A 121896-nucleotide genomic window follows, 5' to 3' on the forward strand; every position below is an offset into this window, starting at 1 on the left:
GGTGCACCCTGCAGTGTCACCCAGCTGGTGCATCATGCACCAGACCAAGGGGTTTGAAAATTGTTTGATTCTTTTTGCAGACCAAAAATTCATTCCTCCCAAGGAAATGCCCAGGTAGATTCTTTTGCAACCAAATGTTTATATACAAAGTATTTTAGTTCTAGTAAGCTTTTTCCTCCAGCAAAGAGACAGCTGTCCTTACCCTCCACACTGGTGCAGCACGGCTGGTCTGCGAGTTTTCTTGTGTGAAGTAATCTTCTAATAAAGGTCAGAAATGTAGTAATAACTAAAATATGTACACTAACTAATATAATCTTTCCTAAACACTTATGAACTCCAGTTGTCTGCTGCTGTATTTGATATGTTTCTGCTAATAGCAGCTTATATCAGCAGAAAGTGCCCATGGTGTCTTCTTCAGCATGGAATAAGGCTGACTTTTGTGAACCACACAGAGGCAGAAAAACACGTATTTAAAGATAAGTATCTTTTTTAAAAAAAGCATCACCTAAATATTACTTGGTCCTCATAAACAGAAGGTCAACTGCTGCAAAAAAAACTTTCACAAAAGACTGTGGGAGGAGATGACAACAACATTCACATACCTACGAGACACCATAAAACTACATTTGATCTAAATAAAGTGGCTAAATAAATTTAATAGCCCTGCATTTCCAAGAAACAGACACCAGAAGCCACTGCCAGGATATAGGCTGATAGATGGCAAGACAGACTATTTGCCTGTGAGCTTGGCTTCAGCAGCTCCCTCGGAGACAGAGCTCTCCCAGGAGGCCAGAGCAGTGTCGGGCTGCAGCTGGGGGAGCCCAGCCCCAGCCTGGCCACTGGCACCTGGAGCTGGGGGCTGGCACTCAGGCACTGCACTCTCTGGAAGGCAGGCTTGGATGGCTGAGCAAGGAAACAGCATTGCACTCATTTCCAGCTTGAGGAAAGAGGACATTGTGTACTATTGTGTGTGTGTGTGACAGGTTGCATTTCTGCCAAGGAAGCACACACTCCTGCCAGCGTCTCCTAACAGAGCAAGCCCTGACTGGCCTTCTGGGCAGAGACAAGAGTGAACAAGAAGAGTCCTGGCACCTTTCTTCCCCCCAGTGAGGGGCATTCATGAGCACCATTAGCCTCATCAATTCTTGTTTTTGCCAGAAGCAGGAAAAAAACCCCTAGGTGCTTAAATCAACAGAGCACATCAAGTGTAGAGGCTAATAAAGCCCTTTATTGCAGACTGAAGCCAGACCTAAGTCCAAGTGGTTAAGGAGCTTCGGTCAGCTATTTGTTTTTCTCCCAAATTTGTTCCTGACCGCTTCATTTGCGGTGAGGTATTTGTGTCTTTTTATTACTTTTATTATTTATATGAGACATAAACCAAACACACTTTCCATCCTAACTGGCAAAACAGTCCAGTGGTCTGTTTCTCTTATGCAGAAACAGCCTGGAGGCGTGACAGCTATCTTGCCTCTCCTCATGTCAGTCCTTAAACAGGCAAGGCTTTCTCCAAGGCCAACTGTCCTGATCCATCATTGCAGGCTATCAGCAAGCTCATACCACCACAGTGACATGATGAAATACCAGTTCCTGGCTAACTGCTGCTTCTTCCCAGCATTGCTAATGGTTCAACACCTTCAGAATCACCAGAGGTTAAGGACAACCAACAGCCTGCCAATCAATTTTTGTACAAGGCATTATTCACTCAAGTAGGATATAAATCAGCAAAGACACAAAATAGTGGTTGACATAAACAGAATTAATATATTGTGTGCTAGCCTGGAGCTTTTTGGTGGACAGAAACCTCTCAGAGCAGAAATGGCACCCAGCTTCACTTTTTGTTCTTTAATGGGGGTATGAAATGACAGCTGATTAACAGTAAGTTTGAAGTCCATGGTGGCAACTATTGTAATTTTATCAGCCCTCTACAATTTTGTCCTGGGAACCTGTTCAATAAATCCCTCAGATTTGATTAAAAAGAGTAAGTTGTTTGTAGCTGTCCTTGCAGCTTTGGTCAATCCTATAGTAACTATTATTCAGATCAGAGACCATAAATCCATGCCAAATTTATGACAGCCAAAACAAATAGCAGTAACTTCTCTTTCCTAGCATACACTTTGACATGGGTTTCAGAACCCACTAGAGAAGCAGGGGAAGTACCTAGAGCAGCTTGATGTGTCTGAGCCTCTGCTGCAAACCCTGCACCACAAAGCTTCAGCAACCCTGAGTAGATGATGTCCAGCTCAATCACGAGATTTTTAACAAATGTGATCAGAAGGCCTGAACTGCAGCATTAACTCAACACCACAGCCAACAGGGCATGGGGATAGAAAGCAAAGGGGTGTTGTGGGAAGAAAATAAAACTGAAGAAAAAAAGAGAAAAAACTAAAATTAAAAAAAAAGACAAAAAGACAATAGAAAGTTAAGGAGAAAAATGCATATAGATACATGGGGAAATAAGCCTGATAAGAGCAGGAATGCCTGAGGAAAGCAGTTAGGGAGAAACAAATGAGAAGCAATTGATGCCATGTTATAAATGACATAAATGTGGCAAATGCTCACAGAATATTCAAACAAAAGCATCTGCCTTCCCCAGTTACCTGGGATAATTAATTTCAGCAGTTCTTGCCAACAGTTTTGGGTAATTCATCAACACAGAAAATAACAACCCTTCCCAGGAGCTGCAGCAGAGTACATTTTGAATGTCTCTAAGGCACCCTTCCTTAGTTGTTAAAATAAAATTCTTTCTGTTTTCCACCCACAGGGGAGGACACAGAGGCTGGGAAGTGCACAGACTATGGCAGCCTCTTAGATGCCAAGTGCCCACAACAAAGGAGATGGGTATAGTACTGTACAAGATACTGAAGGATCCTCAGACCTGTGATCCACTTTATTTTCCAGAGCAGAGTAAATCTGATCACCAGTGGGGAGGCTGTGAAGATTCAGGTACTGCTGCTTTAGGCAGTGCTGTGCTGCAACACATCTGTCCTTACACCAAACATTCCACCAGCCCCAGGGGAAGAGTCCTAAACTACCAAATACTAATATTGATAGCCCAGTAAGTCAGTGTGGGGGACCATTGCTGAACAAAGTGCACTCTTTCACATCAGAATGTGTATCAGTTGTTATCTCAGAAATACTACAAGGCTCTAATGACCTTCTATACCTTAATTGATCTTAGCTGTTTCATCCAAGGCCAGGTAGGGTTACCTGCTTCTCCCTTCTCCCAGTGACTGGACTGTTGAATAACCCTGATCATATCTATGTTAACACAGAAGAGAACTAAAAATCTTAGTACACAGCCTTGACTTTTATAAACAAACATGCATAAAAATCTTGCACATTCCAATTAGATTATACAATGCAAACCCTACAGTATAAATTACAAAACAGACCCCTGAGAACAAGTCCAACAGCTTCAGAATCAATATTCCACAGAGTGCTAATTGTGGCAACAAACTGTGTTGAAGTTCACGTGTCCTTGTTGGGTTTCCAGCTTTCATTTTGAGATGTAAACGGTCATGCTCAAACTCATGTTTGAGTTCTCTCTTTCCCTAGAGAAAGGGATATGTAGAGATTTCCAAAGCTTTGTGAATTCCTTTGGCACCTCTTAGTTGAGACCTCCCCTTGCCAAAGGATGAATATTTTACCTTGTGACATTTCTCAAAAATGTGACACAATGTACTAGACATTTGGTCAGCATTACATTTGTCAGCATGTTTCCATGAGCTTGACAGTGCTTTGGTCCCCAGCTGAGTGGCTCGAGTTAGGATTAATTTTTTCAAGGCTACATTTAAAATGAAGTCGCTGAACACAGAGCAACAGTCCTGAAATATCACACTTTTTCAACCCTCTGAAATTGTGAGCTTGGAGAAAGGACATTCCAAACTGTCCCACCTGAGAGGAGACCACTTTTTGAGGAGAACACAAACTGTGACCATGACAGGGAGGTTCTGGGGAAGGCTCTCTCAGGAGGTAGCCACAGCAAACCTCAATACAGACCAGCATAGAAGCTGTCTGCCAAGCAGAATAGGCCTGGAGAAAATGCATTTCTCCTCTTCTCTTTGTAATGTTCTTGTTCTTAGGAGCATGATATAATGAGGGCTGGATGATCACCCCCCAGTCTGCTCCTTACCTTGAAAGAATAGCTCTGACTGCTGTGGGATGAAAAAGGGCTACCAGAGCAGGAGGCTGGCTGTACAAGGATTTCACCCATGGCCTCTGGGTCATGCCTGGTGGCCACAAGGTGAGGTTCAGCTCATTCCTAGGGTTAGGAGAGAGATACCTCCAAGCAGGGACAGAATGCAAAAGGGTAACCAAAATAATAGATCAGCCACACAAATGAATAAATACTGAATTACTTGTCTGGGCCATAACTGGGCATTATTATGTACAGATCACTTCCTTATCTTAGCATTAGTATTTTATGAAGATAAAGCACAAATATTAATGCTGTACTACTTGAAAACTTTAACTGATTCTACCTTTCAGCCCTCATTTTGGACCCTTGGAGTACAGCTGCAGAGAATAAATAGCCCAGGAAAACTACATTGCCTGCTGGAATACTAAAAGAGGAAAGTGGCTGAGATGGTGTTTCTGTCTAACATCAGACTACTTGCAGAAGGAAAGGGAACAAACAAGGCAGTTAATGCTGTCAACAATGCTGCAGACCTGTAAACACTAAAATTATTAAGGCAGATGGAAAAAACCTGGTGAAGAAAAACCACAGCAAACTTCTCACTCCAAAAGTAGAAATAGAGATGAGTTGGCCCAAATAACTTATTGTATGTTGAGTACTCATCAAGATTCTTTGGGGATTAGATGTATTTTGCAACAAACAACACCTGCAGGAGCACTACAGAGCCAAGGGATGTAGTGGGTAGAAGAGGAAAGGGATAATGATGGAAATCTTGCTAGCCAAGCTCACCCCTTTACGGAAACGTTACAATACCACATACCAAAGTGCCTGGGTTGTTTTTCTTGCTTTATCGTTTGATTTTCCATATGGTTTCATAATTAGCTACCTTAGATCATGGTACCATTTCACATCTTAAGGAAATCTGTCCTATAAAATGCTTCCTCCAAGCATTTTATAAGCAGCTAACAGAAACTCCCTAACAGTGGTTTTATGTGTACAGCAGCAACAGAATTAACCTGATTCCTGGAGTTCTGCCAGAAAACAGCATCTCTCAGTTCTGTTTAGCTGGCAAAATAGTATGGAAATAGTGGCCAAGATGTAATGGTTGTACTGATTTCTTGTAGTTCCATCAGCATAAAAAGGTGAGTTGGTATAACCAAAGCTTAGGGTGCAAAAAACTCCCAAACATGTACTGCCTCAAGAAGCCAGTTGCCATTAAAGCAGATGTAGTACCTAGGTTACTTGCTGTTGAACAACAGAAGAATTTAGTGAGCTCAGGCCATTGCACAACACTGTCTGCAAAGAAAGGGAGGAATTAGTTTTTCCAGACTTGGAACTCTATCAGAGACAGCTCAGATGCATTCACAGCTGGTTCTTATTGGACCCAGCACTGACGTGAGTGAGCACCAGGCAGCAAGTGACCTGGTGAGTGTTTGTCAGTGGAACTTAGAGGAGACCAGGACACCAAAGTCACATAAAAAGTACCTCTGACACGGTTACAGACTGGCCTTTTAAAAAAAATCAAAACAAGCAAAATTGAAAAAAAAACTCTAACCCAACATACAGATTTAGCAGTCTTGAAAAGGTTAAGCAACAAAATATATATGTAGCAATGGCAAACATTGGCTGTTCTTCCTAATTGATATCCACAGCTAAATCTGATTTTGCCTCAGGCTTTCTGCCAGCACTGTGTACCAATTCTCCCGTTTTTATTAAAACTAAGATTGTGCTGTAAATTAACAGCTGTAGCTGCACTTGAATCACCCTTTGCCACTGTCCTCCTTTTTCAAACATGATGACATTAGACTGCCTTTGCAGGCTTGTGCCAAAACTAACAAACCTTAGGTAGTTCCTAAGCATTTCAGTATGGGTAAATATTCTCAATCCTGCTCTTTTTAGAAGCATGAAAAACTTTACTGAATCAATACATTTTAAAATAGTCTCACAGTTTCAAAATGAAAGAAATGTAGTTGCTATAGCAGAAGTTATTTGTATTTGCCTGTATTATTTTCTTTTCTCTGCTTACCTTTTCTCTTAAAACCTCATTTAATGACCAGAGTTGCTTAGATAAACAACTAAGCATATCCAAAAGCAACAACAGCAAAAGTCAAAGAAAGTTCTTAGGCCAGCAACATTTAAAAATGTCATTGTTTCAAACCACCAGTATTTTGCACAAGCTAACATTTCTTAAGATCTCCACTTTGGTAACATACTTGGTCAAAGATGCATTTTTCCCTCACCTAGCAAGCAATGTATTGAATTTCCTATATATTAGCAACATTTCCTCTGAAAGAGAAGAAAAAAGAAAAAGCATCACGAGTCCATTCACCAGTGAGGAGGATGAGAAACCATTTGCAGCAGCTGTGCTGCATCCCATTGGAGCTGTCAGCCTGCTCCTGCCTCTCCCGCCTGAGCAATGACCCGGGCTGCTCGGCCGGGGCACAGCGCTGTTCCTGCGGGATGCTCCCAGGGAATCCCGAGCAGCTCGGGGGGCAGGCAAATACAGATTTCTGCAATACAGACACTGAAATAGTATAAAACCACAGGAAAATGTAACCACGCCTAAGCCCAAGCAGCTAGGCTCAGCTCTGGGAACGCAGGCTCAGCGCCCAAGCCTCGCCTTGGCTCCCAGCCCGGGGCAGAACCGAGCCCAGCGCGGCTCCCCCGGCGGAGCGGCGCTCAGAGACCGCTGCCTTCAGTCTCCCGGACTGTGCTTCCATCAGAAATCCTTGGGTGCTGCCAAGGAAAGGAAGGACAGCCTTAACCTGCCCTAGGGGCTGACTCGTCCCCCTCCCCAGCTGCCACAGACACACCCCCGACTCCCACCCTCATCCTGAGCAGGGTCAAAGTAATTGTGGTATTTGAACTTCTAATTGCAAGTTAAATGGAGGTGGCAGAGAATGGAGCCATAACCTAAGCTCCCAGCCCACAAAAATCAGCCTTTGCACAGACTTCAGAGGAGATACCGTGACACGTGAATTATTTAAGAATTTTAAAGCTGATAGTTCACTTTGCTTAACAAGCACATTTTTCTCCAGATCAGTTTGCCCTCCAACATGCCCTCCTCTCTCCCTGCTAGCAAAGAAGCGTGCATTTTTTTCCTGAGTCTTGAGTGAAAATAAAGGAATGCAGGCCTTATCTGACATTCTGTTTACTCTTATATATCACCATTGTGTAAGGTCTGTAAATATTTTCCATATGTTGGCTAAAGTAATCCCTCCATTTCAGCATCTGCAAGATCTGTCCTTACAGCCTTTCAAATTAGGCTTTAAAAATTATTTCTGATGAAAGTCAAATAAAGACAGCTCAAGGGCTTTTCACACACCCATCCCCCCATTCTCCCACTATTTGCTACAGCTTTACTCTCAGGGACAAATTCACCACAGGGTTCATGCTCACTGTAACTCTGAAATTTTAGGTTCAAAGGCCTTATTTCAAAAATAAAAATCAAGCATATTCATTTTTTTAGGCTGTCTTACCTTTGACTGCCAAGCTCAGAGTGGGCTCCATCACTGAAGGAGGTAGAGTCCTTCCCTCTGCATCCTGCACCAGCAAAGAGTCCTCGGGCAGCAGCCCCAGCTGGGTGGGACCCACGAGCCACACCCCACACACCTGGAGCCTGGGCAAGTGGGGAGAGCTGACCCACTGATGGCCACTTAATGAACCTCCACTGGGCTGGGGAAATAACAACAAAAGGCACATACAAGAAATCCCATTTAAATATTTTAAAAACAAAACACTGCTTTTGGCACCAAAACTTCAAGTAAGTCAATGAACTGCTCTGATGAAGAAGGAGAACCATTAGAATGATTTCATGTAATCTTATTCCACCAAAGTCACCTTTCAAATGAAGTCGTCTCTCTGCTGGAGAGAGTCCCATCTCTATGTAGAGTTGTCTGTGCCTGGAGGATTTTAGTGAGCAAGTTGATCACTGCCATGGTCAAGATTAAATTAAGATTTATGAACATAATATACTCTGTGTAAACAAATACCCAGGTAGAACCAAGAATGTTAGTGCATACTTAGTATGGGAGAGTTAACAGGAGTAAAAAACCCTGAACCATACTCTTGTGCCTGTTGATTTATCTGACTGAATGGATTTCTGTAAAGATATCTAAATGACTGCATCACAGGAATGTATTTATACAACCCCAAACAGTCATTAATTGCAATATGTGAGAGGTTCTGATTTTAATTATTGTTCCTTTTGCCTTCCATCTCTCTTTCCTGTGTTATTTACTCATGTCCCCTGTAGTCCTTATTCTGTGCTGGCTACTCAGATGGGAAAGTGTCTTTCTCTGTGAGTAACTTTATAATTAGACTGAGAATAGGATGAGGGTTTTCCAAGAAAAGTTAAAACAAGAATCCTGCATAGAGTTTAGTGAAGAAAACTCAAAGTTTTCTACAAGGATACATCTCTTGTTTCTCTTCCAGCCCCCTGCACCCAAGCAATGAGTGAGTCACGTCCATAGTGCACCCAGCATGCACTGATCACATCACACAAAATAAATGTCTCAAAACCCCATGTGTTTTTCCAAGAAATCTCCAAAACAGTTTGAGCTTCCCCTTGCCACTTCTTCCAATTGCTCATCCTAAATTCAGAGCAGTCATCATGGATAAAGTACACACCTCCCCCAGTAAAACTATTGCCCATGGATTTTTCACTATTAAGTATTTTTGTTTATTTGAATGTGTTGGACACCAGTCTGAACAGAGTATACAGTCAGAAGAATTAAAAATGGAGAAGACAATCTACAGAAGGAGCCTTTCTCGTGGCTTGGACATGTCTGACTGGAGGTGGAGGAAGATGTCCCCAGAGCAGGAGCAACACAGCTGCTTCAGGTGGTCCAGCAGCAGGAGACTGTGGGCAGGAGTCCATCAGCTCCCAGAGTGAGGATACCCCTCATTCCTAGCAAGACAAGAGCACTGCACTGCAGAGCTCCACAGAACAAAAGGCAGATTTTGCAGCCAAACTTCAGACTCCAAACCTGTAGAAAAAGACTAGGCAAAGACAACCGTGGCACAAATAAGGAAATTCAATAATATATCCACATTACAGAGTAGACAGAGGTCAGGATCACACTGAGGTATTCCAGCTCTCAGCATGGGGGTCAGCCTCAGAATGGGAGCTGAGAAGAGCAGCTTTGAACCTCAACAAGAGCAGAGGTCACCCAGGTCACTAAAGAGGAAAATACTTTGTACCAAAGGTCTCATTGGATGGTGTGAATCACCCAGCTGTGACACAGCTTTCCTCCTTTCAGCACTAGGTATCTAAAATAAACTAGCCACAGCTGAAGTGCAGGATCCTGTGCATTTCAACATCTTTTAATCATCAATGATCATTATTAGACTAATTCCATTGACCTACGAATCAAATTTATTAATCTGGGATATTTTCTACATTCATCATTCTACAGAGCACTCTTCTGTGTAAGAGTGAAAAGCTTATTAAATATTACAGGGCATGGCATTCATCACTTGGAGCCAAAGTGATCTCAGAACATGCAATTAGTTTTGAAACTGGGAGTCAAGAAAACAGAGTTGTTCCAAGTTTACCCAGGAAAATGATGTTTCTTCACCACATGAACCCCTTCATGATGGTTCCCGTTCCTGGGAGTCTTTAGTTTACAGCCTGGCATTTAACACTTGTGCAGATTCACTCCACAAATTCTGTGTGCTGTGACAAAGGCACTGTGCTGTAAACACACCAGAGGAGAGCTGGGAGCAGGAAAGAGAAAGAACAGCCTCTTACATCCTGTGTACTCTCCTTTAATGTAGATTATGGATTTACAAGTCTCATTCCTCAAAAAGTATTTTAGCACTGTGCAACAGCTTCATGTGTCTGTGTTTGCAAAACTGAATGGTCATTTCTTCCCACAAACTCTAAATCTTTTCCAAAGGGTTCAATACAATGAAAATACTTATCCCATACAGTCCCTCCCCTGATCCCACTTATCTATCACTTGTCTAAAAGCACTGTGTGATTTTACTATTTTAGTTGCTATTCTAAGGCATTTGATGAGCCTTGAATGCAAGTTGCAGTCCATGTGTTTTTTTGCAGACTGTTATCTGGAAATATTTCTTTAATACTCTGGAGTTCAAGCGCCATGTGCTACTTTGTCTCAGTGACATCACTTAACCAACAAACTCACTCCCAGAAGAAAAAAGGCAAAAGTGTTAAGGTAGAGATGTGCTTGCTTTGTCCAAAAAGCATGCTTGGAAGTGTGAATGGACTGCACTCAATGCAGGAATGGCAATGAACTCAAAGGAAAAAGAGGAAGAAACCCTCCTGAAAACTTGGATGAACAGAACAGTTTCCAAGCCTCTCTGATGAGTGGGCTCCATCACATGCAGTGCCAGCTAGCCCAGTCCTGGCCACAACATGGACACATTTTAAAGTAGTTGCCAGCTGAAAACATCTGGGAACAGGCAACGAGAATAGGGTGTGTAAGGGGTGGGATGGTTACAGCTGATGCATTTATGACTAATGCTGGTGTTTTCCTTGGAGACCTGAGCAAGTGTTGCTGAGAAAGGGACACGAGAGCAGCAGGGGCCCCTTGCTGACTGCCCCCCTTGTCAGGAGCCAGCCATGGCAGCCTGGAAGGCACTGACCTTCTCAAGTGCCAAAGTGACAGCACCTGGGAAACACAGCCCAGTGCTCCACACATTTCTCTCCCTTTATGGGAGTGACATTGCCCCAGAAAGACAATGTCAAATACAACAAGGGGCACTTGTCTGGGCAAGCCTACAGCCACACTGTGAGTGAGGAGACCTCAAGTGCCAGCCTCTGTGTGCTGTGATCAGGTGTGCAGAACACCTGCTTCAACCTTCTCTTGGGGTTTTTATAGCAAAACCCACCCACGTCGTTGAAGCTAGGATAGCTCTAATGCCTTGCTGCTTTGCATACCCTGCTCAAAAAACAATTTTTTTTTTTTTTTTTAATGAGCATGGCATTTTGCACTGGCTGGTCTGAAATGTGAGCCTTCTTGACTTAAATCAAATTGGAGGACCAGCACTGCAATTGTCAGAACTACAGTTGGAAATAAGAGATTTTAATGCTGAGTAGAGTGGAGGAAGAGGGCTTTACAGCTGTGGAGCAGAATTCAGATGTTTCGAGAAAATGGGTAGTGTGCTGAACTAACCTTGCAATAAGTATGACATGAGAGACTGGGGAATAGGTCCTGTTTTTAATAAAAGTCTAAAGAAGGAGGGAAGAGCTGAAGTTCAAGGAATCATCTTTGGATCTGAAGTACACTGGCAGCTGTCAAAACTGTCTGCTTGCCAGATTCTATTTCTGTTATTAGGTACTAAAGAACAGCTTACACACTTGAGAGATGCTTTGTTGGTGCAAATAGACAGAATTTGATGGAAGCTGAGGGAGCACGTTTATACCAGGTGGGAATTTGGCCCTTAGTTTGCTTTAAAAATGAAATATGGACTCCGAATAACACAAACTCTTTTTTCTTCAAATGTGGCATTGAACCTGGATCCTGGCAAATGCCTCCAGTTTTACACACATTGGTTTCTTTCCATGCTGTGAAAAATCTTGAAGGTTTGTAAGCAGGGGGCAACCCTGGAGTTACGCGCCCTAGAGATAGAAGCTGCGTGCTAGTAGGGCAGTGACCCTGATCTCCTCCAGTCTCCTTCCATGTAACTGTTTCCTTTATGGGTTGTGTCAAAATAAACCTGTACTGACACATTCCTACCCTGTGCCACAGCAAAGGTCTGAGAAGGATGAGTTCATTCAGATTGAAGCACACGGGTTTTTAAGAGCTGGCTCCCAGCATGAGCAATGCCCTCTGGAGAAGATGCCCTTTCAAATTCACTCCAGCCCACTGCAGGTGCTCAGTTAGGAGAGGGATTTTTCTCACATCTCCATGGGCTGCCTTCTCCAGCCACCATACAGGAGGCACAGGCTGATGGCTCCCCTAACTGCCTGAAGCAATCCAGGCCTGTAAGATTTTGAAAGACAGCACAATTGGGTCAAAACTTCCAGATGTAAATTGCTTGTTCACAAGAGCACTGGCTTGCATGCTCTGCATGCTTTTTGCACTACTCACGGCCACGTGCATTCTGCAATACACGTTGGAACTTTCCCTTCTTAGGTTCACCCACTGCTAGATGGAATGATGTGTGTTTGTATATACATGTGCATTTACATTGAAAACAGAACCGTGTGAATACTTTGGGTTTTGATATAGCAGTTTTCCTTTTGCTCAATAAAAGCATGAGAAATCTACAAAATGTAGCTCCGGTCTATGCAAAAATATTATTTGTCATTAATCAAATAAACACTGCAATTAAGATTTCTTACAACATCTAGATGAGAGAATAGCAAATTTGGTCTTGGCTCACAGTTGTTTTACCAGATATTGATTAAAAGGCATGCACTCTAAAAGTACGAGGTCTAAGTTTCGACATCTTATACATTTTTATCTTGTAATGGAAGGGCAATATAATAAATGAAAGTTTACAAAAACAAACAACAGAAAAATCACCTGGAATGAGCTAGGCATGACCCTACTCCTACCATTAAACCAGAAAACAAAATTAATCATTCACAATGCCTTGCCAAAGCTAGATTTGTGAAGTTCCCAATATAACTGTGGCCTCCTTGATAGGTTATCCCATGATTCAGGTGATGGGCACAACCCAAGCAGAAGAAATCATTCTGTCCTCAGAGCAGATCATCCTGTGCTTTCCATAGCCCACAGGGACAGCAGCTGGCCCAGGGAAGGCCTCTTGGTTTATGACAGACCCTTGTTGTCTAGCATGTATGACTCACTTCAGGGACACACACATGAGAGAAGTCACAGAAAAGTTCACTAAGCGCTGCCAGTAAAAACATGGGCGTACTTACTCTGTCTTTGTAATGGTACAAAGCATGTCAGTGGGGTACGTGCTTTCCAGTGTAATCATCCCTCAGCCCTCTCTGGAGAAAGACAGCACAGTCATGCTGCAACACTCATAATCACAGCATTCATCCAACTTGCTCTGTCAACCAACTTGACAATAACCTCATCATGGATTTCTTCCTTTTTCCAGTCTTAATTATCAACACTGCCCTCCCCACATCATCAGACTGAGAGCACAACCAGCTTAGTACATGGAAATCTAAGTAACAGCCTCCTTCACGTAGGAGTTTGTCATCCTGTACCTGCTCTTGCCTCTCTCACCTTCCCCACCCTCCATCACCTTGCCCCGGTGTTCTCTGCTCACCCCACGCTGCCCTGCTCATCAGAGCTGCCTGTCAAGCACGTCCTGTGCTTCTAAGAGGGCGTTTGAGACATTTCTTCAGAGGACCGGGATCCAAACCCCACCTTTGGGTTTCTTTCCGTGGAAAGTAAGAGTGAGGGCGGCCTGTTCGTGCCCAAGCCCAGCCTGGGCAGGTGCCTTCTGCGGCAGAGACCCCTCAGAGCCGCCGGTGCTCCCGGGGGCCGCAGAGCCCTCACGGTTCCCACACGATGCGCCAGCGAGACGCAAGTTAACAATCAGGATAAAAACGTGAGCCACTCCCCAAAGCTCACACGCATCTTTCACCTACACTGATATTTCACTTTGTCCAAAAAGGGTCCCAACAGCTCTGCCGCTCCCCCACACCTCCCCTGGGCAGACAGGGGCCCTCACGGCCGCCCTCCTTTAAGCCCACACCCCAGCACCGCTGGCTCCTGCCCCTGAGGAGCCCTTGCTCAGCGCTGCCGTGCTGCCCCCAGCTGCCCCCCTCCCTGACATCCCTGCAAAGCCCGGGCGGGACGGTGCCGAGCCCCGCACTGCCCGTTCCAGCCTGCCGGAGGGGCCGCAGGGCGCACCCAGACCCGCGGTGGGGCCGCTGCTCCATCCCGCTGCTCCTGGGTGAGCTGCACTGGGAAAAGACAGGAGCTAGTTCTTGCTCAGGATGGGGATCTTTATTTTGAGCTCCTGGATTCAGTTTTTAGCAGCAGAGAAGCTCCCAGAGACAGGACTGGTGCTGTACCTCTTCTCCTGCTTGCAGGAACACTGGCTCTGTGACCTTCCCAAGCGCAGATGGTGACTTCCAGCCGAAGCCTTTCACACTTCACGGCCCTTCTCCCCAGTGCAAAGGCCAGACAGCCCCGCTCAGCTTACACACACACACCTGGTTCGTCTGAAGCAGCCTGTTAACAACAGGGGCATCACAGGGACAGCCATGCCCAGAGCTAAGAGCACGAGTAATGCCTGCCTGCAATAACCCTGCCCGGCTGGCTGATGCCCAGCGCCGTGAGCTGGAGTTCCCGGGGATAGGCACCATCCCAGCCCCCGTGCCATTGGCACGCTGGGGGCATGGCAGCCCTGGCAGTCTGCCAGACCCAGCTCCTTTCAGGCTGAAGTGTGGCATGAGTCTCCAGCCTCCCATTTCCAGACACTTCTTAACTACTTCCTTCATGTTATTTTATGTCAGTGATTTAAATTTTCTGTGACATGTTTTGGCACTCAAAGAATTTTGTGAAAACCTAAATATTCCTGCTGCGAATGCTCTGTGTGTATGTGCCTCTTTAATCTTCCTGTTTATTTTATTTTTCAATACTAACAGCCAATGTTACTAATCACCTTTACCATCATGCACTCATAAAAATATTGCGTAGTGCAAAGGCTACATCCCAAGCTCTTACAACCCCATGGGATATGCCTACTTGTATCATGGACAGACTAAGATTTTTTTAATCCTTTCACTCTATTTACAAAGCAAATCTGGACTTGAAATGCTTAGAGAACTGGGAAAACCATACCACTTGCATGGATTATACTGTGATTTTGCAGGCACGCTGTAAAAAATTTACTGACAAAACAGAGCGCTTGGTGAGCCACTTAACACATTGTTAAATACCATCAGCTTTCTCTGCTTAATACTCAAGATTTTGGTTTTTAAAATACTGATTTAATTTTTTGTCTCTACAGTATGTTCTTTACTAGAGCCGGCAGTTTACAAGCAGCAGTAACAGAGGAAAAGAGCCTCCACCCAAATATTTTTTAACCAATTCCTCAAAATATTTGTGCCAGAACTGGATGGAAAAAATCTGTTACTTAAACAAGAGTGCAAGAGTAACACTTTTGTGCTGCTTATCCTCCTCATCTGCCCACAAACCAACTCCTTTTTAGACTTTCCTAAACACAGTAAACCTGCAGCTCAGCACAGCAGGGTGAGCAGCCCAGCCAGGAGCCCCTGCGGGGCACATCACCTTCTGGGCAGGCTGCATGGCACCCTGAGGGCTTCCAGGAAACCACAGAGAATCTGCCCTTGGAGCTCTAAACTTCTTTGCGTAGGCGAAGGATGTAATTTGATCTTTCTTTTGCAAAGTGTAAATGCACGCAGGTTGGCAAAGCTAGGTTCAGGGCCCGAGATTTGGGAACACTCTACAAAAACACTTGCTGCAACCAGGCTTCTAGCCTCATAAATATCTGCTTTACAATTACAACGTGACAGCTGTGAAAATTTATCAAAATATTGTCTCCTTTTCCTTTTATATTGTCTTGGAAGGAATGCTGTGATAAATTTAATTCTGTTTAAATTTGAAGAGCTCTGGACTGTGTTTTTCCCAAAACTGGCACCTGGTATTTTTTGACCGTCTAAAACACTTGCTTGACTCACAATGCTTGAGGGAACAAATATGCACAACATTGTTACCTACTCTGCAATATGGCAATACTCTTACCTCTTATTGTCTAAAAATACTTGTGCAAATATATCAGAATTCATTGGCTAATAATTGCATTTTAAAATTAATTCCACATATGAGACACTGATTATGCTTTCACATCATATTTCCACCAAAATATAAATTTTACAGGAGAAAGGGAACAGCAGCTGCAGCAACTTTGAGCTGAGTTCACCCTATGGAGCTCATTTCCACAGGAAAACAGAATTGTCTTGATGCAGTAACTGAAATATGGTTGTTATGAAGCAATAAATCTATTGCACCTCTGTGAATTGTGTCATAGACAACACATAAGCTTAGAACTGCTTCTAATTAATAGCCTTTTCTGTACTGAAGGAATCTTGCTTTTTAAAGTGATCATTTAGCATTTTAGATTCCCTTACTAAGGAACTCCCTTTTCTGAGTCAATAACTACAACATCTGAATAACCCAGGGAAAAACCACTAAGCTGCTCCACTCAAGTGCCCATAAAGAATGTTCTGCACAAGAAATACAGGAAACAAACTGGAAAGCAGGACAGTAAACACCCAGGTTTTTGTCCTGTTGATACACAGCAAAACCACCTGCTCCTGCACAGGAAGACCATTCACTGATGAAAACAGTCTTTCTCATGTGTCTCCAGTGTAACTGCAGTCACAGGTACACCCCAGCAGCACGCTGCTGCTGCAGAGCCATGGGCTTCCCTGTGCTCAAGCCAGGCTTTCTGCAGAATTCAACTGAGGCTGGGTCTTGACATGCAACAACTAAATGCCCACAGGATCAGAACTCTGGACTACAACTTTGAGCAAAAACCAGCAGCATTTAACTAAACATATCTACTGGTTTCTGCAAGAAGCCATAACATTGAGTAGTCAAAAAAAGCCAATGGATAAAAGAACTCAGAAGTGGAAACACAAAATCAAATCCTGCACCCAATTCCCACTGAAATTTATGGGACAGGAGGATAGACTTAAATAAATCATGACATTAATTATTAATAAATTGATATATACTTTATTATGCACAAGAGACTAAGATGACATGACACTGTGGTTATCAAAACTGTACAACTATGCATTTCTACAAGGCTCTGAAATACTGAATGCAATATGAAATACAAATGGGGTGTTCAGACTGGCCACAGGTTTTAGCAAGTAAATTTCTCCCATTCTTGGATTTGGCATTTGCACCTAAAAGAAATATACTTATTTATTCAAATGTGAGAATATTGTGTTTGGAACTGTCAGGACATGGTAGCAAAGATCTGGTAACGCTATGAACATCCTGATGAATGACAAACAACAACAGGCACAACAGTCACCTCACATGAAGGGCTGCCAGCACAACCAACAGTACAGTCTTCTTGTGAAGCATGAGGTAGATATACATAACACAAGAACATACAGGAGAGGAATGGTTAGGAAAGAGCAGGGGGAAGGTTACAATCATCAGCATCTACAGACAATTTGCAAAATCCATTTTCATGTGGAAAATGCTACAAAAATAGCCTAACACAGAAAGATCTGATCTTGAATAACAAATGTAGAAATGTCCAAAACCAAATAAAGTAAAAGGTTAGAGTTAGTGATTAGACAACACATGACAGAACAAGCAGTCTACTTGGGAGTTTAAGTATCCTACTAATAGCTTTTACAGGCAGAAGGTGTCCATTTTAAGCCCGGTCCTCCCAATCTTACATAAGAAGTTCCTTCGCAGTTGATTCCATCATGCTGAAATTAACACTGACTCCATCCATCCAAACCCCAGCTTTAACAGCCTCTGCTGGGACAGCAGAGTCTCCCTGGCGTTCAGACCCCACAGGGCTCTGCCTTGTGAGTCCAGCATGGTGAAACCCCTGGGGCAGAGGTGGTAATCAGTGCCTCAGCAGTCAAGTTCAGGAGCTGCCATAACCACACACAGAGACTGGCAGTGCTGACAAATGGCTGCTGTAAAACCAGAGCCTAGAGCCGTGTCAGGCTCTGAGCTGAGGGCAGCTTAACAGCTGCTGCAAAATACTGCACACTTCTGTTAGAAAGTTATTCACTGGGAATGCTTGGGTTTGGGTCTCTCTCTTTATTGAAGCAGAAATGACTCTTCCATCTGCTAAGCAATCATGTGCAATTTTGGTAAACTCCAACAGACCATTAACTCAGTTGTATTAAAATTGCTGAATTAAATAGCTGAGTATACCAAGTTCAGTTAATTTAAACCGTATTTCACACATAAGTCAACAAATCAAATCTTTGACCTTTATATATTTTTGGTTTATCCAATGGTATATATAAATCTGTAAATTATTCTAAAATTAAATTTTTGATAAAAAGATTGATAATGCAGCATGTTTCTCTCAAAAATATACAATTATCTATTTTATACAGAATTTTTCAACTTGTCCGTCCCAACAACCAAATCTAATACTTCCTATGAGAAACTACTTATTAAAAAATCTGAGGAAGGAAGGGGTTAAAACGGGGAAAGGAATTTACAAAATATGTAAATTTCACAGTAATTGAAATTAAACATTTCATATAGAGTAACTTACATTTATCTAAAACATTTAAATATATCTTTATACAGAAATTTAATGTAGTAAAATATAGCTATGATTGAAGTTAAAGACTCTAGTCTTCTTTGAAGACATTACACATAGAATATGCTTTAACAATACATTCTGCTGAAGGTTAGGCAAAGCGCTTTCTTTTCAACCACACAGGCAGCACATTCATCCTCCCAACGGCTCGGAGCAGAGCCAGTCCTGCACACCCTGCTGCACGGGGTAACCACGCTTACATGGCACCCTGTCCACCTCACCAGGACTGCTCACTGGCCTGCAGCATCAAATATTTATTGCATGTGCAACTCTAAGGCCCCCCTGCCTGCCTGGACACCAAGACCAGCCCTGGTTCAGAGTCGGGCATGTGCTTCTAATAGTGAGGACAAGGCGTGCAGTTACCCGTTTGCATAGGTGTTTGCAGGATCGGTAACAGATTTGATTTAAAGCGAGTAACACTCTGCCTGATCCTGGGCACTTAAATCTTTGCATGTGTTTCACTTGGACCATTCTGGCATCAGCAAGGCACAAGTGTAGAATCAGCCAGAAATCTGCAGCTCAGACTTCAGAGCAGACTATCACTCGAGTGTAATGAAGGCCCTTCCTCTCTTGCAGAACACAGGTAACCTTCACTACAACTAATGAAAGTTATTCATCTCATTTTTAGAGGAAAACAATGCTCTCTCTTCCTCAAAGAGGGATCAGTAGAACACATTACAAAGTGGCAAGTAACAGTCAAACAATTACATGTTAAAGGTGTCTTTTTTTGCTTTTCATTTTGCATCAATTTGAAGGTGATGATAAGGCAATGACACTAAAAATAGTGACAATTAGTACCCTTCTTCCATTTCCGTATTCTGATACTACTTTGGGACTATCCAATCATAACGTTCATACAACAGTTTGACACAAACAACTGCACAACTATTTTCAGAGAATAGCAAACAACAGGCACTATTGTACATTCCTTGTGCCCTCAAACTCATCTCTTATTTCAAAAAGAATTTAGGCTAGCTAAAAGATTAGAATCAAATCAACTTCTTTAACTCATCTATCTACCTATTATAAACTGAAAAGACAGTTTTTACTTTATATATATATATATATTTATGGATTATATGTTTATGTATGGAAGGAATGCTGTGCTAATTTCCAATTGGTAAAGTGGTTAGGCTGTGTATACCTTGATATATATCTATTTGCATAAAGACATTGCCATTAAAGGTACACACCCATCTATGTTAGTGCATAAGACTATTCTTTGTCTTAATGTTTGTGTGTGCCTGTATTTGGTATTGCAGATCAAAAAATCTCTTATAAAAGAGCTTTGGCCCATAAAACAAGAGAGGGAATGTTAGAGTGTGCTCTTTTCCAATTACCAAATCAATGACTACTATAACAAAAATACCTGGAACAAACCTGAAGCTGCAAACACAACAGGAAAGCAAATGAGATGCTGTAGCTGTAAGCTGAAAAAACAAAGATTATTCAAAAAGCTAAATGTAGCTGAGTAATAAAATGTTATTTACCAAGGAGATCTGACATTGATGCTTTCGTGCTCAGAAAAAGAGAAATCCTTTTACCTAAGTTCACCTCTGTTCTTATCTTATGTAGTGATAGGACAAGGAGTAATGGCTTTAAACTGAAATAGGGCAGGTTTAGATTAGACATGAGGAAAAAACTCCTTACTGTGAGGGTGGAGAGGAACTGAACAGGTTGCCCAGAGAAGTTGTGGATATCCCACCTCTAGACGTATTCAAAGGCACATTGGATGGGGCTTGAGCAACCTGGTCTAGTGGAAGGTGTCCTTGCCCACAGCAGAGGGTTAGAACCAGATGATCTTTAAGGTCTCTTCCAACCCAAACCATTCTGTGATTCTATGACTGAATTCCCTTAATGAATACCTTGTGTCAATGATAAGGTTCAGGGAAAGGAAAAAAATCATATAGACAAAGCAGCATTTTCCCAAACTGGCATAGATTTCACATTGAGGGCCCACAGACCTTTAGAACAGGTTGCAGTACTGTAAAATTAGTAGCTTTGTCACATGTAGCATAACATGCTAACAAGATCCAACAGGCTGTGTTCACTCATGCATTGTGTGCTCATATACACACTCACACACACAGTGGCTTCCCCAAAACAAAATCAGTCTTTTTTTCTTTTTCCTCGTAGAAAAATCCCTCCTCATTTTTTCCAGAAGCAACCAAACCGATCCTTTCAACGTTCAGAAGCTGCTGTCCGATGTCCCCACAGTCCTGTGCTGCTCCTCGGCCGTGTCCCCGGGTTAGGTGGCACTGCTGCTGGAGCAGGGGGTGCTCTGTGTGCTGCCAATGCTGTGCGCTGCACTGCTGTTCTCGGAGGCTGGCGGCGATGTAGGGACCTGCTGCCTTCCCGCTGTCTCCCCTGAGGGACAGGCAAGAGGAAAAGTGGGGTCAGGAGAAGGGAAACTGAAAATGTTGTCATAGAAAATAACAATCCATTTCTTCCCAGTCTTCCTCTTCTGGCAGTTTGTTTTCCCATGCAATTAACATATTGGGTAACAGACCTTAATTGGAGTATCTCTGAAAATGTTACCAGACTTTGGCACCTAAGCATTGCTGTGCACATCGGGAAAATAACAGCACTGTTTCCTTGAGCATTTTACAAGCAGCTGATGGAAACTGCCAAGATCAACACTGTCTATCTTCTGTTGTCAGCTGTCACTCAAAATGGGTCCTATTACACAACTCAGACACTTTACAGCTTTGCTGTTTCCAGGGAAAAGGCCAGGAAATGTAGGCTTTAGTTTTAATGCCAGTTTATAGAGCGGTATATTTACTAAAAGTGTAGCTCAAAACAATCTTCTTCCATCAGCTGGACAGCACATATCCTGAGACACAGCCAGTTTTCTCCATGTCGAAAAACAACAGGCTATCCTGAAAGCTTGACTTGATTTACTCCTAAAACAACATGCAGGAAGTTTTCCTATAGTTACCACAGTGTGTGCAGCACTTAGAACCTGTAGTGAGAACATGTCTCAACAATCCCTTCACTATTTAGATTGCCAAGTCAAGCACTTGGGGTCTCCTCACACCGTTCTGCACCTGTGGCTGGGATTGAAAGGAAAAATCCAGCTGTCAACTAAGCACAAAAATAATAATTATGCCATGTAATGCCTGAAAGATCATAATATGGGAAACCATAACTGTGGCATCTTTAAAGTTACAGTGCTCAAGTCTGTAACCTTAGCAATATTACAAAATAGTCTCTTCAAAACAGATGGCAAGACTTAAGTTTATATAATGTGCACTGTAGCTGCCCCCTCCCTTGAGCTCATCTCCAGCATGTGAACCTGTGATCTCAGGGCAGTAACAGTCACACTGCTGCTGCCTGAGCTGCAGACCTGCCGTGGCAGCCAGCACCAGCAAAGCTGCCTTCCCAGAAAAGGAGCAAGACGGAAATGATTTGTGGAATCATGGGCAGAGCAAATTAGGAAAAGTCAGAGGCCAGTACATCTCCTGCCTCATCAGCTTATGGTGACAGAGCTCTCCTGCTCCACATTATCCTATGTTTTCCAGAACCTGATGACATGGATCAGGTCTGCACACTCCAATTTTTTTTCCATGTTCAGGATTTGGTGGAGATCCCACTTCCCAGTGACTGCTCCAGTGACAGGCTGAAGGCTGGAGGCACAGCCTGCATCCAGAGGGTTACAGTGCAAGGACAAGCCAGCTTCCTCCCAGAGGAGCTGCTTTGGCACATCCCCATGCCCTGTGTGCTGCTGCCCAGCTGCCAGAGCCCCAGCTTCTCGGAATGCGGCTGCAGAGGAAATGCACCTTTAACGCTTTGTGTCTCAGGCCACTAAATATCCTGCTGCAGGCTGCTCAGTACTCAGAGGTGCTGCAAACAAACACAAGGGACTTCTGAGGATTTCTCACAGCAGAGGCTGCAAATGCTCTGTGCAATGGAGACCAGCAGATATGCTGCTAGCTCAAGCCACATCCACAGCTGAAATGCACTTAAGGCCCCCACAACACACAGCTCTTGCCTTACACCCCACTGGTTCAGGAATGGGGAGGAAAAAAAGGGGCGGGACAGGACAGAAAAAACAACAAATTAAACTACTAAACCACACTGCCCAGGAGGCCAAACAAACTTTTAAAAAGAGGGTGAAGATCTTGTTTTTAAATTCAACATTCAGTCCAGCATTTTACTCTAGTGAGCAGATTTTCAGTCTGTTTTTCCCTGTGTAAGAAATAACTATTCTAGCTCATATACGAGCCGTGGATTTCTGCTCACAGGCAGCAGGTCAGAATCTGCCCCCAGTCATCTGCAAAAAAATCAAGTTTCAGCTTTAACTTGCTTTGGAAATGGCTTTGCAACCCCCCAGAATAAACAGTATCAAATCAAAGTATGTGTCATCGTGCTGTACAGGCTTTCATAAGCCTTGTTTGGATGTTTCTTCCCCTCCTGACTCGCTCCCTTCTCCTCCCGTTGTTTGTGTACATGTTTTCCTTCCTTTTGTACTACAGGATATATTTATAAAGGCGGCGATAAGCAAACTCCCTTTCATTAAAACTAAACAAGCGAAGACAAACATCAGACAGCAGCGAGGGGGGCTGCAGACCCCCAGCCCCGCCGCAGAAGCTGCTCGGGAGGGCGGCAGAGGAAGGGTGGCCACAGGGCTCCCCCGGTGGGGCCCCCGCCTCTCCCTACAGCTCCGCTGTCACCCGTTTTACAGACCACATGGTTACACACAGCTTTGGTCAGCCGCAGCCCATCAATACAATCTGTATGCATTTAAACATAAATTCATTTACAAGCCAAACACATGCTGGTTTTATTTTATGGTAAAGCGAAAGCGCAGTGCCACAGTCCCCAGCAAGCCCAAACGCTCACTCTCTTCTCCTGGCTCCTCTGGAAAATGTTCTAGGAGGCACCCTCCCTTTTATTTGGGTTGGATGGCCCCTTCCTTCCACTGTAATGGCCTCTGCAGCACCTCATTTCTAGAGCGCATCAGCAGCTCCGATGCACCACAATCACTTCTTGAACAATAACAAATTCTCTCTCGATGTTCTCAAGAAAAAAGAAAATCCAAATCACAGTGATGTTATGAACACACAGCCTAGCAACTACATCTGGACTGGCTGATTTTTCCTGTCTTTTATTTCCTCAACACCTAGCTAAACCATAGCAAAGCTTTTTTTAAAAGAGTATTCAAGAAAAGGATGTATAGAAATGTAAACGATCACTGAAGAGGCATTCTCTTTTTCATGTAAACAGCTTCATGTATCTCATGTTACTGAACCAAAACTGCTCAGAATGGACACATCTCATCTATTGACAGTAAACAAGCTTTTACCATCTGAACGCGACAACATGCACTTTATTATTCACGCTTAGGAAAGCTGCCAGTTGTACTCCCTGTCCAGGAAGTCTGAATGTTTGCTTTTCTATCTCCATTTGCCAAATATAATTGGTTGCTATGTCAGTTTACTTTAAATCAGATCTCATAAAAAAGGGAGAGAAGTGGGGGAGGAGGGACACTTTTAACTTCTCAGATTTTGGAACACTCTATCCTCTTAATTTGCAGCACTGCCCGAAGCAGGGAAGTGCACCTCCTAAGAGAAGGCAGGGACGGATGTTTTCTTTGCAAGGTTTAACGTTCTCATTAACTAATCAGGCTTGTGCTTGTCTCTCCTAAACATACTCACTGAACCCTACTGAGACACGTATTACATTGGTACATATTTAAATGGTTAAATTATCAAGAGTTTCTGCACTCATGCACACTGCAAAATTTTTGCTTCTTTACAAAGCCCCTAGATAAATGAGGTTAATTGTGGTAAATGTCTGGTATTTCCCTAAGTTCTTTTGGGTGCTCTCCAGGCAGCACCAATACCTTTCATGTCCTTTAACTGACTAGAGAAAGGATCAAAAGTACTGAGTCTTTTTGCAGATAAATCAGCTAAAATTCCTCCTCTGTTGTTCTGATATTAGCTTTCCCTCTCTCTTCTTTTGCTACCTGTGTATCAGAGGACATCTCTACTCCATGTCAAGCATGGAGCATCTCTACTCCATGAAACAATTGCTTCAAGAAATCTAGAATTTTCTAAAGCATAGCTGTGATGCTTTGGCAGAAATTTTTCATGACTAAAATTAGCAAAACACATGACAACACAACAATCCTTGCTCAGTATCTGGAGATGAAATTCTACCTATTTTGTGCTTCCCTTCTGCTATCACTTGCTTGAGGTTTTAATGCTAATGGTCTATCAAGACAAACAAAAGAGCTCATTCACATACCACCTTTGTTAGCAGCAGAGATACAGTAATGAAATTGTATCAGCAAATCTTACTACTGGCAAAAAGGTGGCCTTTTGCTGCATTGCACATAGCACTACAGCAACAAAAATAACTTACTTCACACATCCCAAGCTGCCATATTCTACCAGCAGTGGCTTTTATCTGTGTTATGAGTATCAGCAAAACAGAATGAACTCATATTCTCCAACCTTTCGTCTAAACCACGTGCTGGAAACCCAGCACTACTTACAACAAAATGCAATTTCAGAACACGATTCAGCAATGCATAAATTCTCTATTGGCAAAAGACAGCCACTCTATATATGAAATTTGGATCTTTTTTTCTTCCCCTCCTCAAGTTAATAAAAGCCTGCAGCGAGCTCTAAAATGTTTCCACTGCAGCTGGATTATCTTGTCTGCCACAGCAGTTGTCCTCTTAAGAGGCTGCGCCTGCCAGAGCCTTTGCTGCACTCTGCTGCAAGTTATGTTTTGTAGATACAGGACACTGTGCACAGCAACATAGGTGCACTTTCACAATCCTTTGAAAATCTGAACCAGAAAACTTCCTAGATAATTTTTATAGTTTCTGTAGTTCTATAATCGGATGGGTTACAGTGTCCCTTTTCTTTCTTATATTCATTTATTACTTTTTGTCTGACCTTTTTCTCCACTTATTTTTATCCCCCAGATGAAAGCCAGAGCAAAGCCAGAGCAGCTACCCTCTCCACCACTATGGTATGTGGTCACCATGACTCATGCACTTTGCTAATATAATTCTTTTAACGGGGTTGGTCCAAGTTCTACTGCTGCTGAAGGATTTATCATGTTGGCTTCCCAGTGTTCCTTGACTACTGACACACAACGTGTCTATAAATGGTTCTGTATGTGAATGCAGATTGAACTTCCACAAATGCAGGACCAAAAGTATTAATTTAACAATTAGTTAAATTTTTTTTGTTAATAAAGGTTACCAGTATGGGAATTACTTGACTTCCCACTTACTCACTGAAATAGCACTTGCTTTTCTTCCACAGTGTTTCAGTACTTATATGATACAGAATTATAAAATTTATACATATTATCACAACCTTTACATTTTCCATCTTTGCTTCAGTTCCAAACAAGTTTCATACACAGCTGATGCACTGAGAAGTATTAAACTGCTTATACAAAAATTGTTGCACTGCCAACTGGAAAAAATGCCATAGTTTTTATTTCCAAATTAACATAAGCTTCTAGGTCATAATATTTACAGAAGCTGTGACCCAACAGGGCTGGATTCTCACTCCTAAATAGCTTCCATGAGGTTTCAGATGCCTGAAAAAAAACCCCTTGCAGTGGGCTACAGGCAAATTTCAGTGCTCTAGAGCTACACAGGCTTGGAGTCATTGACCTCACATTTTTCCCACCTCCCAGATCTTGGTAGGGTCTTGTGAGGTCAAAATTTGAAGTAGCTGGGAGCCCAGAAACTCTAAGGATCCTAAGATACCCAATAACCCACAAGCAGCCAAGGTCACATGCTGGAAATCAAGGCTCCACCAATGTACAGTCCTCATCTGGGCCGTGCAACAGAAAGCTCCCCAAATCCCCTTTTCTTTCAATACAGTATTCCATTTTTGCTAATTTAGTTTAGCATGGGAAAAAAGTCTGAGACACTGGAAAATTATCTGTGATTAGAGGCTGCACCAATTCAGACACATTCATAAGTATTTGGCTGCACACAATTAAGATTACATGTGACTTCTAGCAATTGAAAATAGTAGTTGAAGAATGAAAGAATAAATAATTGTGGTAAAATTCCATGTAATCAAGGCCCAAGAAAAATCTTCAAGTCTAGTTATGCTCAGAATATGTCTTTTCAGATAAAGCATTCTCTTAACCATTTGGTCCACATCTTGTACACATCAGCCTAATGTAGTAACTGCAAAACAAACCCCCTCAAAAGTAGGATGGGAACAAAAAGGGACCCATTAAATGAAATACTAACTAAATTCGAAATACAGAGATGTTACTAATGATAACCCACAAGCCAGGAATGCTCAGTTTTACTCATGTCCCAGGTGAGTTTCCAAGACTTGTATTTAAAATTATTTTAGCAAATTTTAAACCATAACACGCAACATCTCTCTTTAGGGAAGGGCGGGGCATCATTGGGCTGATATGCAATAGAGGCTCACGGGAGGAGCTGCTGGAAAACTCCTGAGTAAGAAGACAGAGCAAGGCAGTAAAACAGCCCAGGACAAGCAGTGGTGGCTCGCTGCCCTCCCTCCCTCCCTCCCTCTGCCCCGGGCAGCGGGGCCGCGGTACCTGTGCGCGAGTAGATGAACCAGAGCGCTCCGGTCAGCAGGGCTCCGATGACGAACGCCGCGAAGGCGATGCCCACCACTGTCAGCGTGTCCAGCCCGTACAGCACGGCTGCTCAGGGAAACACACACAACACAGGCACTCCTTATTCTCACAGGCAGAAATTCTACAGAAATTCACCCCTACTCCTTCATGGAAGAGCTTTTGGAAATTTCATAGTTAACTAAGCACCGCTTTGAGAAACAGACTGGCAGATCCACATCAAGGAAATGAAAGTGATGCTTTCAGAGTGGCTTCAGTCCAACCAACTGTTCCACACCGCAAAATAAAACTCCAGCTCAGCACACCCAAGTCTGGAAAATGTTGCAAAAATTAAGCATTTTCGGTTGGCTCTTAATAACTTGCTTTCAATTAAGTATTCATTTATCTTTAAAGAGCATTTTAAAAAGGCTGAAATGTTTGGCAAAAATGCTTTTCATTTAAATGGCCTAACATTCAAGCAAACTTTCCCCTACATCTCCTCAAGTTCAGTCTGAAATCTAGGTGGAGAACGGAACTGCTGTTAAGAAGGAAGAGATGCCAGCAAAAAGTCAGCGAAAACATAAATAGAAACAATTGTTTTTCACATTTGGCAACACTTTCAATAACTGAAATTAATTCCAGATCACAAAAATAGACACACACACACGTAAATCACTTTCTAGGGGAGAGGCCCTTTTGTAGGACCATTTCAAGGGTAACAGCATTTGGTTCCTGGATGTGTTGTCCTCCAGTGCTAATCATCCAAACAGAAAAATTTTTGGCCTCTGTGTTTTTCTTTTTAATAATTAGAAATATAAAAAAATTAATAATCATTCTGCAATCTTTTAGGGAAATTTCTTCTTAAAAAACTGATTTCTAGTTTTAGATTTTTAATATCTCCCAGTGCAGAAAATTGCTTAGTCCAAGAAATAACATTTTACTGACTATGCTGGCCAGGAAATGAGCTGACTGGATCTTAGTAGTATCCTTCAGAGGAATTTTCAGTTCTCAGAACACAATCAAACATCAAACCCCTCACTTCATACATCCTGCATCCAGCAGATGCCCCTAAGGACATCCCTCATCCTCTTTTGACAAAAGGCTTCTCCAAGCTTGAAGGGACCTTCAGGACCCATTTCTGGATATTTGTGACCTAGTTTGCATATACTACACCTGACAGATAGTGCCTTAGAAAGAAAAACTTTCTTTTTTTTTTTTTTTTCTATGAGACTGTTTCTGGTTCCTTTGGCTACTTCTAGTCATTCAAATGCAAACACAAAAGACTAAATTCAACAGTTTTTTCCACCAGGCACCAGCCAGTGTCCTTGCCTCTTAGGAGGAAACACAGTGGAGAGAAGAAAGTTGCATGGAGAAGTGGCAGAAGCACAATTGCTCACTGCCTTTGCTATTTTGAACAAGTTTAGTCTTGAAGACACAGGACGGGGCAGGAGGAAAACCTTCTTTGCTCTCCCTCTTTAAATCTCCATTTTCTCCATTCATTCTCGCTTTTGGCCACACATCATCTGCATCTTCATGTTTATTTTCTTCTAGTGCAGCTTCTCTCCTTTTCTAGGTCACTATCGACCCTGATTCCTCACTACACTAAGATAACATTCAAACCAAAGAAATTTATCCATATCAAAGCAGTGATCTCATCTAAGCATGGCCTGTACCTGCTGGTGCTGGAGCACCTGGGGCTGTGGTGCAGGACAGGAGTGAGGCTGAAATAGGACACAGGTAGGGCACAGAAGCTCTGAGGGATGGCACTGCTGCTCTAACACTGCTGTTGGGAAGCAGTGGCCTCAGCAGAGAGGGGAGATAACACATACACCAGCACAGGAACTTGCTAGGGCTGAGACTCTCAGTAGTGTTTCCCCAAACCTGATTTTCACATACACAAAAGGTCACAGTCCTCCCCTGAACACTGATGGGAATCTCTCAATCAACAATACAGCCAGAATTCTCTTCTGTCTCTGAATTCAACATGCACACACTGAAGCTTCTTATGCAAGCTTGAAGAGAACTTTCTTAATTTATCTAATGCTTTACAGACAAATATGTAAAGATTAAAAGAGATTGCTTTAAGAGTTACTTACGTGGCTGTCTCATGTTTGGCTTTGGAAGAGAAGGATCTAATTTAAAACAAAGAAAATGCACAAAACATTAATCAGATAGAGTTCTACATGCAGCCTACAAACTGTGCAGGTTCTGATCTGACAGAAAGACATGAACTGTAATTTTTACAAACCATGAATTTCAAGAAAAGCAGACCAAATTCAGTAATCTCACTCTTCTCAGAAAAATTATCTTTTCATATATTAATTATTCTTCAATGGACTCTATCTACAGTATAGTTCATGCACTGTATATTTTGCTAGCAAATACACTGCAGCCTTCCCAAATCAGATGTCATCAGGCATGACCCACAGCAACTCTGGTTACCCCTCTGTGGAGCTCTTAAAGTTCACAGATTGTGAAGGAACAAAAATTGTGTTAAGGTGATTACATTTATCTGACTACTCACTAATCATGACATACCAGCACACTAAATCACACACACACACACAAAAGCACACACTCATTAAAGAACAGTGAGATTTATAGCACAATACATACTGCTTTGTCCAAATTGCATGAATATTTGTTGATTCACCCATTTTCCTGAGTTCTACATGGTATTCTGTCTTGGAAGTTTTAAGTTGTGTGGGTTTGGGTTTTTTTTTTTTGTTGTTGTTTTGTTGTTGTTGTTGGGTTTTTTTGGGGGGGGTTGGGAGGGGAAGTTTAAAAATTTCTTATTATATATAAGAAATAAAAGTTCATAGGAATTGTTCAAAGATCAAAGATATTATTTTAGGCAAGAATATCAAATATCATCATCCTAGTGATAAAGATATCACCCCATAACAGAAAGAGACAAGTAAACATCTAAAAAATGAAGAATTTCCCCTCCTTTTTCTTAATTGGCCTCTCTTATCTTTCTCCAAGAATGTCACTTCAAGCAGAAGAGCTAGAGATTCTGGCTTCAGACCCAGGGACCTGTTTGGTTAGCTGCAGTTTGATTCTGGATTGCCCTGCAACTCAGGGATTTCATTTGTATTCTGGCATATCTGAGTGTGATCAGTGCAACAGGGCACACTCAGATATAAGGTATAAGGATTTGATAAGACTGTATTTCAATACTTGTTTTTGTATTTTTAGCAACTGGAATAAATAGTTTCATTCATTTCAATGTGAACATAACAGCCCAAGAATACTGAAAATAAATATACTCATTTATTTGAAGTGTTCTTAAATAAGACTATGCTTCTAACTTCTAAAACCCAGATGGCAGCACCAAACTGGCAGCAATATCCTTTAGACCATTAGGCCCTGAGACACATGTGCCTACAAAACCCCAAAAAGCATTTTCTTCTTAAACTGTGTTTTTGTGTCTTGTTCTAACACGTGAGTATCTCTTGCAGATCACTTTTGGCAGATGGTACAAAACAGGTGGAACAGTAGTAGGAAACAGGTGAGGACATAGAGGGGTGTGTGGGGTAGTACATGCAAAACTAATCTGGAAAGTTATCAAGTGCACATAACAGCAAAAATATAACTGAATAGAAGACCTGCAAGGAGGGCTGGACTGAAACCAAGGAGGCCTAAAAAATACAAACATGGGTAAGGCACTGTCAGATTGTCCAAACACTCCACTGGCATATCCCAAGTGCCAAGAAAATGCCTTCTGAGCTGAGGGGAAAATGAATTTTCCATGCTATTTCTATTACTGGCCTCTCCACAGAGAATATGAAATCAGCTAACGATAAGCTGTGTAGCTCATTAGCAATTCTTTTCAGACATCCAGTTCTTAAATGTATTTTACTGTGATTTGCTCAGAGCAACTCAGAAGCAGTGAGAATCAATGAGGTCTACAAAAAACATCTAATTTAAAAACAAGTGCTGCCAGCCTTTAGAATTATCAACATTTTCTATACCTTTGTAGGATACAGGCACTTGTTAATTACCCTTTTGACCTTCTTTCTATGACCTGTCTGTTTTTCCTGTAGAAACAATAATCTGAAGTTTCCACACTTAGCAAAAATCTGAACAACTTTGGTAGATTATTTCAACAGAACATACATTTCCTAGCATATAAATGGCCATCCATGTGCATTTAATGGGAGTGGGAGAGAGCATGGGGAAATGCAGGAATGCAAAGGGAATGTAATGTGGCAGGGAGTTAGGTTTTAACCACTTCCATTGGGATCTACTGCAAATTCTCATTCAGATACAGTATTGTGATTTCTAATACAGGCAATGACAGATATAAGCTTGTCTGAAGACAAAAACCACCTCTGCAATGACCAGTTTGTTCTGACTTTTGAAATGTCAAACCCATGACTTTCACATGTGGCTTGATAAGGAGAACCAGGGGCAGTACCTCACATAGAGTGGTTTGCAATGGTGAAAGCTGGTTCTGTTCACATCAAAGAAAATGAAGAGCACTACCTCTGAGAGGTAAATTCTCCTGTTTAATAACATGATATAATGTCTTCTCCAAATCTAAGGTCCACATATTGGCCAACAATGGCATTTGGCTTTAAGAAAGGGGTTTTGATTCACTGCAGAACAACAAAGCTACATTGTTCATGTGCCACTTGGTATTTTGTCTGAAAGCTGGGATATGCTGGGGAGATTTCCACCAAGAGTCCTACAATTATACCAAATCACCCACAATGCAACAAACTACTCTATCACACTGTTGTCTTGTAAGTAGTCTTTATAAATTTAGCTTGTCTTTGCACACTGAGACCTTGTGCCTCTGACAAAGAGAACATTCTGAGTGGAGCCTGAGATGGGAGCTGTGCACAATGCTCCACACATCATAAGGACAAGAGAGCTCAAGTACGAGTCTGTTTAGTGAAAGATGAATTTCAGTTGCAGGATTTACTCAGTTCCAGTAGAAAACCTACTGAAATAAGATGAGAGCTGAGCAAAATGGGAGTCCAGAATCAGTCCCAAAGCACAGTTTTAATTGTAACAGCAAAAGATCAATTACTTGACTTTAATTCATAGTGGATTTGGTCTGTATTAACAATTAAATATGAGCTGACTTGCAGAGTTAGACAGAAACAGTTGTTGTATATGTCCCCTAGCAATGCTGTATTTGAACTTTAAATTGTTCAATGACTAACAGCATGCACTGTAAAACAGAGATTAAAGGACTCCTGATCACCACCCTTTTGATGCTCCCTGAAAAACATTCCAGGGGTCAAACAGCCTTTGGACACCATTGGAAGATTTTGATGTGTATGGGAAGCCACTGAAACTTCTTATGAAATGTCAATGCAAATACAAAAAGAAAAGAAAAATGAACATATTTTCTTCCAGGACTGGATCAAAACATGACTGATGCTCTTGTCAGAGTGATCTACTAAGAAACACTTTTTAATTAAATGAAACTGAGAACAGTTCTTACTTCCCATCACTCACAGGGCATACTCTTAAACTACAATAAGGTCCCATCATGCTGTTTGGCATTAGCTCATAATGCACTTCAGCCTCTCCAACTCCTTCAATTAGTTATTAACCACACTCTTTTTTTTTTTTCCAAGCAAAATTACATAATCAAACAAGTCCCACCAAAGTGGAGCCCCTCTGTGCATACTATCTTTTGCTCTTCATAGTTTAAGAATGTAGTGAGTCTCCAAGGGCCACCTCTTTGCCTTACAAACTTCTCAGGCTTTAAGATCCTCAACACTTTGTGATTCTATTGTTATTATTCATAAATTTATATTTACAAGCACAATAAATAAAGGACACAGCAGGGACCAGAAGACTGCCTTTGATCTCTGGGCAACAAGAAATCGCTCCACGTGCTACTGCTACATTCATACTTCCAAAAACCATGTTATTCTGTTCTACTTTGAGTATTTCTCTCTCAATGCTCAGCAAACCCACAGGACCAGAGAACACTAACATGGTTAAAAAATGGCTGTGACTTGGCCTGATGACTGCTGCCAGGGAAATGTCCTAACAAGCAACACCTTACAGACACAGCACCAGCACAAGATTATACAATGTCACATGCTCCCTCATTTCAAGTGACTGTATATTAGCATTATTAAACATGTCGAGCTCATTTTTATACCTTCTTGTTTTCCTTCATGTGCTATTACAACAAGGGGCTTGGTGAAGGTTTTCTTGTTGTGCATCATGGCCAGGATCATATCCACATTGAGAGACGTGCAAGCTTCATCAGGAGGAATACACTGGAGTGCAAAGAACAGAGGTCAGAGTCACCCATCTGCCAGGACAGCTCTGCCAGTGGCACAGTTGCCTCATAGCCAGTTTTACTTTGACACAATATACCATGTCTTTGGAAATTAAAGCTAACATTGTTTGTGCTTTGGATATGCACAGAAAAGATAAACTTGAACCACTTGTGCAATAAAAAGCAACTTCTATTTGTAGCCACCTAAAGAAATTTAAACAGCAACTCCAAATTATGCAGTCAAAATGCACAGTATAATAACTCTTATCTACTAAAACTCTGAGCCTAGAGATATCATGTTCAGTAGACAATTCCATAGAAAACTATATATTACCTTCAGACTTCAGATGAAAAAAATACACTGTTTTTATCTAAATCAGAAGTTTTAATAAATTCAATTAATTACTGACCTTTGGCAGTCCTTGAGCATCTTTGCCTTTATTTGTACACAAAGTCAACTCGCAGTGAAGAAAGAGCAGTGAGATGTTGAACATTGGTTTGAACACAAAGCTAAATCTTTTTCTGTCCTTCTGTGCATGGGGTATTGGAAAATTCATTTTCTCAATACTGTAGAATTTAACAGATTCATCTTTAGGACAAATGTTTTCTATAATGGTATAGTCAGACATTCTATCTGGATTTGAAAACGGGGAAACAAAGCACGTTTGAATAGCAAAGCCCAACGATCTGTCAGCTTTAGTCACAGACACCTGCATTAAAGAAAGAGACAGAAAGGTCTCAGAAATGACATTTTTAGTTCACATTTCATTAATATTTTCAACAATTTTTTAAGCAGTTTTCCAGTGCCATTTCCCATCTGAAGTATTTTGAAGGCTAAACGTTAAGGGTATATATATATATATATAACGTTACTGTCAAACTGAGAGACAGAAAATCTGTGGTTTCAAAACCAGCAGCTGTTTAATAGCATAACCATGCATAAATACAGCAATCCCTTATCTTTCTGAAAGCAGATGAACCCCCCCACCCCCCAGATAAAACACACAGTAATGTCTGTGTCTGCCACCTGAGATGGCACTGCCTCCCTTAGACACACAGGCTATAACAGAGCTGTATGGAAATCAATCACTAATTCTATGGGTTTGTATCTGTTCAAAATTATAAAGAAAATAGGGAAAAAAAAAAAAAAAGGCAACAGACACAACAGAGAATCCTCTCCCAGCCAAGACAGGAATGCAAAGGCAGAGAGGAGGTCATGGTCTGACTTGTGGGTGGCATTCCTGGGCTGGAGGGGGTGAGGGAGCCTCCTAAAAAGCCCTCATTTCTTGTGAAAGGATCCTTTTAGCTTATTGTAAGTTTGAAATTAATATTCTTTTATGAAAAATAATTAAGACTGAAAGCCTCCAATGCCCTGATGTTGCTCAGCTGGATTGGAATGCAGACAATAAATGCTACAGAATAATTCAAAGGAAAAAATAAATGGAATTTGTAACAAATGAGGCATGTTGCTCTTAATAAACAACAGAAGCATTTATCCAACCATTAACACTACCCAATGAAACAGTTCCACAAGAAATCTTCTTAGAAGAAATGGGCTTTATATGCATATTTAATCCATATGTGCTGCATGTATCTTTAAGGAAGAGCCTGCCAAATTGTGTGGTCTATGCAGTAAATTCTGGATGCTAGGAGTTTTGCTGTGAATAAAAGCATTTCTCTTTTTTTCTCCCCCATATGTGAGCAGCAATCAAATTAAAGATGAAGGGATGTGCTGAAGCATCTAAGCAAGAAAGACTGTCTTCTAAAAAGAACAGAAATAAAGATGGATGCACAAAAGTCAGCCACAGATACTGACAGGAAACAAGCTGATGGTGTAAACTAATTAAAAAAGAGATTATGGAAAGTAGGGCAGGCATACTACCTTTAATTAAATTTAAAAAATGAATGATATTTCAAGGAAAGAAAAGAAACACAGGAGGAAGGTGGAAGATCAAAATACGATAAGAAAACGACAGCAGAGAATAAAGAATAAAACTCCAGAATCCAAAAGATTCAAACACAAAAAAACCCTTACCAAACAAGGAAAAAGGAGATATAGAATTTTTACCAAATCTGTATTTATCAAAACCCAAAAATATTTTTCTTAGTAAGAAATGCAAAAGATAAACAAAAAATGGGAAAAAAACTCCAGAGTCATCTTAAAAAATGGAGTCACTGAAGTTTAAAACTGATATGTTTTCCACAGTGCAAGAAAGAAAAACAGAAAAAAAAGGCTTTTGCCAGGACAGGTGATGAAGAAATCAGAACATCTGTCTGAATAAACAGCTCCAGCAGGCTCAGAGTCAGAGGGATTCATCCCAGATCAATGAAGGAAGTGGATGGTTTTAAGTGTTTGTTATAAAAATATTCTTAACTGAGTGTAACAGACTTTATTTTTGCTTTAGCTGTCTTTAGTACTTTGCACTGGGTAGAGAAAAAATAACTGACAAGGGACCCTGAAATAATGGAGAAAACTGCACCAAATGGGTCACTGTGCTTCTCATGTGCAACATGGGCTCCCAAGGAAGAACTGACTTGGGCAAGAGAAACACAGCACAGCAGCTTTTTCCTGGTCTTACAACCCCATAGCTCACATCTTGTGATTTACTTGCCTAGAAACTGGCAATACTTTTTCATTGCCAAAGCTGCATTTATTAATGTCTGCCACTATTTGAAAATCCAAATTCTGTTCACATAGCTGTCTTTAAAAATACTGACTGCACTGGTGTGAAATTCCACAGATTTCATAAGCAACTCAGCAACACATGGAAATATTGTGCAAAATATACCTGAAGTCAAGGGCACCTGGCTGTTGATTTTGTTTTAGTGTTATTTATCTAAATTTGCTAGATCTTGTATGTCCTAGCATTCAAAAGGATAATAACTGATGTTTTTAGGCGGATTGGAGAGGGACCAGAATCTGTATTAACTGTGCAACCTGAGAACACTAGCATATGAAAGACACACATTTGTAATAATTTTTTTCCATGTCTACATCTTTCAGACGAGGTTCAGACATACAATAAAATGAACCCATCAGGACATGCCAGTTCAGAGCATGAGCTCAGAAACCACCTTAAAGTTTGGGATGGAAAAGCAGATTTAGCTGGAATCACCAATCTACCTTTTAAGTTAAATTCCTCCATTTTGCAAGAATCTTTTGGGGTTTTTACCCAAAATATTGTCCTACTTCTTATCCCCCAGTTTTTGTTCTCTGCAGACATCAGAGTGACCCGAACCAGCTGCCCAACAAAACCTTTCAACTGACAAGAACATATTTGGCTCAGTTGCACAGCCTTGCAAAACCCTTCTGCTAGTTTGAAGTCTTTTTCAGTTTGTTACCTCTACATATACTGGCCCATTCTTGGCAACTGAGAAGAGCCCTTGGGAGGGAGCAAGGAACAAATCTGTTTTGTAGAGGTCCATGTTGAAGGTCACATTGGTGATGTGTGGTTCAGGAGGCCAGAAAATGCCTCTGTCATCCTCTGGCTGGTGCAGTGTGCAATTAAACTAAAATGAGAAAAAAAATACAGTAAGATCATGAGTTGGGAGTGGTAGGACACATTTCTTATGTACAATATCAGCCCACCCACACTACATCTCCTTAGTGCAAATCTTCAGCAGGGTCATGAGAAACTGTAGTAAGAAGAAATGTGTTAAAAGACAAATGGATTTCTAGACAATGAATATAATTTATGTGAAAGGCTATTACAATAGGTATTTCTTCATTGTCAGGTGCAAAGCCCAGGGTAACTTACCGCTATTTCAGGCCAGCTTGAGAAAGCCACCTCTCCCTCGTCAGCATCCCCTGGAAATCCATTATCACCTGATTCCATGTCGTCATCTTCAAAGCCACTGCCTTCAGCTGGTGCTGACAGCTGGATGACAATCTGCACAGAGAGGGTTGCAAACAAATTAGATTAGGTGATAACTGAGCACTCTCATGGTTGTTATTTTCTGCTCTCTTCAGAACAATGCAAAGGCCACAAGAAGAGCCTGCAAATGGTGAAAGCATGTCTTGAACAGCCTTGTGCTGAGCATGTAGGATATGTAGCTTATATTTAAAGAATGCCTGAGTTTTTTTCCAGATTTCAGAGCCAGTGAAGAAGGACACCAGTCTGGGTGTTGGTGTCTGAATGAGCAACCCAGCATTTCCATTCTATTTCTAGTATTTCTATAGCCAACACTGAAAAAAGAAATGGCTTTCTAAAGCAATATTTAGCTACTAGCAGTTCTCCTTAGTGTACTCATAAAAAATCACTAAAAATGCTAGGGTCACTAAAGGATTTTCTCTTCTGTCATCAGCAATTTTTTTGGACATGTACACCCCAAACCATAATATTACTTCCTCATTTTGCTAACGGTTTTTTTCACTGAATTCTGCCCTCCTTTTTTTTTTAATCATCCTTTTCGTATGTCTTCATTTATTCACCTGGAAATTTATGGTTTTGTTTTCCAGTGTTCTGCATTCTGCCTCTTTATGCTTGCAGCTTCTCAGCTAGTTCCTTCCCTCTCAGGATTTCAACTTTGTTTTCTTAGCCTTAGAGCAACTGCTAAAAAATTACATACACACACCCTTTGACACTCCACTGCAGGGTGCTGCTGTTTTAGGAGAAATGCTCCCAAATTCTGAACAATCCCATACATCATTGGGAGTTCAAGTGTATAGCTAAGACTATTAAAAGACATGATGGAGAAAGGAGAGGAGGTAAATAACCACTTTACTTTGGGCCATGCTAGAATACAGGGACCATGAGAGTGTTTAGCTCCAGACCTGTGCTGGTCTGTCGTTTGCTGAAGATTCTGTCTATCTTGGGATGGGACTGTTTCTAAAGTTAGGTGCTACTGACTCCCCAGCATAGAACAGTTTTAAGCAGGCAAGGTCAGACCAGATTGCCTGAGCTGTGTTTGGGTTGGACCACAGGCTTTCCATCATTTGCCAAAGTTACTTCTATGTACTGGAAAGCTCAGCAAGAGAAACGTGTCATTACTTTTGAACCCAGAATATCTGCATTGTACTCTGCTTCATAAGCTGAGCCAATCTGGAAGCAGTTGATTACAACCTAACTGGGCTCCTTTGCATCATCACTCATATGCAAGTACTCAACAGTCCCTTCATTACATATAGCAACTGCTAAAAAAATATAAATTCAAATGGTAAGATAAAAGCATGCAAAAATAATGTAATTTCCTCACATTTTAAAAGCCTTTTTTCACACACAAAATTTTAGAAGAAAGACTTTACTTAATTCAGGGTATGAATCACAAGGTAGTGCTTTGTGCAATTACAAAATTTCATTCCTATTTCTCTTTACAGCAATGTATTTCTGCTTATCTATGGATGATCAGAGCTGCACAGGGAACACCAGTGCAACTTCTCCCAGTCTGGTACAGATGGTCCCCAAAGAGCAGCCATGTTGAAAAATGTATTTAACTCCAACTCCTCTGTTTTCCTTTGGGATACTATCTGACCACAGGAGCACACTGGATGTGCAGCCTTCCTACCTCCTTGAATACAGGGATTGTGAGCTAGGCAGGAAGAATCAGGATGCCTCCTTTTTGCTAAGACTAAAGCTAACTGCAATGGCTTCCTCGTACTACTACGATGTGCAGCACAGAGGGCGGATCCTCTTTGTAACACACTCACAGAGTTAAAATAAACAATCTTGTTCAAGATGTATGCTGTCCGGGTGCCACACTGGTGGAGTGAAGATTCCAAGATGAAGTGGGTGCCGTTCATCCTGGCTTTGCAGGAGGGGTCCAGCAGCGAGAGCTCGGTGCGGGCGTGGCCGCCGGCCTGAAACAAAGGCGCTTTGTCAGGGGCTGGAGCAGCACAGGGCTGGGCTCCTGCTGCACTGCAGCTCGGCACTGTGCGTGACTGCGGACAGCAGCAAGGGGAGCTCATTGCACTGACATCCAGGCAAGGTCACTCTCAAAATGCTCTGATACATGGCACACAAGGAATAAATGTAACATGGAAAAAAAGGAAACAACAGGTTCATTATTAATCTGATGATTAATAATGCTGACTCTGTTTGGTCTGAAACGAGCTAAAATGCTCTTTCAGGCTCTTTTCCACAATACAAATGGACACAAACAGCCTATCAGCTGGTAGATGGTAAAGACAGATCTTTAGATCTATTTAGGTCTCACACTGCTACCAAAAGCAGCTTGTTTGGAAATTAAAAACTCAGACTGATGGCTGAGCACAGCAATTTTTTGACAGAACCAACCGTGCACACCTTTAATCAGAAATCCCTCTAAAAAACAACAGATTGCTGGGAAGAGAAAACGCTATTCTGAGTTATGGCAAAGAAGTTCCACAGTATAGTTTCCTCACCAAACTATTTTGGGGGGATTGTGTGGTGATGGCTGTAGGACTTCAAATGCTTATTTTTTCAATCAAAATGAAAATAAAATGGGCTGTCCAAAAAAGCCTCCCCAGTTCTGAGAATAAGATATCACACCAACCTGTAGAGAATCTTTTTCTACAGCTACTGTCATAACTTTGTCATCACACTTTATTGACAGGGCCATATCAGCACTGCCCTGAACTTCTTCAGGTTCTTTATGTTTTGAGAGGGAGTGCCCGAAGTCATGATTTATTAATGTATCTACTGAATGCCTGGATGGGAAGATTTCTTCTCCCACTGTGTCATGTCTTCCTCTGTTAATGTGAAATGGAAAAGTCACGCCATCAGTATTCTTTGGAGGCGGCAGTGGGTTAGCACCCAGCAATTCTGTCAGCTCTGGAGGAAGGGAATGGTCTTCTTCATCATTCATCTCTTCTAAAAAAAAAAAACCAAAACCAAAACCAAACAAATCCATATTAGTTTATTAGATCTTTTTCCTAAAAAGTATCCTGAACTAATAATTTTCATACAAAAAAAATATTATCCATAAATGGAGCTCCTGAAGGCCATTAAAAGCAGCATCTGTACTTTTTAGGTAAGCAGTCACATCTCCTACAACTAAGTGTTTAGTTGTTACTGAGGCATCTAATCTAGGTGTACTTCATCCCTGTCAGAAATCTCTCTCACCAAGAGCTAAAATAAACTTTTGATGAGTGGACCTATTATATGTAAAGGATCCAGAGAGATAAAAGAAACATTACATTCATTAAATATACTATTTTGGTACTGCTGAAAGAGCCTAACTACAAATCATTAGGTGAAATTCTTCCACTACCTGAGCCATCAGAAATTCAGTCACCACTGTTGTGAAACTACTTATATAACCAGAATGAAGCTAAATAAGAGTTAACTTTAGAGTGAGTAAATGTGGAAACTATCTCTCAACTTATACACGTGACTGCTGAGGACAGAGCCCATGAGATGCAATTGATAAAATTAATGTGAACATAAGCTTTATCAAAATTGTAAAACAATAGTTTTAGTGGTTGAAACTCAGAATTAGTGAAAAAAACAGATGCTACTCTGCTAGCTTCAATGAACACACATCAGCAATTACTTTGGCCAAATACCCAATTTTTTTCAATAGTTGTATTTATTCTGTTTGCTCAGACTTTTTTGGTAAACCACTCATGTCTGTAAACAGTTTCAGTGTTTATTTAATCGTCTCAAGGAAACACTATGCTCATACTTTTGGAAAAAACACACTTTAAAAAAATCAAAGCTGGATTTGTTAACTAACAAGATATCCAGTTGCTGACATCTATTTCAGTGAACACTGGGTACCATCAGCTGTGAAGTCTTGTGAGTTGAATAAACTAGAAACATTTAATTCCACCAAATTTCAGGAAATAACACAACTGTGCCTGGACTCTTCCAATCAAAAAGCCACAGATTATTATTTGCAACCATCATTCATAGATATTACCAGCATTCTTGATGACAGGCAGTAAAAGAAGTGCAACAGCCAAAACCAAAGCTTCAAAACTGAGAAAACACAAGTAATTGTATTCCTAGAAACACAAGATATGTTTTTCTATATCCTAAAAGCTCATCTTCAAACTTACCTATATCTTCAAGTTGCAGATGAAATCTGTTAGCAACAGGTGCTTTTGTGTAGGAAATAACTGGACTATAGTTATGCTCATAAGCCCATTTGATCAAACTCTCATGTGATGAGGGAAGGTCAGGTATTACTGATTTACTCATAGTCATGGATCGTTCTGTTTCTTTTCCAAAACCAATACTATTTGATGTCTGTAAATAAAGAAAAACTTGGTTTGTGATTTACCACTTAAAGATACTTTAAAATGGAAGAGTGACAGTGATTCAACCCTGGTATTTTATTCTGTTTTAATCTACTAAATAACAGCAAACTGAGGACACCTGGGAAATAAACCAAACCCTGCCACCTTAAGCACATAACTGCTGCACAGATGGAAAAAACCCCCTGCTTCCTCTCAGCATCTGCCTGGAGTACAGTAAATCAAGGCAATCAGAAACTGTTAATCCCTAACTGAGACAAAGACATATTTACAGCCTTTTGTATAAGGCCATACTTTCTTCTAAACTGATCTGAAATTACTCCTGAAGTGAACTGAAGATGAAAAATGAACTTTCAAATGTCCCCTAATTTCTTGGATTAGAGCATTACTTAAGCTGGCTAAAGGAAAACCTTTGTTCAAATGAGCATTACTGAAAAAGGCAAAAAGCATGCTTATGAAGCAGCTGATAGCAGCTAATGCTGTAAGTCAGCTGGCACCAAGGACAGGCTGGGTCTGAATGAGCTTCACCCTAGAAATGCTGTGTGCCTCCTCCAAAGTACTGAGTTTGTTAAACACAATTGAACTAAACACTCAATAGAGCAGTAAGTGAGAGCATGCACATTTATGCATGGCCAGACTACTTTAAAAAAACCATTTACTTTCTGTAAATGAAAAGACTTTAAAATTAATTAACAATACAAGTTTTACACAAATACGTCAATACAGCAAACTCATAAATGCACATGCTGACCTTATGAATGAGATAAATTATTATTAAATGAAGTATTATTAAATAAATGAGTCTCACAATCACTTAGTTTTCATTCTCCTGTAAATGTTTTGTAAAATTTCAATTTTTTTTTGCCCAAACAGGCAAGTCAAAGGAATATAACAAGGATCTCTCACTGTTAGAGAGGCAGTTCAAAAATATTCAGTGGTATTACACAAACATGTGTTCAGCAGCTTGGGATCTTTAACATGTATTCGTTCACACCCAAGCTAAATACCTATATATTTATTCTTACAGTCACAGCATTACTATTACCACTGTAACAATCCCATCAATGGCTACAGAACAAGCTGAACACAGATGCTGCAGCAAAGGCACGATGACCCACTTTTCAGCCATTTCTGCAATGTGATTGAAATGCACTTTATAATGCAGCTGATACCATGGAATGTTCCACAAACACTTTCATTCCCATGCTTGATTACCTCCTCCATCATATAGGCTGCATCTTCTTTTTATCCCCACTGGTTTTTCCTCAATGTGAACAAATCTTACATCTTTCACTCTGGAACACCAGAAGATTGACCAGAGAGATCTCTCTTAGACAGTGCTCCCATGAAAATGCTACACAGGTCAGAGAGCTCAGCTGTACTTCTCTACCTGACATCAAAGTGAGTTTTTGAACTAAGAAGTGAATAAAGCATGTAGAGAGTCCTGATGGAATGGCATGGTGTACCTTCAGCTCCCTCCCTCATTTCCTCCTAAAGACCCAGTTCTGCAGCCTCTAAACACTTGGGGCTTCACAACTGAAGTTAAAGATTACTTTAAGTACAGAGTGCCTGGTTTGAGCATACTGTTACCAGAACAGTTACCAATGCTCAGCAAAGGTCACTGAAGATAAGAAACAAAAATGGAGCAACAGGTGTCCTAATTTTAGTGCCTCATGACTCTTTGGGATCAACTAATCTTTGATCTTCAACAAGGTGCAAATCTGGACATGACTGATCATGTATTTACATATTACCACACAACTTTGACTGGTAGGAGTTATTATGCTAACCCAACTTGGCTGCATCTCTTTTCTGTCATGAGGAGACAGCTGAACAAATATTATCTCAGAACTTCACTGTCCTAGCTGGCACCTGAGCATTTCCAGGGCTTTTTAACACCCTCCACTCCACAGCGAGCTTGTAAATGCTGAGTCTTGCATCGCCCCACTGAAACAAAAGTAAGAACGAGGGCTGGCTGGAATAGACTCCCTCCACTTGCCTGCCCTGCCAACACTCTCACACACAGTGATTGAAACCAGACAATCTGAGCCCCCACCAACCCACTCAGAACAGACACCATTTCAGAAAGTGCTGGGCAGCTGTTCTCAGGTAAACAACTGTCCCTCCAAGCTTCTGAAATCTTCAAGGGTTTGTTTTGTGCATTGCACTTCTCTCACTCCTTGCTCCTCAAACTCATTTTCTTTCTGGAGCTTCACTGCACAGTTCCCAGCTTTGCAGAGGGACACCAGCTGCAAGGAAGTGATGAGAACAGCAGTGTACAAGCAGAGAGCCACACAAACACTGCATGTAAGGACTCAGCACAGGAGTTAAACACAGCCCAGAAGAAAGCACTGCACACACATTACGTGCAATTGGTTTACCTAAAGTACTCCCGTTTCACTTGGGTTTGTGTCCATCCTCTTTCAGAGTTTCAAAAAACACAACAAGCTGGGAGATGAGCTGTATGACCTAAAACATCTTTCTCATTTTTTGTTTGTGAACTTAGACCTCAGTAATTTACAGTACTGGGTTTGAGGCAGCTTAGCACTAACCTTCCCCTCTCAGCTTGCCAAGCCCCTCAAGACAATTCTAATTCGTAGTGAGGGCAAGAAGTTAGGAAAATTGAAGTGCATGGAACTGCTTCAACTAATAAAAAGAACATTGTGAAACATTACCTAATTGCTTAGTAATGTTTTTATGTGTTGTCTAAATTTGGGCTTGGAAAGGCATTCAGCTTAACAGAGATCTGAAAAGATGCTAAATGCTGGATATGCAGGCTTTTTAATGGCATGGGGGGGTTTAGTTCCCTCCCTTTCCCCCTCTAAACAAATGAAAATGAACATATATTCAGAAAATGAAGCATCTATATAAATGAAGTGGTAAAATAAATAGCTACTCACAAATCCTAACATGAATCCAAAGTCTTTTAAATACTGACATTTCTGTATATATTTAATGTATTACTTTCTGCTTTTGTTAATCTAAATAAAATGTTACCTTCTGCCACTCATTACAGAAACTATTTTTAATTATACTTTTTACTTATATTATCAATAACTAATAAAGAAGAACTCTAAAAATAAAGGTTTTTTTAGCAGTCTTGCTTTTCTGTACTCAAGTACAGCATTTTAGAAATTTTAAAAACCTGTAGAAAATGTCTTGTGAAAATTGATCATCCACAAAGTGACAGCTTCATGGGCATGAAACATACTACTTGAGCTATTTCCTAGCATGGTGTGAACTACAGCACAATTCTCTATCCTGTGAAAGTAGATCCATATATGCCCAAATATACAGTGCTGAATTTTATGTCATAACCTAGGATGAAACTTTGAAGTCAAGCATTGTTTTTCATCATTCTGCTTACAAGAGTGGCAGTCCTCAGCAACCAAACTTTAAGTCCTTTCTCTTTAAGGACTATTTCAGACCTACAGGATGACCAGAACATCCTCTCCTGTCTGTAAGATAAATATGTGCCAGGGATCAAGAGGGAACTTCATCATCCACCCTAGATAATTTTTCCATTAAATTTTCTGAGCAACACCAAAATTAGCTTTCATTTATTTCCCTTCACTCTCCAAAGCTACTATGAAATCCTGCTTACCAATCTATTTGCTTGGGAGATTTAGATCAACTAGCCTTTGCATTCTTCCAGAATTTCCTCTGCACAGATTACAAGCAGAAAGCAACTAAACAAAGGAAAATTGCTATAAATACCAAGAACTGAAGTTTGAAAATGTAACTGAATTGCTGCAAAACTGCTAATTGTGAGGCTCATGGGTGGTCCTGAGCAAACACTCAGCTCAACTGTACAATGTGCTCTTCACTGATCACTTAAGATGGAAATGGGCCATAAATTTATAGCCTGCAAGATCAGTTCATTTATTATATTTATTTATTTCAGAGCAAGGGAACACACATTTTCTTAGTAGAAAGTGTGTTAAACCACAAAGTCTGTACCAAAAATGAGCATGAATCAGCATCGCCAGTAATTTAAGAAGTTTACCTTTAGAGAGCCTGGTTTTAACTTAAAAAAAAAATATTTTTTGCTGTCTGAGGAGAGTTAGGTCAATTTGACCAAACACTTACTGGAGACAGAAGTACTGGCGGGGAGGAGGGGATAGATACTACTACAACCACAAGCAGAAGTAAAGGAGTTTCCACTTCTAAAGGGATGTGGGTGTGTGCTGTGCATCTAGTATTATCTAGTCTGCACTAGAAGGCATTGTTCCAACTTCTGACATGAACCTGTACATCCATACACCAAAGTAACAGCAAAAAGAGAAATGAACATCCTACTCTGTGTTTAGGGTGCTTCGGAAGTCAAAAAGACACAGACTAAATCCTTGTTCTAACCTCCCAGCTTCTGCAATGTGTTGGTCAGTTTCATAGCCCCTATATTGAAAGTTAATTAGAATAAAAAGTTTATGCATTTACTCCTTAAAATGCAGTAATTATTAAAAAGAAGCAGCCAAGAGAAAACATTCAGAAATTAACATGGTCTAGCTCTACGTCACATTTAAATGGATTCTGTACTGTTGTATCATGATAGCTCACAAAAAATAAAGGTGCCTTAACTTACAATCACTTCCAGCTTTCCCTGGATGTCATGAGACTTGATAACCCAATTGACAGACTTTCTGCACTTGAGGATAAGCACCACATCCCTGACAAGTCTGGTGCCTGGCTGAGATGGTTTAATGTCAACGATTATATCCACCTGGAGAGCACTGTATGTGGAAAATAGAAAGTTAGAACAGAATGCCAGAAATTTTCAGCTATCAACCTTCTTCCAATCCATCATCTTTCCACTGTCTGGCCAGCTGATTAAAATGCTGGATATTATCCCGGGCAACACAACATGTGCAAAACAGATTGTTATTCCTTATACACTTAAGTGATTTTGCATAACAATAGAAACAAGTACTTTTTAGAAAAAAATATATTTCTGTCTCTTATTTACAGGAAGTGTGCTACTCAATTCACCTATTATTTAGTGCAGGTAAGTTATATGACTAGCAGGTTGCTTTCTAAAGTAAACATAATTTTCTTATTTCACTGTGACAGTGCCTAAATACAACTGTTTCCATTTTCTCTGGCTATAAATGTATTAAAACTTAAAATAATACCTAAAAAAAGTAAAGAAGACAAGCAGGTTAACACACATGCATAAAAAACCCAACTAAACCACAAGTACTATACTGGGGGGTGTCTCTGCCTAAACAGTTAAATTGTGGAATAACTTTGCTTAAGATCTTGCGTGCTTTGAGGAATTAAGCAGTGTACTCAGTTTCCACTACTTCTGGGTATATAGTTACTTTAAAAAGAAAAAAACCCAGATGTCCAGCCTACTGCTTGCTGGAAAATAGATGAAAACTATCCAGATTTTCAAGATCACAGTAAAATAAGTAGAGCAAATGGGTTCTTACCCATCAATAACATCTCAACATGCAAAATACCAATTCAACAGAAAAACCTATACTTCCAGACCATCTTATGGGGCCATACATTACAAGAACGTGCTCATCTCCATGTAATAGGTTCCAACTAATATTCTACACTGAGACTTCATGTATCTTGGGACCTTTGATCCATCTCCTGAAGCTTTACACATGCCCAGCTCAGCTTCTGTATGTTTCTTTGGGGATTTAAACTTCATAAGGATAGCTGTGGATAACACATAAAACTAAGAACAAAGTAACTTAGTACCTTTTTATTTTTTTACTTTTAAAAAGCAAAACATTTAAATTTCTTGCAGTGTTATCATCTCAAAAGCAAGTTCCTATTGTACTATCACCCAAAGCCAAAAGCTTGGAACCAGGTCAGTCATTGTGTAGCATTACAAGGGACTGGAAGGATGTTTAGCATCAGCTCTGTTCAGGATGGGGCTGCATCATCATTTGGGGTTACCTACTTCACCTCCACAACACTACCATTCCACTCCACTACCACTCCAATCAACCTCAACACTTCCTTACTCTCCCCAGGTTACTATGCGAGGAAATTATCAGGCTCTGGGTTCAGCATCTTGCAATGAGAATTATCCTTTTCACAAAAACACCTACTCCCACCTCCATCTCCCTGTGTGGTTTTCTCATTAGGGATAGGATGCACTCACATGCAGCTGCATGAGGAGCAGAACCAGACAATGCCAGATATCCAGTGAATGCAGTAAGCAGACAGGATTTTAATTCTACCTTATCTCTGATGAAACTGTAACCATCTAAGTTTCACAGCAAATTTCTGTTCTAGCAATCATACTTGGCCCTTAGTCATACTTGGAAAACCTCTTCCTATCTGAAGCAAACCCCACTTCTGTTCTCCCACTAAGATCCAGGAAAGACCAGCAAAAGATGAGTATTCTATATGTCCTACCTCCCAAAGGTACCTTTGACAATTTAGAAAATCCTCAAAATGTGTACAGAGAGTTACTTTTCCTAACCAGTAGTTAAAACATTTTTTAGTCAGCCCACCACTGTCAACCCTTAAGAAATCCTGTAATTATCAAACTATCCCTTGAACTCAACTGGAAACTTGACAGAAAATAGTGTTGTGAATCTTCAGAGCAGCTGTGGAACACTTACCATAGACCACAGATCTCTTGCAGCCTCTGGACACTGTTTGGGAGCCCCTGTCCTAGACATTGCTGCCAGTCATCCCTACCAGTGACAGGTCAAGATTACTTTCAACCTCTGTCTCACCTCCTCATACAGTGGTCTAACCTTTAAGCGTCTCTATCAGATACTGCCCTTACTGATATTCCCTTATTCACCTTATCCTTGGAAAAATGTGATTGATTGAGCAAGAAGAGAGACTGCTTTGCAGTCTTGTCCAGAAAAATCCTGTGATTATGAAGCAGAATTCAAAATCTTTACATACTGAAGAACCAATTTCTATTTAAGGTATGAAAGCCCAAGCTTTTCCTTAAGGATGAAATGGCTACTTTCAGTTGATTTTTATAAGACAAGTGAAGTTTTTTGCTATTACTGCAAACAGTTTTAGTCTATTTAGATGATACTTTACCTGTTAGGATTGGAATTTGGAGTACTTAGTTCAATGATATGAACTTCTCTTTCCTGGACTAAGTTAGACATAAGGCACCCCTCTGCTGGTTTCGGTTGTAGGTATCCCGCAAGGTAATTTAAAGAGAGAAAATTCTTTTTTATGTTGCACGAGGGAGGAAAAACTTGATCTGGAGTGGGGAAAGAAAGAAAGAAAGCATAGGGACCTTTAAACACAGATGTCAGCTTAGATGTATGCACACACCACATCAACTTCAGGGCTCACTATATTGCTGAAAGTTGTATCTACCATCTATTATAAGCACATGGGACAAATCATCATATTGAAAAGGAGATTACTGTTGTACCAATACATCAACTTTCTAATAGTTACTATTTATGGATTTAAACACTTATTGAAAGAAAATCCCTGTAAAGAAAAATGTGAAAACAATTCTGAAGAAAAATATGTGAAAAACCTTTCCAAATTAATAAAATACATTTAATTTGCTCCTTGCATCTTTACAAGAGATTTCTTTCTATTGCAATTTACTCAGCGATTACTTTTGGAATCAACTCCTTCTCCCTGTGGAAAATATTTTATTCTTGTTATTATAAACTTACCATGCTTTAAATACTACAGAAAGTACTTTCCATTTCCTTACTTAATATATTTCCTATATGCTCTGTAGTCAGAGTCAGTATTGTCTAGAAAGCAACAAATATTGCACATAGAAAATTAAAAGCATTGAGATAATTATGGAATCAGCTGTTGATATTACGAAACTCTGATCACAATATGCATAGCTGAAATGATGAAATTCTAGCATAGCTATTCAATATCTCTTTTGTTTTAACCAAAAAGCTGAATATGAGCATCACAGAACCCCAGAATGTGTGGAGCTGGAAGAGATCCACAAGGGTCATAGTATCCAACTGCTGGCCCTGCATCGGACCATTTTACAAGAGTCACAATCTGTGCCTGAGAGCATTGTCCAAAGGCTTCTTAAACTCTGTCAGGCTGCTGCTGTGACCACTGCCCTGGGGAGCCTGTTCCAGTGCCCAAACACCCTCTGGGGGAAGAGACACTAGTGTAAAATGCAAACCATAAAGAACAGTCACTTCATGTGAAATTCTCATGCACAGCCTATATTACTGTACCCCAAGAAACAATATTTCTACTGAGAATCAGGAGCACTTTGCCTTTGAGATAGCTTGACATATGAATTGTCATAATACATAGAAGGACTAAGTACTATGTTTGAGTACTTGAAATCCTGTAAGAATACAATTCCACATGTCTGGGTCTTCAACCATTGCTGTACAAGAAAGACTTTTCCTATTAAGGTCAGCAGCAAGATAAAAAAAAAAAAAAACCTTCCAAAAAACAAACAAACAAACAAACAAACTAGCATGCACTGTGAACACAAAACTGTGAAGAAACTCTTATGAGCTGTGATGAGACCATGCACTCTCTAAATGAGAGCTGAAATGTCACCTCTGAAGTGCATTTGTGCGTGCTACCCAACCCTGCAGGAAGAGCAGAAACTCCTGTGACCCAGGTCTCTGCAGAAACAATCAGGGGAGTTTCTTCTCCTGATCTTACACAAAGTAGCCTTTGAATATTAACCCTGTTGTGTCCCCTAGAGAAGCCACTAAAGCTGTATAAGGCTGTAACTCTTCATACTGCCCAAGCAAAGCACTTCTCTAACATCTGGTGTGTGCCCTGCCAGATTAGCCTTGAATGCAGCTGCAGTTCTGTCAGCTCCTCCCACAACAGCACAGAATGGAAAATGATCCCAAATGGTCTATGTGTAACTTAACTTTTAAATATATATATATACACACACACACACAGAGGGACACTAGGTATTTTCTTCTTAACTGCGGTACAACGTGATTCAGGTCATAAAATACCAGTTCTGGAGTAGTTTGTGGGTAATTACCACACGTGCTATCATTTGCCATTGCAAAGAACTCAGTTCTTGCTCCTGGCACTTCCATCAGGCGTCTCTGGAGCTCTCCAGAAGTGCTGCTCTTGCTGCCAGAAGCACAGAGAGTCCCCAGCCTGGGCCTCCACTTGATAGCAAGCTTTTCCTCTGCAGCAGATTTCAACTCTGTCACGGGCTACTTGACATTCACACCAGAATGAATTTACTCTTATCCACACCAGTTACCAAAATCGGGCTGGAGCAGAAAAGAAAAGTGGATCCATTTCATCTTTCTTTGCTCACTACACATCTCCTCTTTGTTAGTTGCAGGGCTGTCTACATACTTTGGAAAGGGACTGCAGGTGTCTGCAATCAATTAAAAACATTACCAAACCAGCCAACAAACAGTCAGTTCATGAATTCTGTGCCTCTCTCATCTCCCCAGACTCCCAACAGAGAATCAGACGTGGGGTTTGCAGGCAACACCCCCAGCAGAGGGTCTCTGGCCAGCAGCTGGGTGCCAAGGAGCCCTGCTGGCCCAAGGCAGCAGAGCTGTGAGCAGGGGCTGGCAGCCACCTTCCTTCAGCGAGCGCCAGGCGGCCGCCACGGACACAGAGCGCTGTACGCCAGGGTCTGCAGCTTCTGGCTGCAGCACTTCTCTTTTCCTGATGAGGACAGACACTGTCTGCTCTATTCTGCACCAATTAGGTGCCATCCACAGGTTCTGGGCTGAAGTTGAATAACCAAGCTTAACATCATCCTGAGGAGGTTTTTCGTGCAAATGAGCACTCTTAATCAAGTGTCACTTCCCTAGACAGGCACTCTGGGCAGCAGCAGTTGGATTCAGCAACAAAAATCCCATCCAAGCAGAGCTTGCCTTTCAAAATCTCATTTGGGCATAAGCAAGGTGGTTGGAATTTTCCTTGTGCACCCTGATGGTAAGGCTTATTTATGTGTATTTCACAGTTTGCTAGCCCTTAGCACAACAGAGATCAGAACCCTGGCTGGCATTTAATGGCAGGATAGAAATGGGATCAGGGAAGGGCCTACAGGGGTCTCAGGAGGGAGGATGCAAACTCTAGGTAGTGCTCATCCTGCAGCAGGACACACAGCTAAGCCAGACACAATGGGACCATGTGCCAGCATTAAACCAAGCAAGCATGGCATGCAGGATATGTGCACTGGTGTGTACTGGCTATAAATTCAGTCAGGACAGAAGCACAGTGTTACTGCCAGTAAACAGACTGTACATTTTCTAATTTAGCTACTGTTAAAGCTAATATTTTTTTCTTATTTAGCTAAGAAATGTGTTGAAATTATGGTCACTCCAGGCTAGCACATTTGCCCTGGATTTACTGGTGATGCTGGATGCATTAGGTAACGTTTAGCTAACTGATAAGACTTCCTGACGTGCTCAATCACATCTCACTGAAGCATGAGGAATTAAACTGACTTCTGCTGAACAACACATAGCAAGAGCACTTTCACCATGAGCAGTCCTGCTTTCTAGAATCTGACAGTGATTATCACAGCAGTCACTCTGCCATCTCCTTCATTACACAAACCAAGGCAAGAACAAGAACCCTACTTCTTGCGCCCTCTTCTTCCACACCCCCATTCTGGCCCCTTAAAATTCTTGCTGTGATCACCATCCCTGCAGTATTTGATCAGCCACTCTTTAGAATCAACAGGATTCAGATGCACTTGGCCCTGATCCAGTTTGCTAGTGCTCTCAGCTGCCTTTCATTTGCAGTTTCAAAAGTGACTTAAAAGACCCATGGCATCAGAAGCAGCTTTATTCTATGAAAGATCAGCCTTCTTCAGATCTTTCTGTCCTTTGGCTTGCATTTTCTGTTTTCTGTATTCAGCTACAGCCTACATTTCTAAAATATTCCATCTTCCAGTTTCAGATTGGTCTAACTTGACTGAAGCTGAAATGTAGACAATTAAATGAATACAGCCATCAAATTCTGCATCAGTCACATAGCAAGGAACTGCTTTGTGTGACCAGCTACAGATTATGAGCAATACTAGCAGTGATTCACAGACTGTCTGCTGAGGGTACCTTACTAAAATCTCATGAGGAGTGTAAGTTTTCCATGAAAAGCCTCAAATGTACGTCACTGCATGCTGTGGTTTGTGAAATCCAGTGATTCCATTGTTCACTCTGCAGAGAAGCAAACCAGGAGCACATCCCACGTGGTTTTTACAGAACTCCTCACACGACTGCAGCAGTTCAAGCACTGACCCTGTCCCCACCCCTGAACACATGCAAACCCCCCCCCACATACACACACATTCACTTCTGCCAAGAATTTAAATCAAAATCAAACATGGTTACAGCTGAGCTGGTTTGTAGGAGCCTTCTCAGAAACTATTTTGGTTGCCTGCCAAGTTCCATTTTGTGTACTTGCTCCTAATTAAATTGTGTTTTAGTGCATTCTGAAGATGATGCTAAACTCTCCTCTTTAGCCTCCCGGTTTGACTGGAGACAGGCAAATCAACAGACAAAATTTTATCTGTTTTTTTCAACATATCTAATTCAATATTTGTCTCCACAATGCAGAGATCACTACTCCCATGTATATGTTTCAAGAGCATTTTAATAAGCTAAGAAATATATTTCTGAATGATTTTCTGGCATTAGAAACCATGACTGATGCCAAGTAGAGCCAAAAAGAAAGAAAGAAAGAAAAAAGCCCCACACAAGGGAATCCTCTACAAATTTGGCAGGATTTGGATAAAATTAACTCAGGCATGTTCTGATGTTGGGGGGCAAACCTCCTATGTGAGGAAATCAAATTATCAGATACATGTGGTTAGGAAAGAAGGTTTTGTCCACAGAAGGCTTTTCATTGGTTTTTTCTTTCCTGTAACCAACTAGTTCAGCTGTTTGGGAGTTTCTGTAGAGATATTCCTGCAGAGGATCATGCAGCTCTGTTGTGCCAACACCACTCAGCTATGGATCCCCACCCCAGTATGGGCCTGTGTGAAGTCCCCAAGGAGCTGGAGTCCTCTCCCACCTGCACTAGGCCACCTGAAGAACCTGGCATGTGGCTCAGAGGGACAGGAAACCTTTCTCTTTGGGATGAAAATACATAAGTACAGACTAAAGTAACTTAGTCTGGTGAGGAAAGCAATAATTCTTTGCCCAAAGAAGCCTGGATCCTTATATGAGCAAATACTGAAAAAAATAAATGTAACACAGCTCTTTCTAGAAATTTCCCCCTACTTCAAGGTCTCTCCTTCTTCAGATGAATGCACCCAAACAATCACCATGAGTAACTGATTCTGTTTAAAAGGCAAAGTTTGACTTTTGTGAGAGTCTCCACATTTATGAGCATAAAGTGATGGCACCAGAATCCATTAAGTTTCCTAAACCCAAGGTCTGGTCTTTAGGCTTGCTCTTATTTCTCTGCTTCCGCTTTCATATCATATCTCTTGGAAAATGAGAGTTAGGAGCAAAAATTAAAATAAGTGAAATATAAACAACACATTCTCAGTAATTGAAAGTGTCTATGAATTCAGTTGGTTTTGCTCTGGTTTACCTTCTCCTACTTTAATATAGATGTTTCTTGATATTTTCAGTTCAGTGAAAGATGTTACTGCGCCATATTCCTTCTGGGCCCACTGCAGTAGATGTTCATTTTTCTCAGGAAAAAACTTTTCTTCTGTTTCTGCTGACAAGGAGAAGTTTCCCTTCTCAAACTGAACAACGGAACCTACAGACACCTGATGGGAATAAAAACAGATTTTAATGTGGCACATTTATCCATGCAGACACGTAGCATGTTTAGGCACTGTAACCTCTCACACCCAAACACAGTGACTGAAGGTGATTATGGGCTCTTCCCACTTTATATTTTCACCACCTAGAAGCACCTATGCCATGGGCTGGTTTCATGGAGCATCTCTACAATGCTCCTAACACATCAAATTCTGTGTAAATTCCAAGTGTACAGTCTCAGAGGATGGCACTGACACAGCACATGCCAGGTCATGCTGGATTGTGTACTGTTATAGCAGAGACATGTGGGACATTTTCACAGAGCTTTGGCCTAACTAGAAGAATCTCCCATGCATGAAATTCACAGGATTTAGGGACTTAATCAGTGATTATTTTGCAGGAATATTGAATGGATGTTGGCATGCCACCCTCAGAGACAGTTTATCCAGTAAGAGCAGCAGAAGTTTTTCATTTACACACTGTTTCCTTTTTTTTTTTTTTTTTTAAATGGTCAGCATCAGGGTAAAGCAGCATCAGTGTGTCTTTTTAAACATTTCAGGACAGCATGAGAGAAAATATTATTCCTTCTAAATAACAATCAAAGAAATTGATTACCTTGCAATAATACATTTTTGCTGTGTTTTTCATTTGAGATGGTAAAATCTTTGCTAACACAACAGCTGTCTTCCTCAGAATACTCTTGGTTTTTCATTTATTACTAATTAAAACTTGAAAACTGTTTTCATCATCCTGCAGCATGACAAATGTCTTCCTGAGGGACAGATCCTATCAGAGTGACCACATGCTTCAAGGGAGGAACCGAGAGACAGAAAGCAGAGCAACTAAAAACTCTGGCACACGCATCCTCACTAAGTGAGAACACAGTAAACATCTTTGAACAAACATGAAGCTTATCATATTTATTTTTTTCAATCACATACTAAAGTCTATTTGAAATGCTGGTTCCACTACCCAGGTTTTAGAAAGGACTGCAGAGTTCTACTGTGCTTGCCAACGTTGGGATTTTTACTACACAGACCTAAGGCAAGGTTAAGTGAGCCAAGCACGTTATTTGCTCTGGAAAGAATTCAACAGACCCTTCCAAAAAAGGCAACCATCACTGTTTCAACACCTGCCTTGAACATTAACTACTTACTCTTCAGAACAAATCAAAACCAAATCTAACATGCTTAGGATAATGCAAAGCATTGAAGTCAAATAATGTTTTAAATATTTGGGAACTAACCAATTTTTATCTGAGCACTAATTATGCACTGACTGAATGATTAAGAGACTGCTGCCACAGACACTCCTATCTCCTCCCTTCGACTCCTTTAGTGGTTACTTTCTGAGGCTGCAGAGAGGAAAAAGTGCCCCAGCTCTATTTCTTCCAGTTGTTGTGAGGACATGAAAAGGAACTGCAGTGGAAACATCCTCTGCTGTTGAGTAAACTTACATGTATGTCCTGTCACTTTTCTGAGACTAAATGAAGAAGCTGGACATGGAAAATCTGTTTCCAAGATACTGGCATGGCCACTAACCACAGCGAGCACCACAGTTCAAAGAGCTGCTCCTCAGAGGAAATGAGGATCAAGCATAGGATATTGAAAATATGCTACCAAAACCTGAGTACTCCATCAAAGAACAAACCATATTTAGGAACATATTTTGGTTGCATACACTACTACCCTGATGACCACTGGGGAAAACAGGGCCTGAAATTTTCTCTGCACCATACCAAATCAAGGAAACATACACCCCTCATGCTGGGGCAACAAAACAAAAACAGCCTTCACACATCCTTAAGAAAAGTTCCCAGTCTGAATAACACTGTCCTTGCAAGGCTGCCATGGTAGTTCAGGACATCAGTTACCTGGCAGAAGTGCCAAATTTCAGGAGTTACTATTCCCCAGAGGGAACAACTCTCAGAACCTAACCTGAGTCATCTCAAATATATGCAGTGGTGAGTGGCAATACTGCACACACAAAATAGCATATTCTGTTCCTTATTTTACCTATTTCCTTCTCTCCCTTTAAACATTTATTGCCTTTTTTTCCCTTTGAATCTGATCCAAGGGGATATTTACTTTGCTCTATAACACTTAAAGTATTTAAAACTGTTATAATTCAGAACTCCCAAGTAGGAAGCAAGTTCATAATTCAGCCTTGAGAGAGAGGTGGGCACCTCTGGGCCATGACTCAGGATACAAAGGTAAGTGTGCACAGAGATCCAGCATGAACCAATCCCTCCCCTAACAACAACAGCTACACCACTACCCACTGAGAGCCTGCCAGCACAAGGACCACCTCATCACCCCTAAAGCCATGATGGAGGCAAATATACCAGGAGGAAAAGAAGCAGCATCCTTCATATTTTATCTGAGCTGTACAGTATCAGACCTGTGGTGGAACATGTAGGAGAGGAGTGTACCTGCTCAGAATAAAATCAGAATATTTGAACCAGCTACTGGAGTGGCCTACATGGGGATCAGTCAGCTAGTGTTTGTTGGTATTGTACTTTCTTACAGAGTAAAAATAAAGCCACAGATGGAGAAATATCAGGTATTCCAAAACTCAAAAATGCATCTTTTGTTGTTCATAAGCCCATATACAACATACTTTAATCATCAAGAGAACAATTCTCTTCAAGTGAATAAGAAACATGCTGCTTTTGAAATTACATGCCACACTCGTGAACCATCTATCAAATCTGCACAATCCTTACAGTCACAGAGGTGTGATGCTTTCAGGCAATGACAGAATTTTTCATTTTAGTGTTCTCAAGAACACATGCGGTCATTAGAAAATTCCACTTCCAGTTCTCACATTTTTAAAAGCATAGACATAAGGAGCATTATCTTAAATACATTTTAGATTTTAATTCAGCTTCCTGGGAGATACTCAGTTTTGCAGCTACCAAAGATCCTTATATAATGAAGGCTGTTCAATGTTTTCTCAGGATGAAAGCAGAACCTTATGAGATCAGAGATCCTGCACATTTTTATATACCTAGGAAAAAGATCCTGGGATTTTCTATCAAAGCTGAATCTGTGTCAAATCAAGTGGAACTTTCCAAACCCATATGGAACAGTTACTAGAATGATAAAGAAACAAACAAGAAAATCTGTGGGAAGGGGAAACCTGGTACCAAGGTTTAAGGTTCAGCAGGAGTTTATTAATTGCACACAGGTAACTGCCCACTTAATTTAACAACATCTGAATAGACTCAACATAACACTTGTTTGATATGAGCAAAATAAGGCAGCAGAAGCTTTTCCAGGGATTCTGTTTCAAGTTAGAGGCAATTTAGTGGAAGAAGTGAGAGGAGAATTAAAGCCTATCTATGCAACTGCAGCTATAGTTTCCACTGGAACCAGTGACTCAGAAACAACCTGTTGTGATTTATTATCTCCACGTCACTAACACCAGTAGTCTGCCAAAATCCACTTCTGTAAACTTCCACTGGCTAAACCCCCTGTTTACTGAAGCAAGCAAAGAAAGGAGGGAGCCATGACCATACAGAAGAGAAAAGACTATCACAGGTGCCTGTTCCAGGTCCTTCAGCCTCCTGCAAGATTGGTTTGGGAATACACCTCAACAACTAAATGCCCAAAGAGTCTTTGTTTCCTCACTCTTGCAGGCTGGATTAACTTCAAGTCCACATCTTCCTGACTACCAGCTGCCTTGGTCTGAAAGTGATGGGTTTGGGCTCCTAGAGGGACCAGGAGAAGGATGAATGCTTAGGAACAGTCAGAGGCAGCAATGAGAAAGATCAGCAGGAGAGACAAGAGGCAGCATCCTCAAATCTGTCCAATCCACACTCCTAACATGAGTTCTGATTGGAACCATGACCCAGAGAGACAGCCCACTCTCACAGCTGAAACAAACACCACACAATAAAGCTTGAGGTCTGAAACCTGTCTTAAATCACATGGGATCTAGCATGAACTCAGTGACACTCTTAGCAAACCAAGCTCCCCAAAAAAAATGCAGGCCTTTGAAGCCTCATGAAAGAAGAATCCAAGGCACACAGACCTGCCTAGTTTCCTGTGAAATTTACTGGCAAGTTGGTATTCTTGAAACATTTCTGCCCAAAGTGATTACAGTGAAAGCAGAGGATAGCTATACATCATAAAATTTCCCTATTTTGGGACATCACACATACAGAATGTTTTTACTATACTCTGCATAGTCATTTCATGTACTGTATCTTGCTTCCTAAGCCAGAAATAGCACTTCTTTTCTGCAATGTCTTCCTGAAGCAAGCTTTGAAAAAAATCCAAAACCCTCAACCCCCTGGATATTTAAAGATGCCTTACTAGGGTTATTGTGCTCTTAAACTCCTTTTACATGCATCATTTTCAAGCACGTATTGACCACTCTGTCATTTTCTGCCATTCCTACTGCTGACCAAATCCTTCCTCTCTTTTGCCAAGAATCACCACCACAGGTAGCCCAAGGTCCCCCTAATATTTCTGAGAATAACCCATTTATACAGACTTTAGAAAAGCAGTATTTTGCCAGGGTTAAATCATGCCAGGAGACAAAGTCTACAGGGAAATTTACCATTGTGAAAAGCATAGTAAGAGTTACTGTTTACTAAGCCCTGCTTTTAATTTGACACAAAATGTTCATTTTCACATTTTTTCAAAAGGCAAGGAAACAGTGTGGGGAGGAGAAGGGAGAACATGAACGTTTCCAAGTGGAAAAGGGCAACTACAGGATTATTTCCAGCTCCTGAGTAGAAGAACGACAAAGACTTATTAAAAAAAAAGCAAACTCAGGATTCTACAGTAATGTAAATGTCCTTTTAAATTCCTCTTCACACTGTTACACAACACTGAAAATCTCCTGCTTTTACTTTGAATAGTGAAAGGTCACTATTTATACCAAATTTATCACTAGTCATGCATTTCCTATCCTTCCTCACTCTTCTCCTAGCAGAGCACTCTGTTCACATCTGGGTCTGTTTAACCAGTGATTGGAAATTTAGCCTCCTGATTTCCCGTTAAATACTAGGCACAGGAAAACAAATAGCACTTGTTTTTCAGTGAGTTTTGTCAGTCATCCAAATCTAGTGCAAACCATAGAACAGCCTGTGGTTTGGTGGCAGTGACCCAAAATATGTGAACCATATTTTCATGAAGTGAGAGGAATAAACCAGCAATTGGCTAAAGTAATAAGAACATGGATTTTTCTTCTTAGAAATACAGAAATGACTTATAATTAAACTCTTAATTCTATCACTTCATCTTCTTTAAAGCTTTTACTTTATCTTTTCAAATCTCAAACCAAGAGCAGGTGATCTGTTTCTGTATTTATCATTACTGCTCTTGCTTCTTCCATTTCACTGCCTTAACACACACTTACTCCTAGCTCTTGCAAGTAAGGTTATTTGTTTGCATAAGTGTTTTCTTATCCATAACTTTTACTCATTCAATTGCCTGAATAACTAACTCAGAGAAAAAGCTGAAGCACCACTTCTTAAAATCATACATTATATAAAATCACATATGTAGATATTTAAGGGGGTTTTGGATCTTTTCTAAAAGGAAATCACAAAGGATTGGGATCTTTTTTCACTAATTCTCACTACTTTCACTTGCTGAGTAAAGACATTCCTAGGCTATAAAACCAATTGAAAAAGCTACCAAATACAAAGAAAGAAAATTACTTTCTGAGTAGCACCTATAAAACCTTCTTTCTGTGCAGTTTCATAAAACTTCTGGTTTTGTGCCAAGACATGTTCTCAATAAACTAGCTTTAGGGAAGGAGAGAAATGACGACTGGATGGGAAGGAAGGAAACTATTTTGCTGTATGAAAACCTAAAAGTGGGGTGGTGGAAGAGGTCTGGTAATGTTTTTCTGCAATACTGACTTGCACCAAAATCACAGGTAAAAGCAGTATCTACAGTAGTTGTCTAGGTTACATAAAACTGTGATGTCATAATTTAAGCAGTCTAATCACTAGTGAACATGTCCTTCAACTTCCTCTCCCACTCCCCTTTATAATGCAATTTTGGCATTTATTCCCTGCAGAGGAAGAAAAATAAAATGTAGCACAGATGCCAAGCATTCCCCTGGCTGAACTGAACAGAGCTTCCCACCCATGCAACACTCTTCAGAGAGATCAGCCCACAAACACCTGAACAGAAAGGGCCCAATTCCCAGATGGATGTATTTTTGTGACATGTACAAATATACAATCAGACCAGTATGTCTACATGCACCAGCAACTGAAGTGATGATTTACAATTACTTAGGCCAGGCAGTCCATGCACTTACCCATTGCAGGTATTTTTGGATTGAAATGCCATGATACTAAGGTACATTTATTTTTAACACAATGAAAATAAACTCCAGACTTATTTTACTAAAATTACAATAATTTCACAACATCACCTACTTCACCCATCAATATACAGCAACTCATGCAGAGTCTGAAAATAACCTGTCCATGTATTGTTAACACCACACTAGACAGACGCCGTATATTCTTTTCTCTTTCTCGTGCACACATAAAAAATTTTTGTCAGGCTTATATCAAGATGCCCAGATTTTTTCTTAAGACTACTCACTAGTGTTCTTCCTGATTGATAGATGGGGAAAGCACCCTGAGAAGCAAAATGACAACACAGGCAACAGAATAGTGAAGCACAGCTCCTCTTAGCAGCCATGGCCTGTCATGATGGCTTCCTCCTCTGTGAGAATCACTGTGCTTCCATTCAGCACCACTTTGGAAAAAACTCTTCATTAAAAAAACCTGATGCTAACCCAACACAAACTTTGGTTTATCTGGGGCATGCTACCTAATTTTAATGATAATTTATTCCACTGTGAGTTTAGCCACCAGTGGGCATTTTGTGAAAATGAAACCATGAGCTGTTTCCATGAAGATAAAACATGTAAGTCACTGAGTGAAACTGTGCATTACATGATAAAAACAAATGCAAAACCACACATATACAACCAATCTGTATGTCCATACTTAAAAAATGTTTACCAAAAAGCTAATTTGTGCTTCCCTCATACTATAACCATGCACCCAAACCCTGGATTGTCTCCCACATTCATTTTAAGCTCCATTCAAGCCCAGTGTACCTTGGTTTCTCCACCTGTACAGTGCTCACAGCACTTGTGCTCCAGTTCATCATCTACTCATATCCTGGAGACACCTTTGTTAGAAATAACCTTGAAACTTATAATACAATTAATTTTTAATTTTTATTATTTACTTAAAGCACATGCCCCTGTAACAGTTTGAGAACTTTATTATGATACTTTACAAGGGAAAAAAAAAGCTAATATTCAAAAGAAATAAAGAGCTAGAACTTTACTAATGGTTCCATGATCCTTTCAGTACAAACTCTGACCTGGCTCTAGCAGTGTGGTCTTTATCAGCAGCAAGTCCCAGAAATTGTCTTTTAAATTTCTTTACACTACTTACTGTTCTAACCAGGATTCAATCAATTAAAGTCACTGCAATTCATACTTTACATACAGTATATTAATAAAATGGTGAATGAATGTATTGTTTGGAAAGTCTGAAGGAAAAGCTGGAAAGTCAACTAATATCTTGCCTGAGGCTTCCATAGAGACAGACACAATAGTTATGACACTCCTGTGGAATGCTTGCCATGGAATTCATGGGCACTAGAAAAGTTTCTTCAAATTCTAAATTTTTCATGATTCAACATACTCAGTCTTCTGTTCTGGCTATACATTTAAGGAGACTGAAGAAGTGAGAGCCATAGAGCTAAGTATTTTTAAACAAGGCCTAAGGAAGCATGCTCTGCACTCTGCAGCCCTTGGAGCTGCTATTTACAGTCCTAGGGTCAGTTGTTGTCTGGAACTCACTGGAGGCTCTGGCAGAGAGGCAGGGAACCTCTCAGCGACTAGGGCAGAAGCAGGATGTCCCCCTGCCCCACAACTCACCTAAAATAAGAAGCCCTGATTCCGGAAAAGGACAACCTTTCCTAGGACAGAGTCTGGTGCAGGGGTTGCAAATTAGCACAGCTCAACACAGGCAAACAGCTCTATACAGAACTAGAGCCCCTTGATCTCTGTTTGGCATACTGCACCTGCCCACAGGTGCTGCTAGGACTTCCTCCACATTTTTCTTGTTTTCTGTGCCACATGATTCTGTACTGTTTTTTCAGAAAGCTTTTGGGAAAACAATGTATTTGTCCTTGAGAGCAGAGTGGAACTGTGGAAAAGCAACAGATGGTGACCACATTTAAAGTTGTTCAGCCCATAACCTCATGGCTTATCACCCCGAGATGCCCTGAGAAACTGGGCCATGAAAAGTGGGAAGGCTGATGAATCCATGGTAAGAGACTGCAGTTAGCTTATGTTTACAGCAAAAATATCACCTTAGGGAAAGAACAAAGTGAACTTGAAGAGTGAGATGGATGACAGAGACTAAACTGGGTGGATCAGCACCCTGGCATCATGCAATCTCATTCTCTGAGCTCTTTGTAGGAAAGAAAAAGATAAACCTTAACATGGTGGAAAGAAAATTACACAGACTCTTACGGCACTTAAGGAGATCCAATATTGTTTGGAGAGCTATCTATTCAGATGGGTTAGAGATGGGTTAACACTGAGAGCCAGTTCAGTCCCTTGCAACAAAAAGGCAAGATCCCATGGGCAGCAGCATTATCCCAGCACCACAGGCTGGCAGGAGGGCACCAGACACCACAACATTCAGCCCTTACCATGGTCAGCAGAGATAAGAGACAGAGTTGTGAGAGGAGGTATTTGATTTGAGTCCCCCCAACACCACAGCAAATCTGTAGTGCCTACCAGGTACTCCTGCCCCACCTGAGAAACAGCACACTCCTCCCTGCAGCATCAGTGGCCAAGTTTACCACGGCAATTCTTGAGGTCAGACAACTTCTTGCTTGGCAAGATCCATGACTGCTGCTGCTCACCTCTTCAAGCCTGACTTGGTAACCAGAAGCACCTGAAACAGTTATCTGCAGCAAGCACTTATCTAAGGGTACAGTTTTGGCAGTCAGAGCCTTAGGCACATTCCTATTGTTCCTATGCCTTAATGCAGGCTGCTGAAACCCCACTGAGACAAACCAAGCAAGCTCAGCACAATCACTATCTGAACACCAGCACAATCAGCTGAGCAGAAATGCATGGGTCTCAGCAGGCCATCTCTCCACTTCCAGAGCAAGATAAGGGGAGGGCAAAAATCCTAGGTGCAGAGGAAGAACACAAACTAGCTGAACAAATTCTAGCTGATAGGAAATCGGAGTGATGATATGTTGTGGAGAAGATCAAAACTAATCTGAAAGTAAGTCCAAGGCTTTATTATCTGATGAAAGATCCTGCTTCTTTTGTCCACAACAGGAACGAGGACTTGTCACACTGTTGTTGCACATGTTGTTCCTCAGTCATCTTCTGAGCTGACCAGAACTGTACTGGTTGCATTAAGGACACATAACAGGAAGATAACAGTCATGAGTCTCCAAAACACCAATGAAAAACCTAAAATTGTGAATACCATAGAATAAAAACAAAGCCCTATTCTTTGCACCAATCAGTAATACACTGTACTGGAAACAGGACTGAGTCCTTTGAAGTTCAAAATATCAAGGCTACTCCTACTATTATAGCTTGATGACAGGAAAAAGAAAAACTACTCCAGAAAGCTTGCAGTGTCCAGCAAGTGACAGATCTCTTGGTGCCCTTCACCATGTCACCACCACACCAGGTCAACTGAGAGAGCAGTGTCCCTTCTCAGAGTTCTAATGCTGCACCATGGTGCATCTTCCTGTCCTGCAGATGCACAGTGACACAGCTGAGTTCCACTGGGTGCTGCAGAAACAACCTTGCCTACCACTGTCAGCTGTGCTGGAGGAGCAAAATTAAGCCCTATAAGGACACTGCTAAAAATAATCAAGTTTAGTTCTGCAATTAGAGTTGAATATAGTGAAAGCTGCAACTTTCATAAAGACAACTCATGATTAGACATGATGTCATGCATTAAAAATTTAATCCAAACAACTTGTCTGTTTCACTACAAATAGCAAACTTGAATGTCCTGGCAAACTGTAAGGACATGATTTACAAATACTAGGTAATATTTGGATCTTGCATTATAAGCAGTGCTCCAGTCTTTCTGAGAAATAAAAATGACTTCATTCTGGGCTTAACTTGGTCACTTCAATAGACCAAAACTTCAGAGACATAAACCATAACTGGACATATTGAGCTCAATAGATACAAAGTTTTGTTTTGGTCACAGACCACACAATTAGCATCCACTCTTGATATTTCCAATCACACTGAAGCTTTTTGCTTGATGGTACTGTTAGACTTCCAATCAGGACTGGCAATCTGGTATAACCTCACAGCTTTTTGAACTCTAATGGCTGTTAGTATTAATAATTATATGATATGCAGATTCTGAAAAGCAGTTTTGCTTTCCTTTTCTTAAATTCACATAACAAGTAATTGGCTACTTTTCCCAAACTGCTTTGCCCTGCCACCTAACTGTTCCCCAGAGCCCCACAATGAAACCTGACCCTCTCTGAACTTTTTTTTAAATCTAAGTTTGAAAATTTTCCAAATGAATGCCATTAACTCCATGCTTTATGTGACAAAGAGCTATGACAGAGAGCAGGCCAGAGGACCGTGTACACTTACAAAGAAAACTCTTCTGATTCCAGGTGCCAATCTTTCTGTTTTTAGCTTCCAGACCAAAGGCAAAGGGGAGTTGAGAAGAAACACCAGAGGCTTCTGATGAATATGCACTGATGAAATTGGATTCAAATGTAATGTGACCTACAGAAAAACACAGAAATATGTGAATACTTCCTGGATTTTGAAACAATGAATCAAAGGTAATTTATATATATACATATTATGACTTTTAGCATTCAGACCTCTTGACTCAAGATTACAGACAAATCTACTTCCACAAAGTCAGTCAACACAGCACAGAGAACATAAAATATGAAATAGTTAACATTTGTGCTCTATGCTTGCAAAGCACTGCTAAAAAGAAAACCTTGGCAAATGCTGTTGAAAAATATCTTATGCAAAAGGTCAAACCACTAAGCTGAGAGTTGGAGAACAAGGAGATAAAAAGAACTGCAAAGCAAACTCTGATTTCTGGTTTCTAGATGGTAGTCTACAAAGCTGGCTTAGAGTATAAAACCTCATCTGCTGATTCTGTTAAGGGCATAAATCTAGCCTGCAACACAAATAAAACTAAACAAACAAAACCCAGGAGGAACAAACCCAGAAACACAAGCGAACACTACATTACTTTATGGAAGGAATTCTAAAAGAAATTTTAACGTACACTTGGGAAAGAAAATGCCTGTGTTCAGAGGCTAAAAAGATACACAGGGTAAATGATCTGAGGAAAGAAAGTGGACATCATGGAAGTGAGGCAACCTGTTAGAAATGGCTTTGAAACAAGCAGTTGGTAGTTGCTGGAAGTCCCTCCTGCCCAGCTCCTCGTATCCCAGTACTGCCCTTCCAGAAAGGCGTCAGTGTTGGACAAAACCATAACCAAACACTCAACAGAACAGCCTGTCCTTTTTTAGCATATACAGACTTGCAATTGATAGTACAGTGGTTTCTGTGGCACCTAATAAGCTGTTCAAACAGTAATTTAGTTTGATACTTCATCCCACATTACAGGAAAAAACCTCTAGTGTGCAATGGAGAGATGATCTACCATAGACTGAGCAGGGATGCTGATGTCCCACCATACTGGTGACAGGCAGGTTCCCTGACAATCACAGCTCTTTCTTAAAAAAGTACAGAGGAAGCAAACATGAACACAACCACCAGTTTGAGTGGTGGCAAACAGAAATGATCACAAAGATAATTCACAATTATTCTGTATCCTGCTAGAGAAATTAAAAGGATATTTGAGATAGAAAAGAGCCACTATGGTCAGAACTGCACACCAGAGAGGTGCTTGTGTGAGGGAGAGTGGTTTGAACTGCAGAGTCCAAGTGAAAGCCTGGACTTCGACTATGCATCAGAGGCATTAAATGCCTCTTCCCACTACTTCTTCAGAGACTGGAAGGCTTAACAGGACTCTAAGGTGTTAAAAGTTATGACATCAACACAAGCACAGGTTCAATGCTTCAGCTGCACCAGCACCTCCAGCCTGACACCAGCCCTCTCTTTAGCTGTGCCTTGCTGAGCTTTCTGCTGCCACAGCTGTGCTCCCTCTGACTTATCCCTTGGCTAATTTCTGGCATGGCTGCCTCCATCCACAGCACTGCAGAGGAAGACCTTCATCCCTACTCTCTCTACAGCAATCTCAACAAAATACCATTTCTGCTGCAGTGTCCCCACTGTGGCTCTAGTTAGCTGAGTCCCAAGTGATTCCCCCTCCCCTGGACACCTTTCTGTCTCAGCTCAAGAGCGATTCAAGACACATCCTTTCTCATGGCTGCAGTTCACAGCATCTTCAGAACACAACACAAATTGATAGAAAGATACTGAATTGCTTTCAACCACCAGAAAAAAAAGGTTTCTAATTAATAGCACAAGAGATAACTATAAATTTTCCCCCTTTCTTTTTTTATTTTCACTGGCAAAATCCATGTTACTAAATATTTATGGAAGCTTTGCCCAGAAACTCCAGCAGAAACTAATCCTATGTGTGTTCAGTGCTGTAAAGAGTGTTTTGAAGACATGGTGTGAATCTTTGAACTCACTGAACTCTGTGGCAAAGTTCCTAACTTTTTTTCTCAAACTCCCATATAAGCTTAAAAAAAAAACCCCAAAACATCAGAGATCCAAAAAGGGACATTCTCCACCCATTCCTAGATTTTCAAAGAAGCTTATAAAGTATACACATTTGATACTTCTTAACAACACACTACTTCATTCAAAGTCTTCTGCATCTCGGGCAGCTCTGTGACCAGTTTGGTCAAACAATACCAAAAGAAAATGAAACCAGAATCATTAAATGGACTTGGACATTTTTAGGTCACCTAGTCCATTTAAAAAACAGCTGCTATTGCTTTGCCCATATTATTTTAAAAACATATTAAGAGACAGCATTATTACCCAAGCAGACAGCACCACAACAGTTCAGGAAAATAAGTCAATGTCATCCAACACATTCCTCACTCCCAGTGAAGGGCTCATTTGATCACAAAGCTGTTGCACAGCCAACATTTTCATTGTGCAATCAATAGCTAGGCCAGACCTTCTGGGCATGTGTGTCAGCAATGGCCCTCTCAGCAAGGCTCAACTTCAGCAGCTGTTTGTCAGAGGAAGCTCCTCTTCAGACTCACGTCTGGCCCCCTTTGGCACACACTCCTCCAAATAATACATGACTAACTTGTGAGGAATACAAGGATTTGGTCATAGCTGAAAATGACAGACTAAAGCTATTCTGAAAATCTTAGAACAAAACCTACACGTTCCTCTTTAAAGCATCCAGGTACAGGTGGGGTGTGAAGCCCAGGGGCTGTGTCCTGTTTGCTAGGATGCATTTTCCCTACATCAGTGCAGTGCCACCAAAGCTCTGCCAGCACTGCTGAGCCAGCTGCCTCTGTCCAGAGTGTGCTGGTCACTGCTGCCTGCACATTCTGCACAGTTCCTTTAAGGTCTCCAGCAGCAGCAAGGTTAAGGAGGCTGCAGAGGCTTCTGTCCCCAGAGATCAGTTTCATGGAAGGCTGAGTATCACCACAGAAACCAACTACAAAAACAGTCTACGGGCTCCTGCCCCGCTACTCTGGTAAAGCAATTTGTACTATGTGAAAGGCAAGGACACAAATACTGAAAACTGATCAAAGTAAATGCTGCTGTTAAAGTACCATTTTGTTTTGCTGACTTCAAGGCATCAAATCACAGGCTCTGTGTTTTGCTCTAAAAAGATGAAAGCTAAGTGCCAAGGATTTGTAAGGTTGAATTAACTATTCCGGCATGAAGACCTTTAGATAAATTCATAGCACATTTTTCAAAACAACCATTACAAATCTGTGCTAAAAAGCCAGGACAAAATATGCGGTGTTGTATTGAATTACACAGTCTAGGCTTGAACAGCTGTTCTCTAAAAAAGAAGAAAAAAAGAATTTTAACTCTCAGATCACATAAGTACATTTTCTGACTTACAAGTGATGCAGTAAAGACAGATTTATGACATCTTAACTCATTACTCTGTTGCAAAGATTAAATTAACTCGTTCAAAGCAGGCAAAATTTAGAGCTGAAATATGAAAATTTACACCTGTCTCTTCCCTAAGTGTTCTCACTCCTTTTATTAATACAATATTTACAGAAGTTTATTCTGGTATTACAAGTCAAATAAATTAATATGAAGAAACTTATTTTTACAGTTCACTTGTGTCTATCAGTATAGGAGATTTGGAATATCTACTAAAATTCACTAGAAAAATATAATGTTAGTACACTGGCCATAATAGAATTCAATTAAGGGTTTATCCATTAATCCAGCTCAACTGGTGGGATCTGGTACTGCATCACTTTTTTATCAAGTACTTTGCGAAGGGTCCTTTTCTTCTTCAAATAAAACTAAAGAAAAAGCATACTCTTTAGACAGGGATTGTGATTCAAAGTGGAATACTGTTTTTTCCTCCCCCTCATATTTTTGCTATGCTCGCTCAATATTGTGTTACAGATTTGATACCAAGCCAGCTATAGTAGATCACAATATCCAGCTTTTGAGAGCCAGCAGTTTCTGAGAGAGAGTTTGCTGATTTTTCCAAGAAACTCAAAATATGTTCACAGTGTTACTGCTTGAATGTAACTTTGCTCGCAGGGTTACATATTTGCATTCTTAAATCAAATGATTGTATAAGCAGGTTCCTAAAAGCACACAAGATCCTACTGCTTCCCTTCTGGGAAGGTTCTCAAATGCAGACTCTTTGTTCAGACAGGGCAAGCACCAATTTTTGAAAACTCAGCTCAGCAATTAGACAGAAGATCTGCAAAACAGTATCAAAGAAACCACCAACTGCAGGGAAACTGCAATGGCACTAAAAGCAAGCACTCATATCCCCAGAGAGTTACTTTCTCTTCCACAGAACCCAACAATGCGCCACCTTCCCAGCCCTTGCCAGGGACACACCATGCCACCTTCTCTCTGCCAGAGCAGCACTCATGGGTGCTGCTGGAGCAGGGCCTGTCCCTCTGGGAGAGAGCTACGATGCATGAAGTACAAGGGAAAGAAAGACCCGTTCTTCCAGGATGAGGCACAACTCAATCCTGAGGGAATGGATCTGAGTCCCAGGTAGCATCCACCCAGGTGCATGGGGGACTGAAGTTTACTTCCAAGGCTCATGTAACACTCTAATTTTAAAATCGACCCTTTGCTTATTTTACCCCACGTACACGATTGCAAATGGATTGGCATTGCCTGGACCTTCTCGCCCACACACTACTAGAGAACCAGACTGACTAAACAGCAGTTATAGCTCAGTTTTAAAAATCATGGGAAAGATTCACCCCTGGCATAATTCCACTGAAGCTACTGGCATTAAACCAGAGACTGATGAGGTCCCATACATTACTTCATGAAAGAGAGAATACTATTGCACAATCTACCACCCAGACTGGAAAACTAGGCTCCATAAAAAAGAAGATAAGAAAACAGAAAAGTTGATAAGGACTGCCCAACTATGACCTGTAGCCCACTGCACTCTCCTCATTAAGTACTCTGAAAAATCTTTGACCACAAGGTGTTGGAAAACTCCTTTTCCCTTCACCCACATTTGTCCTACATAGTGGCTAAAGGTCAGGGTGTGCTGTGCTAGACACAAAGAGCTTAAAAATCAAGTCCTACAGCACATGAATATGAAAACATCCACTAACAAACTATTTGGAATTATGCATGATGTTCCCATTATTAATGATTCAGAGGAAAATCAGAGAATCACAGAACAAGCTGAGTTGGAAGGGACCCTCAATGATTATCAAGTCCAACTCCTGGCCCTGCACAGCAGCATCCCCAAGAACGCCTTAGAGCATTGCCCAAGCACTTCTTAGACTCTGTCAGACTTCCCTGGGGCTCTGACCACTTCCCTGGGGGTTCAAGTGCCCAGCCACTCTCTGAGTGAAGAACCTTTTCCTAATATCCAACCTAAGCCTCCCCTGACACAACTCCAGGCCTTTTTCTTGGGTCCTGTCACTGGTCACCGCAGAGAAGAGATCAGTGCCTGCCCATCTCTTCCCTTCATGAAGAAGTTGTAGAATGTGGTAAGGTCCCCCCTCAGTCTTCTCTTCCCTAGGCTGAACAGACCAACTGACCTCAGCCACTAAACAGCCCCAAAACATGTGTTCAAGACAAGAAGCAAACAAGTCCCTTCACCTCCAGCAGGGATGAAGCATCATCCTTGAGTTTGGCACTTACTCCCTTGTAGAGCAGCAGTGTTTTTAATGAAGACCTAAGGCATCAGAACCAGCTAGAAAACTGACCTGCCCATACACTGACTCCATACTTGTATCCAACAGTTGGATGAGAGAGAGCCCTTTAGAACAAAAGCCAAAGGGCTTGCAGCATAGTCAAAAATTATCTGTAGTTCTGCCTCCAGTCTAAGCACCAGTATGTTTCTTGTCCCAATATTAAATGACCAAGCTGAGGGTCTGTGTAATAGGATGGAATTGCAGCACATTTAGATCTCCTCATGTGGCTTGTAATTCAGCTGCTCCAAACAACAGACTAAAAAAAGCAAATTACAAATAAAATTTAGTACTATAACATTATCAAAGACATCATGTGCCAGATGAGTATGCTGTATGACATTAAACATACTGCTCTGTTCCTGGCAGCAGAGTTGCCTGTGTCTGGTTCATAACTGGTGGTTTCCTGCACCAGTGATACTTTCTCCTCAAAAGTGGAAGAGCAGGCAACCATGCTGGTAAGGTTTTACTGGAAATGCAGTGCCTGTTCAGTAAGCAACACAGCTCACACAGCATAAGAAAATTCTGACATAAGGAGACATTACAAAATAGTTCTTCTAGCTTCATGAAAATATTGGGCTATTTCTGCCCACAGCTTAGTCACATCATTTATTTTCTGACAAAAACATAGCAAATTAATGTCTGATGTTCCTAAGTTGTTATTCTAAGCTGGAGCAGCCAAACGCTAATAATTTATGCAAATACTTAGATAATAAAAGCTATTCCTCACACAAATAACCTGGCAAATATGCAGGATAGTTACTCAAGTCCTGTTTGCAATCAAAAGGTGTATGACTTTCCAGGACAAGAATAGTAAGAGTAAAAAAACCTGAAGGTTTGTATAAGGACAGAACACAAAGGGCAATAACTGTATTACCGTAAGTCATACTGAGACAGTTCTGTAACAATCATCTTGAAAATATAACCCAAAGAGTTTACTGATAAATTTTATGTAGCTATCATACACACACTGCCTATGTTAGCTTGGTTTACCTGAATTATACAAAATCCAGCTTTCCCAGTGCATACACATTTCAATTAAATTTTCTCTGAATGTGTTCTGCATTACATACTTTGACAACCAGAATTCTCTTTCTTCCTGAAAAAGAAGATTTTTCAAAAACTTCTATCTGCAGCAAAGAAAGCAGCCTCTGCACATGCAATTCTATTCAGCTTTGCCAACCAAATGTAACTTTCACATGATAATCCCCACTTTGTTCACCTGCAGAGCAAGGGCTGCCCACACTGACCAGCCCCATGGTTTGGGGCTGTGTGCACACACATCCAAGCCACAGAGACAGGAAGAGCCCATCCAGTAAACAGCAGCAGCCTCCCTCTTGCTCTCTACTCTCTACAGCCCTGCAAGAGCACATCAGCACCTGCAGCATCTTGCATCAGAGGAAAACAAGGGTCCAGTTTACAGCTTCCAACACAACATTTTAAGCAGCAGTCAGCAAAACCCAAAACTGTGAGCAGCCAGAAGACTCACACTGACGTTTTTCCTTCTGAAGCCGCTAGTGTTCTGTGGTAGGCCTGGCAGGGCTTCAGCCACCGCTGCACGCAGCTCTGTCAGCTGAGAACAGGGCTCACTTTCTGCACACAGCAAACAGCCCCATTTCTAAAAACAGAAAAGAGCGAGGCTTTGCACAGCACTTTCCAAGTTGTGAGATGTCACTGCTGCCTCTTTAAGGACAGACACACGTCAGGCACACTCCTGTAAGGACATAAGGCTCTGTACAAACAGGCTCCTCTGGCCAACACAGGGCTTCCTCTGGCAGTCCTGGTGGGCAGAACACGAAAGGACTGCCAAATCCAGTGACCAGCAAATCCTGAGCTGGCTAAAAACAACATGCAAAGACTGCAGTCCAGACAAACAAGATGAAAAAGCCACATTAAAATAGGTAGGATTTCATGCAAGCACAGAAGACTCAAAGTGCTAACAAAGAGAGGAGGGAAAAGAGCATTGTAAAGGTTTTCAAACAACAAGCAAACTCCACTTCTTAAAAATATGGTAACGCCATGTTCATCATGAAGGCAATTAAGGCATCAATGTCATTTTAATGTATCAGCTGCATGGGAGTTGCAGCTTTCAGCAGACATGGAGTTATCTGAGACAGACACTGAATGATTGCCATTTCTGTGGCACACACTTCCACTATTTTTAAGGCTTTATAAGGTCTGTAATGTACTTTTTTTTTTTATTCAGTCCAGTATTACAGCTGGGCTCTTGGGCACAGCTGTGTGTAAAGAGAGTAAACAGCAGCCTGTGAAACCACCCTGGTGAGCCAGTGGAGCTACCACAAGCTGTGGGCAAGCTTTGGAAATTACCCAGGATCAAAGATACACGTGATGAGGAACTCCTGCTTTCCAAGCAACAAATACAGGGTGTTCCTGGAGTACATTTGCCACAGCGTCACTCACAGCTTGACTCTAAGACCTCACTGGCACAGAGCACTGGTGGAAGCAGTAATTCATATGGACTTCCCATTCTCAACCTTCTTAAAAACACCATGAAAAATAATTACATAAAAAGCAGTAGACAACCTCAAATTTGACAGAGAGGCTTGCAGGTGGCCAAACTTATTTTCCATTGTTATTCTGTACACCCAGGATGACTGATTATGTTGCCTCTGCACAACTTCATGAACCACACAGGATCAAGGAACAAGAAGGAATGGATGAAGTGACCGAATTGACCTCTATGGACTCAGTATAACAGGAGAGCTGGCCAGCTGAAGAGGCTGAAGGTTCAAAACCCCTGACCATGCATTGAAACACACAGGTCTGCTGCTATAGCTAGAGCTCCACTACTGCTGCCAAGCTAAGGTGGTCAGAAAGTAGAGGCAAGAAAAGAAAAACATTATTGCTAAGTTCAGAATTTGTCTGTACCTTGGCAGAGGCACAGTGCTTTGTTCTATCTCTCAAAGCTTCTTCTTCTAAAGCAGCAACTATTTTTCTTCAAAGTAAAGGCTTTTGACCTACCAGAAGTACTAAATATACCCACGTGCAGCACTGTATATCTATTCAAACAAATGAATAGGTAACAAAATCCTCACTAACTCCAGCTGTCAAGTAACAAACCTTGAATTCCTTCCTGCCTGCTGTCAGCACATGACCTCCAGGCTCCCTCTGACCATGACTCTGGTGCTGCAGGTCAGCATGTTTAAATATGCCCACAAAGTGGCCCCTTTATCTGAGCTGAATCTCAAGGCTGTTCCTAGATCTCCGGATGCCTGAGCATGAAACAAAACATTTTTCCCTGACATAGCCTTGGGTATAGCTGCTGTTGTATTAAACTTCTGAAAACAGTTAAAACAAACACATTGGGAAATACAGTAAATATGCAGCATAATAGGCAGCATGGACTAGGTTTTCACCACCTTCATCACCCAGATCTTCAAAATCATCAAAACCAAAAACACTGTGACACAGAAAAATTATCCCGAATTCAGGATCAGCCTATTCTAATAAGCCTATTCCAGGAGCTAACAGCCATTTTTATATCATGTTTACTCTCAAAGAAAATTTTAAGTCATTATTATTAACTTTTTGCTGAGTAGCACTGATTAAAAAGCAGGGGGAAAAGGTCCATCAAATTATTACAGCCTCAGTGGTGTTACTTAAAATTATAAAAATAAAGACAAGTCCTTAGTATTCCTGCCTTCATTTCATATAACACATGTTAAACATCTGTATCAGGCATAACATCTTACAGTTTTTGAGGATGAGGATGTCAATGAAAACAATAGGGAATCCATTGCCAGGAACTCTGATTCCATGTATTCATATGTATTCAATCCTAAGTATTCACATGAGATTAACTTTACATGCCCCTCCTCTCTCCTGTTAACTATTTCAATTGTAACTGTGTGCCCGAAGCAGCTCAAGAAATTCAACCAACAGGCATAAGAAAAGAATCCTCCATTTTTTTAGGACTTGATAATAAACTTGAAGAGTGACTTTCATTTTAAAATAATTTTATGCTCTTCTATACACATTTTTCTGGTGCAAATTTCTAGAGTTTCCAAGTGACTCTGCAAACAATAACTCTTCCTCAGAACAAACAGCTCCATGAGGAAGCAACTATCTCCTTTCTAAAAAGTGAGAAATTGAAGCAGTGAAGATACCCAAAGCCAAAGAGAAAGTTATTGTAAGAGTTCAGTAGTTCCTGGCATTCAGCTGAGACCCAGATCAGTACAGAAATGCACACACGCACTCACTTCCCCAGGAATATTTGATCAAATAAAACAAACAAAAAAGGCTTGCATTTTTCTTGCCAAGTTCAATATAAACACTTGAGGCTATTACATGCACCCGTATTCTATTTCCTATGATAAAGCATGGCCAAATATGAATTGTGATAAAAGACATTTCTAAGAAATATTTGAAAAAGATTGGAACTTCGGGGGTTCTTTCTTGAAGAAAGAAGACATTCCCAGTCTCAACATACAAGATTTCATCCCCACGAGATTAAAGAATTAAAATACAAACAAATTCCCTGAAGATCATAAATGTGATAACAACATTTCGTGATACGATCTTTTATTTACCAGATTTCTGCCGTAACACAGAAGTGGTAAACTACTGATTCAGTTTCACAAAGACTGTTCAGAATACACACTCCTATACATTTCCAGTCTGTCTTTTGTCTCCTTTTCCCCAGTTTATAGGGAAAGAAAAGCACCTAAATCTTACTAACCCTTACTGAAAAGCCTGTCTGCATCACCCCTGCCACATGCCCTCCCCCTCATCAGCCACCCCTTAAATTTGCAAATGCTTGTTGTCTGTATATTCTACAGGAGTGTCAAAGAGAGTTAAATTAATGCATCCACAGATGTTGCATCTTTATGAGAACCATGATAACTGCACAAGTATGTTTAATGCATGAACTCTCCAAGGAATTTGCTAGGGGAAGTTTACACTCCTCCCAGCAAGTAAGGAATGTGTCATCTTGCAGCATTCTAGCACAGTGCAGGTTAAAAACAAAACAACCCAACCTCCTCCCCCAAACCAAGCCTTCGCTTAAAGATCTTGCATTCCATATCATTAAAACTTCAGCCAACCTCTGAACAAATACATGATTTATTTAAACATGCTTTCAATGTTGCTAAATCTAAGTAATGTGCTGTCAAACAAAACCACTGGTTTTATTCTGGAGTCTACTGGAAATACTACATGACAAACAGATCTCTACCTTTGCTATCAGTCTTTGCAGGCAACAGGAAATACCTCAGCTGGTAAATCAAGCTCATGTAACTTAACGTGATGGGTACATTCTACTTTTAGACAAAGGGCCACTTGGAGTTGGTTTCTACAATAATGGGAAAGATAACATTTGCTCTGCTTTGTTCTCAGAGTCTGATCCTCTAAGTAAAATGTGATCTTTCCAAGTTGTTTACACTCTTTTGCTCAACACTGTTGCCAGCAAACCTTGCTCCAGCTTCCTGTGCATTTTTAGAGCAGCCATCTCCAAGGGCCGTGACTGGAAATTGCTCAGGAAATGGGAGAAGGAGGCTATGGGTTTCAGATGCTGAGATCTGTTCAGTGCCCTACACTTCAGTACACCCCCAAAGCACACAGACAAGACAGCTTAGGGCAAACTGCTTTCTTAACATAAGCACATTAGACGAGGCTCAAGCAGCCTCTTTCTGCTGGACAGCAAGTATTTTTTCTCAAAGCAAAGTATTTAACTGCAGCATTGTGCAGCTCTGAGCAGGCAGCAGGGCACAGCCTGCATCCCCGTGCACGCGTGACCGGCTCACGCTGTGCACGCACAGCCACACCAAGCTCCGCGGCACGCCAGCAGCGCCAGCGGCACCAGCAGCGGCCCAGAGGGAAATCTACATCTGGGCTTAAGCACATGCACTTGAGTCACGCTGCTCTCTCGGGAGGTACAAGCTCCAACTGCAGCCCATTTCATCCCAGCCCTGGGCACCCTTTAGTAACCAAGAAGTTACAAGTTCTCCCAGTACCACGGCCCCACAGTGCGGGCACTCTTCCGCCCACTTTCAATAAAACTTGTGATTACCTTGTGAGATCTACTCATACCAAATTTGCCTATGACTTAGCAATGGATCTAAAGTTTCCTGGGAAATGAGAGAAACACCAAAAAATCTACAGCAGAATCACATACAGTTATTTAGTTCTCATTGGAAACTATGCTCAAACCCAAGCACCCTCCCCCAAGCAAACAACCCACAAAACCCAGAGAAAACCAAAAAGGCCTATAATTTGGTCTTCATGTCCACGGAACTGATCATACCTACACTTTTTTCAGTCATCCACAGTGTACTTAACAGGCTGATCATTCAGTGCCTGGCATACTAAGAAAGGTTTTAAGAAGACCAAAACAAAAAAAAAAAAAAAATTCCAAAACAAACCCCTGCAGCATTACCACCCCCTCCAAATATAAAAATATCTGTTCCTCATTCACAGTCCCACCAAACAAGCATAATTCTTCTATTCATCTCATGACAGTAGAAGATCTGACAATTTTGATTAATGGAAGCCAATGAGATATCTACTGAAAAAACCGTAAATAATTTTTCTCGTTATAAACTAGACATTTAAGACCATATATATACTGAAAATGAACACTGCAGCTGAAGTTTCATGGACGCATACAATACACCTTGAGCTGAAGTCACCACAAACCCAACAAGGCTGATACTGAAGTCAGTGGAAAGACTGATTCTGGCCATCAGAATCTGCCTTTATTTTAATCACTAAGAAAGAGTCCAGTTGAAATTTCTTTCAGCACAGATTTAGAGCCTCTTTTCCTAAGTTTCTCCCAGTTAGATCATCATCTTTGTTCTGTCTTTAGAAATTCTCTAATTGTGTACCCACATGTTGCTCTCACAGGACACAGTACTAAGGATTTGTGCGTGTAATACTGTAAGAACCTGAACTAACAGGCTCAGCTGTCATGGCATGCAATGTTTTCTTTGCACTTTGGTGCTCTGTTTTGATGTGTTTTGAAAGTAAACAACAGCATGGCACAACTTTACATCAAAAATTTTATTCTACTGTTGCTTTCAGAACAGCTCAAGTTTTTGCCAGTCCCTCCAAGTGCAGCACACATAAACAAGTAATTAGACTACCACAGTCAGCAACACTTGCTTTCTGTACAGCAGTCCCCCCTCAGTGAAGCACTAAGGCTGTATTACACTGGTAAAAGAATCTAAACTTCAGTATTTGTTTATAGTGGTCATGGCAGGGATCCAAAGGTATTCATGTTAATTTACAACACATTTAGGTAAACGCTGTGCTTTTGAAGACAGCCAATTCTGCAAAGACCTGTGGGAGATCTAAATCTGTTTCTTATTTCCTTTGCCCACCCCCTGCCTTTTTTAAGTATACTTTGTGGTTGTGAAAGATAATGAAGAGGGTGGCTAGGTATGGAAGCAGTTTATTCATATGACACGTAAAGTGTAGGTGGACAGTCTCCATGCAAATTGTACATGGTTCTTTGTGGAACTTTGGTGACAATTCAGTAATAACTTTATGCAGCAAATTAACATATAACAATCCCATTTGCAGACATTTCTCCTTTACCTCTCTTTCATGATGGCCAAGACCCTCCTTGGGGTTTCTGAGATTGAGGACGTGCACCTCTTGGGGCAGGCTCGTCGTGCCCCGGCTTGCACAGCCAGACAGGACTGTAAAGCTTTCCAATAAGGCATGGACTGGGTGCGAATTGTTAACAGGCGATAAGACACATTCCCTCTGAGGCACAGGACCTGCTGAGAAAGACACAGACACACATCACTGGGAGAAAAAAATCAATGCATTGTTTATACTTGCCAAATAATGAGGATCCTTTTGTTCAGAAAATCCAGAGGAACGTAAGCAGAAGCTTTGTGTTCATTCTCCACAAAATTAAGACTTATTCCCATTGCACTTCTATGTTGTCCTGAATATGCTAACTTATTTGTTCATTTCTCTCTGAAAGTCTAAATTTTCAAGTATGAATTCCAAAAATGAAGGTATTCTTTTTTTACCAGAGGGGAAAACAGAGAGGGGGAAAACAGAAAGGGAAAAAGTCTAAAAAAAACACATTAAACAAAACCAAAAATAAACAAAACAACCAAAAAAACTCAACCAAAACCAACTAACAACCCCAAAAAACCTCCCAAAAAAACAACACACCCCATACACCACCCCCCCAAGAGCGGTCGGGGGAATTGGTTTCTCTTCGATGTTTATGTCAAACACTTATCTGCAACTGTAAATGCCATCATGTGTATATAACAATGAAAACTTTCTATCTACCAGAAAGGTAATTATGTCAGGAAGGATTTGGGTGAGCTGAATTTGTTGCTTTTGAAGCAGTGCTGATTTATAGTGAGCATCATTCAAATACATTGTACAAAACAGCAGGCATCTGTCACATGATGAAATGAAATGTTTGTTTACTGAGTCTATTTTGTGTCTGACAGCAATTATCTGCACTGATAACAGTTATCTAGTCCAAAACAGAGTGTACGCCCTTTCAAATAATCACCACAGCATGATGTAGTGCCATATTCTTATATAGTACGTGAGACCGTGTGATGTGATAGAGCAAGATAGCACAAAAGCAAAGCATACAGAGCAGTTTACATTTAAACTATATCCCAGGAAACTAAATCAAGACAAATATTTATGAAAAGCAGCCCTGCTTTTCCAAAACGGCTCAAGCCCACCCCTGACAGTAACAGATATCTGTATGTTTTTGATTCAGAAGGTCGCAGGAGAACGGAATTGATTTAACCCCTAATTTGCACCAAAGGTACTCAGATAAGATTTAGACTCACATGAACCAGTCAGTTCAGAGGCTGCCAGGCATAAAAGAGAAATACAAGGCAGAAGTATAGTTTTTTTTCAAATTGTGCACATCTGCAATTGAAGTAAAATGCTTCCTTTGAACAAAGCTCAAAATAAAGAAAATCCTCAACTGATTAAATGGAAGAGCTCTATCTGGTTTTGTCAAGTTTAAAGCCAACTACTGTAGCTACTAGAGATCATCTGCAATTGGTGTACACTTAGGTTTAATTGCATTAGCACTGACCTACACTTTGCTGGTTAAAACTATGGTTCTTTCAAAATACAGCTTGCAGTTGGCCATTTACTTACAAATCAAAGTCTGTCTTAAACCAGACTATCTGGAAAAAGCAAAGCCCTTGAGCACAGGGAGATTTCTGCAGTGCCTCGGGCCACAAAGAGACCATTCCTGAAACCCACCAGTGCATAGTGCATATCCTATGAGCTCCCACAGAGCAGGAATATTTGTAGAGGCAATGCTCAAGGCATAAATTAACCATGCATGTGCTTGGGGTACACAGGATAAACAAACTTTCTTCTCCCTAAATAAGGAGCTTGGCAGTAGCACTGACCAAGTAGCACTGACTTAAGGTTTTCTGGTTTTTATTTAGCTCCTTTTAAAGAAGACACATACAAAATGCAACCAGTCCAAGCAATGATACAGTTAGGTCTAAGAAAAAAAAAAAAAATTAATTAAAAACTTGCCTTTTGTAACAGCTGAAGAAATACTGAGGATTTGAAACAGTAACAAAACCAGTAGAGAGGCTGCATTTTCCTGATGTACAAGAGCAGATCAGAGAACTGACTGATCAATTAGCCCAGTCGCTGATGTGTAAGTCCTACAGCGCATCACATTACACAACCTGCACAAAACACTTCTCTAAACTCCACAAGCATTTCTTGGGCTGGGAAGGAAAGGAGCACTTGTTCATTGAATTGTTTCTTTTCAGCCAGAATGTAATTGATGGTTAAGATGTTTCAATCATAACACACACTCACCCACAAAGAACAGGCGCAAGACTGAACAAAATCAGAAATGGAGCTGCTGACAAAAATGTGCACTTAGCAAAGGTTGAGGAGAAAAAGTAAATACCTCCCTTGTGATTTCCTTGTGAACACCTATTCCCATACAGGACATCTACTAATCCTCCCCTTCAGCCTTCATCTGGTACTTACTCTGAACAAATTTAATACATTAGATAGAAGACATCTGGATTTTCCCCTCACATCCTGCAAGGGGAAGATGATTGTGACTGTCTCATTCAGGCTGTAACTGCCTGCTTTGCTGGCACTTCAAATGCACATTAAGAAATCCCTCTGCTCTGCTCAACATGCAAGATGAAAACAGTCCCAGAGGGAGCAGAAGTTCACATCCTGGATAACTGTGTGCAGCTGAGCTTATCTGCACAGGGACGGGCAGAATGAGGCATGCCTGCTCTGCCTGCACTCCACCCTGGCTGGACAGGGGCCAGATCTCCAGCAGAAATTCCGTCACCTCACTGGCAGCAAGCCCACGTGCTGTGCCACTCCTGAGCAGGGCTTACTGGTGTAGGGCCACTCTGAACAGTGCACCTCAGAGCATCTGCCTGCATACCTTGGCAGCCTGGGGAATGTCCCCTCTGTCAGATCTGTTTGGAGGGAAGGGGTGCACAGAGCTGCTCTAAGCCGCTCAGTCCAAGAAAGCAATGTTTTGGGGGAATTACTGCATTTGATAGAACTGCATACGGACCAGACCAGTCTCGTAAGAGAAAGGGATATAGCCCTAGAAATCTGAACCAATGACTGGACTACCTGGGGGATGCTCCCCTGCAATCAGACGTGGTGTGAGACTGCCCACATGCAAGCCATGCTGTGGGGGTAAATGACTGAGAGATTGCTCCAGCTAAGTTTTGCCAAGTTTGATACAGGTGCCTGAGTAGGTGTGTCCTGCCCATACTGCCCTTCCCAGCAACTCAAGACTCTCACAATCACCGTTTCTCTTACACTGGCAATATCAAACCACAATCCTCATGTACTGCTCTTGGCATACCTGCCCAACCACCAGCCTGGGTGTAGTGCCATGCCCTCATACACTGGCATGCCTCGAGGTAGCAGCAAGTTAAAGGAAAAATTATTTCTAGATCACAAAGTCCACTGAATGCTCAGCCTGTAAGTGGCACAAGGCGGCTCCTTCTGCCACCTCCTCTGCATTTATGCTGTACTTTATTCTTATACTGCATGCACCACAACAATGCCGGAGCTATTGGCTCAACATTCATAAACTGCATTTCTTTCCAGCCCTTCCTACTGCACCTGCAGGTCTGCCCCACTCAAAGGAGGATGCTGCTACAAGGCACTGTCACTCCAGTGGGAGCAGCAAGAGCTCTCTTCTACCCAAATCAGCAACTTCTGGCTCCGTCGCAGATCCTTCATCTTTCTTCCTTCCTGCCACTCTTCTCCAGCTAGAAACCCAGCTACTTCCTCTGTGTAGTTTAAATCCTACAAAATGCATATTTACCACTCTGAAAAAAAACCAAAACAAAGTCCTCCCTAGGATACTAATCTGTTTGTTTATCACCTCCACACCACCTACTTGAAAAGCCAACAGGAAACCACAGCCTCATTTACCTGGGCTTTACTGTCACTCTGGCCTCCACAAACCCCAGGATGAGGCTTTGCCAGTTTCCCACTCCAGCCTCACACCCTGTTCCTCACCTCATCTTGCCAAAATTCATTATCAATGTCCAATTAACACATCAAGGTTGCCTTATCAGATCTAAGTATGTACAGATATTCTCCTGCATCTCCATTACAATCAAAGCACTCAAGGGTCAAAGATATCTTCCAGTTTATCCCTCCAAGTGAGGTCACAAGCCTTTAGTGCCTTCTCTGCTGAGAACTCAAGTGTGCACACACAGCCATCCTTGGGTTTTGTTTAACTTTGGAGCATGTAACCACTTAATCTTGTTAGTGAATCCTGGCTCCTAACCCAATCAAATTTTAGTTGCTTAATGCCTTTAGAGGATGGAAAGCAGGTTAGGCAGTTTTATTTATAGGAACCAATTATTAGCTATGCATTTTCCAATATAATACTTATTGCAAATGTTTAGTGAATTCAGAATTCTAGAGAATTGTTGAATATGGAATTATTTTTCACTTCAAATTAATATTTTAAAAGAAATCAGTGCAGACCCAACCTGTTTGACACTGTGTAGCTGTGGCCATCTGGAACATATTCAATCCAACTTCAACATTCTTGTTTCCCATATCATCCATGCTACTAATGAGTAACATGTGTTCTGCTGTAAGAAGGTAGCAGAAATGGGACTAAGACTAAGGGGGATAACACAACAATCCAAGACCAACTTGTAACTCTGATTGATTTTATTCAAACAGTAAAGGGTAATGTAATTTCTGTTGTATTTCCATGGTGATTTCTTCAGTGTTGTCAGCTGAAAACCATGAGCAGCTCCCGCAAATTGCAGGAATCTGTGCTGGGGGCTCCACAGCACATTAGCATAGTCCCCATATGCCATAGCAGAGGGTACAAGCCACACCAGTGGGATAGAACACTCCTCAGAAGGACAGCTTTATTGTAATTGATTTTTGAATGAGAGAATGACAATAATCTATTCATTAGGAATAAACCCAGAATTCATCACTTAATGCTGAAAGGCACATTAATATGTGGAGGAGGCTAACTCAAGCAGAGACTTCAGTGTGCCCAAATGACAGACTTTCACAAAAGGGAAGGTTAAATCTCTCAGTGACAACGATGGCTGGATCAAACCTACTTTTGAATGACAACATGGAGGGGAAATCATTTGAATCTTGAACTAAAAAGCTTCACAGAGCACTTGAGCAAGTCTCAGCAATAACTTCTTCCCTTGATATTCACCACTCATTTCTTAAGTTAAAAGTGCATGGGCAAAGGGCCACTGTTCTGCATGGAGCAATTGTTACCACCTACACAAGCTTCTTCTCATAAAGGGTTTCTCACTGAGGGAAGCATTTATACCAAAAAATATACACAAGAGTTGAGGCAAATAAGAATTTACAGAGGGAAGTGACAACTATCACTACCAGAGAAAATGTTAGTCACTACTACTTATTCGGTATGGGTGGCTCTGTAAATACTAAATTCCTTCCTGTACACACCTTCACAGAAGACCACCTGGAAAGCCAAATTCCTAGTAATTTCAATGTAGAGGATAATGGAGAACCTCCTCTATTAATATGAAGAGCAGCTTTTATTAAAGATAACCATGAAAAAAAGTCTCACACTCACAAGCAAGCACTTGAACAAGACACCAATGCTCAGGACCAGTTCATTCTGCAAGCAGCCTTTGTGAGACGAAAAAGAGAAAATCGGGTGCTAGGAAATATTACACAGCTTTGTATTGAGAGACAATGGCATAGAGGAAACCTCAGTGTTTCTGCTCACAAATAGGAGAAGCACCTCCACAATGATCAGCAACCATAAGGAGCTGGGCTGTCCAAGACTACTCCTGGATTCCATGATTTTCCTCTCTGAGTAAGTGTGACTGCCGTAAGAAAGATGCAGGGTACAGAATATCAGATCTTCATACTGGCCAGGAGGAAGACTAAAGAAGATGACTGTCTAAAGCATTTTGTATTTGTATAAATCTACACATTTCCCTTCAGATCCTTAAATTTCAGGGAGTTCTTTTACTGTCACATCTAGTGCATATTTTTCACGGGGGACCTACTTTTGACTGAATCACCGTTGGGGTAAGGGTGAGAGGTTTAAAACTGCAGGGAGAAGATTCACAAACATGGACTAATTTTGGCTATTCTGAAAAAAACAAACCAATCCAACCAACCAAAACACCCAAGATACCAGACTCCACAGATATCTATTTGAATTCAATGAGCTATAAAACTTCTACTGAGAAAAAAAATATCCTGAAAAAATATCCAGTACAGGTGGCAAGATTTGATTGTAGAAGGAGTTAAAACATACAAGTTGTACTAACTAAAAACATGTGCTTTTGCAGAAACTCAGCAGAGGTTTCCTATTCCAGTGCATCGAGCTCACTAACCTCCAGCAACTCCACAACACCATCCCTGCACCCTTCCCCTTTCTTCAAGGAACAAAAAAAATTCTCTGGATCTATGTATTAACCTACATTTTTCACCTTTACACTGACATCTGGTGCTAATGCTATGTGCAATTAGACCTTTGCTCCATGCGCTGTCTATCCCTAACCATTATCCTCCAATTAATTCCTATTCCACTATTATCAACTCTGCCCAGACTTATTCCATGTGTGGACCAAACTATTCAGACATTTCAACACATTAGATTACACTTAATCTCCCATGTCTTTTGATCCTCTATTCCTCTGCAGTTTCTCTAGACATTTCTGTTATACATAGTAAAGTCTACCTAACATCATCTGCCAGCCCAATGGCAATCATTCAGATGACATGCCCCATACCTTTTTAGGTTGCTATTTTGCTTGGTACAAACTCCTGATGCTGGCTTCTCCTTCTAAGCAAAATAATTTTTTATGCCTGTCTGGTGGATGTATTGCAAAACATCCACTCCCATAGCTCCCAGCACTGGTAAAAGCATAATATTTATCTCTGTTTAGCAAAGACGATCTAATTTCAAGTGTTACATGCATGGACCTCACAGTTTTTTCCATGTAGAAAAAAATTCAAATTACATTTTTAATCAGAAATTCCTTCTTTCACTTTTTGAAAAATAAGCTTATATTGATCTTTTGTCCTTATCAGGACATAAAACTGATCCAAGTTTAATAGGAAGTGTTAACTCTCAAATAAAACTCAATTGCTATAGTAATGTGCTGGTACTTAGAAAATATGAATTAAATCTAAACTATCAATTTAATGAAAAATTGCAAATTATAAAGTCACGCTCCTTTGTTATGCAGCAGAACTATTTCAACACCTAAGCAAGCGAGGCAAAGACAGGCAGTGTCAATCAGTTAAGCATCTTGTTTAACAAAAGAAACTCTAGGTGTCTTGTTTATACACATATTAAGCTAACTAAACATAAAAAGGCAATGAATGAAAAACCTGTTTGGTTTAACATCCGCTGAGCACACTCTCAGGACATTGCTACCCGTGAGGCATAATCTTAGAAAACAAACATCTGCACCTGGAAAACAAAGAAGTCTTTCAAAAGCAGATGTACTCTACCACAGAGCTACATTTTATGTAACCTCTGCTGTACTTCGTTCCGACCAGTACTGTCAGAGCCCTACCTTCTCTTGAGGTTTGCAGCAAAACACTGCTTACAGGAACTCTTCCTAGTATTTTTCCATGGCTGAATGTGCAAACTCATCCCCATATGCTCTTACTCTCTCTTCCCATTCCTTCTCCCAAGCCAATATTTGGAAAACATTTCCACTAACAGAAGATCATCTTTTTAATGCTCATAAACAGAACAGCATGTATGCATTGACTTTCATTTAAACACATCCAGAACGCACAATTTCTGGTTTCCATGTCAGAGAACTGAAAACAAAGTGGTCCACCAGTGTTCCAAAAAGGATTGTTGAGTTTTTCCCTTTGTTATCCTCAAGTAGTAGGAAAAAAACCCCAAGTTTCAAGCAATTAGTGTAAAAATCAAATGCAGATTATTCTCTTGCACCAATCTTCTGTGCCACGAAGCACCCATACTTTTTTAAACAGTGTTCAATGTTAGACTGTGGGCTTCCCTGCCCCCTGGCCTTGGCTGTATTTCAGAAATGCCTGACTCAGATCACAAACTTTTAACAAGACTGTAAAAGATGCAAAAATTATTTCAGATAACAAGCAATACCTAAACATGCAAATAAACATTGGGCCTTAACAGCCATAAGAGAAGAGAAGAAGCAAATTTAGCATTCAATTTTCATCACTGTTAATGGATAAAGTTGTCTTCAGCAAAGTGATTGTGCATAGAGGAAGAAATGAACACACACAAACTATTTCTAAAATTTCTTGTTCATTATTCCCAAAACCATTCAAACTTCATGTTATAAAAGTCTATTTTCTCTAGAGGTAGCCTGTAAATTGTCTCATATTTACCCCTCTTGACCACAGAAAGATAGGAAATTGCATGGAAACAATGAATGGAAGTGCACTTTTTATCAGAAAACAACAGGAAGCATTCTGCTTGATTTACATGAACGCTCTGTATTGGGGCCAAAAGGGGAAAAAAATTGTATAAAAATTTAATGCCTGCTTAGAGCAAAAAACTCTAAACCAGGTTTCAAAACCATTTTATTTTTGATAAATCAGTATTGGAACTTGTCAAACCACCCTATCCACACCACTGCTTTTACTGTATTCCTAAAATTAGGTAAATTAAAGATGACAGAGAAGGAAATCACAGATTTCATAAAATCAGTTTCAGGAGGCAAAGAGAGAACCATACTTACTTTCATGACCAGCCATACAAGAATTCATCAAAGAGCATGCACAAAAACACACATGTAAACTTCAGCAATCTCTGCTTATCTAAGGAAACAAGTCTTCTGAGTCCCTCTCAGCAAAATGCTACCTATTTAAATTGCAAATATATACTTCAGTTCTTTGCATACTCATGGGTGTGCTTGAAAGGGCTGATACTAGTTCTAATGATTTTCAAACCAACACAAGTGTTGGATTCCCATCTCAGGCAGCATCAATAGCACAGATGAAGGTACCAAAACATACAGTAATGGTAAGACTACAAAATGCACACACTAGACTGGGGGGCAGGGGTAAGATTTCTGGCATAGGTGGATTCTGTTGATTGTTTTGCCTTTTTTTTTTCCCATCTTTTCTTAATCATAACGATTAAAAATATCCCAAGGCAATTTTTCAGAATTGCAAGTAGCTGTCATATGCTTGATCCCTATTGACTTTCATTTGGAACTACATATGCAGCCATCTTTTGCTCAAAATACAGTGTCCAAGGGGCATTGGTTGTCCAAGGGGCACTACTATGCAATGAAGAGTTGATCTTATCTGGTGACTAATGAGAGCAACCTTAATGAGATCAGGAGAAATTTAGACATGTCTTGTGTTTACATGTTCAGGAGCATCCCAACCACAGAGTTGATAGCAACTCTTGCAATTTCAGTAAAAGCAATTGGAAAATTTTCTAATCTATCAGACACTTTACAAGCATTCCTAAACAATGACAGTATCACACAATTCTACAAACCATTAACATATTTTCCTTTAATTCATAAATTAGTATTATTTTTGATAGGCTATCCAAGCTTCAAAGTAAAAGCATAGCCAAAGTTTTCCTTTTATTTAATTTCTTTATCTGGCCCAAGCTTCTTCCTTTTCTTCACACAGACACACTGAACTTACAGGAGTTCTGTTTTACCCCTTTTTTTACCACCTCTATGAGCTCCCTTCCTTCTTGGTAGTTGGTTTTCTATCCAATTCAATCCCTGTTATTCCATTTAACCATTTCTACCTAGTCCTCTAAGCTTCATCAACACTTGGCATTCACTACACCTGCGTACACAGGGCTCTTCTTTCAATAAGATGCCTTGTTTTTATCTGTCAATTCAATTATCAGCAAGTCATATTTTGGTCTTCAGAGAGCAAACAATGAATTCTGGATGCTGGTGCATATGGATGCATGCACATGTGGAGAGTTAAGAGAGAAGTGATTTCCTTTCAAAATTATCTTTTTGACAGCTACAGAAATGCAGAATAGCAGATGGTACAGCTGTCAGCTCAACAGCAACTTCCTGCAATCATCTTCTGCTTTAACTTTGTCAGTGGGCCCAGTGCTGCATGGGAGCCTAGCCATTTGTGACTAGCCATCAGAAGAACAGGCTAGCAGTCACTGCCTCTAATCCTTGGCCAATAGCGAAGCTTGTGGATTCTGCTTGCAACACCAGGCACTCAGTGAAAAGCAGCTAGAAAGGGGGTTTGGTTTTTCCTCCCCTTAGTTCTGCCTGCCAGAAACTGACATATAGGTGCTTCACTCAAGCATGAAACTTTATAAGCCTTCCTTCTGCTAATCTCAGTTTGCACGTCAGAAGCATCACTCCATACTAAAAAAGGGAACATCTGCCCAGTGCTGTGTGTCAGAGGATCTGATAAACACTGCTGCTGGACGCAGGGCTGGAACGAGAGCAGCGGCACTGAAACACGTGATGCGCACGCTGCCAGACACACCAGGCCATGCTGGGGCTGCTTTTCCCAGATCCTCAGCTGCAACGGGACTGAAAATCCTCATCAGTGGACAGGACCCTCTGTAAAATAAAGAAATCTGGCTTTGCTACTCAGGCTTTCAGCTGCAAGCAGTTGGCCAATGCTTGCTCCAGTCCTTCAGTCAAATGCAGGGGGATCTCAGAAGCAGCAAAAGCCAAAAGGAAGGAGAAAAACGTGGGGAAAGATGGCTCCATAACTGAAAGCAAACCAGCTTTTCCCTAATCAAAACCAACATGATTACAAGTTCAGTTGAAGGCTGAACTCCTGTAACTGACCCTTTAAGAATGAGCTCATTATCACTAAATGTCTCACTGAACAAACCTTGAAAACTGATCCTGACCAAGTGCTCAAGGAAGACAAAACTTCCCTCCACAAAACACTTAAAAGCTTCAGTCTTGTCTTGAAAAATACAAAGAGAGATACTTAAAAAAAATCAATAAAGAAAAAGAGGCAAAAACTACTGTACAAGTCCACAGTCCCCACTCAGTAAACGAAATGCTTCTTGCCCTCGGCTGTAATGTAAGGAAATCAGTTCTGGAATATGTCCTGCTCAAGATTCTCTCTTCAAACTTCTGAATATTTATTATCTAGTTTGGTTTTAATGAGGAAAGACTCTGTTCTCAGCATTCTCCAAGGTTCTAAAGAAGACTAGGAAACACCATGATGGCCCCAGTGCTGAGGAATGCCTCAAGCCAAGGCAGTTGTGGGCACGTGACTTCATGCCTGGATATTGTTTGAAGCTAGCCCAGAAGCACAGGCCCAGCTGCAGGACAGGCCCCAGGCCCTGGTGGCTGCTTGGCAGGTGACAAATGCTGTGCCTGGCACCCAGGGCACGGCTCTCAGCTTCATGCAGACAGGGGCCACATCGTCTGGGTGGAGACAGACCCAAGTGAACAAGGGATGGCAGGCTTGACAGAGCTACACACACACAGTTATTTCTACAGGTAATGAAAAACCAATAAAACCTAGCATTGCAGGTTTATGAGACAGGATGAATCATCCAGCTCTAACCACAGCCAAACCCAGGGCACCTCAGTCTCCCCACTTTTCTTCTTCCCACCAACACTTTCCAGCTATCTTACGCCTCTTTTGATGCTGATCACAGGAGCTGATTCAACTCACTAACATGACAGGAAAGTAACCCAGCAATAAAGACACCAAGTGGGTTTCTGCTGGTTTTTGGTGCATTTGAGAGCAGGAAGGAAGGTTTGGGGAGTACCTAGGCTGGCTGTCACCAAGGCCACTGGAAAAACCTGCACCCCTGTCCATACTATGGGCAGCAGGGAGCCTTCAGACTTGATTGTGCTTGTGAAACCTCACTGACTGAACGTGACAAGACCTTCCTAGAAAGAGATAATACTGCTGATTTTAGAAAATGTGCTGACTGTGCAGGAGCAGTTTCGTTTTAGTCCATGATAAGCACAATAGTGACAAACTACCACTTTGAAAAGCTCCTCATGCATTTTCACTTTGAATAAATATTTCCATGGTGAAGAACACAAATAGTATCAACCTAACAACTGCTCTGATTATCAAGAAGTCTTCATGCAATACCTCACTACACTCTATGTACATATTTTTATGTGTAAATATTTATGTATACACATACATGTTCTCCATAGCTACCTCATCTAGATGCTGACAAAATATTCAGGGGAAGGGAGATCAATCAAACTTTATATGACTAAAGGTATTTGCTTCACTTTTGAAGAGCATGTAAGAGACTGGTTTTTTAACATAAAAGCTTTTCCTGAAGGAATTTCCTTTAATTTCCTCAGCACTACTAATCTCACCATTTACAATGACAGGACATTGCAGTCATGACACATGGTCTCTTAAAATTGCTTCCCTAATCAATGTTCTTGTAAGCCCACTCTTAACACCTCATATGAAATGCAAAACTGGAGCTAACCCCTTTGTAAGGGGTAACCACATTGCACTTCTGCACTCCCCTTCCTTTTTTCATCTCTACTTCCTGTGTTAAACTCCTGGAAACTGCATTTACAGCTGCACTGCAAAGATCACCTTAAATGTAGCAGTATTAGACCTGATGTGTGAGAAGTCTGAACTGGTTAAATAATTTATTAAGTGCATACAATGTCACTTCAATTTATTTACATATTTAAGATCTCATAGCCCAGTCCTTTGGATACCATGAAGTTATTTACTATTGTTGAATTAACATAATGCTTTTTATTCAGAGACAATAATTTTTCAAGGAGACTGAAGGAGCCATACAATGCTTTTACCAGCTCAGCTCTCAGTCCAAGTTAGACTTGCCTCTAGCTTTCAGGGTGGCGTAGAAGAGTCAGGGTAGAAATGCTAATAAAAATAAAAGGGGGGGAAAAAAGCTGAAAAAGAGGACCAAGAAGTTTTGTTTACTGTTCTGATTAAACAGATTCTGAGTAACTTCTGTCTGGTTTAGAGATTTTCATCATCTCAGGTTGCTGCCATAGCATCTTCTTATGGGACAAGCTGTATGTATACAAGATGCTACAGATTTGAAAACTGCTGCAGACAACTTCTCTATGCATTCACCTTGCAAGATCACTGTTCTACCCAAAGACCTGATACAACTTAAGCACACCACACAAAGCCTCACCTACATAACTAATGAAACTGGGTGATTTGTTAAAACGTGTTTCTCACAGTATGTCCTGGGAGAAATTTACAAATTTTATGGAGGTCAATATTAAAACGCAAACAAAATAAAGCCCAAACCACTAACAACCTGAAAACTGTGACCTGAAATGTCCAATCTTTTCCTTCAAAAGCAGCAGTATTGTCATTGAAATGCAACAATGTAGCATCTGCATCTACACAGCGCATGGACATTTGTCCTGGACTTCCAAACACCTGTCAACTACCCAAGATCAGTAACAGCAGTTTTAACCAAGCTCATAGATCCCAGAAAGTCCTGAACAAACAACCAAACACCTTTTATTCTGTCCAGAAGAAGCTTCCAGGCAGAAAAAGAAGGCATGGTGCAAAAGAGCAGACTAAGTCAAGAGGCCATTTACGCTTACAGGGACTGAATATTAAATAGAGATGAAAACCCAAGTGTTCAAAACTACATCAAAGTAGGATTAAAGCATGTTGTTTCTGCATCTATTTCAATGTCAGCATCCATTCTACCCAGCTGACTGCTTGGATCATGCCAACATGACCACCTGCTGCCAGGTACCTGTCTTAAGGACACCAACCTCAGTGTCAGTGTCCCTCTGGGGGGCACTCATTCCCTCCAGGGTGTCAGCTCAGTGGCTGAGGGTGGTCCTTTCCAGGCACTGCATCCTACCAGTCCTTTCCACACAAGCTGGGACACTTCCTCAGCTGAAGCCAGCCAAAGGCACTTACAGGTAAGGAGGAACCCTTATGCCTCCTTCCTGCCATCCTCATGTACCTGTGATAACCATGAACATATACAACACAGATTGGATACCAGAAATTACATTATTTCCTTCCTTTTCTTCACAGCCTTTGCCTTCTACTCTTTCTTTTCACAGCTTCCCATTTCTTTTCTCAGACAAATCTCATCTTCCTTCCTTCAGTCTCTACAGGAAAAGTGAGCACAAACTTACTGGTTTCACAGCACTATCTTGAATATGCATCAGGGTGTACAAGAGCACTTTTACTAGCCTTTGTTTTCTGTCTTTTTTCATTACAATCTCTTTGGGGTTCCATGGCTTGGGCCTTTGCAATCTGTTCTGCTTGACTCACAAACAATCCAAGCTAGACTATTCCTATCTGTATAAATATTGTGTGTTACTAGGTTATCACAGCAGAAGTCCATGTTGCATGAAGATAAAACACACCATGCTTGTAAACACACAAGTGTTATAGGTTTGACCAGATACTATCCAGAATGCAATCACAGTGACACCCAGCCCTGTGAGCCTTGTATGGAGACAATTATAGGTGCTTGAAAAAAAGAGGTATATGCACCAAAAAAGTTTATAAAACAGGAGTGCTGGTCTTAAAAGAATGAAAGAGCATTACCACCAGAAAACTATGTAGATTTTTTCAGTGACAGTTTGTTGTTTTCTGGGGTTTTTTAAAATCTTGTTTTAATTAAATACTACCTATATTTGTGGTGAGCTTTTCAATAAAAAATGAGTTTCCTGGCAAGCATCCTGTAGCTGTGCTGTAACCTTCAAATCACAAAACTTTTGCCTTTTAGGAGTTATTCCTTCAACCTAAAATTGAATTTCAGGCCTCTTCTTATGCCTAGGTGCAACAGCATTCCAAAAGAACCCTATAAGCAGTAATACAGCATTAAAGAACAGGTTTTTCTTATGTTAGACATTATTTGCAAGTTAAAATGCCTTTTACACTTACCCAGTTTCTAATGAAAAGATAATTGGGGGGTTATGTGAGCATTTCAATATTTCTTACCCCCTTCTAAACTGGGAGGTTCTGTGGGAATTCTTTTTAAACCTCGGGTTTGGGTAGTCCATGCTATTAAAATAAAGCAAGTCGAAAGAGCACTACCCATACAAAGAGCTGAAGGCCACTATCCAACTGTGCTCATTATCTCATTATATGGTCTAATTCAGTAATGTGTTTTCTTCCTGGATGTGATCATTAGCTTTGTATTTCTTTGTTTCTAACAAAAACGTGGAGATACTGGAATCTTTTAAGGAAACACTGAATCATTTTGGAAGGCTGTGTGCAATAAGAGTCAAAGTTACGACCTTTCCTAGTTCTTACAATTTCATGGCCTCCACTTCCCAAAGCAATCTGCTCTTGGATCTCTGCTTTTAGGAAAACAGCTCCTAAAAAAGTACAAGTACCAATAAACTGAATTTTTTTTGTGAGAAACATCTCAATATACACATTCAGAAAATGAAAATTCATTCTAAATAAGCCACAAAATCCACAGAGACTATGTGCTTCCTTTTCCACAGAGGATTGAAATCATAGTAATATACTCATAGCTTAATGAATTTAGGGCCAGTATGTACACTGTAACACAGCCAATTCCTGAAATCATTACCTTAAACCCAGCACACATGCTGAAGACTTTAGCAGCACACACTGCCTTCAACTCCCATTGTGATCTGTAGATTCTTGCAGGGATGTTGGGGTTTTATTATCTCACAGGGTCAAGCTCTTAGTCCTTAATCAGGCAAGAATCCAGATGAGGTCCATAGGAGATTTGCCAGAGAAAGGACTAAAAGGAGAGTGAGAAAGGATGACTCTAAACAAGTTGGGAGCGGATCTTTATACAGAGCAGAGCTTGCATATTGTATGCCTGATTCATAGGCAGTAATTTAGCTCACACAGATGGCAGCCACATGTAAAAAGATTTGGCCATACATATCCTACACTTGGGCCTCATCCTCACTGAAAAGAGCAAGGCCCATCAGCAGACAGGCCTTAGTTCCATCATTTAAAATGTAAATTTTGACAGACTAAGTCCAGTAACAAGATTTTCAAAACTGTTGAAGTGACATAAAGGGACATATATTTAATTGTAAAATAAAACATTAACTAGTATCTCTGAGGTTCTTTTCTGCCAACCAGAAATAAAACAAACCCCATACCAAACCAAAATCATTCTCAATGAAAAAGTAAAATTGCTCACTTAGGAAAGGTCTCTCAAAATGCCATCTGCAACATCAGAGCTCTGAAATGAATCACTCACTAATGCATCTCTTTCCATTCCCCCTGAGGTAAAGTTCTGTTTAAGGAGTTTCTTACTAAATGCCAGCACTCGCTCATCTCCTCACTATCTGGGCAACAACTGACACTTTGCTCACTACAACCCTTCTTCCCTGCCAGAACACAAAATTATTTTCTTCTCCTTGACTTCGTCTTGCTCATTTCTTCCCTTATTCATAAGCACATTGTGCTATCCTACAGGATTTCTCCTCCTATAGTTCTACAAGGGCAACTGAAGAAACACAGAGATGTGGTTCTACAAGAGTTAACCAATTCCACCCTCCCTTAATGCACAGCCCAGCTGCTCGTTAGCTGTAAGCAGAGGGAGCACGCACATTGGCAGTTAACTGCTAAATGCATTTTCAAAACTAATAAGAAGCTGAAAACAATTCAGGCTCTGGACATGAGTACAGCATATTCTCCCAGGCGAGCAGCAGATATAAAAGGAGAGTTGAGATGGCCTCCATATGAAATCACAATGACTCTTCTCAAATAATCTTTTACTAACTTTGTTTTTTTTTAAGGGAAGCTGGAGAAAGGATTTTTAACTCAGGAAATAAGTCATTTGTGTCCAATGATAATGTAGTCTTTATAAGGCATGCATCTTAGTATCATTGCTGCACAGAAAAAAGTCTCAGGGAACCTCAAAGCCGATTCAGGTTTCACAAAAATATAAAATGTTCACATGCACATCTGAAGTACTTCCCTTTCAGAGACCCCACAGGTGTAGAAATCCATCTCTCTGTATGGCAAAGGTTCAACTCCCATTTAAGGGCTTACACAAAGGAAGCATGAGCCTCCTTGACACTACAAGGGAACACATGGGGGGCCCAATAGCTGGCAATGGAGTATAATTCCTTGTCTTCTCTAGTACAGGAAAACGCCTGCTGCTCCTTCTTCAACAAGCAAACAAATTGGGCTTCAGGGGAAAAAATGCAGGTACATTCTGTAAAAACTAACCAGAAAACACTAACTGAATGTACAAGTGCAAGATTGCAGAAGCTTTCTTAGCCTCTGACATAACTGTAAGCAGAGACCTCAGTGAGCAGGATGGCTTTTTGCTTCCTACAAAAAGAACAACCAACACCCCAGTCCTACACATGGGGTAAGGAGGGAGAAGCCTTTCAGAGAGCCTTTCAAAGTGACTCGGCAACACTTAGAACAGCACTATTTGTTTTCAAGTACAATCAGTAAAGGATAGTGTTATTCAGAAAACAGTCACAATATCCTGGAACTTAGCAGATGCAAAATATCTTTTCAGTGCAGTCAGCAGTCTGAGGGGCCTCATACACGATTTGCAAGCTTTCAAACAGTCCCCCAGAAAGGTGGGGGAATGAGTAATCTCTCTTCCTGCTAAACATGCAAAGTACACATAAAAGCTATCATTGAGTCAGCACTTGGTGGTGGTAATTCATCTGGTTCGCTGGAATTTTTGACAGCCTGAAAGTGGCCATTGCTATGCATATTACATGGTCTTTTCTTTTTTTACAGTTACTACTATTATTTTTGTAGAAGAAAATACCACGTCAGCAATCTATTTCAGCATATTTGTAATTAGGAGGTAATATCAGGTTTTGATTTTGGGAAAAAAACAAGAGATAGGGACTGAAAAAACTTAAGATTCTAAACAAGTGGCATCTTAGTACAAACAAAAAAACCCAAGCAGACAGAAACTAATGCAAGGCCCAGTTAAACTATGTGGTTGGGTATAGTTTAACAAGGTCAAATGGTTCAGGCTTTCACTTGCTTACATTGTAGCATAACACATTGACTGTGAAGGGTTCCAGCTCAAGAGTCCAGCGGAGGACTGCTGCTTCTCATTTATTGAACAGTCTTCATAGGAAAAGCATAGAAATTTCAGTATTGCATTGTACAGCAGTACGTTTCCTTTCTGTAAAGTATTGCATATCACTGTGGGAAACTAGCTGGCAAACCCTTGTTATGGGTAGAGTTATATAAGTTAGATGAACAAAAATAGTGCTTCTGTCAGCTTTTTCACATACTTTTGGGTAAGGATGTATAGCTGTGCAAGTAAACCAAACGGTTTTGTTGCCATATATTCCAAATCTGACAGGCTGTTTTACATTGTGGTTGTGTCTGACTGTGCCATCAGGTGAGGCACAGATCAAGTTACTTAAAATACTTGAACAATACTTCAGTGCTCTCTTTCTATAAGAGGAAATTCATTTTTGACCTAGTACAAACATGACGTGCGGCAAAAAAGAGAGGCTCCACTACCCCTGCCATACACTTCCAAGGGTCCCTTGTTTGCTCTAGAAATCATGATGGTTCAGACAAAACAGCCACTTCTAGGACTTCAAAAGCTCTCATGTAAGCACACAGGAGCCCAGCTGAAACTTATTCTTCCCATCAGTGGACCAGTAGTTTAAATTCATTGAATGGAATGGAAGTTAACAGCCATGCTTTCACTACTACCACACGAGATCTGTGGTCATTTACTGGCCATCCAACCCAGAAGCAGGCTTAACCTTATACTGCAAGGCAAGTTACTTGCTGAAGCAAAAGCCTGCTTTAGAAAAGCTACCACCCTCTACTGACCAACTGAAGCACGGTATCAGCCTTTTCTAATTGCATACAAACAGCTGGGTAACAAACAGCCCAGTCCCTGCCCCGAGCACAGCACAGACCTGCCTGGTGACCAGGGAGAGCCCAGGCAGAGCAGTTCGAGTCTCGCTACTCGCAGCCCTACCGCCAGTGCCACAAGTTTGGCTGGAAAAGAACCAAGTTCTTGTTGAGGACAAACAACCTTTTCTATGGATAACAAGGCTACAATAACAAATTGAATATGTTCAGAAATATAGCACAGAAGTGTACTGTCATCTGCTGCTTTTTAATTGTGCTTACTATTAGCCATTAACAGTTTAGTTAATCCCTTTGGATAGCTCATTGCAGTTTTCATTCACTGTAAATGCAGAGAGACCCCATATGTCACTCACTACACACTGTTCAGCCATTGTCTGAAAAAAAATGTTTATCTTTAAAACTTCCAATATAACTGCACTGTTGTATTTGAATGTTCCTTGAGATCATCCAGGATATTACAAAGATGCTTGTTTAAAAAATCTCTTCCAGCTGTTCTATGTGTATATTAGAAACATTGCAAAGGCATCAAATACTCATTAGTGATGAGATCATCCTAACTAGAAATAAAAAACCAAAACACTAATACACATCTTGGATACAAACAATTACAGTGAGATATTTAAGAGAGGAGGAAGAACCTAGCCTCAAGTAAAGAGGGGAGGAGAGAGCAACACACTCATTGCAGGGTCCCACTGAAAGTGAGCAATAGCCTGATTTCCCTTCACTGGCACAACAGCTCTTGCACAGCAGGTTCTCAGTAAATCTCTCTCCAACTCCACCAGTCATGGCCTAGTTAACAAAATAGCACAGAGGACCTAAGAAGAAGCTGCTTTGAAGAAAAAGTAAACAAACCCAGGTGCCGCAAATGGAGAAGGCAGGCCAAAAGTCTTCAGCCCAGAACACGAGTTTTGTTATCACTTCAGGACTTGAACCCTAGGATTAAATCCCTTAAGAAAGAGGACCTGGGCAACACCATCTTCAAATTTCTGCCATTAAATCCTCCTAGAGACATAATGCTATACAACTGTATCAGGATCAGACACCTACTGACTGGTTTAAAATGAGATTTAAGGGAAGAAGACACAGAGACTCTGGAGAAAGTTATGGTCTCAACATGAACCTGTTATGTCTGCAGCACTTGTAGCCCACCAAGCAGAAAACCAAATCCTCAAAAAAGCCTTCCAGCAAGAGAGGGCAGCAGGGAGCACAGGGACAACCAGTATACAGGCTGGATCCTTCCAAAAATTTGAGGAAAGCAACTGGAACAAGATGACAACACAGGTATCAAAACTGAATCAACTTAATTAGTTCAGTCAACTAGTACCAAAAATGTTGATTGCTCCAATTAAATTACTTCAGTCCACTAAACCAAAAAAGTACTGATTCATTGCTCAAAAATCCTCCTGGGTAAATCCTGATTGCACTCCACTTTTTCTTTGAGCAATCTTGTCAAGCATTCATAGACAGTTACATGAACGCTTGACCTATAAAACCATCTCAAGTGCTTTATTATTTCTCTGGAGAAAGAGGGATGATACATTTTAGGACTCTTCAAGGCAGGGAAAAAAACCAAGCAGCAACTTTTTTTTTTTTTGTTAGCAACTTTTACTCAAAATGTTTTCGACAATGTTTTTGGTTAATCCTTCACATAGTGCTTGTGCAGTTTTGAAACAAACACGAATAAGTTGGTTTGGTTCTCTCCATTTACAAGATTTTAACAACACCATTAAGCAGTTCAATACTTAGAACTATTTCATTAGAATTTTCTCCTGAATCACATCAATAACATTGAAGCTAAGTCTAGTATTTCAAAGAGCTGACTTATACGCTTCTTGCTGCAAACATACTTTTGAGATACAGTGAGTGTATCAGAGACCTAGAATTAAGGAACTTTATTTTTTTTAAACTGATTTATTCAAAATCAACCATCACACAGTCTTAAACATTATTTTATTTTGGCCATTAAATTGCTGAAGATATCTCTAGCTTTGCTAATTTAAAAAAAGAAAAATATTTCTTTTTTTAAATTAGCAAAGCTAGAGATATCTTCAGCAATTTAAGAGACACAAGTAATGCAACCAGATCTTTTTCAGGGTTGCTTTTATTTTTCTGTTACTGGCATGAAGCATTCCTTATTCTGACATTTCAGTTACTTTGGTAAAGAAACCATTACTAAGTCAGATAACTAGCCTTTTCACTGGAGGCACTACAGAGGCCTTTGCCAAGTATCACAATTAAAACAATTGTGATACTTGACAAACTATCTTCAGAAAAACCTCAGAGACCTTCCTATGATGTATCCTTGAGCTCTCTTACTTCCATCTGTGATGGTAAATGTGATCACAGAGATCAAACATTAGCACTGGGAAAATGAGAATTAAGGCAGTGAACAATATGGCCATGAGCACAACTTTAGCAAGAAAAATATCTACTACTGGCCTACTTCCAAAAAGCACCTGAGACAAGTAATTTCCAAAGTAATCTCCGAACAGTTTTCTTGCCAATTTACTCAAATACCTATTAGTTTTCAGCCTGAAGGTGAAAATATTCCACAGAAAAATTAATTACTGCTTTGAACTCATTAGCACCATAAAAGAAAATTTTGCCAGACTACCATATCACTTCAAACCAGAAGATACAGAAATCTGGCCACTTTTACAAATTATGTAGTTACTGTATAGTCCAAAGTCAAAATCTACCCTAATGCAGGAAACTGAAGCCACACACTTAACTTGTATCATGTTGCCAAGCATGGGATTTAGAGCAGTTCTACCTGCTGTTGTAAGTTGTCTCCCAGTGATGCCAGAAAAGAGTCATATTTCACCCGAAAATCATTTTTGGTACAGTCTCAGATTTCCCACTTCCTTCCTTTGCTATGACTGATTCTATTTCCTGCAAACATAGTGATTTTAATTTTTTTTTTTTTAATAAGGATGCCAGATAGAATAAAATAAGTAACTCCATGAGTTGACACTTCTCAGAACATCACACTTGATCTATGACTTGCCAAAACATCAACCACCTTGATCCTTATCAGAGACCACAACAAACCTCTGCAGTTCAGCATCCATGAGTCTAAAAAGAAGCAAAACTGGCAAAAAAGTCTGGCAGTACCTTCAATAAAACTTTGCCATTTTCATAGCTCCAAAAAGGGCACAGGAAGGTTTTGACGAATTTCCGAGATCCCAGCAGTTAGCAACAATGTGATTCAGGTGACTTTACAGTGATATGGAAAGAGATGGCTCTCCAAACAGGCCTGCATGGAAGATGCCAGGGTTGAACACATCCATTTTACTTATCAAGTGACCAAGACTGCAAGATTAAATAACTTGTAGGGAGATCACAGAGAAAGTCACAAATCCAGATCCAAGCCTTTCATGTTTCAGTCAAAAGCAGAGGCTCATAGATTGGCCCTGTGCATCTGACACAGCTATGGCCATTGGCCAGGGGGACTGCACATGGAGAACAGGTCCAGCATCCTGTGCTCTCCTTCAGGAGTCCCTGCTCATGGGCTGAGCCACAGCTGGAAGGAACTGCTCTAACAGCCCACAACTTGCTCCACCCTCTCCCAAAGGTCCTTCAGACAAGCATTTACATTCAGTCACCACAGAGGAAGAACACCCACATCACATCACACGGGGCTGCTGTGCTTGGCTATATGAAGAGTGCACATCACTCCATGGGCAGGGGAGGACTCCACCATGGTCCTCAGACACAGCAGCACCTGTCCAGCTGTGCTTTTTATGCTTTCTGTCCAGCTTTTATGCTACAGAGCAGATGTTTCCCAGGAGTAACCAAAATGCCCATTTGGACTAAACACACACATGCAATATATAAAATGTGTGACCACTGCTTTTAAAGTTCTTAATCTTCTATAGATTTCCTTAATGCAACTCCAAAATTGCAAACTGAACTATGCAAAGCTCCTTCAGTAATAGCTACATTTTCAAATAACCTTTTCACCTTTATCCACTTTCATACAATTCCTGAAGCCTAAAGAATCACCAAGACATTATAACACTAAGTGTCCCTCTCTGATTTTTACACATTAATGAAAGGCATGCATTCTTGTGATGGAAAAAATTCATTTTGACATAGTAGCTAGAATCAAAATAACTTGAGGTGCATCTCTAGTGGGACATATGTATTACTGCTCTATTCAAATAAAAACTATAAATAAAGAAAAACTATTTATTCCAAAATAGATTGCATCCATCATCCTTTCCAGACACAAGGCAGATTTGGTGATCAAGGGAACGAAGAAAAAGTTAGGAGGAAAATGAGGGAAAATAACCATAAAAATAAATTCTTCACTCGCTCTTGACTTCAAATGTTAAGGAAAAGATAACAACAGAAAAACCCATCACCAAAACACCAAACCTGCTTCAGGTGAAAGCAAACTTTTTGCTGAAGAGATAAAACGGTAACAAACATTAAACATGTTTCCATCGCCCAGCCCCACATTCTTTTATTTGTTACATCTTTGCTGCACTACTTCAATAATGAGAGAAATGACATTCTCACTTTAGTTATTTCCATCCCTGACAGGTAAAATCCTTTTTTTATTAAATGCCTATTAGTAAGTCTCACAGTGTGGAAGCTGCCAAAAAAAGGAACAATAGCTCCATCTTTTCTAAAGTACACTTAAGAAGAAAAGCACATTGTGCTTAAAGCAGCTGCACTTGATGGCATTACTAAAAACCCTTGCTTTTGTCAGCTGGGGTCAAAATTTGTCCTTGGTGAAATTCCCCTGACTTAAAATAAGTTCACACCAAAGAGGAATCCAACTTAGTGCCTTCAGGTAATGAAACATGGTACAGTCTTTGTGCTAAATATATTTTTTTTTGCACTCCAAATTCATCTCTCCTATGACTTACAGCCTAAGGGACTTCAGTTTTATTAGCACTAGCTACAGAGGATTAAATTATTTCTCTTTCTAGAAAAGGCATGTATCTGGTTCCTATATTTTCTCTACACTATAACATCACTGGCAGTAAAATAATGGCATTGAATCACACAAACATGGTTCAGTGGAAGGAGCTTATTAAAAAAAAAAGATTTGTGGAAATTCAATACAATTTTCATATTAGAATAGCAATTGTTTTTCTAATAGCAGATGCTTCATTTCTTGTTGAGACACCCCAGGACCATTTGGGAATGCTGGGTGTGGGGTTCTACAGCATCTGAAGTCTAATCTTTAGTTAACTAAATATGCCCTTTTCCCTTTTTTTATTAATTAAAGGGATCATGTTATTTATAAGACAAATGACAGATGGAAAAGCTAAGAAAGAGTTAATAAGGGCCTTAAATACAGAAAGGATATTAAAAGATCTACAAGCAAAACTTCAAATCCCAATTCCCTTCAGAAAACAAAAGAATTATTTTTAGCAAAGTATTTATAAAATAATTATGTGAAGCTTAGAACTTGTTAAAGACAAATTTCTCTTCAAAAAAGAAAAACTTTAATAAATCCCCTAACAAAGACAAGGATTAATGCCATCCCAATTCTGTGCCATAAAATTTTCCTCAAAACTACTTTTCATCAGTGGAGTACCTCCCCCCAGAGACCCTCAGTAATGCCATTTGCCTGCACTTACACAGTTCCAGTACTGCATTATGGGCTGCATATTTCTTAGGACTCCTTTGGCATTGCCAGAGTCAGTTTGAATCAAAGAACCAGATATTTGTGTTTAGTGATAAATGCCCCAGTTCAGCAAACACTTGGATATACACTCAGCTGTTCTGCTGAATCAGGACCCACGATCCCACATCCTACTGCTCCACATGGGTGCAGAATTGTGCAGAATTCTGCTGAAATTCAACTGGTTTTAGCTTGAGAGCCTTGCTGATACAGGAAAAATTAAGTCTGCTCAGTTCAAGCCATTCCAAGTCTGTGATACAATTACCTCTTTGAAAATACATAACCCTTCTCTGTATCCTGACTCTTTAAATTCTTCAGAATTTTTGTGTGGGTTTGGAAGATAAAAAACCACTATTTATGCATAAAGCACATAGAAATGGCACAGGATTTGATTCAATTCAGTTGCTGAAAGACAGATGAACAGATTAAAAAAGTCATTTACAAAGGAATAGATCATTATGCAGCACAAGAATGCTGAAGAAACTTAAATCAGGGGACACAGATTTAGTCTAGCTTCCCAGTTTTAATCAGTCTTTGTATTTAAAGTACTCACTTAAAACAATTTACTGCTTGAAAGGTATTATGTTTTGTGTGAAATGAAAATTAACTCATTTTTATGTATATTTTGGCATCTCAAAGTTATGCCACAGAGCTCACTGACATGAATTTAGGAATTCATCATTTGATTCCCTATCAGATAAACATGTGGTATTAATATGACTCAAATCACCATCAGGATGATGAAGGAATAAAAAAATTAGAACAATTTCCACTTTTAATAGCCAGTCACTGGTTTCTCAATAGCATTTCTCAGAACTGAGAACATGTTAGCCTCCCCTGAAGAGCATGGGCATTCCCTTGCAGCCCCTGCAGGAGCGCTTGCAGCTTTTCTGACACAGCACAGCACATGAACCTCTAATTCTCTGAGACTGCAAATCTTCAAATGTTCTGAGTGCTGGTTCATTTCATCCTCAAAAGTCTGAACACCCAGACCGTAAACAGACAGGAATAGGTGATTTTACAAGGGAGGCGAAGTCAGCTAATTATGCAAAAGATGTGAAAGGAAAGGGAAGTAGAGAGTGAAATCCTCATCCATTCAAAAGCTGAATGCTGCAACCAGCCTGTGCTTTACTTCAGTCCTAAGAATTCAAGATACAACCTCTGTCCCTTGGTTCGCATCCCCTAAACACAATTTAAACAAACAAAAAATTCCACACCTCAGGCAACAAATACTTCGGGGAAAAAATAATTACAGTCTAATTACATCTGGGAAATACCCAGCAAACACTGTTTAAAATAGAAGGAAATTTGTGTAACTCCAAGTATTAATTTCTATTTTTTTTTTTATCATGTCCTTCATCTTCTAGTGGAAGGTTTTTCTACTGTGCATTGAAGAATCATATATTGCTTTTCGAAACACAATGTTCAAGGTCAGGGGAAGTTCATCTTTAAAAACCATAAAAACTAGGTGTCATGACAAGGCCTGTTTCTTCCTGCTGTTCTGCTTATTAACACGGCACCCATCACCATCACATCTGGGGGCACAGATCCAGAAGATACGTGAGCTTGCAAGTGAACAGTCTTACTGAAAATGAAGCACACATGCTCTGAACAATGTAAGATTACTTACAAAAACAAGTGTCTAAAAAGAAAGAAAAAACAGCTAGAAATACAATAGAGTGGAGAACCAGGGAGCAAAGAGCTGTTAGAAGAGAACCATAAAGACCTGGCATGAGCAGATAAACCAGTGACCTCAGTATTACAGAAAATAGGTAAATTCTTCAATATATCTAATTCTTACAGGATCTTCACCTGCCTGACCACAACCATGAAACACAGTCAGAAGGAGAAAGGTGCCTACAAGTCAAGCACACGCAAAGCTAAATATAAGGGGGGGTTGAAGCAAAGTGAACACAGCTCCATGGGCAAATTCCAGTTGGTATCAGGCACCCCAGCTGCACTGCTTTCTCAGCAGCAGCAATGACTTGCACCAACAGAGGACCTACCACAGAGGCTGCAGTGAGAACCTTTGGCCACTGTAAATCCATAGACTATCATCCTTCTGTCTTCTTTCCAGTAATGCAGGATAGAAAACAAAAAAAAAACAAAAAAAAAAAAAACCAAACCAATGAAAAAAAAAATAGAAGTTGAAGGAATGGGAATATTTTTTAACTTCAAGGAAGGACCTGTCTTGAAGGTTTGGCCCTCATATTCTAGAGCAGGTATCTATTTCAGTTGTCCTCTAAGACATTTTATTAAGACACGCATCATGCACCCAACTGCACTAATTTGCCAGCAAGTAAAATAAATATGTTCCAGCCTTTGATTTAAGCCACATTAGGATACAATATTTTTGCTCCAAGATTACAAAGCCAGACTAATTTAAGAGGTCATCCAAGGCCTGGATAACTGTGTGTAGTTCTAAGTTTTTGTGTGCAGCTCCTACTGCAGGTTGCCAGACCTTAATTTAATCCCACTTCAAAAACTTAATTCCTTCAGTCGAGTAGATAGCTTGCCAGAAGTTTCTCTCTCCATCCTGCCTTGGACTTTCCATGAAGTAGAAAAATCTCAGAGTAATAAAGGTTTTCTTTGCAGTCTTTTTCTTCCCAATTAAAGCTTTATAAATAAAAGCTTACAAGAAATTCATGTACAAGACGAAGGCAAATCAAATTCAGGTAAGCATTAAGCTACATACATCCAGGTAGTATGAGGAGGTAGAAGAACAGGCAAATATTCTTTGAATATTTATATAGACTATTTGCAATGCAGTTAGTGAGGTATAACATTTAAACTATTAGCTTGAAAAACATGCATGTCTGTGACTCATCTTTGACCACCCGTTTCTGTGTATCATGTTGTGAAACTCCAGGGTTTTGGGGGGGTTTTGATATATTTAACACACTAGTACCTTCAAGAGCAAGACTGGAAAAAAAGAAACCAAAGAAAACATGGATTCTGTCTAGAACCTCACTGACACCTGAAAATACAAGAATGCTGAAGCTATTATAATGTCAGCAAAAGCCCCCCCATAACCAGTAGCAGCAGTTTCAGTGTAGGATTGGCAAACAAAACAAAGATGTGCTCGGCTGCAGCAGCCTCACTTCTTCAGAAACAAAGAGCAAGCTGGAAAAAGACTCAAGTGTAAAAAAATCAATACCCTAGAGAGGTGGCATGCTGCCCCCTGCCTCCCCCAGGCTCCACCACAAGCAAGGGATTTTATTTATACTTCTTAACTTTATTTAGACTTCTAGTTTTATTTATACTAGTACATTTGTGGCTCAAGACTGAAAAAGCACGGGTTCTGTGCACAGGCAATTAGGAGCCACGCCTGCAGTGCCCTGGCCACCACATTGACCAGAGCCCAGGGTCCTCTGCCAGCTTTTCATAAAACTGGAACACACTGTGTGCTCCCACCTGTTCTTCACCCAGAGCCACAACTCCCTGCATTTAAAGCATAACTGTTTGCATTAAAAGGACTCCAAGTCTCAAGTTGCAAAAGCTCTATCTAAATAACCTTCAGAGAGCTGTCCTTCCTCAGTTTTAATTACATCTGCCTGACATCTCTTCCCTCTTCATCATAGTCCATCGGTTCTTGCTCTTATCTCATTGTACTCATTATACTCTGTAAAGGACATTATCTAGTTGTTCTCATTAAGAATTTATTGAAAAAATTAAAAAGCATGGAAGAAAACCAAAACATACAGGCAGATATAGCCAGAAACCACAAAGACAGTGCTTCCTCACCTTCTAACAGACTGTAACCCTTCCTACTCCCCTCAGCTGATTTCTTCCCATACAGATAGAAGAAAAATCAGTCTCCAAGAAAGAATGAATTTGAAACTCGCCTTCCTCCAAGCAGGGTGCTGGAGTAGACTTCCAGAGGTCCCTTCCAGCCAAAATCATTCTGTCACTCTACTTAAGCATCTGATTGATCCAAAGCTTTTTAAGAGTTTGTTTCAAGAATATCTACCAGAGGAAAAAACAGAGCTGCGAGTAAAACCAAAAAAACCACAAAAAATTTCAAGACAGACACGTTACATTTTCTGAACACTGACTAACTTTCTAATAGTAGTACTGCTTGATTGCACTTTTAAATCACTGGGTTTTAATTAAAGCTAGCATTAAGAGGTAAACTGACTCGATAGGCAAGCATTCTCCTCAGCAGTAAAACAGAATTATGGTTTTGATCAATTAAAAAAGCTTTTCTTTTCTGCACTGGCCTTTCCTTTTAAGTAGATTTTTACACATCTAGAATGATACAGATTTGCTGCAAGTAATGGCTTTTGTCAGCCAAGAGCAGCATTGATGTCCTCAGCTCGAGCTGCAGACACACTCAGACACACCCTGCATTGCTGGAAGTCTGTCTGTAACGAAGCTATTGCAAAATGTCAGCATCACGTACTATTAAACAATCAAAGTTACTCATGTTGGATGGATGCCTTCAAGGAGGTCAAACCCAGAGAAAGTCCCACAAGGCTTGAGGGCTTGAAATAACATAATTTTCCATGCTGAAGATGAAATGAAGCCAAATTGTAACACATTTAATTGTTTAGGCCTGTCTCTTCCAAAGCTGGTCATCTTTTCCACAGTGAGGACATCTCAGATTTAAGCAAGCCATCTGTCCACTGTCTACTTTTCCCACTGTCTCATTTTGACTGACTGACTGCACACCCACTTGGCCTCTTCTCCAAAGACCCACGCTGTACACAAGCTGGACACATAAGAGGCTTCCCCTTGCAACCACAGAAAGAACTTTGACAAACAAACATTCTGAGTAGAATCACTTCAGTGCTTAAAGAAACTACAGAATAAACTAGGTACTTGAACTCGACAGATCTTTCCTTTCTCTGTCACAAGTTATTGCAACATGCTGTTTTAAATATCCCCAGCTAGGCAAAAATGTAGGACAGGAACAATCCCTTTAAATGGCAATGCATGTTCCTAACCTAAGAGGACTCCATTTACACAGACAACTGGTATTAACAGGCTTCTGCCATCATTGCTAATGGTTGACTGCAAGTCAGGTTAGACAACTGTCAGGAATGCCTGAGGTGAGGTTTATCCCAATAAGGCAGGAAGGATGGACAGACTCTGTGACCTATTATGAATCTTTCTGGGATTTTGTCTGACATTTTTTATGAAGTCAAATAACTGGGGCTTAATTCCAGATTACAGGTCTTGGAGGCAGCATGGAGCTGAGCAGGTACACCCTTTCAGCCCAGTTCTGCAGAGAGACTCTAGCAGCCTCAGCTTCACCAGCCCAACCCTGCACCTGGGAAAATCAATTCAGACTCCTGGCAGAGCCAGTAGTTCATCATGCTGGCAGAGCTACACTGCTTCCACTCCCAAAGGCTTCCATATCAACCCTCCCCTTTAAGTGCACCATGCAATTTTTAAAAATAAATAGGTAAATAATCTAAATCATTTACATTACTACTGCAGTTCTTAAATTATTTTAAGGGTGAACATAGATGCAAGAAAACATTCTTATAGGAACAGCATTGTTTCTCACATCATATAGGATGCAATTACGATCACAGTAGTTTTACAGAAAACCTAAACAAACTTTAGCTGACCTACTTTCTTCAGCATGAAAAAGTATTTCTGATCAACAATTCTAAATATGTACATCCCGTTAATCCACTGAATGCATGATTTGCATAATACCACCTACCTGCAGCTGCAAAGCACAAAACCATCAAAGCAAACACGGAAGTCACACAACTTGACATTTTTGTAAATGCTCTATCTTCTCAAATCAACTTGCTTTGTGGCTCCTCATGTAGATTTACTTTCTTTGAAATTTGTGGTGAGCTTTGAAATCAGATCTTCTGGACTTTTAATTGCCTACAGAAAGAAGTAAAAATAAACATTAATACAAATACAACAATAGAAATATTGTTAGATATTTAAAATTATGTCTGTTGTAAGAAGAGAAACAGAACTTTCTCTTAAAGGTCTAGTAGGGGAGTGCATTTTATTTTGTCAGATACCCTAGGCACCAATAACCCAGTACTCCTCCCCCTGTATTTCAGTACTTCTTTGCAGATGTTGTTCCCTTATATTATACATTGTGCAAGTTAGGATCTGTTTGGAAGTGAGGCCCCAGAGTCCTCTCTGTCAGCTAATAGCAAAGTCCCACTGAAGCCTGCCAATGGTACTCACACCCTCAGACATGTTTATTTTAAGTAATCAGACTTTCTCTGGTGCATATAAACATTTGTTTGCTCAGTTATCTGCTGCTACCTTTATTATAGCACGGAGAAATGTTTCACATTTGCTCTAGCTGGTTGATGGCTAACTCAAATTTGCAAACGAGGAAAAGTAGGAAAAGCCAGCTCACAAAATAGGAAGATCTCTCCCTAAAGAGAAGAAAGCTGAGCAAAGGAATAAGGAACCTAAACTATTTACCCAATAAGTAAACACAACTGCTAGCGAACTTGACGTTCAGAAGAAATTTCCAAGAGAATCATCTTTTCCTTTGGGGTATATCTGGGTGGCTATTTTTGTAAATGAGATCACAAAAGGGCATATTAAAAGTATAACCAAAAAATCCTCATGTGGAAGAGAAAGAGAAGACACGAGAGTTTTGGGTTTATTAAATATGTTTTCATGCCAATGCTTTTTACTACAACCAGCTGCAAGGAAGGCTGGCAAAAGAGGGCATCTGAATCAAAACCATTCAAGACTATGGGGCCATCTTCACTGAAATCTGCTGCTGTAAGGGCCACCAGTCCATGTAAAAGTGAGGGTCTAAAAAGCACAAAGACCCTATCTTGCTGAGAAATTTTTATCTGCAGATCAAATCATGAATATGTGCTGCTAGGAACACCAGGAAGAACCTGACTACTACTAGCTTTTATTAGGTTTAAAAGAAGGCTGGGGAAATGGAAGGGAAGGAAACACATTTTGAAGTACATAAGGACAAGCAGAGAAGAAAGAATGAGGTTTTAATTTGGTTTCAATTAGGAGCCTCTGATGCCCATGAGAATTTCAACACATAAGGCTCAGCTAGAGCCCAGTGAAAAGCATGGTGCTTTTGAAACACACCAAAGCACTGACTGGAAGGACAGATCTCATTGCTATGCTAAGCTAGAGTACAACAAATTGTTATCCTTAATTCAGTGGTACTTCAAGCAATCTACATTTGTTAGAGCCAGCAGCAGAGGAAACACAAATCACTTGAGTGCACTACTATTTTCTCCCTGCCTTTCACCTACATGAATAGTTTTCTTCGTAAAAACCTGCTACTCATCTTCCTCAGAATTTCAGATTTTTTAAAGCTAGCCTTTGAACTAAAAAGTCACCTTTAATACTACAACAACATGGAAGAATTCACAGGCTAGAAGCATGAGGCTTACTCTTTAAAAAAACCCCATCTTTCCCTGTGGATTTTCCAGTTCTTACTGACAAGCACTCCCAGACCATAAGGCTCTGTGGTCTATGGATGGCTTGTCACTAAGAAATTACATTCTGCACTGTTCTGCCACTAACAGAAATGTCTCCACCCCCACACGGGCCTAATGCTCTCTAGAAAGGGATGGGACTGCTCTAAAGTGCTTGAAGAACTATAAATGAATATGAACAACTGCACACCCTGGGTTAGGTTCAGGCTTCAGGACATTTGAGCACCTTTCTACTCAGCCCAATTCTGTACTTTTAGTCAAGTACCTATTATGCAGTAGTCTTCTTGAAATCAGCAGTCTCCTTAGCTTCAACTTTTCACACTTTTCTTCTCTTGGTAAGTTAATTTTTGTTTACTTCATCAAAGCTTCTCTGCCCAGTGCAACCTTCAGGCAGCCAGAGCCACAGATTCTAGGGTGTTTCTGTTCCCTATTAAAGGCTTCTCTAGCATAGGAATTTGCCACATTTCTTGCTGAATTGGGATCTTATTGTTTTATTTACCCCTTTTACTTCTGCTCCCTTAAGCCCTTTCCCCAACAGCCACCATCTGTTTCATTAATCAGCACCTACCTTTCCCATACAAGTTCTTCCCCTGCCTTAACTCTACCCTTCTTGTTGTCTAAACTTTTCCTTTACTGTCTGAAGAATAACTTCCACTTCCTCTCTGCCTTATCAGCATGGACTCTGGTAATTCCCTCCTCTTTCCACATGTGGTGCCGAGGTTGCACAGCTCTACAACACTGCTAACAAACACCTCTCTGCCAAAGCAAGCCAAAATTCCTCCTCCTCTGAAGTCACATCACAAGTCCCAACAAAGTGAATGGGGATACTTGAGTGAAGCCAGCAGGAACTGTCCCTTTGTGTTGTTTTGCCATAGCAACATGAACCCAAGTTTCTAGGCCATCCAAGGCCGCCTTCACAGCCAAAGCTTTTTCACTTTTTGTTTGCTTGTTTTAGGCATGGCAACCATTTCACTCATTTAACCGGTTTTTCTTCCATTTGTCCAAGCTGCTTCCCTGTGAGAATGGAGTGAATACATGCATGCCATGTGTAAGTAAATAAGGCAATAATTTGTAATCAAGTACACCCAATCTCATGTAAAAAACCCCCACAAATAGTTAACTATATGAGCGGTTCTATGAACTAAGGAACAGCAAAAGAGCTTATTTATAACCCTACTCCTATTAAAAATGCATTTTTGAAGACTTATTAGCTGACATCATGTCAATTCTGCATGATTTGCATACATACAGGCAGGAAAGCTGATTAATAGCATTAGCAAATGTTCGTGTGGAATTGAAAATTTGTCTGTATTTTTAAATGTCTATGTCCAAGGCATATACACAAAGTCCCACAAGTTCATTCAGAACTGAAAATAGTAACTTATTCATAAACTATAAAGGGACAGATTCTGGCTTAGAAACAACAAACTGGTTTCATTTTCAGGGAATATATGAATAGTAATAAAACTAAAAACTGTGACATATCAAAAAGTCCAGGGAAAAAGTAACTCTGATGTCCTGCAGTTCACATGCTGCTGTGCTTGTAATGGGACATTTCAACAAGTCACAGTTAAAGGCTATGGGAACTGGAAGAGTGCCAAATGAAGATGTTTTATGCTATTTAGTAATGTGCCCCTCTATTCCATGTGATTTTTGTTTTAGCTTTTTGTTTATTTATTTTCTTATTAATGTATTACAATGCAGCCTGCCAAATTACAGGAACAAAAATATAATCAAATAAGTCCAATAAAAATGTTAAACCATTCCACCTATCTAGTAATAATGTACTGGAGGGGGATTTTGTTACCTGGTACATATTTTGCCCACAGCTGGAATCAAAGTGTGGACAGGGGTGTCTATTCTCAGTATCATTTCATAATCAACTTCCCCTTCAGATTTACAACTTTCCCTTTTTTTAATCACCTGATTTTATTGCTGTCAATTTAGATGACACCAGACATTGGAAGCTTTAGGTGAAAAATCACTGCATAATACAGCACAAAAGTAAGAGACAGCTTAGAGAAACAGGACCAAAAAATCATTCTGTTCTATATTCCCAGGACTTCCCTTCCCCCAAACACAGGGAAGTATGCAGCTAAATCTTCCTAGGCTGAGGGCAAGGTTTTGCTTACTAAGAGTAAACAAGAGAATAGTCTCTTAAAGGATCAGGATGCAGGAGGGTTTCAATGCGTGGAAGGGAAGGAAGTGCATTCGGGCATCCTTTAATGGAAGGAGTACACCACGCTTGCACAAGGAGCAGACTGGAACAGATTGCTTTTTGTCAACAGCAGAAATTCCTAGAGGTTACTGAACCTCTACAGGAGGAAGCCCAGATGGCACTGCAGACAGAGTGTAACAAGACCAACATCCCACCTGTAATCTGAGTACCAAATCAGAATTTTCTTCCTTTATCACAGAGCCCTCGGGCACTTCCTACATCAGGACATCTCTAAAAGGAATGGAGAAAACATAGGCAAGGATGCTGTACAGCTCTTCTACTGTAATGGCTCAAGAAATCTGCAATCTCATACCAGCTTCAGCTGTGTATTCTCTGGGCAATTCACAGCTACTCTGTTCTTTCATAGGCAAAAGAAGTCACAACAGGACCTCACCTTTGCCACAGCAGCACCCCCTTACACCTGCCTGGAAAGACAACACTACTTTAAGCATTCAGCTTCCACCTTGTAGTTAGAAGATGGAGAAGAAATCTCACTGATCTTACCAGGGAATACCAGCAGCACAATTTTATGCCATATTTCTGATACACATAAAGGAGGCAAAAAAGCAGAGATTACTAGAAACATACATACATAAAAACATGGCAACCCAAGAAATCTCAAATGTACATTTAAATAAAACTCAAGTTCCCAATTAACCAGTAATATCTCACCACATCTAACAGGATCTAAGCTCATGTTTTTTAAATGGGACTTGCTGCTTCTAAGAAGTTCACCCTAAAACAAAAATAATAGAAATAGGAATCTGCACACTAAGCAAGATCATCATAACTTGCATGCAAAAACATCCCTACAACGTTTCCTTCTCATAGTTAAATTTCTTTGGACTAATTACCAACTTTTTTATTGTTTCTAATTGGAAACAGAATAGGTTTCCTGGCACTGGACTATCTTACTCTTCACAAACACAGTAGCAGCCAACAACTTGACACAAATTTAATTTATCTTAAGTTTTACTTGGCTGGGTTTCTAATTGCACACCTAAACTAAACAGATAACAGCTCTAATATACCTATCAAGACAGGTATAACCCTAGGGAGTGCATCTCTGTGGAACTGAAGCCACAGCAGGATGGAAAGTACCCAACAATTCAGCAAGGCTTCTTCCACACAGGGTGAAAGATTTCAGCAAATTGCTGTTAGTGAATGCTTGGCACTGTTATTTTTTTCAAGACTGAACTGCAAAACCTTAGGACTGCATCTAGAAATATTCTACCTAGAACCTTCCTACCAGGAAAAAAAACTAAATCCATCACTGGTAGATTTAAAATCTTGAAATGACATTTAGAAGAGTAGTTTTGAAACCACAACCTATAACTACCAGCAACTGTCTGGGTTAATTGTGAGAAACCCACAAAGTGTATGATGAAAAGCAAGACTACAGCATTAAACAAATTCACTGTATAAGGATGCAATCCTCTTTGGAAAGGCTAAAACAAACAAACAAAAAAGATAGTAAATAAATGAACAGGATTGAAAATCAGTGCTTCTCATTACAGGGGAATTGGATGAGGTGATACAAACCAGCCCACCTCACTGCCAAGGTCCATTAGATACTACAAGTAAATTAACAGGCTGAAATATAAACTACTAGGTATTTTAAAGTTAACTGCATGCATTATCAGACCCACTTTTTGGTAAAAAAAGCAAATAGAACAACAAAAGAAGCGTGTCTTTTGGTCTCTAGAATAAGGCAAACACTAATAGGCAGATTAGTAGATTATTTGTTCAGGTTGCTAAACAAGAATTCAAGATAAACACACTAACCAAAAGTTATCTGTTAGCCACTAAATTTTCAGCACATCTTACAGATAGGAAACTTCTCCCACACAATAGGGAAGTCCTTAAAGGGACACACGATTAAAAGAAGGAGTCAAAGGGAGTTTCCCTTTGTGTAGGGGTACCTACCCTCTCACTTTCTGTCAAACAAATGGTGTCATTCCATTTGTTGAGCAGAAAAATCCATTCAGGTTGGAGCAAAATTTTTTCATAAAATTTCTTTATAAGCACTTCATTGGGGATTTGCTTCACTCAAGATATGAATCACTAGCATGTTCCACTCAGAATGAGTGGAGAACACTCCCATAAAATCATTATCATTCAGAATTTCCTTTAATCATTTTACATTAAATGTATGAATGACAACTGTCAAAAAATTTTTGGGCATAGGTATGGGGAGAAGGAAGACCACAACAAATTTTTGTAGTCATATAAATAATTGGTGCATCTTTCTGTCAGAAGGAAATTATCATCTATATAATCATCACTGGAGTGAACCAAATCACCAGATCTACAAGTTTTTAGAAACATTGGTGATTTTAACTGCTGGAGGGAGGAACTAATCTATCACAGAACACAAGCTGTACATACTGGAGGAGTGACTTGGTTCATTAATGCAATAGCTTTTTTACAAGAAAAGGTTCTTTTCAAATACTGCAACAGCTGCTTTGGAAAGCAGAACAGATTTTGTTTCACTCAAATCATTGTAAAAAACAATGAATCACATGTGTGATAAAATGAATTCAGCAAATTTATACTACACAGTAAGCTCACTGGATACTTTGGGATTTTTTATTGTCCCTGACTCACACAATAAAGCTCACCAGTTTCCAACAGAAAAAGCCTATGCTTACAAAGGAGAATCAGGGAATAAATGAATTGCCACTATTCTTCAGAATCACTAATAACACCTTATGTATCACAGCCCCATTGCCTTCTGTGCAGAAAAACAACCTCTAGACAGTAGCTCTATAATTAACTCGTTTCAGACCCAAGACCTCTTGATAAGCTACTCTCCTGCAATCTAAACAGGTCTCCTGCAAGGTCACAACAGAAATCATCTAAAAGAGAGGCCCTTTCCAGCTGACTCTCAAAATTTTATAACATCTTACAGCAGGATAGAAGAAAAAAAAATCTGACTTTGGCCAACTAGTGTACTGAAATTAGACAGATTATTACATAGAAGTGCTAAATACCATGCAATTAAATTTGTTAATAATAAGCAGGTGTCACTCATTTTGAAGTAGTATTCACAGGATGAAGATGAAATAGTTTTCACATTTTCCTCAAAAACACCATTCATTTCATTATAGAAACATCAGAAACTAGCACACTGTCCAAGACATAATTATTTTTAAGCAGTACAAATAAACAGTTATTACACTTAAAATGCAATATATGAAATGTTCTCTGCTAAACTCAACAAATATGACTACTTAGATAATCAAGATCATAAAGTTCTCCTTTAAAGACATCTATTTTGTGATACTTGAAATTAAAAAATATGGAATATAAATTAAATGGCAGCTTTAAAGTCCCTCTTTCCACGATTTCCAGAGATATCTGAAATCTGGTAAATCTCTTGCATTTTGGCTACCACAGAGTTAATTGTTGCTGTAACAGTACAAGAAATGCTGCTCTGTTGGATGAATGCCAGCACATAAAAATGCGAATCCACAGTGATGGATAAAGCAATTCTAACTGCATTACTTTTTGCTAGTACCTGTTTATGGCACAACATGCTTGTATTCATGAAGTGGCTAGAAACTAGCATACCACTGTTAATCACCACAAATACTATAGAAGCAATGCCTACTTATAAGACACAAATATTTTGTGGAACTAGATCAAAAGCAATGTAATTGCAAAGATATTTGCAATCTGTACCCCAGATAGTATTTTCTGAGATTCACATAAATGGCCCAAGACTTGATAATTTGTGTCTTTAATTTTACCACAATATTATTGGCAGTATCAAAGAAAAGAATTGTAAGACAAATCAGGCAAAGATTTACCAATATTTGCAAATCACATTAAAGCAGAAATTTCAGTTTGGCTCTACAAAGTACACACTTCAGCATCTCAGAGAACCGTCTGGAGAGAATGTTTTGGGATTCCACAAAAATGACAGAAGATGAAGATTGCCAATGGAATTTAACATACATTTTTTTGTACCTTTAGTAGCAAGCAACATCATGTGATGCTCTTAGAGAACAACACATGGCCATCGAAATATGCATACACTTTATATACATTTATATCTATTTTATACCTCATTGTGCAATTAGTGCCATTCCAGAACCAGAGCTTACACATCTTGCTTTAAACCTGACCTGGGACTGTTAATTTTGGTTGAACTCTATTGTGTCTGTACTTGTTCTAACACCTAATGCTAGCAGAATATACAATTGTTATCACTCACAAGCAGCAATTGGCTACTCTGTAGCAAACGCTCCTTGGCATGTTTTTACCCCACCATCAGGGAAAGGTGGCTTAACCCCAAGTAGAAGCAGCAAGATTATCGCATTTACTGTGGGTAAGGGGCTCTTACTGGGGAATAGCTGACACTCTGCAAATTCCCATTCAGCCATCTGTTTGTGCATCCACACCTTCAGTATTTGCCACTTGGCCGCACCAGACTTCGCAGACCAGAAAGCAATATGGATTGGTGCAAGCCATCCACATAACCTTCTTTGGCAACAGCCTTTACACTCAGCATTCCTGGTACAAAAGACTTAATCATTATGCCAATATGAACCAAAAAGGAACATCATTATTGCTCTGTGCTGGGACCATCAGTTGACCTCTACAGCAATAAGCCAGTAATGACTTCTTAAAACCTAAGAGACTATCTAAAAATATTTTCTCTTGTGGAAATCCTAAATACTAGAAATAGTTTCTTCTGAGAACACAACTGCTTTGCAAGTCAACTTGAGCTCTCAAGATGTCTACATACAATCATATGTGATCTAGTAAGAGCTCCACTGTGAAAATATTTTGTCTAGTTCATTATCTGAAACTTTGCAGGATTACTCAAAATATCATTTCTTGGGTTTTATTCACTTCAAACATCTTCAAAGAGAAATTTCACTCACATAAACCTGTAGTGTTTTCGCAAATCAGTCATGGCTAATACGACAAAAATTGCATTCAGAAAAATGGGAGATATGCCTGTTAGAGGAAATTTATAACAAGTATTTGAAAATAATGTGCTTATTTCAATGTATGTTGGTGTTCCAAGTAAATTAACATTCACCTTCTAAAGAAATACCATCAAAAGTATAGGCCCAAAGTTTTAATAAATTACAACTGTGATAGAAGGAGAGACTTCATAGACAGCAAGTTTTGTGTTCCCCCTGCTGGTTTAGCAATTGACTTCCAAACACTTCATGTGGTAGGCATCAAGATGCTGGGGCATGAAGATATGTTTTGCAGGCCAGGAACAACAACTAAAACTTACTTTTTAAAAGAACTCGCATCCTCAGTGGATATCACTAACACGCTTTGACTAGATGAGGCTCTGGACACACAAAACATGCGTCAAAATCAACAACGAAACAAGATCTCCCCAGGGAGAGAAAGCATGTCAAGAGAGAAAAATCTGAAGTGTCACTTTAAACTTGAAAAGGTTGGACTGCAGCAAACAATTGGGGGAAGCAAGTTTCAGAGTAAAGGACTCTTCACTGAAGGAAGCCAATGACCTGCCCCCCCTCCAACACACGTCCCTCCCTTCCTCCCCCAGCCCAGCACCAGCTGCAGCAGTGGCCCATGTTTGCACTCAAGGAGCAGCTCCTCCTCAGCTGCAACTCAAGCCTTGTAAGCTTTCATGGGTTAAAATGGAGCTCTTCAAATGAATAAGCATCTTCCATTAACATTTAACTAGCACTCTTGTTGGGAATACTTAGACAGTATACCCGTGCAGTGCTAATTAAAACCCAGCTACCAACTCGTGCTGCGGCAGGCATTCATGGAGAAAACACATGCAACTGTAAGGGAAATAAAGTAATCTTCATAAGTAGCAATAAACAAATAGATTTTGTCTTGGGAAGACTTTTCATTTACACAAGTAAAGTCTTCCACATATGACACTACAATAGCATCAGTCCTCCGGGTCACCATGAGACAAACCTAATTGATGCCACAGTTAGTGAGCAGGCAGCTCTCTCACTTTGGGTTTTTTCCCCATTGGAAGTCTGATATCAGCCTGTTTGACCTCACCAAACAAAAAGTACATAAACTTAGATGAGTATAAATACACACCCAACCAGAGAAACTTTGTGTTAGAACAAAATCATGGCACTAGCATGTCCAAGCGTCTCTTTAACAAGTTACAAACACTACCAGAAATATATTGTAAAAAATGAACTGTGCTAATGATCATATATTTGAGAAGAAAATAATAAATGAGAGCAAATAAATTTTAACAGCTACAGCTTAATAGAACTGAGATAAGTAGATTTACATTTGGATACATCCACAGCAAGTGGAAAAGGCATAACTGCACATGCACACTACACCTGAAGTCCTTTTTCTTGAAAGGGAGAAGAAGTATCACATCCTGTGCTGCTTGACACCAATGACTTTGGAACTACAAGTGCACTTGAAACTGGGGAAAGCTCGTGTTTAAAAAGTTACTGTATGTACAGCTAACATTAAAGCCACATTCTTGTTATTACTAGGAGAGCCATACTCAGAAGACCACAGTGACCTGACTCCAGTGCATCCCCTGCAAAATATGCAGTAGTAAATCCCACATGTCAACTCCTCACTGAACTAGAACTGAAGGGACATTATACTGGCCCTTTTATTATTCTCACTTACACTGAACTCATACTCTGCTCGTACATTGCCGAGTTCACACCTGGCCTCATGAAGGGTACGAGGACGCACTCGCGCACAGCAGAGCGAGCCTCTGCAAAGCATTTCGCCCCCTGCCCGCAACGCGCCCAGCACGTACCCACCAGCCGGACACAGTGACTGCCGCTGGGACACCCCCTCGCCAGGCGCCCACCTCTCGGCTCTCCCCTCGGTTCCCACAGGGAGCCCTCAGATCGCACGGTCCCGAGGGGCGAGCCGCTCCTCTCGGCACGCGTGCGGACACTGACGGCCCCCGGCAGCTCCCGCACTGCGCGCCCGGCGGAGGCCCCCGGGACCCTCCCGCTCAGCCCGGTCACGGTGACACCCCGAGGGGCGCACACTCCGCGCCCGCACCAGCGGACGGCGCATCCCTGCGGGGCGCCCGACCCGAATCGCTGCTGTCGGGGCGGGGGTCGCGGCCGCCGCACCTACCCGGCGGCAGGTCCGTCCACGCCGCGTCCCGCGGAGCAGGCGCGCAGCAGCGCAGCTACGCCATGGGTACCGCCGGCCGGGACGGGAACGCAGCCCTCGCCAAGGCCGCCCAGCGCCGGCCACCGCTGCCCGGCCCGCGGAGGAGGCGGCGAAGAGGCGGAGGCGGAGGAGGCGCGTGTGCGCTCGCCCGGCCTCCGGCCCGGCAGTAACCCCGCGGCCCGCGGGGCGGGGCGGGGCGGGGCGGGGCGGGGCGGGGCGGGGCGGGCGGGCGGGCGCGGGCGGTGCCGCCATTGGGCGCGGGGCGGAGACGGCGCCGTGACGGCCGCGCCCGCCGCCACCGCCCCTCACTCCCGCGTGCCGCGAGTGCGCGCCGCGGCCCCTGCCTGCCCCGTCCCGTCCCCTCCCACACCTTTGACTTGCCCGCCCTGCCGGGAGCCGTGAGGGGGCCCTGGGGTCGCCCACGGCCCTGCTGTGCTGGCAGGTAGCGGCTCGAAAACCCCCGCGCAGCCGGGGCTAGGGGCACAGTCCTCGCTCACGGCAGCCGGAACCGGCAACGGCCTTTAAGTTACCGGCCTCGAAACCGCGTGAGGCCGCCGGGCACCGCGTCCGTAACGGAGCCTGGGCTGCGCTCGGTATCGGGCCCAGTGTGAGCGGCGGTGTGACGGTGCCCTGCCCTGTGCACCGAGGTACGTCCCTGCAGCCCCCCGAGCGGGCCCAGCTCCCACCGGCGGCTGGCGCAGAGCGAGGCCCCGGCCGCCCCCTCAGTGCTGCCACCCCAGCCGAGGGCAGCCAAAAACCCACAACAGAACGAGTTTTGGCCAACACCGCAGAGCTGACATCGCTTACAGCAGAGCAAACTATTCCAGTTCACTCAAGGTTCATTGTACTAGAAAATAACAGAAAGTGCTGTTCAGTGCAGAAGGCATGCCTAAGGTTGTCAAATCCCCCAACTTCAAGACTATCGAGTTGTGGAGAAAACTGTCACAAGGGAGCTACACCACAGATGAGGCCTTTCTACCCACAACTTCATACTTCAGCAGGATGAACAGAGTTAGTTTCTGACACAGTCCTGCAACATCAGGTCTGTGCTGCTCTCCAAACCTATCATGTCCTCTAAAGGTCATGGTAACGACAGCAGTACTAGAACTTGGCAAACTATTCTAGCAAAACTCTCATCACAAAACTGAGCCCTACTCCTATTACTATCCAAGTGAGCAATTGTTCTTCTGTAGGCATGGAGACAATGAGGAGATATAGAGAAGTAGAGAGGAGTAAACTACTCCTCTCTACTTCTCTGTATCTCCACATTGTCTCAGCAAAATTTTGCTATTTTAATTGGCTTTCTTACTGAGGGGATTAGGTGTGAGTTGATTTTTTCATAATGTTCTTTGACTTCAGGCCTTTTTCCCTGAGTCACAAATGCCAAGTTCTTACATCTACCCAAGAGGAGTGTTACAAGAGTTCAGACACAATTTAGCCACTCTTGAAATGTCAGTTTGCAACCTAGAATAATCCACTGCCATTACCTTTGACCTCTTTGTGTTTGGACAAGCCTTACTCACAGTTCTGCTGCATGCACCACACATCAGTCAATGGCTAGGACCCCCAAAGACAAGTCCTCAAAACTACTGCATTATCTGTATATGAGAGCTCTAGCAAGGAAATCAAAGTAAATCAAATAACAAGCATTACGTGTACATTAAATATTTTAGCAAACAGGCTTACAAAACCTGGAGAAAAACCTGCAGAAACAAGTAAAATGCAAGTTCAGACTGCTTGTTGGCAGCCTAAGCTCGCTTGCAGAATTTTTTATTTATTTTTAGCATTTGAAAAGTTGTGCATGTTGGAGCATGACATACCTCCTCTCTTATCACTCTCATATGTAGGATGCAAAATTTTTGCAAGAGGGATGTGGAGGTGGGGGAAGTCCCTTCAACAGAGAAGAAAACTAATATTCTACAGCAATATATGTATTTCAAGGCATATTGTGTGTCTACTATATTTCTGCTAGCTAAAATTCCAGACTGCTGATTAAAAATGGGATTGAAACTCAAGCAAACACATTATTTTTATTACTCATTTAGGTCCCAATCCTGCAAAAATTAAATTAAACAGATTAGGTTCACTCAAATAAGTAGCCATGAGAGCTACTATATGTGACATCAAATATGTATGCACAAGCCTTTGTAAAATCAAATTGTTTGTATATAGGTCTAACCTTAGCCAAATTTTTTTCACCATTTTCACTGATGTTGGTAAGAACTGGTTCTTGTCCATGGAGCCAATTCTCTTCGGTAGTCAGCATCCTTGAGCAAAGTCTAGGATTTGCACCACTTGTCCTGGTGTTTTAAAAAGTTCAAGGCTAAGACACAAAGAACACTGATTTTTAGTTATAAACTAATATGTAACTCAGCTGATGTACATGATGTTCAAAGACTGAAGCCATGACAAATTGCCACATTAAAGTACAATTAGGTACCCAGGAACATAATGATTTACAGTTGGCTTTGGCATTTTTGTTATTTATACATTTCATGGCAGAATAAACAGAAACCACATAATTTCCTCTTAAAACCATGGAAAATTCCTGCAATCTGAACTATAGTGTTCAATCTTTGCAGCTGAGGAACACAATTATATACATAATTTACATTTCACTTACTTTTTAAGTATTTGCTGACTAAGTGATTATCTTCAGTCCACGGCAGAATTATTGCACTTAGCAGGCATTGGCCCAATCCAGCAATGTAATGTATTACCCTCACTAAGATGTATGAAAGCTGTGACAGTTCCCTTTTGCATGAGGTTTAGAGGTTTTCATGGTGTGGTGCTACAGAATTAGGCCTAAGTA

At 40.8% G+C, this 121896-nt stretch overlaps 1 protein-coding gene across 2 annotated transcripts; it reads right to left on the reverse strand.

Moving 5' to 3' along the window:
- Positions 1-16777: 16777 nt before the first annotated feature.
- On the reverse strand, positions 16778-119170 carry TGFBR3 (transforming growth factor beta receptor 3). Of its 2 annotated transcripts, none has more exons than XM_030226465.2 (17): positions 119046-119170; positions 108010-108182; positions 78005-78189; positions 64698-64835; positions 53860-54043; positions 48403-48571; positions 45962-46109; positions 41182-41371; positions 39675-39991; positions 38851-39000; positions 36962-37093; positions 36546-36713; positions 33614-33913; positions 33081-33201; positions 29047-29082; positions 26933-27040; positions 16778-20743 (listed from the first exon to the last, which is right to left on the reverse strand). In XM_030226465.2, exons 2-17 carry the CDS (start codon positions 108065-108067, stop codon positions 20625-20627), a joined length of 2523 nt encoding a protein of 840 aa, XP_030082325.1. In that variant the 5' UTR covers positions 108068-108182; positions 119046-119170; the 3' UTR covers positions 16778-20624. The 2 variants fall into 2 exon arrangements, with proteins under 2 accessions (XP_030082325.1, XP_030082324.1); XM_030226464.2 differs by having other exon boundaries at positions 78005-78192.
- Positions 119171-121896: the final 2726 nt, after the last annotated feature.

Source organism: Serinus canaria, chromosome 8, assembly GCF_022539315.1.
Source record: "Serinus canaria isolate serCan28SL12 chromosome 8, serCan2020, whole genome shotgun sequence".
NCBI classification, from domain to species: domain Eukaryota; kingdom Metazoa; phylum Chordata; class Aves; order Passeriformes; family Fringillidae; genus Serinus; species Serinus canaria.

What these genes read in the sequence shown, in the direction of transcription:
- TGFBR3 (XM_030226464.2), bottom strand. Translation starts at nt 108,067, where the DNA reads ATGTCAAGTTGTGTGACTTCCGTGTTTGCTTTGATGGTTTTGTGCTTT. An exon ending in TTGGCCATCATGAAAGAGAG is followed by an intron (nt 64,836 to 78,004) that starts GTAAAGGAGAAA and finishes GTTTTTCTGTAG; the next exon opens with GTCACATTACATTTGAATCC. An exon ending in ATGCTCAAGGACTGCCAAAG is followed by an intron (nt 33,202 to 33,613) that starts GTCAGTAATTAA and finishes TTTGCACTCCAG; the next exon opens with TGTATTCCTCCTGATGAAGC.